General features: G+C 40.0%; 4 protein-coding genes across 5 annotated transcripts in view; 3 read left to right on the forward strand and 1 right to left on the reverse strand.

The window, feature by feature from the left end:
* Positions 1–19,196, forward strand: part of LOC145404061 (protein FAM151B) — a 55,773-nt gene extending 36,577 nt beyond the window's left edge. For both annotated transcript variants that reach the window (XM_080275663.1, XM_080275662.1), the window contains exons 5-7: positions 3,516–3,629; positions 8,155–8,346; positions 18,588–19,196. In XM_080275663.1, coding sequence (XP_080131789.1) covers positions 3,516–3,629; positions 8,155–8,346; positions 18,588–18,857 — 576 coding nt within the window. In that variant the 3' untranslated portion in view covers positions 18,858–19,196. The remainder of the gene's footprint in view (positions 1–3,515; positions 3,630–8,154; positions 8,347–18,587) is intronic.
* Positions 19,197–36,768: 17,572 nt separating this feature from the next.
* On the reverse strand, positions 36,769–65,089 carry LOC145404132 (plasmolipin-like). The gene is made up of 5 exons (XM_080275760.1): positions 65,059–65,089; positions 43,139–43,273; positions 39,443–39,616; positions 37,411–37,487; positions 36,769–37,101 (listed from the first exon to the last, which is right to left on the reverse strand). Exons 2-5 carry the CDS (start codon positions 43,271–43,273, stop codon positions 36,903–36,905), a joined length of 585 nt encoding a protein of 194 aa, XP_080131886.1. The 5' UTR covers positions 65,059–65,089; the 3' UTR covers positions 36,769–36,902.
* Positions 52,958–80,875, forward strand: LOC145404133 (CKLF-like MARVEL transmembrane domain-containing protein 4). Its single transcript, XM_080275761.1, has 4 exons — positions 52,958–53,151; positions 69,336–69,488; positions 78,044–78,217; positions 80,636–80,875. Exons 2-4 carry the CDS (start codon positions 69,336–69,338, stop codon positions 80,873–80,875), a joined length of 567 nt encoding a protein of 188 aa, XP_080131887.1. The 5' UTR covers positions 52,958–53,151.
* A 27,392-nt stretch (positions 80,876–108,267) lies between these two features.
* Positions 108,268–111,846, forward strand: angel (protein). Its single transcript, XM_080275642.1, has one exon. It carries the CDS (start codon positions 108,268–108,270, stop codon positions 110,596–110,598), a length of 2,331 nt encoding a protein of 776 aa, XP_080131768.1. The 3' UTR covers positions 110,599–111,846.
* The last annotated feature ends 32,333 nt before the right edge of the window (positions 111,847–144,179 follow it).

The raw sequence follows: 144,179 nt of genomic DNA on the forward strand, positions 1-144,179 counted from the left end.
TTACAGTCTACTGAAGTCCATTATATCAAGGTTTTACTGTACCAACTTTTTGTTTGAAGGCTGTAAAGAAAATAAATGCTGTACTGAATGTAGCTGTAGCTTCATATTAAGTGTTGTAGTTAATCTGTATGTATGGTACCATAACTTCAGTATGCCATGTCCCTGCATTCTTTAACTTTTCATGAATCCAAAACATTCTTAAAGAAATAGGAATTTGGGTTAGAATGGTGATAATTCAGTTGGTAATAGTTGATTCATTTGTAGATTAAGTACCAGTGGGCCAGCACAGTCTAGTCAACCTCACATGACCACATCTTGACTTGGATTAGGGGTTTGACCTATATTGCTCAAAATAGAGTTAAATTTTATCTGGAGGACCCTAGAGCAATAAAAGTGTCATTTAGCTTCATGATCATTTTCTTATTCAGTACCCAGATTATTTAACAAGTTATCCATATCCATAAAGCAGTCTTACCTCTCTGGAGTCATCTAAGGAATAACTAGAAACTTTTCCTCACTTGAAAATTGAAGGATGATGTATGGATGGTACTGTGATGGCGGATTACATGGTTTAGTTGATGTCATTGTTCAGATGCAGTATCACTCACAAATCAATAGTCTTGTTATATTAAGATTTTGGGGTGCTTGTAAATTCTTTAGAACTGGTACTTTTGATAAACTAAAGATGACCATTCTCCTCCTCTTGTTATTATTATTGTTATGCCTTTGCCCACCTATGGTGGAGGAGTCATTTAGTGATTAGTTTGTCCATTCGTCCATGCGTTGGTGTGTGCATGCGAGCATCTGTAACTTGTGTATGGGCATGATATCTCATAAACCCATTGACAGATTTCCACTAAACTTTTGTCAGTGATGAAGTATGAGGAGGTGATGAACTGATTAGGTCAGCTAGGTCAAGGTGTCAGAGGTCAAGATCATATGGGATCGATTTAGATTATCCTTGTGGGCACGATATCTTCTGAACCCCGCGTTGGATTTTGATCAAATTTTTGTCAGTGATACACCGTGAAGGTCCGATGAACTGAGTAGATCGGCAAGGTCAGGGTCAAATGGGTTGGACATAGTTTACCCTTGTGGGCATGTTGTCTCCTGAACGCCTCGACAGTTTTCGACCAAACTTTTGTCTGAAACAGTATGCAGGGACAATGAACTGTGATTTGGTCAGCAAGGTCATAGAGGTTGTTTGGCAAGTCCTTACGCAAGGCTTGGCGGAGGCATACCAAGTGACTGCGTTGACAGATTGGGGCTTGAGTTTGTGACGTTTCATCGCAGGTGTTGTTGTTATTATTATTATTATTATTATTATTTTTATTATTATTCATTCATTCATTCATTCATCATCTTATCCAGTGTTGTCCTATGAGGAGAATAGGAGCCCAAGGCTAGACAACTTGGTCTTGACATTTAAGATGAGAGTGACCGCCTCACTCATCCCTGATTGGCATTACGTAAGCAATAAACCCCAGTCACCCCTAGGATATAAACTTGTACCAGCTCAGTCTGATTGGAGCACCTTAATTACCCATTAACTCACCAGGCACCAAAATTTGGTTATATGCATACCACCCAGCATAGTAGATGGTTTCCAGGAAACCACTTGGCTTGTTACTCAGTGTAGAGTCACCGTAGACAGAAGGAAGAGGAAAGAATGAAAGAAAGATGGACTGAAGAGGAAGTATGGAAGGAAAGAAGAGAGAAAAGGGCAAGCATCCGAGAGCAGCACTACATCGAGTAAGTGGCTGGTGAGCGCCTCCACCTACCACCAATTATAAAGGGCAAGCACCTGAGAGCAGTACTACATCGAGTGGGTGGATGGTGAGCACCCCCTCCTACCACTAAATTTTTCTGTGTATCTATCTATCTATCTATTGCCAGATGCCACAATCCCTATTATTATTATTATTATTTTATCATCATCATCATCATCTAATCCTGTGGTTCCCCATGAGGAGCGTAGGAGCCCGGGGCTAGGCAAGTTGTTCCTGACATAAAAGATTAGAGTGACCAGCCTCACTCATCCCTGATTGGCATTATGAGAGCAGTAAACCCCAACCACCCCTTGGATATACACCTGTACAGGCTCAGTCCAACTGAAGCACCCTAATTACCCACTAAGCCACCAGGGGCCATAATTACCTTGCCCGGGCATAGTCCAGAGAGGTATTGTTTGTGGTTGAGTTTGTATGTTTGTAAAATTATGGAAAAACAGCTGAATGAAATTACATGAAACTTTCAGGTTATGTGGGCACTGGTCTCAAAAGAAAGTGATTAAATTTTGGAGTTAATCGAGTGACCTTCAAAGGTCAAAATCAAGGTCACGGATTTTCAGAGAGCCATAACTCGAAGCCAGTTGACGATAGAGATATTTACTATTATGAACATACAGGAACTCGTAATGTGGGCTTTCATTTGGCACCAAGAGCTTTGACCTTGAGTGGCCTTGAAAGGTCAAACTCAGGATCACAGATATTTAGGGGGCTATGACTCGAAACTGGTTGAAGATAGAGAGAGATTTGCTATTATCAACATATAGGAAGTCCCATAAAGGTTTTTAATTGGTACCGTGGTCTTTGACTGTAAGTGACCTTGAAGGGTTTGACTCAAGGTCATGGATACTCTGGTGGCTATAACTCGAAACTCGTTGAAGATAGATACTGGTACTGTATTTATAATTATCACAATATAGGAAGTCTTTTACGGGCTTTTATTTGGCATCATGACCTTTGATCTTGAGTGACCTTGAAAAGTCAAATACAGGACCATGGATTTTCAGAGGACGTAACTTGAAAACATTTCCGCCATTACCTTAGACCAGTGGAAATGAGTTATTTAAGAGGAGCCTGTGGAGTCACATGGAGAGAGAGGCTGATGAATGAGGATATAAAGGAGCGTTGTGGTGTGGATGTGGATGTGATAGGAAGCGTTATGAGGAACACACTGAGGTGGTTTGGCCATGTGGAGAGGATGGAGGGTGAGAGACTGATGAAGAGAGTGTATGTGAGTGAGGTGGAGAGAGGAAGAGGGAGGGGGAGGCCGAGGATGAGATGGAGGGATGGGGTGGAGAGGTATATGAGAGAGGGGGGTGTGAGTTGGGAGCAGGGCAGTGAAATGGCGGGGGATAGGGCAACATGGAGGCAATTTGTTTGTGGCCACCCCAAACGGGATTGAGGCGTCTGGCAATAGATAGATAGATAGACCTTAGACTTTAATTTTGTACCGCACTGATGCTAAATGACAGAATCGATTCATGAGGTTACAGCATTAAAACAGCTGCTGTTGCCTTGTTTGATTATATGGTTACCACCCAGCATAGTAAATGGTTTCCTAGTGTATAGGAAACCATTTGGCTTGTCACTCAGTGTAGAGTCACCCATAGGCAGAAGGAAGAGGAAAGAATGAAGGAAAAAAAGACAGAAGAGGAAAGAAGGAAAGAAGGAATTTTTATTATCATTGTTAATATTTAATTTTCCTTACCACTGTTTTCTTACTTGCAGATCAACTTCCCATTGTGGCTGAATGCAGACATCCTAAAAGGACCAGTGGAGGCAAAAGATGAGCCCATTGACCAGGAGCAGTTCCTCACCCTCTGTATGCAGTATTTCCCACAGGTCAGTCATATTTGGATGATCTTATATTTCTCCTGTACTCACCCACCTTTCATCAGTGTCAGATAAAATAATGAAAATGAAGCACTAGTTTGAGGGATGGTCCTTTTGTATTTCCCTGTTATTTTACCAACTTCAGCTTTGTCAGATAAACTTTATTTTAGAAATGGTGGTTAAGAGAGAAAGTGAATTAGTGTGATGTGTTTGTGATTGGAGATATATGAATTGGTGGAAGAGCGCAATTCATTGTTTAAGTAATAGAGAGGTAAATGTGTAAAGGAGCTAGCGAGTTAAATGACTGAAGGAAGATGGCAGGTATTATGCAGACACTGATAAAGAACAGGTCACAGTAAAGAGGCAGTTAGAGGAATACAAGATGATGATATCCTCATTAGCTCTAGTTTTGAGAATGGTATGACATGAGTAAAATAATGAGTGTGTGAGAAAATTAGACCTGAAAGTTAAGAAAGTTAAGTAGACAAGAATAAAAATTTATGGATATGTACAGAGAAGCATTTGGCTCCCCCCCCCCCCTCCTGTTGGCAGAAAGACTGTATCTCACAGGTTTGAATGAATTGCACCACTATATAAAAATATTTAAAAATATGGTTTGTGTATGGTTGTGTATGTGAAGTGGAAACAAGATTTCATAAGTGTAGGTGGGGGCGCTCACCATCCACCCACTCGATGTAGTGCTGCTCTCGGGTGTCTGCCCTTTCCCCTCCTCCATCCTTCTTTTCATCCATCCTCTTCTGTCTTTCTTTCCTTCATTCTTTCCTTGTCCTTCTGCCTACAGGTGGCTTTACACTCCCTCTTCTGTCTTTCTTTCCTTCATTCTTTCCTTGTCCTTCTGCCTACGGGTGACTTTACACTCCCTCTTCTGTCTTTCCTTCATTCTTTCCCTTTCCTTCTGCCTGTGGGTGACTCTATGCAGAGTGACAAGCCAGATGGTTTCCTGTACACCAGGAAACCATTTACTACAGTTGGTGGGAACCATATAACCAAATTTTGGCACCTGGTGGTTTAGTGGGTAATTAAGGCGCTCCAGCCGGATTGAACTGGTAAAGGTTTATATTCAAGGGATGGTTGGGGTTTATTGCTCACGTACTCAGGGATGAGTGAGACTGGTCACTCTCATCTTAAATGTCAGGACCAACTTGCTTAGCCCCAGGTTCCTACGCTCCTCATGGAGCGACATAGGATTGGATGATGGATGGATGGTTGGATGTGTATGATTTGTAAATGATTGTGTGGTCCATTTCACTGGGCATTTTCACTAGTTCTTTTATAACATTTTCAGTAGTCCGTTTTTTATTACATTAAAAAAAAAAAAAAAAAGACACCATGTTTCATCCTAAAGAATCCTTACATCCAAGTTGGCCATGGTACAACTGATATTTCTTATGGACTGGAAGCTAAACCAATTGCCAAAAGCAGTTACTTCCTTTCCAGCAGGTGCTGGAACTGTTGGGGGGGGGGGAAAGAAAGAAATATAAGATTTGTAACAGTGTAAGTTTCAGCCTGGACTTGAGTCTGTGTACAGTCACTCAGGAGAAAGATCACTGTGTGACCACACATGTGACTGAATGTTCCCTGCTTAAGAGTGATGATTGTGTAGCTAATTACCAAGCTCATGGTAGTGTCTCCTAGGTTTGATGGTACCCATTCATCGACAACTTAATGCTTTTTCTTGTTTCTTGTTCATACCATCATAGAAATGAAAATTTGGATGATGATGCTGATGATGATACTACCACCAAATTAAATTATTCTACTCAACCCCTTTGCACACGATGACTCAGAATGAGTCAAAACAGTGTTAGTCTGAAGAGGAACTATGACGCACTTGTCAGTGTTGGTCTGAGGGGATGCTGATTAGGCAATTGTAGACAAAATATTCACCAAAAATTATGTTTCAGCATGAAATGCATCAATATTTGGTGATTCATAGGGGACGGTGTCTATTTCTAGGCCAACACTCTCAAATAGTTGACATTCTTTCTGTTTTCGGTTTGAGGGGGGGAGGGCGTGATTTTTGGTGATTTACTTGAGAACTATAGGGCGTATCAGAATTCCAACAACACCATGTGAAAGCTCGTGAAATTCTGCATCTAGACGTAGGCTTAGCTCTTACATTATGTGGGTAAAATTTTGTGCTAGAGTGTAGGGCAGTAATTTTCACTGTTGAACACCAGTATTCTCACCTCATTTTGGTACTTTCAAAGTACTTTTACACATCAATTTTGTGTGTTTTTATTAGCTTATCGTATAGTATAAGCATCAGGGAAGTTGATGGTATACAATTTACACCATTATAACCAATTTCGGGGGCAGATAAAATACATGGGAATGTTTTCCTTTGTGCATGAGTCCAGCCTGCCCTCGTGGCATTTTCTCTGATCATGTCACACACACTTACAGAAAACTTACAGTGCATGAGGGGGTTAAGGGAAATGAATTGTATTAAAGGATTAAGCTCCATATGCAGAATATTACTGGTAAGAAAGTGTGGTAGAAGCCTGTAAAGCCCACAGGAACATCACCTGTATATAGTTTGTTCATCTTAACGTGTTTGAGATTTTTGTAATTTTGCAGCTATTTCATGTAGCAGATAACAACACTACTTTGACGGAACATCCTTTCCATGATACTTTTCATTACTAGAGTGGTAGTCTAGTGTTAATTTCTTGTTACAACTTAGCATTCAAGATGGAGAGACGGCAATTTTAAGCCAGGTGAAAGGGCCAGAGTACAGGTTGCTCTCATTTTAATTTAGAAATATAGTTGAATTTATCCTTTTCCTCTTCTATGTGGGTGTGGGTGGGTGTTTTTACCTATTTGTAGCACACAGGAATTGAGCTAAGCTCATGTTGTCGTTTCTCCATATCTATCATTTATCCAGTCTAGTTTTAAATACATGAATGTTTTGCCCACACCACCTCCTTGTCTAAGTCATACCAAGTACCCATGCTTCTATTTGGGAAACTGAACCTTTTAAGATCATTAAGACATCTACTTTTCCTCAACTTGAAGTCATTACCTCTTGTTCTTCCATCATCGAACACAAAAAGATCCTCTCTGTCCACCTTTTCCAGATCTCATACATTTCTGAACATCGTCAAGAACAGGGAGGTTTTAGAATGGGAAGAGATTGTGTGGATCAGCAATGCATCCTTAGGTCTTTAGTGGGAAAGTTTCTACAGAAGGGAAAGAAGTTGTACCGGTATGTGGCCTTCATGGATTTGGAGAAAGCATATGACAGGGTGGATTGACAGTGAATGTGGAAAATATCAAGAACATATGGAGTTAATGGGAAGTTGTTGAATGCTGTGAAGAGTATGTATGATGGTGCTAAGGCTGCAGTGCATGTGGGTAGTGGATTGAGTGAATTTTTCTGTTTGAATGTTGAATTGAAATAGGGATGTGTCATGTCTCCATGGTTGTTCAGTCTGTAGATGGATGGAGTTATAAAAGAGATACAATGTAGGACAGTGGATGTTGGAGTGACTTTAATGAGACGGCAACGTTTGGAAACTCCCTGTACTGTTGTTTGCAGATGATACTGTTTTGTTAAGTGAAGAAGAATGGGAACTGCAAGGCATGGTGAATAAGTTTAGAAGTGTGTGTAAGAGACGGAATCTAAAGGTGAACATAGGAAAATGTAAAGTTATGGTCTTCGAGAGAAATGAAGTCACTGGATATGCATAGATGTTGAATGATGAGGAAATGGAAATGGAAGTGCATTTAAGTGCTTGGATAGTGTGAAGAGTAAGGATGGAAGTTTGGAGAGAGTTCTTGAAAGGGTACAACAAAGAAGAAAGGTTGCTGTTCATTGAAAGCAGTGATAAGAGACAGGGAAGTGAGCATGGAAGTAAAGTTTCTACATGACAGTAATGTGATAAAAACTCTAACATATGGAGGTGAAGCTTGGACCTTGTTGGAAGAACACAAGTCAAGAGTGAGAGCAGTGGAAATGTTTTTTTTTTTTTTTTTAGAGGAACATGTGGTGTTACATAGAGAGAGAGAGACTGACAAATGAGGAAGTGCAGGAGTGCTGTGGTGTGGATGTGGGTGTGATAGGAAGCATTAGGAGAAATACACTGAGATGGTTTGGCCATGTGGAGAGGATGGAGGGCAAGAGACTAATGAAGAGAGTGTATGTGAGTGAGGTGGAGGGGGGGGGGGGAGGCCAAGGATGAGATGGAGGGATGGAGTAGAGAGGTATATGAGAGAGGGGGGTGTGAGCTGGGAGCAGGGCAGTGAAATGGCAGGGGACTGGGTGACATGGAGGCAATTTGTTTGTGGCCACCTCTTACAGGATTAAGGTGTCTGGGAATAGATAGATAGATAGAATTATAGTAAGCAGCACCTTGCCCTAGGGTGAGAAAGGAGGTTTGAATAATGATGATGATGATGAATATTTTTGTATAAACTGATCTGAACTGAATAGCAGAAAGAATGTCAGGGACATCAGCTTAAATCTAGGACTTACTCTATAGTCAAACTCCATTAAATTTTGTTCCCCCAGGCTACACTGTCTGTTGGGTGGAAAACACGGTTCACCTCTGCAGATGATGAGAAGGCAGAGTACACAAAGGGTATGGCTGAAGAGATGGCCGCTGTGCTGGAAGCTGCTAATGTTACTCAACCAGTCACCTTCCCTATCAGGGCCACTTTTGTCTCTCGCTCCCTTGAGGCACTTGAGTGGTTGGTTGATACTGTGAGTATTGGTGTATTTGGTTTTGTGGGTTGTTGTTGATGTGCGTTCTTTCTCATATGTATATATAGAGTGGTCTCATACATAGTTTCTTTTGGCTTAATGATTTGTAGCCTAGCTTTCTGGCTCTCCTACTATCTTGACCTTTCTAAGGTCCCCAAAAAGGGTACTAAGAGATTGGCTTATACCAGGCATTGGCTAGATTTTTCTTTGTTTAATTAAATACACCTTGTCAGTTTATAAAAGTGTCATGCATACACAAACCACATAACATACAAACACACACACACACACACACACACACACACACACACACACACACACACACACACACACATGCACACAACACATGCACACAACACAGTACACACACACAGTACACACACACAATACACAAAACACACACACACACACACACATACAATACACAACACACACACACACACACACACACACACACACACACACACACACACACATACAACACACACACACACACACACACACACACACCATTAGGAGAAATCCTGAGATGATTACTGTTATGCAAACAAATGTTTTCTGAATTACATCACTCAGGTATAGGTATAGTAGGTAAGGTTACTGATACTTCAATATATATATATATATATATATATACTTATTTATTTATTTATTTATTTTTTCAGTCTGGTTTATTGAAGCTTTATTCATGGCCTTTGGATATATAGTAGTTGATCCCTGCATTTTCCACTTCTCAGGTGTTTAGTGGACCCATGGTAACATGCCTTCCTACCTTTGGCTGGGTGCCGTGTAACCAAAAACTGTGTTAAAATTGTTGGAAAATTTTTATAAAAAGCCTACTTGCTTCTTGCCACTTGGCCAGAGTTTCTTATACCTCTTCCAAAAAGTACCTTAAACACCATGCCAAGACACAGATATTGTAATATACTGTGTGCACACCATACAGAAATACAAAGCATGTGCACATTCACAGTGCATGAAAAATACACACAACACACAAAGCACATACAAAAAACACACACAGCACACATTAGCCAACTCCACCCAGGTGGAATTATGCCATGCTCATCTCAGACTGACAGTTATTCCATGTGACACTGCAGCATAGTGGAATTGATCTTGCCACTGAAGGGAGTGTCATTGTGCTACAAAACATGTTACTCAAGGACAACCCCCCCCCCTCTCTCTCTCTCTCTCTCTCTCTTTTTTTTTTTTAATGGAACTGTTTGGTTTGTGAAATACTGAATATTACAAAATAATATGACACCATTTGTGCATAACCACGCTTTTTCCACAAACAGTTGTCACTAGTTCACCCACATTTGGTTGAGATTATTATCTTGAGGTGCTCATGAGGAGCCTGCTCATGCTGACACTGTATACCACGGTTAGAGCAAAGCAACTGCAACGTCCACTCAGGAGCCAAACCTCCTCATATTACCCTGCACCTCACCATTGGGAAGGACCCTGGCAAGGTGCCGTGTACCACAAGGGGGCATCAGTTCCCTGCACAGTGTATGTACTGTACTGTGCTGTAGGATGATCCCACAGAAGCAGTTGTGTACACTGGGTCACAAAAGTATCGATGCACAGGGGGTGCGATGCCTACTGAAAAGGTTCGAACAATTGCTGACATTACCAACGTCTCATTGTGTATCATCAGTGTCAGCCTATATAAATATTACATTTGCTGTATGTTTGCAAGAGGATATTGCTAGTTGGTGATATATAACACCGCCCAACATCAGGGCTACCAACGTGTGGTAGGTTGGATACTAATATTTCAGTGACCTTCGTTCTGTGGTCCCAAATGTTTCATGCATATTGTGCACTGATACTTTTGTTACCCAGTGTACCTGTGGTCAGTGGGTCTTCTCAGTGAGAAAGACCGGGGTTAAGCAACAACTCCAGCTACTGCTAGCCTACTTGTGTTATGGTGATGTCCATTTTTAGCAGTGGTAGGATGCAGTATTTTTATTTTGTGTTAATGCCATTTGGTACACAACATCAGGCTTAACAACCAGTAGTTTAACATGGAGAAGATATTAACCCCCTCCCCCACTGCCTTTTTTTTCCCCCCACCTCGTCTGTAGGTGGGAAAGAGATGATGATGATGATGGTATACTGTGAGTGAAACAGTTAATAATTTTTCTTTAATTAAATTGACTGGGAAAGAATAATACCCATTTTTCAGGCTGGTGACACAATTAGGACTTTGCTTTGGCTAACACCAGACTGATATATCCAGCTGATGGTTAAGTATGTATTATGATTTAGGTGTGTAGTAATTTGGTGTGTGTTCTTTGCTGATGTGAAATGTTATTTATTTTCCTGTTTCACCTATTTTTATTTACCTTATTCCTTATCTGAAGTTGTTTTACTAGCGTCTCTGTATGTTTTGTTCTCTTTGTCTTCTTTCTGCATCATCTCACTTCATCTTACTTGGGGGGGCAGGGAACATTATGATGGTGGTGAAGAGGTCTTATTGTTAAGCTCATTATCCAAGAAACATTCTTTATATTTTATTCCGACAAATGCCATATTGTTTTATTCAGCTATGGCCAAGACATCCCTGGATCCTAGAGGCTAATTACTTTAGTGGTGAATCATGTGTACAGTATTTTACTCAGGCTGGTGCATGTCTTTTCTAATGGTGACATCATTCCTTCATTTTCATTCATTCATTCACTACTAATCCAGTGTTGCCCCATGAAGAGCTAGGAGCCCGGGGCTAGGCAAGTTGGTTCTGACATTTAATATGAGAGTGACCATCCTCACTCATCCCTGAGTGGCATTATGTGAGCAATAAACCCTAACCACCCCTTTGATATAAACCTACTCCAGCTCAATCCAATTGGAGCACTGTAAGTACCCACTAAACCACCAGATGCCATAATATGGTTATATAGTTGTCACCTAGCATAGTAAATGGTTTCCTGGTGCACAGGAAACCATTTGGCTTGTCACTCAGTGTAGAACCACCCATAAACAGAAGGGAGAGGAAAGGAAGGAAGAGAGGAAACGGCAGGCATCCAAGAGCAGCACTACATGGAGTGAGTGGATGGTGAGGGCCCCCATCCACCACATACTGTACAATGAGGGCATGACTGAAACTAGCAGCTTCCCCCCCCCCCCCCACCCCCCACCCCCAGTTGTACTGTACTTTGTTTCATTGTTGCCGAATTTTACTGTACTGGCTTCATTACTTTGCTTCATTTATAAAGGCTCTACCATGTTTGTATGTGTCACTCTTGGTCATTTAATGACGACTGTCCATGGTGCTTAATCTCTAGCAGCCTCCCTGTTTAGTTCATTAGTCCTAATGTCACACTCTTGACCTCATCCCAGGTCTTTTTAATTCTACCTCTTGCAGCTCTACACCCAGAGTTCATTCCCTTCACCCTCTGCAACCAGTTGTCATCCATCCTCTTCACATCCTCAGACAATATCAATCTACATTTTTTTTTCATCACAGCACTAATACATTGCAGTTTCATCCTTCTCTTCATTTACAGTCCTAACCCCCCAGGCGTGTCATTTGAGGATGCACCACATATCCATGTAATCATTCTTATCTTTGTAAGTGCGAGCCAGTGAATATCCATCTCCTTTACTGCCATACAGCTTTACACTCCAAGCACCTATTGTGTACAAGGACCTCTTAGCTTGAAGGGAGAGCCCTCTCAATGTCAGGAGGGGCAACAACTTCCTAACTTCTTCCAACCAATCCTTACCCTTGCTACTGAGCTGGCTCAAGCTCCATCTCCAGCACATCCCCAAAATAATAAAACCCCCCCCACACTCAGAGACTCTTCAGCAAGGCTAATCTTTTCCCACCTCTCTGCATACTCTCCCCTACACTACACACCACACACTTAAAATCAGCATTATTATTTAGCCCACTGCTAATACCACTACATCTCTCATGCACCTGCCTGTCACAAACACTGCACAAAATGGAGTTAATCCCCATGTCCTTGTAGCAAACTGCATTTGCCCACACTCCTCCTGCTTTGAGAGCACTGTCACATGCACTAAATATAATCGTTTTGTTTTATTTATATGTACTCTCAAACCCTTGTGCCCCATTCCATCTCTTCACCTAAATCTCTCCTCTACTACACTCTCATTCTTTGCAATCAACACCAAGTCATCAGCATACTACATCTCTCATGGGAGTCCTGTTCTGAAGTCATGAAAGAGGGCTTCAAGCACCATGATCAATAAGGGGCACAAAACAGACCCTTGTTACATGCCAGTGTTCATGGAAAATTTATCACTCAAAGTTTTGTTCACTCTCACATGGGTGTGAGCAAACTTGTACAGGCGTACCCCAGTTTAACTATGCAATTGCTTAAGTAAAAACCCATTGCTAGGCGGGATATCGTAAACCGAGGCTGATTAAACATGTAAAGTGTAGGGATGCGTTTTTGAGCCTTGGTCCCCCCCCCCGGGTCAAGTCCTAAATCCACCCAAATGAGTCCAAAAAAAGGTTAAAGCCAAACTAAATGGCCTAACAGCTGTAAAAGAAGCTGACCTAAGCATAAAATCATTGCCCTTCTCGCTTGTACCCAGTTGAGGTCACTGGAGAATGTGATTTCCAACTCGCATTCAAACTCAGCAGAGAAGAAGCAGCAGCATTGTATAGAATCTCACCATCAGATGGTCCCAGGACAATTAAATAAACATCAGTTATGCATAATAATAATGTATGGATGAAGCAGAATTGTCCAAGGTGCGAATTGTTGTGACAAAGAATTGTCAATGTTTTGACAGGGAATTCTCTCGATGGGGAATGCAGTCGAGATAGCTTTTTCAACGGCCCCTCTTTATGTCGTTTTTGTTACTGTTCTGGTTGCTGAGCTCTTTTATTTTCTTATCTCTTATTTTCCAACATTTATTTAGAAATTCCTATGTATTTTCAAAGTGTTTTCCTTTGAACAGCCCGAATGTAAAAACATGATTTGTCGATCGATCATGCGATCAGGATAGCCTGTATTGAAGACCCTTCTTTGGGTCATTTATGTTGTTGTTCTGGTTGCTGAGCTCCATTATTTTCTTCTCTCTTATTTTCCAACATGTATGTAGAAACTCCTTTGTATTTTCAAAGCATTTTTCCATGAACAGCCTGAATGTAAACACATGATTTATTGATGTCACAGCTTTTCATCACTGCATGAAATATTTACTCTCTAAGGCTTTCATAATTATTAATATTCATTTAAAATTATTATTATCTATAGTGGTCGGTGGGGGCACTCACCATCCACTCACTCGATGAAGTTCTGCTCTCGGTTGTCTGTCCTTTCCTTTCTTCCTTCCTTCTTTCTTTCCTTCCTCTTCTGTTCTTTACTTCGTTCTTTCCTCATCTTTCTGCCTACGGGTGATTTTACACTCTCTCTTCTGTCTTTCTTTCCTTCATTCTTTTCTCTTCCTTCTACCTATGGGTGACTCTACACTGAGTGACAAGCCAAATGGTTCCTGTACACCAGGAAACCATTTACTACGCAGAGTGGTAACCACATAACCAAATTATGGCACCTGGTGGTTTAGTGGGTAATTACGGCACTCCATTCGGATTGAGCCGGTGAAGGTTTATATCCAAGGGGTGGTTGGGGTGTATTGCTCACGTAATGCCACTCAGGGATGAGTGAAGCTGGTCACTCTCATCTTAAATGTCAGGACCAACTTGCCTAGTCCAGGGTTCCTATGCTCCTCATGGGGCAACATAGGATTGGATGATGGATGGATCAGTTTAGCCACTTTAAGTACCACATTCCTCTCTTCAGCACTGTTTAGCCAGTAAAAGTTTGAGAATCAGTCTTGCCCTTTATACCTCTTTTGGCACATTATTTTGCTGCCAAGTATTCCTTTCTAGTACCACCCCATTTTTTATTCCCTAAAAAGCCTTTTGGCATCTACTCCCTCATCCCACCACCATGTTACAATATATTTTGGTGGTCCCCTTGGTCCATCCACACATTGAATGAATAACTCAAGACACTGTTCTTGGATCTCTGTAATGCTGATTAATTTGAGCACTTCAGAAAAAAAGCCAAACTTTGTACATTGCCCACCAGCTACTGTAGTTGGTGTTGTGTGATCACAATGGGAGCGGTGTGTTGCAGCAACTTTAAGCTTTAGTCTAACACTACCCACACCATGCCATGTCACTTAGTCATCTAGATACACGCATTTGAGTGAACAAGTGTTTGGTGCACTTAGTGAATTTTCTTCTATAACTTCTGTTGTCAGAATCAGTGAGCTTTCAGAGTGGATTTCAACTTGGATAGGAGGGGGGGGTCCACAGGGGCCAAATCCAGAGAGTAGGGCAGCTGGAGGAGAATAATCGTCTCGTGCCTTTGCAACTCCCCCACCAAAAAAAACACACACACACGGATAAGGAGCAACGTGTGAGCAGGTGCACCATCAAGTTGTAGCATCCAGGTTTTGTTTATCCATGCCTTAGGCCTCTTCCTTCACACTGCCTCCCTCAAATGCTGACTGGGCATTCAAGTACAACGCTTTGTTGACCATCTCATCACGTGGAATAAATTTATGATGAACAGCGCCCTACCAGTCAAAAAAGACCTTTAACATCACTTTCACATATGAGCAACTCCAGTGTTCCAACCCACTGCGATGACGCCTTTTTGTTTTGACATTGCAGCTGTACACCTGTTTCCACACACGTTACAGCATTTTTCAGAAAGTTTTCATTGGCAGTCAGACATTCAGACAGCTCCTGACTGACTGTGACACAGTTCTCATGTTGCTTATCAGTCAGCAGTTACAGCACAAATTTTGCAGTAGCATGATGCATCTTCAGTTTTTTGGTTAAAATCTTGTGGCACAAATTTTTACAGATGCCTACTTATTTGAAAACTTACTGGACTGTGAGACAACGATTTTCTTGGATCACACCACACACTCTTAATGTGATTGTTGCCTCTTGGTGTGGAAGGCCATCCAGATTTGGCATTGTCTTCGGTGGATGTTCTTCCTGATTTGAACTGCTGGAACCATGTGTGACTTTGCGTATGGCTTAAACAATCCTTCCCATAAGTCTGTTGCAACAAAAGTCTCCTTAAAAGTTTTACCCAATTTAAAACAATTTCAAGCTGATATGTTGCTCTTCAAGATCCTTCAGTTTTCAGCTTGCAACAAATCGCCAAGTACACTGATCACACATTCACTTAAGCACGTGTACCTCGATGACTAAGTGATGTGGTGCGATGCGGCCAGTGTTAGACTAAAGCTCAAAGTTTCTGCTACACAGCGCCCCTGTTGTGATCATGCTACGGTGGCTAGTTGGTGTACTATTTAAAATGTCTGTTTTCTTTTTGGACAGGCCTCCTGCTGACTAGTTGATGCTTTATCTAAGTTTGGTTTCATTTGGACAGACCTCGTACTTTTGTCTACAGCCTCATGCTCAGTCACCACTCCACTGATCTTGCAGTAGAAGACATCCATTTTATCTTGACTTTTCAACTTCCAAACTTTCCCCATGAGAACTTAGGTCATTTTGCCACTACCTACTGCTTCGGTACTTTTTGTGTGTGTGTGTGTGTGTGTGTGTGTGTGTGTGTGTGTGTGTGTGTGTGTGTGTGTGTGTGTGTGTGTCATGGAAAAATCAATGAAGTATAATGTTTATGTTGTGTTGTTGATGCTTTATAGGGCAGGGAATAATTTAGGATATTTTAATCAGCTGTTGCCAGACAGTTCTGTTCAGCTGTGGGAAATTCCACTGTCCAAAGGGTTAGAGCCTATTGTGGTAAACCTTTTAGTGAGCAGGGTCTCATTTAAAAATTTCATTCTTGCCACTACCAGGCAAATGAATTCAATTGAGGTAAGCCCCTGCCCTCTTAAAAGGTTGAATAGTGTCTACACTGTATTGTTTGTGCTATTTTTGTAAATTTCTCTTGTTATTGCTCTTATTTTACCTGTTGGTAATCCTCTTTGGTTTGTCTTCGCATAGCCTGTTTCTTTTCTATATACTGTATCATACTTAAATTGGGATGCTCATTTTGCTTTTTACTACACATTACTTTGGGACCTCAGGTTTTGTGTGCATGCTTTTGTATATGCGTGATTGTGTGAGTGTAATGGAATGGTCACCATCCAGGCACTCATAGAACTACCATCGTGTGTCTGTGCATTTGATGAAAAACCACATTGTTTCCTATAGCCCAGGAAACAGTTCACTATATTGGATGGTAACCAAATAACTAGCAAATGGAACCTGGTTATTGTGTGAGATCTGTAAGTACTTTGTCTGTAGCAGTAAGTCTATTTTCATTCAGATTTAGAAAGTAAGGAAGATAAAATGCCATGGCTATGTCATTGGCTGTTGTCATGTGTTCAGTGTCACAGTACATCAAAGGTGGCTGTGAGAGAGAGACTTGTAATACTTTCTTATTGCCACTTAAATCCTCCTTTTGTAAGGTACCCTTCTACTGATGCCACACCATTCCTGATTTTATTCTCCTTTGTCCCCCCTTTTTTTTTTTTTTTTTTTTTTTTTTTTTTTTATTACCTTGTTTTTGGCTCTCCCCATCTCATTTTCACATGCTTAAGTGAAGGGCTAATATCTTATCAACTTATCACTGCTTTATCACTTTTGTTTGTTCTTGGTCTTTCTTTTTCAATTTTTTTGTGTTGAGACAAAATAAGATAATTGATCCATGACTGCTGGTATAGTAAATTAAGGCAGCCCCAGTTGGTAGTGAGGTAAAAATTACTACTCATGTAATGTTGCACAGGGTCAAGTGACTGTCTTTTATCTTCAGTGTCTGGACTGAGTAACCAGGCCTTAGTTTTTTTTTTTTTTTTTTTTTTTTTTTTTTTTTTTTTATAAATAGGTGGGGGGGTGCTTACCATCCACTCATTTGATGTAGTGCTGCTTTGGGGCTTTGAGTGTCTGCCATTTCCTTTCTTCCCTCCTCTTCTGTCTTTCATTCCTTAATTCTTTCCTCTTCCTTCTGCCTACAGGTGACTTTACACCCCCTCTTTCGTCTTTCTTTCCTTCACTCTTTCCTCTTCCTTCAGCCTATGAGTGACTCTACACTGAGTGACAGGAAACAATTTACTAAGCAGGGTGGTAACCATATAACCAGGCTATGGCGCCTGTTGGTTTAGTGGGTAATTAAGGCGCTCCAATCGAATTGAGCCTGTGTAGGTTCATATCCAAGGGGTGGTTGGGGTTTATTGCTCATGTAATGCCACTCAGGGATGAGTGAGGTTGGTCACTCACATCGTAAATGTCAGGACCAACTTGCCTAGCCCCGGTCTTCTACACTTCTCATGGGGCAACATAATATGGGATGATAGATGGATGGATTTTCCTTTTCTTTACTTTTTTCCCATTTTTATCATTTTTTCTGTTTTCTTCTTCCTTATTGTATTTCTTTTCTATTACTTTTTTTGGTTCATATTTTACATTTTTTTTTTGTTATTTTTCTTTTACTTTTTTTTCAGTGTTTTTCTTTTTCTTTTACTTCATCTTCTGTCATTATCCTCCTCCTCATCATCATCATTTTCAGTCGTCATCTTCAGTCATCATTACATTCATCATCTTCACCTTCATTCATTATCATCATCATCTCTAATCATCATCAGTCATCAATCATCAGTCATCGTCCAGACCTCTCCAATCCCAAGGTGGGTCCAGAGAGTGAAAAAACTCGATAGACTGAGACAGTAAACAAAGTCTGCCCAATTGAACGAACCATACTCCCATTCACTCACCTTTCAAGTCCTCAGAGTTCTGGCTCCACCTGATAGGTCTCAAAACATTCTGCACATAGCATCACACTCACCTATCTGACGAATCAGTCTGATGACTGCCAAGTTAAAAAGGGGTGACAGTGGTATTCTGCAGCTTACCATCTGCATCATAGATATACAGCCTTCCATAAGCCTTCTCTGTTTAACTTACTGCATGCTTCTTCCAGATCCAGTAAGACCTTATACATTTACTGCTCACAAGCCTTTCCCAGTGTCTCTTTGCACATATTTGATCCATGCATTCAGTACCACTCTGAAAGCCACTCTTCTTCACTCACCAGGCATTCTGATATCCCATGGTTTCTCTACGATGATTCTTCCATATACCTTTCCAACAACACTCAAGAGCACTCACTTCACTCACCTTTATTTTTCACTGCCCACTTATTTTTGTTACTTCATCTCATCTCTTTACACTCCCATGATATAAAATTCATGTAAATGTTCCTCATCAGGTTCCGGACAGCACCATAACCATCTGGAGCCCCGTGTCAGAACCATTCGACCCGCAGGCCATCATCGCCCTGCAGGACAGTGTTGGGATGGACTGCGTGTACCTGGATCTTCCAGAGGCCGAGCGGAAGGCAGTGGATGATGCCAGGGCTCGGGAGACTAGTAGTGGGGCAAAGGGATACCGTTTTATTCCCCCAGCTGCCACTGCTATGGTTGCCTCTGCTGGTCTTGCTCTGGCCTCTGCTCTGGCTGCACTCTACCTCTATGAGTGATAGATGTGGTGGCATCTTGTAGTCAGCCTATTATCATAGTTTACCCATTTTTGGCCTTACTTTCTCCATTTGCTGTTTTCCTTATGGGTTACTCATTATTGGCCATATCTTTTTCATTTATCTTTTTGGTTTACTAATTGTCAGCCTTACCTTGTATTTTCCATGCTCTTTAACCAGTTTAAATCATAAATGGAACTACATGTTGTAGTTGGGCTGTCTACTTTTTGCATTGCCCATTTGTTGGCCTTTACTCTCATACATTTTCCCACTTCTTATTTCTTTCTTAATAAGTCCTAGTAGGAGTGTGATTTATACAGGCTTATCTCTATTTCTCCTATGTTCTCTGCCCAGCATAATCTTCCTATATTACTCGTGAATGCCTGGCCTCTTTGTTCAGTATTTAGGAGAAACATAGTATGGATTTATTTTACTGCCATATACTCGTATCATCATCCTGACTTTACCTTTTTCCATCAATAGGAAAAAAAATATATATATATAAAAAAGTGATGGTGGATGACCTATTTGCAATTATTTTCTTAAAGTGTCCATGTGTCAGACCATTTTCTCGCCATTCAGGCTTTAATTCGCTCTCCTTCACTTGCTGTTTCCACCATCTTTCTCTATCATTAACATCAGTATGGTAACATACTCTATTAGTATAATCAGACCGACTCTAGGTGACTTTATTCAGGTTGAGAATAAAACTACGTGTTAGCAAGATTAAACTATAAAATTGCAGAATTATATCAAATTAAAAGGGTTAAGGGCACTTTTGCAACTTTATTTTCATTCTGCCACTCAGTTTGTAGTACTGTTTGTGTTAGTTGTGTACTTCTCTGTTTCATTCATTGAATTTTGCTTACTTCCATCCATTAGCAGAGAAACAGGGTAAGGATGAAAATTAAGATGTGCTGTATAAGGACTGGTTCTTTGCTGATATGTTCATTCTAAGCGATATTTTTCATGGTGGATCAATAAATCTTTCTGTTCCTTTGTTGATTGATTCTTTTTCAGGAAAATAACAGATATTTGTTCTTGAGTTTATTCAGGGTTGTACTTTCTCAGTGATAAAGAATATTATTTTTTTGGTAGTATGTTTATTCTCTGAGTCTTATATTTCATTGCAGTCTCCTTGCTGAGTTTTCCACAGAGTAGTTAATTTTTATTTTCTGAATAGCTACAAGTGGCCTGATTTCTTAGTCTGTCTTATCGTTTATAAAAGCTCCAACATGCGTGCATGCATAGGCGTTGTTCGCCTAATGGTGGCTGTTGATGCTGCTCCATCTCTGGCAGCCTGCTTATTTAGTCTCCAATCCCTGAGGTTGCACTCTGACCTTATCTGAGGTCCTTTTTGGTCTGCCTCTCACAACCTTACGCGCGACATTCACGCTATTCATCCTCCGCCCCCAGTTGTCATCCTCCATCTTCTTAACATGCCCAAACCATTTTTTTTTTTTTTTTTTTTCCCTATGCTGGGCAGTTCCACCTTGCTCTTCTCTTACTAGATCCCTCTTCAGATGAATAATTTTCTGGAGAACAACGAAGCGAGAATACTTGCCATCTTGTTTTTTCAGCTTTGTATTTTTCATGTAGGATTATTTAAGCCCTTCAGTCTGATGACATGTTTGTATATCATTTTTTATGCCCACCAGGTGATTTTAATGGCCTCTTGATGGACTTTTCGAACTGGAGGGATTTGAGACAGACTTAATGTCCCTCCCCTCAATGAGTGGAGCAAGATCATTTAATGAAATTGCAGTTCATTGAATGAAATTGTTAGTTGGCAGTCTGATTAAAATGAAAAATGCATAATCATATTGGAGTTAATCTTGCTAATCCTTCACTAATCCATTCAGAGCTTAATTTTTATCTTTATATTTGCTAGAGAATGGTGAGGAGGCTTTTTCATTGTCATCATGTTAATTCTAGGCATAACTTTATGTAACTTATTCCTTGTTATTCCTTGTTAGTTTCCATCACAGTAAAGTACAGTACAATTTTTCTTTTGTTGATGACAGTGAGCTTTAATTTTGCATAATTTTCCTGACAGGATCGTTGAATTCAGTCTCTTCAGCTGGAGGGTTTCATTTATGTTTTATTTTGACAACAGTAACCCCCCAATTATGCATCACAATTCAGCCAAAACCATTTCTGATAAAGCAGTTTCTTGGATAATACCATACTCCCCCCCCCCCCAGCCACTCTATAGGGGTATAATTCCTTCAAAAACCCTATATTGTACTGTACAGTATATCTGTTCGAAAGTAGAAACAGCCCGGAATAAAGCTTTCCTGATATAAAGGCACGGTACAGTATATTATGCAGTATTACTGTACTGTACTGTATATACAGTATACTCTACTTACAGTAATTCATGCTAAAAAAAGACATGCAGTAATGCAATAAATGAGAGACATGCAGTACAATACTGTAGTACTGTAGAGGATTTTGTATATTTTCCCATGAGGTTAGTAGAGATGCCGTAATGTGTTACCATGCGATTCACTGGCTACCCTTCATTGAATCATCTGATTATCTCCCGCTTCTTCTTGAAGGACATATGTTCCTCACATGCATTGTTAGATGGGGAACCAGGCACACACATGCCATTACAAAGACAAGCAACGTAATCCCCTGCAAAAGCTCTGATGTGGCAGCAAAGGGAGCAAACTTATTACGCTTCTGCACCAGACGGCTAACTGTGTGTAACAGGTGGAGCAGGCAGGCTGGGCCGTAGTCTGTTAGCCATCATCAGTGGCAGGGAGTGGCTGCCGGTTTGAGAAATTCAGTTTCTCAGCATGCTGTCAGTTACTGCTGTAAATATATATATAGAGAGAAAATATATATATAATCGTTTAATTCAGCCAGATTTCTTTTGCCTTTTCAGATACAGAAATGACATTCATTGGGTAATACTTTGTCGAATAATTGGGGGATTACTGTACTACCAGTTTATTTTACTCATCTGAGGAGAGCTACCTGGTACTGAAGGAGCTACTATAAGCTGTATCTAACTTCTCCAGTTCAGCATTTCTCAAAATTCAAGTGAAGTTGTCTGGAAACAGTAAGAATATAATGGAAAAGATGCCCTCAGACTGAAGAGGCTAAGCCTGCTCTTCCATTGCTAGGTTAACTGCATTTTCTTGAGGAGGAGGAGAAATTTTTGCTGCAGATCTCTGTTTGCCAGTTGGATTCTGTGCTATGCTGGCTTGCTTTTTAATTTGCTGTTTTGTTCAGTAGCAAGTACAGTAATGGTATTCATTATATGTTGTCCTTCTTCCATTCCATTTTGCTGTAAAATCCCTAGTAAATAACAGAAATACTGCCTTTTAAAAATTTCTTTGCAGATTAAACTGATTTGCCTGTTCCCCTAATTTACATTACCATATTTATGACAAAAGCTTTGATATTTGGAAAACATCCTTGGCATAAAACAAGGATCACCTGTAATCCATTATCCTCTTACTTAGTGCCAATCAAGTATTATGAGGTACTGTCATACTGTGCCTGTTATTACTTTTTGTACTTTACTAATGTGTTCCTCATTTATAACATATTATTCAGATACAGTATCAGCTTTATTGTAATTGCTTATACTGTATATTTAATAGCACTGATTGGTTTTGACCTTTTTTTTAACACTTATTTTACTAATTGTCGTGTATTTTGGGTCTGTTTCAGCGGTACCTGGTATTCATTCTTTAACGTTGTCATTCATCCACTAGTCTTTTGATAGACATTGTTCAAGTTTTCTCTGTTTCACGGAGAGTATTACCCTAAAAACTTGTAACTTGAGGTAGACCCTCATTGTAATGAACTACATAAGGCACATTGGTGTTGGTCAGCTGAGAACAACTGTTAAATTGTGTTGCTTGATCAATTAAGCAAACACTTGCCTCAAAATGTTGCTCCATGGTTAAGTTAGTGAGGTGGAGTCATTGAACCTCCGGTGGATTATATCACATGAAAAATATTAATGAAGGTTTAATTGAAATGGTTAATTTCAAGAACACTAATAACTGGGCAGGGTGACTGACTATGTTTTGATGTTAATTTAGAGATACCTTATAAATTGGCCTCACAGAACCTTTTCATGGTACGATATCAGGTTCACTTACTCCTTGAAACAAAGATTTTTTTTCAGTTTATTCTTGCTGCTCACATTTTTTTCAGCTTTGGAAAGACTGTTTTGATGTCTGTTTCTAATCCCTTCAGTTCAGTCTTTCTTATGCTCAATAAAATTGTCAGAATTGCAAGAATATGATGGAAAAAAATGGCCGTGGCCTCAGTGGGTTAAGTTTAGGACCTTCCAGAATAGTCATCCCTTGGTTATAGCGTATCATTGGCACCGCACATGGCACGTGATAATGAAAACTCTCAGTAATGAAGGCCCAGAACCTATGAAATTTATCCTAATTGGTCCCGGGCACCCAAGATCCAACCCTGATTTTCCCACTTATGACAGTTTAGACAAACTAAATACATACATAATGATATGATAAGCACCAGAAACACATCGACATGGTTAATAGAAAGTGATGAAAACAGCACAATAAGGAAAAGTACAGTATTTACTTAGTCTGTTACTGGATACACGTATCTTTGAGAGACAAGATGGACGAGGTAAGGGGTTCTGTGGAAACTTGGTGGTCCCAACCACCTGCATGTGTGTCTTGATGGGCCAGGTTTTGGGCTCGGCCCAGCTCAGGCACACGATCATGATATTTTGGCCTGAAAAATGCACTGTAACGGCAGGAGCTCAGATTTTGATCTGGCCGTGATAACGAAGTTCCCAGTAACCAGGGAATTACTGTACGTGCTGATTACCAGATGTTGAGAAAATACAACGTATCAGGTTTCCGGTTAGTTCCCAAAGTCTTATACTGTATATGCATTATATCATTTGGCTTTAACTATAGTTAGTGTTCATATATCCTTAGTCTTAAATTTTAGAGAATAATGTAACTTTTTATACTTCACTCTGTAGGCTAATGTAGCTTAAATGGTCAAGTAGTTTTATTTGGGCACTTGTCATGATGATGATTAGGAGGCACTCAAAGTGTGAAGGGCAGGTCAACCTGTAGGTAATTTAGGTTAAAGTTTGTGTTCAGTAATTTCATGTATTTGAGTAACTAGTCATATAATTTGTTGAAGTATGTGATTTCAAAAAAAGTTAATTTAATGTACACAGACTTGCAACAGACACTTCTTCCTAATTTTTGTTTGGCCAGTATGGGAGAAATGTTCATTCTAGCTGACACTTTCCCCCAGGAAGAATGTTTGGTCTTGCAGTGGACCTTATACAGAATATCACCTAATGTATCTTGTAAACTAGCCATAAAATCAAAGATAGGAGACATCAAATGAGAATATGCAGTATATTACATGATGAGCCTGAGGCAATGTGAAAATCAGGACACGGATGATAGTTGACATGCCTTTTTGATGCTGAGGGCCTCCATTAAATTGGCATGAAAGTCTAAGGAAAGTGCTGTTGAAGGATGTAATACAGTAACTTTTTTTTGCCATCTGAATTTCATCTTGATGGAATAAGTTTAGGAATTTTGATTCTGCATTTTTTAGTGATTAATGGTCTCAAGAAAACTACTTGAAGTGCATACATTTAGTGTAGGTATAGGGTAAATGTATGTTTAAGGTTTTTACACTTACTGGTGAGCTTCACACAAATACTTAAGGTGGTGGATGCCTGAAAATATATGCAATAATTAGTAATATTTTTTGTGGAGGCCATAGCATTTATCTGAAGCATTGACGGTATCATTTACATAATTGTCCTCTTTAAGCCAGTTTTGCCCATGAGGGAAGTATGACATGTTTTGTAGGAGAGGTATGTTTGGTAAGACCCTATTTTTCCAAGATATTTGGAAGTCTGTGCACATATTGAAGTGTCTTGCTTTTATATAAATTGCCAGCATTTCTATTTGTCATTAGGAATGTGACTGTGCAGGTGAAGGCACTACAGCACCTCACACTACACAAGCACATCTTTTAATGTCATACTACACACACTATCACAACTCACTCCCACACCGTACAGTGCTGTACCTCAGTCATACCACACACTTCACACTACCACACTTCATGCTGTCACACTGCACACACTAGCATATCTTAAAGTGACATCTCACACTGGCACATTATCTATTGCACAGACTTCTAATGCTGTGTTATAACTTATTTTTCTTCACCCTTGGGAAATTGACATACTTTAACTCAATTAAAAATATAATCTCATTCATAGCTTTAAGGCCAAGTAAGGTAGTATTTTATGAATTACAGTGATCTGATATTGTGATAGGAACAGCAAATGATGGAGATGGCATTCAGTCCGTTTGAGGTAAATGTTTTACTGTTAAGGGTTTCATCAGTAAGAGTGGCTATTTTGGTTACAGTTTTCAAGTATCAGTTCTAGACTTTAGAAATTTAATTTCACATTATCAAAGGTTAATTCATGTTGGATCTTCTCAACATTGAGTTTTTCTGAAGGCTTAAATGAGTGATTGGAGATGCGGTTCATTTCTGCTGACCAGCGTTACAATCATCAGTCAATGCACTCGTGTTCTTAATTTTTCCGGTTTATTCAGCCCATATATAGAATTGGTATTATGTTGATGATACCAGCAGTAGTTTTGACTGTCCTGGATATAGATTATAGGAGTAATCAGTAATATGATCTAAATTTTGAAGGTTCATTCTAAATTTACTATGATATAGCCAATATGAGATTAAAGTTTTGTACTACCTACACTTTATGGATTAATCAAAGAAGTTTGTGGTGTAACCTCATTGCATCAGATTACTGTAATCACATGTGTACTTAGAATCTCAGGAGAGTTATCGTGCCTCTTGCCAGTATCTTAAAATACAGATACTGCATTATATCTTGTGGGATCCAACTTTCTTTTGGTGCTAAAGAAGTGACATGTGTTATGGCAGTGCTATAAAGTTTAACCTCTTCAGTTCTGTGAAGTGTTCTTTATTTCATTCTTACTCACCCCAAATTCTTTTATTGAGATTAGGAGTGACTTAGAATGGGGAGGTGGGGGGGGTGATAGGGTAGGATGTCGATTTAACATGACACAGGTTCCAAAAGAACTTACTTTACATCGATCTCACACTATTTCAAAATATTGTTTCAGTGGGATAAATTAGTTTGATACTTTAGAGAGAGACACAAAATACCAAAGATACATTAATTGGCACATGAAAATGTGGGAGTGATTGATCAGGCACACCCTGAAGACAAGTTGCTGTTGCTGTGTACTGTATGGTTGGCCTAAACTGGTCCTGTAGCATAACAGGGTTGCCTAGCATCCCTGGCCATCCCCCTCAAAGTCCCCCTGTCAGACCATGTAGATGCATGCTGACTTTGCCTAGAATAAACATTATATTTTGGAGAACTATGCTGGAGAAGGATGGCATTGGTAATGAATGGTGATGGATGGATTACAGTATCTGAGATTTGTTGTATGCAAATACCAGACAAGAACTTGGTAAACAACTGCAGAGTTTTGCTGATGTGAGCATCATGCCTTGAGAGTTAATGCAGAAAAGAGCAACGTGATGGTCATTGAGAGAGAAGGTGACTCCCAGTGTGATGTTACAGTGAATGGAGAGAGACTGGCATTGATGAGAGAGTTCAAATACTTGGGTACAGTGATAGAAAAGAGAGGAAAATTTGCAAAAGAAGTGGAAAGTAGCTGGTGCTATGAAGGCCTTGATAAGGGACAGAGGCCTGAATGTTGCAGCTGCATGAGGCTTACATGAAGGAGTGTTGATACCAACTTTGACATAAGGATATGAGACTATGGTGTGGCATAAGAATGAAGAGTCAAGAGTGACAGCAGTGGAGATGGGACTGCTGAGGAATGTATGTGGAGTGCAGAGTGTGGGTAGGATACAAAATAATGGAATTTGTGAAAGATGTGGAGTGAGGAAGTCTGTGGACACCAAAATCAAAGAATGTAGTGAGATTCTGTGGTCATGTAGAGAGAATGGATAACAATTGAGTGGTGGAAAAGGTATATCTGAGGAAATTTGAAGGGGGGAGGAGATGATGTAGACCAAGGAGAAGGTGGAGGGATATGGTGAATGAGTGTGTAAGGAAGGGAGGTGTGGAAGTTGGTAGGGCTAGGGGACTGACAAGAGACTGAGCTGGCTGGATGAATGTTGTAAGAAGTGTATGGTCAGGGATTTGGCACCCTTTTTTAACATGACAGCATCTGGACTGACTCTATCCAATACGTTTAGGTGAAGCTACAGGATGTGGTGAATGTTTTTGGCGTATCAGATGAAGCCAGGATTCCGGGGGCTTGAATGAAGAGTGAATGGAAGCATGGCCCATTGGATTGGGCAAACTTGGGTTGTCTGGACATTGCTACTCCTCACCCTGCCCTTGGGTAGGAAAGGAGGAGGAGGAGGAGGATGGACTGTTATTAATCAGCACAGCTAAAATTTTGGGATATAAAATGGTCTGTTTGCACTTCATCATCTGGCCATGTCCCCCCACCCCCATCCCCAACATGCACACACACGCTACCTGCTTCTTGTCTTGTCTCTCTCGCCTCATTTTCACCACTCAGTATGTACTTTTTCTTCTCACAGCTAATTTTTTCTGTACTTTATGGTATTGAAGTAGAGTTTTTCACCTTCCTCTAGGTGGATTAGTTGTCATCTGATGATGCTGTTCTCAACTTGGCACGTAGATGTGTCTGCTGTTACTATTCCACCATCTGATGGCAGTGCAAATCATTGTGTTACTGAATTTTTACCACACAGTTAATACAGGTCATGCATCCATAATATTTGTTTCCAAACAGTATTTGCATGGCATATGGTATACTCAAAATTTAATATTATTCTAAGAAACACTTTCATAAACACCCAAACTCACTTGACGATGATGAAAGACTGGAGAATGACATGACTATTTTGTTGCTGGGATGAGAGAGTAGTGCAGCAACATCCTGCAGGCAAATGATGCACCAAATCTGACTCATGCTAAATAGAAGGGATTTGCTTAAAAGTGATAGTGTCCTTACTTTAGGGTCTCTATTAAGTCGGTAATCTTAAATCGACATTCTGGTGTACCAGTACTGTATAGTGTCAACTAACTTTCTTCCATACAAAGTAAAATCATCTGGAGGTAGCAGCAGTAAATCAATAAAATTCTTCACCTGGTTTGTAGGGTTAGCCTGGTTTGGAGTAAATGTCCATCACTTTTCATTTTGAGGTGATGGGCTGTCATGAACTTGTGGACTAATGTAATCTCAATCATTCAAGGGTAAGTGCAATAACTGCACATATCAGAATACCTGTGGGCCCCTCCATACTCTGCATTTTATAGCTACTTACCTTTGTAGTGTATACATCTCTGTATTAATAGTTTACATATTTTTGTGTGTTGAATATTCATTGGGTTTCTTGTTAAATAGTCATACTCATATATACTGTATGAATATATATACAATATATATATACATCCATCCTTCCATCCATCCAATCCTGTCGCCCCATGAGGAGCATAGGAACCCAGGGCGAGGCAAGATGGTCCTGACATTTAAGATGAGAGTGACCAGCCTCACTCATCCCTGATTGGCATTACATGAGCAGTAAACCCCAACCACCCCTTGGATATAAGCCTACACTGGCTCAGTCCGATTGGAGCACCTTAATTACCTACTAAAGCACCAGGCACCATAATATACAGTATATATATATATATATATATATATAAACCATGCTCATTTTTGTGTGAAATATCTAAATAAATTGTTGGATCCCAGCACCACATAATCTTACAAATGTTTGTTGTTCGCTTTACCGTTATGCTACTTAAATATTAAATACCCCATTTAGGCAGTATAGTATAATCAGTTTCCATAATGCTGTACATTGTTTCAGTGCATTGTTTGACACTACTGCCTACTTAATACATTGTATCCCATAAAAATACCCATAATTATTTTTACATACTGTGATCATTTTTGGCTGATGCAGTTTAGAAATTAGCCCTTTGACAGGGCTGCAAAAATGTCATTGTGCAGTTAAAAACACTACCACACTTAATGCAACCAAATCTCCCCATCACTTCTCACAGTGAACTACATGCTGTCTCACATTGCATTTCCTGCCCTACACAACCATGCCACTCTTTGCAGTCATGCATCCTATCTCCTATTTCATAGAGAATTATGGAGTTGTGTGTGTTTAATTTCAGGCTGTTCCAGTGATCTTACTGGCATTTGCAGAGTGTTATCCATACTTGTTCTGTATGTAAAGAAAATAAATAATCAGTAGCTAAAATAATATTGCTGATGCAAAGTACGGCAGAAGGGTTCATACTTGCTATCATAGTGTGTTCGTACATATGAAGTGTGGCATCATTATTAGACTTATTCTTGCTACTGCCAGATGATTTTACTCAACCATGGTAAGACCTCTTGTATTGAATGGGGTAATGACTAAACTTAGGAAAGCCCTTAGTATTCAAAGAATTAAGGACGGCTCCAGCAAACTCCACCAGTTTATTTTCTCCAGCTGACTAAAGCCACTTGGAGATAGCAAAAATAACTGAATCCTTCACTGGATTCAAGGAGGCTAAAGAACCAGTGACTGAAATTCAAGACATGAAGTACAGTGGACATAACAGCCTGTAATTGGAGCTCAGAGGCTGGTCAGAGGGTCAGGAACCTGTGGACCAAATATTATTGAAAATAATTAATCTGAACAACAAACACCAAATTACTGATGCAAGAAATAATGAGTAAACTTCTGCTTGCAAATTTCTGTATCAAAATAATTTCCAGTATTCTAAAGTAGGCTGCTGATATTTCAAGAGCTTATTGTAACCTATCATGGGGGGGGGGGGTTGCTTTCTTATTACAGTAATCGAGGTGTTGAAAAGTGGAATTACAGAATTGTTTTTAAAGGTAACTAATGTTTGCAGTGTCATGATAATGCGTCCGTCATTTTTGCCATGGTGTATCTATAGTTAAGAGGCCAAAGCAGTATGTTATACGAAGTTGGGCATTGAAATGTATTAATGTTTCTTTGTAAGTTGGTGGTATTAAGCAGGTTCAGGATGGAAATATGAGGATACGAAATTGGTTCATTAGCTTGTATTGAAGAACAGTATAGAAGTGTTATTATTTCAGTTTGATGACTTGGTAAGAACCTTTTGGGTGCTGATAAGAGAGAAAGGAAATTAGTTTTGTCATAGCCATCCTGAATTAACTCTGGGATTAGGTGTTAGTAAGTTGGTAGGTTGTTAAGTACGGATGGTCTTTATTTTGACATCCTTTATAGCTGTTAAGTTCTCATTACATTAAAGAAATATTGCCTCCCCCACTTTTTTTTTTTTTTTTTTTTTTTTTTTTTCCCCTAGTGTACAGGGTTGGTAGCCGATTTATATAATGATGTTTTAGAATTCATCCCTTACTTATAATGAGAACAGCTTGTATGTAAAGATAACATGGACCACCACACTTTTTACCAGTGTGCAATAAAATATCCCACCTAACAGTTCAGCAGCAAAATAGTCAGAATGTCAGGTTAAGTAGTGATACTTATGTAAGGTTGTACTTAAAGATCAACAGATGTAAGGAAGTGCAGGAATACGATCCTTCAAAAGGGCTACAGCAATATTGAAAGTCTTCCACCATACTTTCCTTCAACTGTTTGTGGTAGCCAAGAGCTTGTCTTCATATGGTTGAGCTCCTGATTATTCATTATCTGTTCACCAAGGGGCTGATTATTGAGGATGTCTCAGACACTATTTATTGGCAATTTTTGAGAGTTTTGCTGTTTGTGTGTTTGGAACAGAGATGGCAAAATCATTGTACAGTCATCCATATACAGTACTGTACAGTAGGTGCCTCCCGGTGCCTTGCTAAACACAACCATCAGTAGAGTTTTCTGATTTCACATCTTTACATATGTCATCCACCCACGTACTGTACTGGTGAAGTTGACAATATACTATTCTTGTAGAGTTTTGTGTATTGAATTTTTCCTTTTATCTATGGTTTTGGAAGAGGTTGCAAGGAGGGGATATATAGGGTAGAAGAGAGTGCCTAGATGGTATAGTCATATGCAGAGAGTGAATGTAAATAGGGTGGTGAAAAGGGTACAGGTATACTGTATGTGAATGAGAGTGGAGGTGGGGGGGGGACATGACTGGCCAAGAAGGATTCGGTATGTGACTAAGAAAGTCAGATGTCATTTCCTCCATCTCACATCACTTGTCATGTACCTCTCCACCCTGTTATTCCACTTCAAGTGATGTGAGATGGAGAAAAGGACAACTGACTGTGGAGGAAACAGAGACATGGTGATGATTTTTGTTCATGTCCAACTCTTCTGGGATTAAAATGCCTGACTGTAGGTGGATAAACTACTGGGATCTCTCCAAAACTAAAATAATCTCAAAGTAGCAACAGTAAATTAAAATAAGATGCTGAGGAGAGTTATTTTTATGTTGTGGCCTCAAGCTCATCTGGATGTAAACCTAGTGGACTGCAAGCTGAATTTTCTTTTCCCTACAGTCCACCACCCTCCTTTCAGGGAACTGGGCAGATATTGAAAGACACTTATTATAACTGGCCAATGGAGCTGCCCAGTCTATGTACCGCTACCAAGCCAGGAGTGTAGATGAGTCTCCTGCTCTCAACTTCAGTGTGATGACTTATTACAGTTTTGTTACCTATACTATCAGATGATATACTTTTTGGTGAAGGGATTCACAGAGTCTACATCCCATCTTTCCAATATGAAAATCTACCTTAAAAATTCAATTGTCTAGAGACAATAAGAGTAAAATAAAAATTACATCCTCTGGCTGATGGTGTTAAGTATTTCTAGACTACAAAAGCCTAATTTTAGGCCAATATAGAGGACATGGAATTGTTACTTTTTTTTTCTTCTTTTTACTGAATTGCATGTGGATAGTGAACGACTGAATTTTTCTATTTGAAGGTTGAATTGAAACAGGTATGTGTCATGTCTCCATGGTTGTTCAATCTGTATATGGATGGGGTTATAAAAGAGATACAAGGTAGGGCAGTGGATGTTGCAGTGTCCCTAATGAGAGAGGGCAATGTTTGGAAACTCTCTGTACTGTTGCTTGCTGATGATACTGTACTGTTAAGTGAAGACGAAAGGGAACTGCAAGGCTTGGTGGATGAGTTGGGAGAGTGTAAGAAGCGGAATCTAAAGGTGAATGTAGGGAAGAGTAAAGTTATCGTCTTCAAGAGAGGTGAAGTCAGTGAATGTACAGTGAGGTTGGATGAGGAGGAAATGGAAAATGTGAGTGCATTTAAGTACTTGGGTAGTGTGATGAGTAAGGAGAGAAGTTTAGAGGGTGAAGTGCTTGGAAGAGTACAACAAGGAAGAGAGGTTGCTGGTTCCTTGAAAGCAGTGATAAGAAACAGGGAAATGAGCATGGAAGTGAAAAAGTTACTACATGACAGTATTGTGATACCAACTCTAATGTATGGAAGTGAAGCTTGGACCTTGTTGGAGGGACAGAAGTCAAGAGAGAGAGCAGTGGAAATGAGTTATCTGAAAGGAGCAAGTGGAGTCACATGGAGAGACAGACTGACAAATGAGGAAGTGAAGGAGCACTGTGGTGTGGATGTGAATGTGATGGGAAGCGTTAGGAGAAACACCAGGAGGTGACTTGGCCATGTGGAGAGGATGGAGAATGAGAGACTGATGAGGAAAGTGTATGTGAGTGAAGTGGAAGGGGGGAGAGGGAGGGGGAGGCCAAGGATGAGATGGAAGGATGGAGTGGAGAGGTATATGAAAGAGGGGTGTGTGAGCTGGGAGTGGGGCAGTGACATGGGAGGGGACTTTGACATGGAGGCGATTTGTTTGTGGCCACCCCTTACGGGATTAAGGGGGCAGTGAAATGGTACGGGACGGTGACATGGAGGTGATTTGTAGCCACCCTTTACGGGATTAAGGCGTATGGCGACAGATAGATAGATTTTTATTGGATACCTGAACACACAGAAAATGGGCAGTACAATATTATTTATTATATGAAAGCAACATTTAGTCAATTTTAAGGAAGAATACTGCACTGTTAGTTAGTTCCTGTACTGTACATGTAGAAAAAATAAAGATACATTTAACAGGTAAATATAAAGGTAAATAATTGCTCGCTGGAAGAAGATATTGATGGTAACAAGGACTGCTCAACCTTGGAAACAGGCTGATCAATCTATACCCAAATCTGGGTACACACAAAAAAATATAAAAAACTAACAATATATAATCTGTCCACACATACTTGCAAGCACACATTCACACAGTTCATCCTTACACTGTATTTATATTATCTATAATCATAAACTAAACAATAAATGCACAATTATGGTAAACTCCATCATACATGATTCAAACAAATATTTCTGCTCTGGCTACTGCAAATGTGTCAAACAATAAAAATTACTCTGTCACTTATCAGAACTGGCAAGAACAAGTACAGTACATAACTTTTTAAAATACAGTATATACAATAACTTTATGAGCCATATGACATATGACGCAAACCTCATTTTTCCAAATTTTTGCTGGAGGGACTCAAATCCCGGTAATAAGAGTACATTAGAAGAGCAACTGTGTAGCAGAAGACACACCATACAGTACTGCACCACACTATACACTGCCACTGCACACTGTCACACAGTGCTGGAGATGGATGCCTTCATGTGGCAGCACTGATATACCTTGGTGGCTCTGCTATCTGGTTTACAAACATTCACCTCCATTCACATCCCCTGAAAGGAGGATAGTAGACTGAAGGAAAAGGGCAGCTTAAGCCTAATCTACTAGGTTCACATTTCAGATGAGCCTGGAGTTAAAACAACACAACCACACGACACACTACCACACAATAAAGTCACATCACACACTACACAGTCACACCATACAGCAACATGTCATACTATACACTGCAAGTTGCATCCTCTAATCTACATACTTTTTTTGCCTGTTTAAAGACCATTCTCATGAAGGATTATACCTTCCAAAATATATACCATTTTCTCTTAAATACCAAAAATACTGTAAAGCTTCTACAAAGCCAATGATAACAAATATTCATAGCCAAACTATGTACTGTACCAATAAAGGTTTAACAAATGCTCTGGCAATGTGTACCTAGAGATCCCTCAATAAATACAGACCAAACGCCCCCCAACAGTGGTGCTTCTTTCACCTTCCAAGCCATTGACATGTGAGAAATGTCTGCTGCAGCCTGGTTACACAATGTCCTTCAACTCCCATGTCCCATAAGAGGATGATGATGATGGTGGACGGGCAACTCCTGCCTGGAATCCACTGAGCTCGCATTCAGATGAACCTGAGATCACAGCAACAAATATGCCGTGTCAACTGCTAAGGCCATTAGCAGTGTAATATATACAGTATACTGTATATAGTTGATTCAGCTTTTGGGATACCTCATAGTGATGGGGTACTTGAAGGCAATATCTAACCTCTGAAGTCCAGAAAGTTTATCCAAAGCTGCATAATACTGTATTGTACATCACTAGACTGATGAAGTTTATTGTTTACAAGTACTCAACATGTGACCATCACACCACAATGATGGAAATTGCCTAGTCTCCATTTACTTTAAGGTCTCCTTCTTATCATATTGGCATTAAAACAGTACCACTAAAGTACAACATAAAAAGACAAATGCACAACACTGGAAACAGCACCAAAATATCACTAACCCCTTCAATCAGGTGATGTATTCTTACAGGTTTATTCTTGGTACAGTACCTCCCATCTACTTTATTCATCTTAGGAAAGTTAGGGGAAACTTCTACAGTAAAAGAGAGGGGATAATTATTGATAGCTAGAATAAATCTAACCCTCCAGTTTGAAAGATCTCTCCAAAACTGAACAAAACTGTACAGAGAAAACAAGAATTAAAGAATACATTACTAGAATGAAGAAATTACTATTTAAAAAAATCCTATACCTTAAGAAACTAGCAAACTCAAAAGTATTAAACCTACCATCAATAGCTTTTAACCTGACAAACGACTTTCCTCATTCAGAGAGTGCAGATAGGCTGCCAATGGTTTTTGGTATATTACAAACTATTGGAAGTTTCTGTGTAGCAAAACTTATCATCACTGCATATCCACTAACATTTTACCAGTAACCCCTAGTTACAGTATAAGTCAGGAATGTGTTTCAAAACATCAAATCTTTATACATACAACTTGTCACTATTACCAACATCATCTTATCTCAGCTTTGTCCCATACTGGATAAACAGGAGTGTAGGGGCCTGGGGTTGGGCTAATCTTCACTCCTGACATTTTATGCAACTGTGACCAGCCTCCTACAAATGGTACCCACTGCAAACTGATGGACACCAGCAAATCAGCTCTACAGGTACTGTACCACCAAAGGTTTGACAGATACATTTTATTAACATACTTTGAACATAATAGCAAAAATGTATTTTAAAAAGTCACATAATGAGGAATTGCTATACTTACAGTTTCTGAGCAGAAAGAGCAATTTTCAGGCCCATGGAATATTGCAAACCATTCACTACAACCCTACAACAATATAAACAATGATTAAAGTACATCGGGATGGACGGATGATCAGAATACACATGTGATAATTTCATTGGACGAATTATTATGCTAAGTGACTCTACTCATAAGCAATTTAAACAGAATATCTCAAACTATTACCTACAACCCTTCAATTCAGTAACACTTTCACATTTTATTACTGCCGCCACCAGACAATTTTGTTCCATGCAGAATGCATCTCTAGCAGGGAATGAATGAATGTGAGCTGTACCTTTATCTAAGTAAGCTGAATATAATTTTTCTGGTAACAGCTAGAAAAAAATAATGTCATCTGACTGAAGGGTTAATATAATACACATCTGTTCCTGAGAGCCTGCAATTCATCTTAGGAATATACAATATACCTGTTCTACAACCACTGACTCCTCAAATACACTCTGATCTACAACAAGTGAATAAAAGTATAGTACAGTATTAAAGAATGCAACTAAATATTTCATAACACCCACACACTTGCTGTTTTAATTTGGTGGTGGTTATCATAGCTGCTTTGTTCATACTACAGTAGAACCTCAAAAATTTACCATGACTGGAGCTCTTGCTTTGCATGAGTATTGGATTTCTCAGATTATATATAATGTAGAATCCTCCTCCTATACTATCTATCTATCTATAGCCCGACACCCTAATCCCACAAAGGGTGGCCACAGACAAAACGCCTCCAAGTCGCTCTGTCACCCACCATTTGACTACCCTCCCCCCAACTCACTCCCCCTCCCTCAAATACATCTCCTTGATTTACAGTACTGTATATACAGCTACACCAAAATCACAGACAAAATTACCTCTTGCCCTACATTTCTGTATACAGTACTGTACATGATTCCAGTTTTATTCAAGCAAAATATAATGATATTTCAGTAAATAAGCTTTGTACAGGTACAGTACTTGAAGGCAGTAGCTCTGTAAAAGTACAGCTACTGTATTTTCAGCAGTTTCCTTACAACTCACATTGACCTAACGTCATTTGTTTTCCTGAAGCAAGTACCACAATCTCATATTTTCTGATCTGTCAATTGACTGTATGGTACACAGTACTGACCCCTTCAACTACATTTGGCACTGCACTTCACTTTCTTCTGATTTTAATTTCTGGGCCCTGCTAATATAGGTACATATTAGTAATTCAACAATCTGAATCTCATGTTGACAAAGTCCTCATAATTTTGTTTTAAAAAAGCATAAGAAAAAAAAAAAAAAATTGGACAAAATTGTTATTTCAGAAAGCAAACTAATGAGGTTCTACTGTACTGTACTGTACCAATATTTTACTCACTGCTCAAAACTTTGTATATTTTTTCAGTACTGAACATTCATCTAACACAGGTGGCACTGCTAGTTTTAAACTACTGTACAACACTGGGTTACCTGTGGGTCATGTTACAACCACTCAGTACTTGTGTTCAGTGGTGGTAGTGGTTGTGGTGGTGGCGGTGGTGGAGGTTGCATTGCGGGTGCCTGATCGGAAGCTGAAGTTAATCTGATTGCCACTCTCACGCCACTGCTTGTAGAAGTAGTATGCGTTGAATCCAAAGACGCACATACCCACATAACTGAAGAATGAAGCTGCAGCAAAGGCATCTCCAGCTCTGAAAATGTATGCTATGGTAATTCCTTGTTAAAAGCTGCCATTTTTTATAATTTTTTGCATTGAAGCAGCTGAAAAATAGGAAGGCATCATGTGTTGTGGAGGTGTATGTAAAGAAGAGTAATAAACAGTCATAGGAGGGATGGAAGAAGTATGAAGAGAAGGGGAGAGTGACAAAAATAAATGATAGGTATGATGGAAGATTTGTGTATCTTATGAACAGGTTAGATTCTTAATACTGTGAATACTTCTGGCAGTTTTTTCCCTTTTAGTACGTATCACTCCACATACAAACAGAATCTATACTGACCCTTGTGCAGCAAATGCAGCAGCCACACAGCCAGCCACAAACCAGAAGAATGTCCATATGAATGTGTACCCCAACTCCTGCACAAAGAGAAGAGGGAGACTAATGTAGTTCATTCAATCATTCATTTATCATCTACATGTAATCCTGTGTTGCCCCATAAGAAGCATAGGAGCCTGAGGCTAGGCAAGTTGGTCCTGACATTTAAGGTGAGAGTGATCTGCCTCACTCATCCCTGAGTGGCATTACATGAGCTCAATTGGGAGACAGGTGGCCTGTAGTCCTAATGGACACAGGTTCAAATCCTCACTGGGGCAGGGAACCGTTTAAGGATTTGAATTTCATTAAATCAGGCTTTACTGATCTACCAGAAAACCCGCTAACATGTCGTAAAAATACCCCTGCTAATACCAATACACCAGTTCTGTATGAGACAGCCCTAACATGTACTCAGTACGGACGCTCGGTGTTAGTGCCGAAGTGGTAACATGTAGAGGTGTATGGTATGTAGGAGGACTGCTGGGCCTTGACAGTAGGCTGTGAAGCCTATGCCCAGAGTCAGACACATAAAAAAAAAAATAAATAAAAAATAAAAATAAAAAACTCCTTGGATATAAACCTGCACTGGCTCAATCCCATTGGAGTGCCTTAATTACCCACTAAACTACAGTATTATAAATGGATGAACTGCATCCAACTACTGAAACTGGATTCATTATAAAGATATGGTAATCTTACTTACAAGTCAGGAATATGTTAAAAATATCAGTGAGTTCCAAAATGTCAAAACTTTTCCATACTACTGTTACTATAAATTGAATGGAACTGGGATATTAGCTTTATAGGTGGCAATGGGACTTTTAACAGTAGGTTATCCTATAATGTGGACTTTACAGCAAAAGCAACTGAGAAAATGCAACTTATAATGAGGACTGACTGAGCCTGTTTCAGTTCCACTAGGATCCCCTTCGTCAGGCCAAAAATGTTGTATCTTCACACTGAACACTGTTCTAATGTGTAACTAGTAAATAATTCTATATCAACAGTTCCCAGCGGTATGAACTGTGCATCACAACAGGCACTATCATAGCATAAACTCTTAAAATTACTTTAGGATTATTGAATCTACTGGAGGGAGGGACTTGTAGGTAAACTGACAAAAGTTCACCCAATAATTTCCACATTTTCTCATTTTCCACTGCTGGCTAATATTCCTAATTCAAGTAACGCTTGGCATGTTTCTCCATTCATAAATGTTTTTCATCAATATCATGCATCAGATAGGAAAATGATGGACATCTAAGTGTGAAACACACTGTACACGGAGGGAATGGGACATATCATAGCCATAAAATGCACACTAAAAGTCATACTACTGTATATACAATGCAGCATGTAACAGAAATGCATAAATTGTGCAATGAGAGTCATACAAAACATACTGCAAGAGGCAATGCACCAGTCACACAAAACAATACCAAGTTATACAAAGCACAATGTAACTGTCATACAAAACACACTGTAACAGGTCAAAGACTGAAGGGGTTAAGCTCTCCTTCCCCACACATTACAACCAACCATCCATCCATCCATCATCCAATTCTTCACTGCCCCATCAGAAGCACCCAGACCAAGGCTATGCTGCTCAGTCCACAAATGTAAGTTGAAGTGACTAGTCACTTCTCCCTGAGTGGTGGCATTATAGCAATAAACCCCAGCCATCCACCAGATTCAAAACCTTAAGAGCTACAGCTGGCTGAAGCACCAAAACCCCTTTAACCTGATAATATTTTTATTTTCTTATTGCTGCTCCAAACAATTTTATGTGGCTTTAGGAGAGACCTCTTATATTATTGGGATAAATGATGGGTGTATTTAAATCCTCCATCGTAAGTAAAATCTCTCCTATGCAGAACAGAATAACATGGGGCAGCAAGAATAATCTTGAAAAATGTATCATCATAGCAAACCACTGTAACTCCCTAGACCACAAAGCATCTATTCACGGAAAATATAAATGGTATACTGTACAGACCACTGTCAGCCATGGCACGAGAGAGAGGACACGGGTGAGGTTGATGAGCCAAAAGAAGAGAAGGACTAATGAGGTCCAGAAGGCAGACATGGAAACGAAGCTCATCCAATCAGCCTGCGAAGACCGGTTGTAGTCTGACACCATAGTGCAGATGAACACGATGATGCTGACAACCTGGTAGGAAAAATTTACAGGTGAGCTTGATGATGTTGACAACCCAGTAAGATAAATGTGGACACAAACAATAGTGCTGACAATGCAGCAAGAAATATGTACAGACACACATGATGATGATGACAACCCTGATGGCAATGTGTACTGATGAACATAATGATGCTGAGGGAATACTGTATGTACACGTGAGTGCAATGATCCCGATGATCTTGAAAGAAAATGTACAGATGAAGATACTAATGCTAACATACAGCAGTGGAAGGAATGACTTAATGTACATGTGAACATGATGCTAACAACCGGGGTGAAAAAGTGTATATGAACACAGTGTTGCTGACAACTGGAAGAAAATGTATAGGCCTGTACATATGAATACAATGATGCTGATAACCTGCAGGTAAATGTATCAGTCAAAGGACATTGCTAAAAACTGAAAAACATGAAAGTTACCATCAATGGGTGAAACAAAAACACCTGTATTTAAATATGCATGCATTGCCAGAGACTCCAGAAAAATTTACTGTAAACATATGGTATTTAATGCACAGTACAGTTAGACCTCAATAAAGCTGTTTCGTTTAAGACTATCCACATTAAACTGCAAATGAATTATATGCATTATTCACTTGAGTTGCTCATTACTAATTAAAACAGACAGTGTGACAGACAGACAGATATGATAAACAGATGGATAAACTAATGCCAAAAAATGAGGCAGAAACATTAATAGATAATGAACGACTGACATAGATAGATGACAAACTGACGGATGAATTTACTAGTGCAAAAAAATAGGAAGGCATCAGTAGGACATAAAGACACATAATGAGATGGTGAAAGGCAAAAAAATATATTACAAAGATAAAAAAGTTTACTAGTGCCAAAAAATGATAAAGTTTTGTAGTTTGGAAAAGCAGATTGTATCATACTTGCCCAATGCCCCCCCCCTCAAAAAAAAAAAAACTTTTGTACCAAGAAAAACATATTTTATTATACCTGCCCAACATCAAAGATAGAAATTATACATTTCTGTAACTTACAATATTATCCCACAAATGAGTAAAACCCCATGTCATGGTACCTTAAACTACATTAACCTTCTTCTGGTCGGACATTAAAGTATTTTATTCTAATGCCAGAATCTCATTCAACTTAGAGTGAGCCATACAAGCCTAAGTGTTAATACTGTCATCAATAACCCTTTCATGGAAGGGACAACTCTTTATTCTGTTTGGGCTAATGTCATATGAATGCACTGTACAGCTATTTACTCGGCATGTGTCACTGACGCCTGTTTCATGATAAACATACCTCTCTCGCTGATGGCTGAAGGGTTAAGGATATACTGTACTGTAATAACTACCCGCTTCTAACTTCAAAATGAATCATGAGCAACTTTTAGCAAAAATGTGTTAGTTCATCAGATGCTTAATCCTGAAATCTGTTTTCTCTCTCTCTCTCTTTTACTTTCCATTTTTTTTCCTACATCCAGACAATTTTATTCAGCTGAGGACAGACTTTGAATTGGAAGGGCTGGATACAAACTTCATTATCCCCTACAATATGAGTGATCTTGTACAAGATAAATACAATCATATGAAAGTACTGCAACAACAATAAACTTCACAAATATGCTCCCTAATATGAAGGGTTTAATAATGATGCCACTTCATGTAAAGCTGCCGTAACCATCTATCCATCACTTCACTTCTAGTTTATTCTATATTCACTCAACTTTTATGCCCAATTCATTCCCTCATTCTTTTACCATCACTGTTTGTTTTTATGTCTTTTCTGTTGTTCTTCAATACATGCAGAAATCCCATTTTTCTCATGTCCCTGCCATTAAAGTATCTCTTCAACTTATCATTCTTAACCATTTTTCTCAACAGTGTCTGCTCTCACTTCTTTATGTATAATCTGTCCACTTTAACTTGGTCTAAAACTGCCATCTCACCTTCTAATGCTGAGCTATAACAAAAGAAAAACATTAGGATATAGTGCTAGTCCTGAAGAAGTGCCATGGACAGGATGTAGAGCTGTAGAACCTTCTTGTTCTGCCACTGATCTGGGGGAAATAAGCTGAACAAGGATAAATCCTCTTGCAAGTTATGGTCCCCCTGGGGAAGAGGGGAGGAAAGAATACTTCCTCAGTATCCCTGCTTGTCGTAAGAGGCGACTAAAAGGGGCTAAGTTGTTTCCAATCTTTCTCTCCTTACTGTCCTCTTCTTCTCTTCTGTCCTACTTCTCTTCTTGATATTTCCACGTTTTTTCCAGCTTATATTTTCCTTCTACTACTATCCGGTTAGATATTTGGTTTCATGGCATACATAGTTTGAGAATCTCCCAATGACACTGACCCATCCTACCTTCCTGGGTAGAGCCTTTCAACCAAGTGATCAATCAAACCACTCCATTGCCAAGCCACTTTAACATGAAGTTATTTCAGTGCCAAGACCACTTCTGTGTCAAGACCACTTCTACACCAAGACCACTTCAACACCAGGACCACTTCAATGCCAACACCACTTCTTTGTGTTCTTCCCCATTTCTGTTCTATTGCTAGTCATGGGTCTTTGCTTTGAATCAGTGTCATATGGTATTTGATACCTGGTAACAGGAATCCATTTTTCAACCACAAGCTAAGATGGACAATCTCTAGAACACAGAATACAGACAGTCCTCAAATAACTTGAAGTGCCTGCAAAATGCTACTTTAATTGACATGATTTGATTAATAAGAGCAGTTGAAAAAGAGAGTGAGAGAGAGAGAAAAAAAAAAAACTGATGTAAAAGAAACTTTATAAAGGAATACCAAGCAACATTAAACAAGGGAAAGGTGTAAATTCCTCAGCATCTTCATAAATAAGTTTTAAACAACTACCTGCATTATAAATTACTGTACATTCATTTTGATGGTGGGCGATGGTGATCAACATCCACTCACCTGATGTAGTGCTGCCTACCAGTTCTTGTTCCTCCACCTTTATCATTCTTTTTCTGTGTCTGCCCTCCTCTTTTTCCTATTTCTCCCATCTTTCCTGTCACTTTTTATTACTCTTCTTTCCTTTTCAGGTGACTTTATATTCAGTGACATGCATAATGATTTCCTGTAAGCCAGGAAACTATTTACAACACTGGGTGGTAACCATTTAACTAAAACACACGTTCCTTATGTATTAACAAGCAGGTTGGCAGAGGGTTAGTGCCCCTTCCCATAAAATAACTAACTCAAAGACAAATGGCCACCACTTACGGATTATGGTGTCTGGCTATAGACAGAATAGACAGATTTATTTTTCTTCACATTCTTTTTTCTGCTTTATCATACACTCACTTTCCTTCCCATTCTCTTTTATTCTTTATCATTCTCATTTTCTTCTTACTCCACCATCAATGTCCAATACCCTAAATTCCCTTCCCATTCCCTCACATATTACATCAATAATTCAATCAATCCTGCCCCCCCTCCCACCTCTCTCTTTCTGAAATGCATTCTCACCAAAGTATAATCACTCTCACCAGATGCACTATTTTGAGTCGGCCCTCAATGGCTTTGATGTAGTTCTTATTGAAGCGTATCTTGTTGGCATCACTTTGCTCAGGGGCAGACGTGGTGGTGGTGTGCTGAGCTGGGAACTGCTGCTGCGAAGCCATCTGTGGGTTGTAGTAAGAGTTACAGTACAACGGTAAAGACTATCTGTTGGTTGTAAGAAGCGGTAAATGGAGTTATGATAGAAGAACAAAGGGTGTGCTTTCACAATTTCAAGAAAGATAAGAGTCAGAATCTGAATGTAAATGTTAATATATCTGTTGGTGCCAGAGGGGTACCTTCATGTCATAGCACTGACTTAACTAGGCAGCTCCACTGCAATGGATGCCTCTCAACTATACCCTAAATGGGGATGAAGGACTGTGGGAAAGGGGGGAACTTAGCTTGCAGTCTACTGGGTTCACATTTCAGATAACCGAACACTACCACTACCACACTGTACTATATATGTTGACTGCAGGCCATATTGACCCCTTATACTCTGGGGAAGCTGATGGTGCAATGATTAGCACATTCAGCTCACAACTGGAAGAACCTGAGCTCAGTTCTCAAGCTAGTCACTCAGATAGGTTCTGTCTGTTTTCCCTTTGTCCCTGTTCACCCAGCAGTATAAATGGGGGCCTGGCTGTAATATCAACAGCAGTGGGTCATATATTAGGAGGAAGACTGGGACTCTGGTGGCAAAAATTGACTGCCTTAATGACCCTGGTGCAGGTGACAAGCATAAATCTAAGCCCTATACGGTTTCCATGACAAGTTAAAATATAAAGGTCATTATCCTATATGGGTTGTGAAGTGAGTTAGAATATGTGAGAAAATTATATCTATATGCTGTTGTAATTAAAAATTATGTAAAAATGCCATATGTGGTTGTAGAATGAGTCAGAATATGTGGGTTATTATTTCTGCTGTCATGTTACCACACTCTGTCTGACTGAGAGCCATCAACTGCAGGCAAGCAACCACCCCTGCAGGGCTGTCCCCTGCAGTGAATCGAAGTTCCCATACGGCTGACATCATCTCGCCACAGTAAGGCAGGGACACTGTACTAGGGTGAAGGTTTGGTTCCTGGGCGGAAGCAGCATTTGCATCTCTCCATCCAGTTAACAGGGGCGCTATAGCAGGCTCTACTTCACCCCATTATTTGGCTATATGGTTACCATCCAGCACTGTATTGATTACCCTATATAAAGGACACAATATGGCCTGTCACTCACTGTAGAACCACCTGTAGTGGAAAGAAAAACAATAAACAGTGACAGTGGGAAGAAAGGAGGACAGACACAGAAAAGGAATGCTAAATATGAAGTAGGCAACAGTACATCAAGATAATGTAGTGGATGATGGGCACCCTCACCTACCACCAGAACATGAGGGATATGGGATGAGTTACAATATGAAGGTATATATGGCATCAGTGGATTGTTGGCTAGTAGAATTTGTGGGTCATCGGAAAGGTTAGAAAGTGAGGACAGTGCCATGATTTAGAATAAAAATGTTGTGGCATGAGTTTAATGCTTATGTTTTTCAAGGCCTTGACAATGCATGCATAAATTGTGTTAAACTGTAAATAGCAACTAACAGGGCTACTGGGGGCCAAGTAGTTCCAGCATTACTAGTATGAAACCAACAACTAACATTTTTTTTTTTTTTTTTTAATGCCCCGTCACCAAATCCTACCCCAGGGTAGCCTACTGGAATTTGAATCTGAAGTTTTCTTAGGTCAGCTGCCATCATAGTCTAACAAATCTATCCAAGCCCCGTGAAACAGACTGTTCTGGTGTGCAAAAGATATGTATGCGCAGTAGTCTCAGCCTGGACTTTGACCGTACAGTATAAATGATGACAAGTCCCCTGCCTGGGAATGTTGTGCAAGGCTATCAAGCTTTATATTCCACACCCCTCCGATGGTAGTACCTCCCATGGATGATGGTAATTATCCACTTCCTACCTTGAAATGCGTGGCATGATTTAATATGTGCAGGTTCTGGTACGAATTACAATATGATGGTTGTCGCATAAGTTAGAAACTGTAGAACGAGTCAGAATATAAACTGTATTGTGTCAGAATGTGAGGACTGTAGTAGGAGTTACAATGTGAGGGTTGTGACGAGTTAGAATGTGCCATGACAGACTTAGATTAGAAAGTGAGACTTGTGGCATGTGTTACAGTATGTGGCACAGGTTAAAATGTGAGACTTACAGCATGGCTTTGAGTGTGCGGCATGAGTTAGAATATGGGACTTGCGGCAAGAGTCAGAACAGTATCACGATTTAGAAAGTGAGGGTTGTGACAGGAGTTTGTATGTGGAGCATAAGCTACAGTGAGTAGGAGTTGGCATAAGAGAAAGAGAGAGAGAGACGCGTTAAACACCCCGGTAACAACCCGTTCACTCATGCTCAACGTTTATTGACCCCTTCATCCTGAGTACGTCTTTTTCATCCACCGCCGGACGATTTTATTGATCTCAGAGGAGATTTTCGACCTGGAAGAGTCAGATACCACCTCCAATAAGCCCGTCCCTAAAGTACATCTCGCTTAGGATGAACAAAATCGTCTGTTAGTGTCAGAAATAAATTTAAGAGTTCGTCATCGTAGGGAATGTGTGATAAAGCCACTGAGCTCTATAATATGCAGAGGCTTTCTCATGGGTAACAGCTTAAGTTATGTAGCCGCCGCCAGGGCGGCGCTGGTGTAGCGGCAGCCATGTTACACCACGCCTGACGCTCACGGTTTTTGAACTGAGGTGTTCGTTGGGTTTTTGAAAGCAGCCGATGATTCCGTAATATATAGTGCCATGGTCAGCTGTGCAGCTTCTGGATGCAAAAATGGGTACAGGAAATCATCAAAGAGAGATGGCTTTACATTTCACAAGTAAGAAATATATCTTGCCCCCTTCCCCGGAATTCCTGCATGATCCAGTCTTTCTCTCCATATCCTATTCTCTTCTGTTCACACTCTCTTGTAGATATTTCCATGTTTTTTTTTCCGGCCTTTATCAATCTGGACATTCGGTTTCATCATTCATAACATGCCATAAAGGGTAAGTTCTGCACTGCAGCAACCAATGGCGTTGTTTTATACTCACTGGTTAAATATACTGAAAATAATTCGTTGAACTTGGGAGAAAAAAATCATAATCCATATATGTTTCTGTATTATAAGCGACGAGTGTATCTTAATAACCACTGCTTTAGTGGAGGCGATTTGTTTGTGGCCACCCCAAACGGGATTGAGGCGTCTGGCAATAGATAGATAAATAGATAATTAGAATTTGAGTGCTAGTGTTTCAATATGGCGGCCACGCCCGCAGCGGAGATAGCCTCTCCATACTTTAGGGCTCAATGGATAAATCTAACAAATAATGCATTAATTTTTCACTCCAACGTTCATACTTCATTGCTTCGAATAAAAAACAAAATCGTATTGTTAAGAAATATCACGTAAGTCATAATATATATTGGAGGGAAACGCAAATTTGTCACTACTGAAGATAAGACGGCAGCAAAATTTGTAACTGCCCAAGAAATAAAAAGAGAGAGAAAAAAAATAACAAATGATCGGTATTTATGTACTGGAAAAAATACTGAAAGCGGAGTAACACGCAAAGCATACTAAAAAGGTTACTTATAAAAAAATCAGCTCCCAGAAAAAGTATATCATAAATCATTATACGTACGAATACTGAAGGGGGGAAAATGAAATGAGAAAAACATTTACCTAACTATGATGGCGTCTGGGTTTATTCTTGCAACCGGTAGACGATTTCATTCAACTTAGACATGGATCTCGAGGAGAGAGGGTATTAATGGTGGCCAGACTATAAACATTCTCTCTCTCTCTCTCTCTCTCTCTCTCTCTCTCTCTCTCTCTCTCTCTCTCTCTCTATGACAATAAGGTTATATCGTAGATTAATTTCTCCCTTCTCCTCTCTTTCGATAATAACAGCAGTAAGGTCGGTTGGTTAATCTCTCCACACTAACCCTTCACCCCTCTTTCTGACTTACCTCTTTTCTTACCCTCTCTCCTCACACTACCACCACCACCACCAAGCCACACTAACACCCTTCCCCTTTGTCTGATACAGCCAACAAAAATGAGATAACACAATGTTCTCACTTCCTTTCCCTCTCACTGACTCACTCTCTCACACTAATAGCCTACCGGTATCGATCACTAGGCTAGGTACTCGTATGACCTTTTGCCGGGTATATGAAGGAGGGCGGCGCGGTGTGGAGGGGGCTGAAATGGAATAGGTGTGTATATAAGGTGTTAATCCGTCGTTATAGTTCAGCAGTCGGGATGGCAATTTTACGCCTGGTTAAAATAAAGTATAAGACAAGAAATAACGCGTGAGAGAATATTGCGCACCGGAAAAAAGGGGGGGGGGAACCTCCTAGGGCCATAAGTATTAATATCTTCTAGTCGATAAAGTCAGATTTATTTCATTCTCGCTGTCACCACACGATATTACTCACGTTTAGACGTTCGACCTACAGGAATTATACTGCTCTCTTCATTAACCTCTACCTGCAGTATACGTGGTGTCCCCGAGATTATTATAATCGTCCGAGACTGCAAAAAATAAATGAAAGAATCGTACTGAAGTGTCAAAATCGAAATAGCGATAGTTGATGAATAACAACAACAATAATAATAATAATAATACATGTAATTATATAATCCTACCGCCATTACCATAGCCCATCATTACACAAAAAGGGAGTGGGTAGCAGCCAGAAAGAAAACAAAGTTCAAAAGTAGAACCACGTATTCTCATGGTCACTTTACCTCTTATATTATTCAAGCTTCAGACGATTCTCTGCTAAAAGTGAATCATAGCCTGAGTGTTAATACGCGTGATATTGTGTGGTGTGAGAGGGTGGTATGGTGTGATATGAGGGTCACAAGGTGTATGGTTTGGTGTGTGTATGGTGCGTTGTGGTGTAGCTTCGGTAAGTCGTCAAAGCTTAAGGAAGTGAAGTACCTCGCGTGTGAAAATCATTAGTAAGAGACAGACGGACCCACTCCTTGAAAGGGTCCACCATAAAAAAATACCGGTACGTTATCGGACTGAGGGGTTGAAAATGAGTATCGTAATCAGGATCACAGCCATTTATAATCCTCAACAGGTGACTGGAGTTTCTATCATATACTGCCACGACGGGGCAATAGTAGCCTAATTCCAGGCCTCTGCATCGTGAACGGGGCAAAAAAGGAATTGATTTTTAATAATAATGTACAGATTATAATTATAATCTGTACAGCATCCATTCCTTTATTGCCCCATCAGCAGAGGAAGGACCCTGCCATTAGCAAGGATAACCAGCTTCACCGGCTCCTGAGTTACTTCATGTGAGCAATACTCGTATACCCCAAAACGTCCCTCGGCTGTACACCCTTACTGGGCCCACCTTAACCACCAGACATCAATCGGTTATAGTAAATGGTTTCCTGGGTTAGAGGAAACTATTCGGCTTGCCACTTGACGGAGCAAATCACAACACTGAGTAAGTGGACGGTAGGTGTCTCCACCGTAATAATAAATTAATACCCCTCCCCCCTAGGGGAAAAAAAAAATGCACTTCACTATTCCCGCCAAAAACCTGCGTAAGCAACAAACAGCGTCAGTACCAGACGCCCTCAAGGAGCGGTTCGTGGCGGGAATATTCATAAGCTTGACGACTGACGTCACCTCTCACGTATACCTCTCCAAGTATGCTTCCTCTAAAATCTTTGGCAGATAGGACTTTTTTCCTACTTAACAAAGGCGTTTTGTGTAAGTCTTGAACTATCACTGGGAATACTGGTACCCATACTACAGAAGTGTTAACATTTTGAAAGCCTTTGACAACAAGGATTGCTCTCAGTTGATCAAAATCTTCAGACTTTGCTTTAGCATGTAGGCTATAGCGTTATACTACAGTATACCGCAACTATGCTTGCATATATCATCGTTTTTACAGCCACCTTTCAGTGTTAATCAGTTTTTAATCATGACTGCTTGCAACTACACGATTTTTACTTTTTTTCTTGTGTATTTCCTTTCTTATGTCTAATGGTTATATTTCAAGATTTATGCATGTATAGTAGTTGAAGACATTTGATTTGGTATATTCATCGTATAACAAAGTTTGCACAAACACTTTATCATGATTTTGCGTGAGGTTTTACATGTAGTTTTTGGATGCCCACCTGTGCTCAGGTGCACTCGATATTTTTATGCATACCGTACTCGTTTTCATGTGGTTTTTGTTGTCGCGATACTTTGTTTTGTATTTCTACAAGCTGTTATACACGATTACTTTTTTCAATGTATACAAGTTTCTATACACCGTTACATGGTATTTTCATGTACACACTTGTTTTATGCAGTCCTTCCTCAACGCACTCACGTTTTATTACAATATATGGTCACGTCCAGTATATTCCTTTTAAAATAATTCTCAATATAGCTAGTTCCATACATGTGTTTACATACGTGTACCTTTACCTCCACATGTATACCGCCAGTCATACACTGAGGGTTATAGTGTGACGTTATCAAACCTAACGTCCGTCATGGCACAAGTAAACAAAAGTCATAGCTACCAGCCACTCTTTCTCTGAGTGAACAATGGTGTGTTACTGCAGCGTCCACTTCTGTCATAATAGCAAAGGTCGAAACATATTCAGTACAACAGATTACCGAAGAGTCCAAAATCAGGGAGAAAACGCTTTAAACTTGAGTCGCCAGTGGCTTGATCTGCTGAATTTTGGGTAACATCAAGATCTGTTTGCCTCATTTGTCTCAGGTAAGTAAAGATATTCTTCTTTTTCCATCCTAAAGTGTTCATCGATCATTTAAGTAATACTCAACATGGTAGCACACTTGAGACAGTGGCTTAGTCAGGTCTCCACCAATGGCGGGCACAAGGTGGGGCCAGCAGTGGCTTAAGTTAGCTATGGAGGAGGCTGGGGAAACCTGAGTCACCCAGTCAGACCCTTCATCTTTTCAACGGGCCCCCTCCCATTTGAAAAACTGGATTGGGTCAACAAACAATACCTGCATGTAGACCTAGTGCTTGGACCTCCCCCATGATACAAACCACCTGACCGTAAGCTTTAAGACTGATAACTGTTGAGGTATTCGCTTGTGTATGGGCTTCATGAGATTATCAGATAATTAACAATTTGTGGGTAACTTATCCCAGTCACCAGACAAGTTGATCATTACGTACGGATCGTCACTAATTATTCTAATTTTTCCAGTACAACGCTCATTCTATTTTTGTTCAGTCACCCTTGTACACAAAAGGGGCTCTGGATCGACCTTTCCATGCTGGTAATTCCAGACGGGATAAGAATTGTGATTATTTACAAGACCCCGTATACTTTCAGTTCAATGTTTACGTTGCTCTTTCTTCGTCATGGCGGCGCATCCAAGGTGAAGTCATTGCAAACTCTACACTGCAGCATACCAGTGATTTTCGGTACCAGTATACCTTTATATCCATTTAAAGTATATCACTACCCATACATGCCGCAGATCCACATGCATTTCTCGTATGTCTAATCTTATATCTGCAAGCATACAGACTTAATGTTATGTAACTCAATTATTCCTTTTTGTATACCATATCAGCATGTACACCAACTTTCCTACATGTCTCAGCTCCATATACTCGTAAACACTTTAAGTATTTGTATGTGTGTATTGATTTACGTCTGCTGACACATACTGTACAGTATACTAGCAGGTACAGTAACTATGTATGATTAGAGTATGTATCTGTTTGTATATCTGTACTGGTTTCAAGTATTCACCTGCATATACCGTACTCGCTGGTACCTGTGTATGCACGTACCGGGTATGTATGTATTTACGAATGTGTGTATTTCTTGGTTTATACGTATACACCTAAATATATTCGTATGCAAGCTACTTATGTATATACTGGGTATGTATGTATGTATGTACTGGTTTACACAGGTTCACTTACGTATACACTCGCCACACATGCGCAGTGTCCTACTTACATGGAAAAGAACGTACAGACCTACCTACCTACCCAATAATTAACCTATCTAGACTACGAGATATATTCTGTTAAGACCATTCGGGGATAGCAGGGAAACATACAAAATATATCCTCCCCCTGAATGTGGATTATAGGAGCCTCAAGTACAAGACGTCTTTCCCTATGTTAAAAAAAAAAAAATGGGATGTTAGCAAGAATGAAACACTCGGAACGTCATCGTACTGAAGAAATTACATATTAAGAGGTTTATAATAATGAATAGTGATTTGTTTTATACCTAATGAATTTCCGTATTTTGTATTATTAAATTACAGTATTTTGTATCATTAACCCCTTCAGTAGTGTGATGTATGTTTTCAGTTTATTGTTACTATCATTAGATGCTTTTAGATCAGCGTAGGGGAGTTTTCGATCTGTAGGCGTTAGAGATAGCAGCCATTGTACCCATCACAACACTCAGCATGGCCTAAAACTGTCATCTCTCCATCTTCATTTTTTAGTTGTAATAAGAGATTAACACCAGAATACGATGCTAGTCACAAAAGGTGCTATAAGAACGATACACTGTTTATTTTTATTTTTATTTTTATTTTTTTTATTTTTGCCATTGAGTTACATGAAATTAGCTGCAGAAGGACGAAAATATGGGCCAAGTTAGGGTAAAAAGAGTATAGCTGGCTTATTCCTGTTGACCCGCGGTGGCAAGTATGAACTCTCAAACTAGCAAAATCGATTTCGGGAGGAAATACTTCCTTTGAAACGTGACTTTTCATAAAATAATGATCCAAGACTAATATTGGTGCTACAGGAAAACAATACTAATTTTTGCTACTTCAAGCTCAATTATAAGCTAATCACAGGAACCAAGTAGAAATAGCTTACTAATAGTTTTCGCTGCTTCCAGGTAGAAAAGAGTGATCATAGGCTAGATATTGGCTCTAAAGGAAAACAGTGTTTCTTCTGGATTATATAAGGCAAAACATCATGGTCATAGGCGTGATGCTAGATCTAAGAAGAAACAATAAGGTAGCTGTTTTAGCTACTTTTCAGCAGATTTTAATTATCATTAGTTTAATATTGGATCTTGATGGAAACACTACCACTTTTGCATACTTTTCAGCAGAAAATTACGAGTTGGTCAAGCTAACTACTGAATCCCCTGGGAAACTAGAACTACCATTTATCATTAATTTTAGGAATTAACACTTATCCCAAACTTCGGGCTGGATCTGAAAGGAAACAATATCACTTTTAACCTACGTTAAACGGAAAAAATATGGTTATAAACCCAAAAACATAACCTAGGGGTGTCATCTATACCTCAAGGAAATCTGGCAACCCCGAAGCTCCCCCCCCCTCCCCCCGGCAGACAACTGACAATCGATCCTGCGCAAGGGAGGACAGGGGTGCACTATTTCGTTTGTAACTTCACTCCCTCGTGGTTGTTACAGCGTCGGTGCAGAGGGCAACGTTAGAGCTGGCCAACAGCGGATGCTGGGGGGTAGATAATACAAAGGATGTAGTAGGTGACAAAAGCCAGGAGGATTCAGTTGCCTAGTGGAATCCAGCGCCCTTAAATTCGGTTTTAGGACACACTAGGGTGTTCGTAAAGAATAAGTGGCAGTATAAGTGTCAGCAGGAGACGCCTACTACTTCTCCTATGCCCACCCAAACCCTGCTGCCTACTTTCCAGCCCCCCGTTGCCTCGTTTAAGTGACAACGGCCGTAACGGAAACGAGATTTGAATATTTGGAAACGCCATTTTGATTTCCCGTCGCTCAGTGAATCTATACATTGAACCAGGAGTCAAAATCCAAATCAGTTGGGGGAAAGAGTGCCCTAAAAACGACTCCCTTGCCCAAACTGACTGTACCTTAGACCGCCAACTCTTCCCATCCGACCAGAATTGAATAATTCCCTCAGATTTTAGCGCCAACTCAGCCCACCAAAACCAGCCAAGGTAAGGGTGTGTGAAAATCAATAGGATTATCGACTTTCTCACTTCACTTCATTAGCAGACGACCATGCCTTTACTCGTGGATATTTTGTGAAGTTATTTTTTGTTTACGAAGGAGCTTGTTAGGTTTTTTCGGGGCTTGTTCATTATATTACTAAGCTAAGGTATGTAGTTAATCATTATTTTGAGTCCATTTATTTTGCATATTTTATGTTGACATGGATAATTTTTAATTAGATTTTATTATTTCATATCGTTTATTGTCTTACTTCATGATTACACCATTACGTATGTGTTAATGACTTCAAGGTTAATTGAATTATTCATTGTTAGTCGTACTTAATTTATTCAGTTTAATAACTTTCTGGTTTATTCATGATTTTATAAGGTCCGTTAATGGTTTCTTCATGTCCTGTGCTTGCTCATATTACATAGTTATTCATGGGTTTATTCATGATCCTTTACGTTTTTTATCCATATATTTTTATCATTATTATTATTTAGTTTTGTAACCAAAAAATTAGGCTACCTTCCAAAATCTATTACCGGTACATTAAATGCTGATCTCCGTGTACAGTTGGTTATGGCAAATGTCGGTTTATTCGTGATGATAGCCTATCTGGTCACTGACTATTTTGTAATATAAAGTTTATTTGGTAACGAAGGTCGTCATTATATCATTAATTACCGGTTTATTCGTTACCTGAATTCCATCTTAAACCTAGTTATGGGTTTGTTAATTACAGTATCTTACACTGTTACTTACCGCATGGCTTTGGTCAGTATCTTATCGCAGTTTGTTGGTTTATTAATGATCATGCACGGCTTTCATGGCTGTATTCATGACCTTACATTATTATTCATAGATATTCTTGATAGAGCGTTATTAATTAGTCTGTCCACGAGTTTACACCCTGGCTAATGAAATTATTCATGATATTACATCGAATTTCATGGTTCAATCATAATTACTTGTGATATTAGTGCTTTCTATCTACCTAAATTAATTTATTAGTGTATGATATTTTTACAACACAGCCATATCGAGAGAGAGAGAGAGAGAGAGAGAGAGAGAGAGAGAGAGAAAGAGCATTACGTCAATTACTGGTTTCATTTGAGGCTACACCTCTACCGCTGTTGTAGCTAAAGTCAGTATTTTTTTTTTTTTACGTTATTTGACCATTTACTGCTTTGTAACCCTTATCCAGCCTTGTAACTAAACTGATTCTTCACTAGTTTCTAACACTAAATTTATTATTCTACTGTATAACGTTATCACTGCACCACGTCATCTTTTCATTCATTATTACAGGCATTCACTTAGTTATTGGGTTTATATATACGGTATATTTAATTTGAAGGGTCATGAACCACCTATTTATGCACAAGCTAAATTGCCCGTCTTCAGTCGGGTTTGGTATAATCCAGTATATGTGCACAGACACTGAGCCTTGTTCTTGCGGGCTTAAGAGATGTCGTAATACCTCTTTCTTAGCGATTTATTTTGTCTGTTACACCATAATAACCCTGTGTGTGTTGTTGATGCAAAGCACTTCAATATTAACCTCTTCAATCCGATTAAGCATTTATAATCCCTGTAGTTTGAAAAGTCCCCTAAGCTACAGTATATAAAATCGTTTGAAGATAGCCAGGATAGAATGGACAATACCGGTAGGTCATGGGCTCAAGGGATTATATGGATAAAAATAGAAAGGGAATAGCAAGGTATTCTGCGCGAAATACAGAGTGGTTCTGTGTCCTGTCCTCCAATCTTGGGTGTTCCGGGGACGGGTCAGTGTCCTTTTGTGAGAAGGCAAGATATTTTGGCTGCCCCAAGACATAAGAATACTAACAAGAACACAGCACTAAGAGAGCGTATACTTCCGCCAACACCAATACCAGACACATCAAAAAATTAGCTCATCCGCCCATAACCCAATCTATGCACATAATTTCTTATAAATCCTTCTATAACTTTTGCGATATCTTTTGGACAAACATAAAACAGTCCTGAGCAGGGACTCGAACTCAGCTTACCACCAAAATTTATTTAAACTCCTCCTTGACCCATGACCCATACTGAAATCCATCAATAAATTTTTGGGATATTGTGGAAAAAAAAAAAAATGAACACATAACATCCTCCAGCTCCACTGGCGGAGGTAACTAACCATGCAATCAATGGGCGTAACAAAACACAGACACTACAGACCATATGATATAGCTACAGGGTCTCTACCAGACACTAGACAACATGAAAATTTGTAGAGGTAGAAAACAATGCAGGGAAGACACTGGTAACGCTGACCGAGCCGTCACCGCAACACATGAGAATTATATGACCCACCTGTACAGTACATCTCTATTGAAGAAGTGATAAGAAATCGTCAGAGCAACAACAATACGACTGGGCATGGGTACAGATGTGTAGCAAGAAGCCAAAACGCAAGAAGGCTGCGTTTAGACGATCAATCACAATCGGTTTTTTGGGCCACTTTAATTAACCCCTTCCATCTGATGGCCTACTGTTTTTCCTTGCCTCATACGAGCGACTTTATTCCACGTAGGGCATACCTCTAGTAGTGAAGGGTTTAGCAGAAGCCCTATCCAATTCCTCCACTTCCCAAACTCTTTCCAAAGGTATATAAATAAAATCGTGTCAGTGGCAACAATAAAATGTTGTCATCGGACTAAAGGGATCAGAACAGCACGAAAGTGGACAAGCTCCGATTTTTTTTTTTTTTTTTTTTTCACGATAATTTCTGAATCATGTGATGAGGGTACAAGTCTGACTTTAATATCGTTGCTGACCGCATTAAGTGGGATGCACGCTAATGACATTAACAGTTACAGGAGTTCCATTGCTGATCGCCAGTAACTAGGGGACTGCTCACATCTTCGTGCACTCGGTTTTAATCATATGACCGACTCTTCCAATGATGCATCCAATACCGGTAGTCTGAGAGAGAGAGAGAGAGAGATTTGCGCATGCTCTGATAAACTCACAAGCACAACACAAAGTAACCTATATTCTGCAGTAGGGCATGTTTTGTTAATGTGTCAAGCGTGTGGTAACTGGTTCACACTGCTTTAACACACGAGAGAGAGAGAGAGAGAAAGAGAGAGAGAGTGGTTTTATCACAGAATCTGTAACAATATTCATTTAACCATTATTTTCTAGCATCATCAGTTTCGTTACTCGGTCAGCTATCGTCCAGTGAATGATCAGTGGCCGGGTGGAAATACCCTACCTGACACGCAACCCCCATCCTAACCCCTTCTTTTTATTTTATTTTATTCTAATTTTTGACGATTCCATTCAGTGTATGGGTAAGTAAGTCCTGTGGTGAAGAGGTGACTGGAGGCTGGATCTTATCCACCCTAGATCGGAAAATTTATCATGAGCTGCATCAAATCGTCTGGAGATTGAAAAAAAAAAAAAAAAAATCACCGGATTGGACGGGTTGGTCTTTTCACTACGATGATGTTATTTTCATTCTAATCGGACTACTACCAGACGATTTTACTGAGGTGTTTTATATCGTCTTTCACTATAGGAGATTCGCCCCAAAAACTGAATAAAATCGTCTGGAGACAGCAATGATGAAAAAAAAAGTCTAGGTCATCGGAGTGAATGGCAGAATACTCGTTTCAGTGTCAGGTTATCATTTAATGTGAAGCATCCGAAAATGACGTTCGCTACACTCTTTCCACACTAACTTGGCCAAAAATTTCTTTCCATCTTGAACGCCGGCTTGTAACAAGAGAAGTAGAATACGGTACTAGAAATAAATGATTGCCTTGGAAATGATGCATAGTCCTAGTGGTATCTTATTTCTGCCACCGAGTTACGTGAAATGAGCCGCAAAAAGGACAAAAATGTGAGCCAAGTTACGGTAAAAAGATATCCCTGTGGCTAACTCTATAAACCATCTAGAAGTGGAAATAATATTTAGTATAATGCCAAGCGAGTATATTCAACTTTTGGAATATTGTACTCCTCAAAAAGTTAAACAGTTAAAGGTAAACAGTTCCTTATTTTTCCCATTTCTATTCAGTGGTGTTAATTTCAGTTGGGTATCAGGCTAAAATTTAGTACTAAGAATCAGTTCTCTCTCTCTCTCTCTCTCTCTCTCTCTCTCTCTCTCTCTCTCTCTCTCTCTCTCTCTCTCTCTCTCTCTCTCTCTCTCGTAAAGGAATACTGTTTTGCCTGTCTTGGGATGAAAGAGTGGGTAGGTGAATTTTGTATGAGGGGGTTTGTATGTGTGCATGTATGGATGTTTGTTTCTGTGTATGTGACTGACGTTGTGCATGTGTACCAGTGTGTGATATATTACGTTATACATCTGTGTATGTATGACATTGCGCATATGCCAGTGCATGTACTGGGTATGTGCATGAATAAGTGTGTATATGTATGTATGTATTTGTAAAAGGGGTATGACATCTGACGTATCAATGCTCTCTCTCTCTCTCTCTCTCTCTCTCTCTCTCTCTCTCTCTCACACACACACACACACACACACACACACACACACACACACACACACACACACAAATCTCTCATGCACAATAAAATTTTCCAATAACCAGGAAGATATTAAAAAAAAAAAAATGCTCTCCTAATTGCTTAAAATTTAGAGCGTTTACTATATATTTTGATATATTTTTTGTTTTGCTTGTGTAGCTGTTGAGAGAGAGAGAGAGAGAGAGAGAGGTGGGGGGAATACAGACCAGCGATTATGCAGTCCATTCTCTTCTAGGATATCAACATTATAGATGTAAGTAGGTTATAAAGAACAAGCATAAAGGAGCGGGAGGAGGAGGCGCAGGACGAGGAGGAAAAAGATGATGCAATAAAAAACAAGACTGTCAACAACCCATCGTATGATTCATTGTCCAAGGCTTTACGACCCCATCAAGGGCAGTCATAATAATAATAATAAACAAAATAATAGTACTAATAATGCCGTAATAAAAGCCAGAACTCCCCGGATATGGGAAAACCGCTCGCCTGAGGTAGATATCTCATCACTCCTGAGACCTTGACCTTTGACCCATGACCAACACATTCCACCAAGCGAGAGAGAGAAGCAAGTTTGTGTGCTCGGTTCACTATCATAGTTTAGTGCCATCTGTGTACCTGAAATGCTTAGGTGTAACAAGAGGCTGAAAGAAGAATACGTTGTTTAATCTGTGGACTTTAACTCTCCTTAAACTTGCCATCTCAGAATCTTCAATGCTGGCCTACAATAAGTGCCTAATACTATATGATGCTATACTCTCCTGCTTTAACTTGACCTAAAATTACCATCCCCCGCCTTCTGTCCTGAGCTTTGACAAGAAATTAAACACCGGCATATGGTCCTAGTCACGAAGAAGTGTTAGGAAAAGGCTGTAGAGTCATAGTGCTTTCTTGTGTCAGTGAGCTGTGGGAAATAACAAAATGGACGAAAATCTAGTTATCCCTCTCATGGTCGGGGCAAGTCCCATATTCTGTTCTAAGTGAGGGCAGACGATTTTATTCAGCTGAGTCATTGGGATTAACCACCAGCCAAAGTACGGCATTTACGGTTTATACAGCCTTTGGTTCCTTCTTTCATAAAAAAAAATCTTGCTGCCACTAGACGATTTTATTAAGCTTAGGAGAGGGGCCTGGGTAGTGAAGGGATTAATGATGACTATAATTAAGACTATCGAACCTCATTCCCCCCTCCCCCGGTTCGAAAAGCTTATCACAAGGTGCATAGAAAGAGCAGAAAATAATAACAGTATGGCATCGCACTAAAGGGGTTAAGGGCGTGGACTGAGAAGTGGCGGGAAATGTGGAAATTGCGCCATCTGTCGGTACGTGGGAATACTAATGGAGAGAGAGAGGAGACAGAGAGAGAAAGAATGTCATGTACGCCTATATATGTAGAGCACATATCTGTAAATGCGTACGTGTGTGTGTGTGTGTGTGTGTGTGCAGAAAGGCTCTCACAACACCGGAGAGGTATTGGGAAAAAGGTTTAAAACTAGGCCACTTGTGGAGAGAGTACCTGTAATGAGGAAAGGGGATTTTTTTTCCTTTTGAGTAGGGGTGTAGATACAGAACGACGTGGATTAGTTAGAGGATTATAAGGGAAGGCGGCTCGAAATGCCATGTACACACACACACACACATACACACACACACGGAACAAGATTAAAACGACATACTTATCACTGTATCGGAAATGAGAATATACACAGAAATACCGACAGTTCACAATGGTACCAGTATATCAGCATCACAGTAATATAAAATAGCAGATACATTACCGAGGTGAGCTCAGAGCAAAGAACACATGTAAAAGTCCAAGTTAGGAATTTGCGTTTGAGTATCGTTAAAAAGTAACTACCTTTAGAAATAACCCATCATCAGACATATGTATATTAAAATGCAGACAGAATTACGAAACTTCCAGAAAAAAACCCACAGCATCCGTATCACAATTAATGGAAACATCTCGGTGGGCCGTGAAACAAGAATGAATTTTATGAACCAAGGTAAATAATAACTTAGATTTGGATCAAGAAGCTTCAGGGTTCCAAACCTTAGTTGTGTTCCGCTAGAAAGTGGTTCATACAATTCATTCTTTGCTCTGGGCTCACCTTGGTAATGTATCCACTATTTTTATTGTGAAACTGTGATATTTTGTTTATTATTAGTAGTATTATTAGTATTATAACATCTGGCATTTTTGTGTATATTTTCATTTCTACAGGTCTGATACAATGATATGCCTATGTTATTTCCGAAACTAATCTCGTCCCTTGTGTGTGTGTGTAGATTGGAAGATAGTGTAGGTCTTGCATACTATGTTGGTAGTATTGAAATCTAGGCATCTTCACATTTATGTGGGCAGAAAATCAAGAGGCAAGAATGAAGGTTATGTAAGTAGGTAGAGTGTCTCGCGTCATCCTTCAAGCCTTGCCAACAGAGAGAGAGAGAGAGAGACTATGACACCTTTGGCCGAGATGCCGAAACTTCCAGACTCCCTCGGCCCCTCCCACTCCCCGTCACTTCAAAATATTGACAACCTTTGATACAGAATGCAAGACTTTAATAACTTAGAGGGGCTGAAATGTTAACAATATTGTGGTTATTTTATTTATGCGGGCATGTTGCCGACGCTACGGGATTTTTCAATAACTGGGTTTGACACACACACACACACACACACACACACACACACACACACATATATATATATATATATATATATATATATATATATATATATATATATGAGAGAGAGAGAGAACAGTGAGGGAAAGAAGGGGACAACGGCAAATCTAGGTTAAATCAGTTAACTGAGAGAGTAGGGAAGGAAAGAAGGGGACAACTGTATATTTAGGCCATATCAGTTAACTTAGAGGGCAGGAAGGGAAAGAAGGCGCCAACGGTATATCTAGGTCAAATCAGTTAACTCAGACAGACAGACAGAATCAACGATCAATATTCATTAACAGGCGTCACTCACTCCGGACACATTACCACTCCCAACAACTATGTCTCTCTCTCTCTCTCTCTCTCTCTCTCTCTCTCTCTCTCTCTCTCTCGATACATTACGGTAAAGAGCGAACAACAATGGAACGGAACAAATACCTTCCCGATTTTTTTTTTTTTTTTTTTTACCTGGCGAACATCTCATACACAGAATCTTAACCTTCTCATGGCCGCACCTTTTGTATTAATTTTATTTCAATGAACGCCAGACGATTTTATTCAGCTGAGTCATGGGAGCGTATTTATTATTGTAAGAACTCTTGTATTATTTTATTTTTTTTGCTTTGAAGTGTTGAAAGCAAAATATTAAAAAATGCATAATTACTGATGACCCCCTTCCTCTATTTCTTTATTATTATTATTATTATTATTATTGTTGTTGTTGTTGTTGTTACCTCTGGACGGTTTTGTTCAGTTTGAGATATGCGTTTCGATCTTAAAGGACTTATCCTCATTAACCCATTATTACCAGCGGTTCCTTCTGTAAGGGATAAAATCGTCTGGTAATAATAAAATACAAATATACGGTACTTCGTTCGTGCTGAAGTAATTTACCCTCATCAGTCCGATCGTACTTTTCAATTTGTTAAGTTACTAATATTATTTTCCAATGGCGTGGAACTCCTGGAAGTTCATGAGTAAACGAAGGACATACGGTAACCCAATGTCCAGAGAACGCGGTAACCAAGCCCTCTAGTTCGAAAAATTAATCCTAAGCTGAATGAAATCGTCTTTAGATAGCAAGTTTAATGTCATCGGATTGATTTAACCCCTTCAGTCTGATAACGTGCGCTGTATTTCATTCTTAATATCCCCAGGCGATTTTATTTAGTCTGGAATATTTTTCAAGCTAGAGGAATTAGATGAAGCAAGAACCTCTTCAGTGGAAAAAAAAATCCCAAGCTGAATAAAACCGTCTGGAAACAGCAAAAAATTAATGGATTGCCCTTAAAAAAAAAAAAAAAAAAAAGTCCATGAATACGTGTGCTGATGTTATCGTTGCGTACTGCACGGAATGGTTAAATAATTATTCCAGCGGGGCGATAAGGTCTGCTAGTTATATCGATCAAGGGATTACGGTGTCCATGAAGCGCGGAGTCTGTATAAGCAATGCGGAGCCAGTGAGGGTGAGGTCATGCAGCTGTATCCCCGTTATCTATCTATCTATATATATATATATATATATATATATATATATATATATATACATTTCTAGTTTACAGGCTTGAACTTCACAAATTATTAACAACTTTATTAGTGAACTAAATAGCTTAACGATTATTATTTTTACCGTATTACCTTATTATTATTACTATTATTATTATTATTATTATTATTATTATTAGCTAATTATTATTATTACTATTATTATTTTATTAATCATTATTATTAATCATCGTTATTATTATTACCGTATTATTATTATTAGGGTATATAATCCATTCAGTGCTATGTCATCCTTTCGTTCATTTTTATCCTGACGACTTTAGTTGTGGAGATAATTTTCAAGGTGGATCTAGTATACTGTATAATTGTCCTTCATTAATCCCTTCACTACCAAGGCGTTCTGCTCTGAAACTAAAGCAGAGGACGTCACAGGGCTGGATGATAACAAGTCAAAATATTTAACGCCGAATACAATAATTAGGGTGTAGTACAATAAACAGGCAGTTACCAGGGAGTCTCCTAAGCCCACAAGAAATAAATGGCCAGATATACTCCTCTCACAGTAACTTTGCCCAGAGTTTTCGTTCTTTTTACAGCATATTTCCCGAAGTTTAATGGCTGACAGTGCTACGGCTCTACATACTGTACTTTCCAGAGCACTTCTTCGTGACTAGCATCATATTCGTGTTAATTTACTGCAAACAACTTGGCACTCATAATGGAGAGAGAGTAATTACGGACCAAGTTTGAGGAAATGGATATACAGTAGGTGATTTTTTGTTTTTTCCGTCGTTGCTACCTTGGAATTTAGGCGTCTGGTAATATTAAAAGAAATAAAATCTGCCAATAGCTAACTAAATATGACAAACTATGTGTAAAAACTTTTGGAATAATTGTACCGAAATATGTAAATGATCAACGATAGTATTCGTAGTAGTTTCAAAGGTTTAAGATCTCCGTTCCGAGGCGATTTAGGTTGTACATCACACCTCATTCTTCTCTTGTATGTTACTGATGCAAACTGTGTGGATATTAAAGCGATATAAATGACAGGAGAGGTGGTTAAGATGTAACATGGAAAATGAATGGCTAAGGGAAGTGCTGTGAATTAAGCCCCCTAGACTACGGCCAGAAGACATACGCAAGAAATTTCGTTAACTTCAAATAATCCTTACTTATGCAATACGAAAAAGTTTTAGTAGTTTTAAATGGTTGGAAAGTTATTTGGTAACTTTAAATCGTTCGCAAGACTACTATAAAAGACTTTGGATTTTCAAAGGCCAGCTCAGACTAGCGTTGTTCCCTTCCCTATAAGCTGTAGACCGGAAACGGGTGGACGCAGCTTGCACCATGGCAGAGATGGCAGTCAGAGAACTAGTGTTGTTCAAAATGGTAGTCTTACACATACACACAAAGTATTTCCGAGGTCATCTGTTGTATTTCATTCTTACCATCCGCCGATAGATTTTATTCAGCTTAGGAAACTTAAGGAACTAGAGATGTAACCTTCATTAGCCCTCTTGGACACAAGGTAATTCCCAAGTTCAGTACCGGGTATTATCGTTTGTAGGTACCGGTAGCTGGGGGGGGGGGGATGGCACGCTCGCCCTGATGCTGTTGAATGGCTAGTCACGGTTTCAGGAGGGGGGGGGTGGCGAAACACTAATTAGACGAATTTCGTATCCTTCAATTTTATCAGCTCAGGTGTGACTTTCGAAATGGAGGGGGGTTAGTTGTAGCCTTCGCCATTCACTTCACATGTCTTCCCCAAGCTGCATCAAATCGTGTCAGGCAACCAGAAAAAAAATCATAGTGAAGGGATTAATCTCACATCAGTAGCATCTCTGGTAACCTTGTGAGTGATCCCCCGACACACACACACACACACACACACACACACACACACACACACACCTTTCTTCTGACCTCGAAAAGGACGATTTTATATAGCTTGAAGGAATTAACTCCCATCCCAAGGGCGTTTTCCAATTTTCTTCAAACTTTAGTTGACATCAAACTTACATTCAGGACCCCCCTCGTAGTGAAGAGGCTAATGAAAACTCCAGTATATCAAACCCCTCCAAGTCGAAGTCTCCACTACAGAACAGACAAACCGCATGAAAACAATACCCGTTCCCGAGCCCCTCCGGGGCGGGGACGGATAATTGAGGTACCGGTATCGGCAAAAAAATGAAATAGGCTTAATCACCTTAGTCAGCCCTTCGGCTGCGAATTGCCTGTCGGTACACAGCAATACATTTCCGCCCGAGAGAGAATTTTACTAGAGGGCATGATATATATGCGAAATTATCAAGATTAGCATTAACACAGCAAATACTGAACTTCAAATTTATGCAAACTGACGGCGAACGTATTTTATTCATGTCACAACTCGGCACAATCAAGAGGTCAACACTCCTGAGCACGGGACATACACACGGATTTCACTGTCTACGTCGCCGGATAATATTCAGCACAGCGACATTCTAACTTAGCTCGATTGTCCTGCATTATTCTTTCTTCCTACAGACCATTTCACTCAACTCTAAGGAAACCTCTCGCAGTGAAGGGGGCTGGAAACGATCCCCCATAAAGATTTCTCCAGTTCACCTAAGTCGTGAGGTGGTATTGGTAGCGATAATTGTAACCGAAAGTAAGTTCTCGGGCTGAAGTGTGATGATATGATTAAAGTGGTGACGGTAATAATGATGATGGTTGGTAAGTGGTGGTGGTGGTGATGATGATGATGGTGGTGGTGGTGATGGTAGTGAAGACGGTGATAATGATGACCCTCACTTTCATTCACATGTCCCGGCACCACTACGCAGAAACGGAAATGCATGAAATAAAATAAGCCTGCTGATGAGATGCGTGGGCGCAATACGCAGCACCACCCACCCGCGCAGGTACTTTTTTTTTTTCCTAGTCCCTATTTCACTCTTTTATTGCACTTGGCGACACAAAACACACTCAAACTTTCACTGAAGTTTCACAAGCGCAACTTTTCCAGGTCCTGTTAAGCTTGCGTGGTTGGGAAAGCGTCGAGTTAGGCTATCAGACATGGCTAACGCTTTCAAACGGCTTCTGCCACTTTTTTATGCACTTTATACGGTCGACAGGGGCGTGGGGTCACCGCTGGGCTCTTTATTTCACTACCGGGGGGAAGGAGAAGTAGGTGGGAGATTGATAAAGTAGCGTATTTGACCAACCTTAGGGGAACTTAAACGCAGACGGCTGGCACTGACAGTTGCTCCAGAGAATGTGTTTTGTCTCCCCCACCCTCCCACCCGCGCCCTTATTTCTTCGGTAACTGCGCTATTTCACCACTGTCCTAACCCCAGTCTACCAGTTCTGACTATTTATTATATAGTTTTTCATATATTTTAATACTTTTGAAGATCATAGACGAGGGATTGGGGTATTAATAAAGGAATGATGCAGTAAACGGCAGTGTCTGGCTACAATCTTTCCCCTCCTCTCCCGTCCCTCCTCCATCTCCCCCTCCTGCTCTCCCAAAACATTTTTATTGCTCCATCTTTTAGGCTAGATTTGGGACAGCTGGATTAAGAGGTATATTCAGGCGTTATCTATATAATTTAAGTAAGCATGTCAGCTGGGAACGAAGAAAATGTCAATGAAACTAAAAATATGGAAGCTTGTATCCCTTTCCACGCCTCACCTTTATTTCACAACCTTGCTATAGTGCACATATTCGTTATTCAGCCTTATTTTCACAGCCAGTGTAACGCTGTTGGAGCTCGTAAATATTGGACTGTACTCTCTCTGGAGCAAAAAGATAATGCGGTAGAAAATAGAGATGAATCAGTCATTATTTTACGTTATCGGGGTCCGGCACAGTGTTGCCATATTGTGGTACTTCCTGTAGAACTGAACTATAAATGTATTAATTAATTTCAGGCAGTGTTTTCAGTCTAAAAATGAGATATGTAGTTTTCTCAAGTAAGTGTTGTTACTGTTGTAGCTTGTTTATGATTAATCGACCACCGAAGTAAAGTTGAGATGGATTACGATCCAAAGCGAACACTTGTGGCTCCTAATTACTGTTGTGTTTACTTGTTTTTCTAGACGTTTGTGGCATCTCCATACGGTAGCATCATTGTTATTAAATTTCTTTACATGATTCACACAAAAAGTGACAAGAATTTCTTAGATTACACAGGTACTGAGGCACGCAACCGAAATTGACTCATTAAAAATCAAACGGCTATTTAATTTTCTCATTACCTTTGTGGGCTGCATACAACTATTGGTGATAAGGAACTGGTCACTCTTTACATTATTATTTCATGTTGAGATTATAATCTCTTATAAACATTTTCACATGGCATCACTTCATCGGTGCCCAATCTTGTTTACAAGAATGTTGCCATTTTCCGTTCATATCGCGTATTGGAAGCACCCTTAGGCCTGCAAACAGATCATCGCTTTGATAGATTGCAAAACTGGCTACCAGATGATCACGGGCCACACTGCTAAGCATCCAGTGAGCTAAACATGCCTTCAAATAAGGTAATGTTGAGGATACCTGGTTGTGGCGTTACTCCCTCAACCGAATGACGTTTTTACTGGACTTCGAAAGATATGTTGTTGTGAGGGGGTTAATTAAGACTATATCAAACCCCTCCACTATGGTCCACTTTGAAGACTACCTGAGGCTGAATGAAATCGTCCAGAAATAGCAAGAATAACATATGAACTACACTTGATACGTAGAGGTTATTCGGAGCGCATCAGTTTTCGCGATATAGATCGCAGACACAGCGTTTCTCTCATATATATATATATATATATATATATATATATATATATATATATATATATATATATATCTGATTTCATGTTCACGGATAGTCTTATACATTTACAATTATTATAAGTAATTATTCCAGTGGCTTAGCCCTTTCAGTCTGATGTTATTTTTCAATTTCGATCTCATCACCAACAGACGTATTTTACTCAGCCTGTACTGCTCTCACCTGACAGCGATCCAAACCCCGTTCAACTTGGTGGATGCCCTTTTACAGTCAGCTTTCTCATTGCTATGGCTCTTCAGATTTAAGTCAACCTAGAGCTAGCATTAAAAGTGATGGGAGTGGCCCAGTTCCATCACATAAAAACAAAATGGTGACAGGAGTGCTGCTGGGGGTAAGGAGGCTAAGGAAGGATGTGTCTAACCCCTCCAGTTCGGGAAGTATATCCTGAGCTGAATGAAATCGTCAGGAAAAAGCAAAAATAGAAGAGAATTACGGTCTGGCTAAAGGAAAAATTAGAATGAACTGGAACGAAAAAGTGTACATGAAGACGGTACAGTGAGAATGTTGGCTTTATTGCCGTAGATGAATTGCAATTGTTGTCATTAGGCTGCGTTTACTTTTTATTTTCATTTTTGCCCTCGAGATCTTTTTTGTCAGAGAGAGAGCGAGCGAGATGCTTCCCCCCATGCTTTCTTACTTCGCTCGTCTTTTCTTCTTTCCCTCCTTTTTCTCTCCTTTCCTGTTCTTCCCATCATTCCTTCCCTCCATGCATTGTTTCTTCTCATCCCTTTCCTTCATTTCCTCTCTCTCTCTCTCTCTCTCTCTCTCTCTCTCTCTCTCTCTCTCTCTCTCTCTCTCTCTCTCTCTCTCTCTCTCTTTGCATTTCATACAGGATTGAGCACATAACAACATCGTGTGACCTAGGCCGTTGATTGATTGTTCTTTAAATCGAATCACTTCATCCTTGATGTATTGCTAATACTTACACCAAGTTTGCCCTGAATCAGATCCAAACTGATTAAGTTAATGTGGTCATATGACTCTGATCTTCGACCTACTGTTCTCAAAAACAGTTAATAAACCTCTTGGCTGACCCTTAATGGTTCCACAAAGTTTGGTCCTAATCTGATCAAAACTTTTTATCATAGACACACGAGTCAATTTTGACCTTGTCTGGTGACCTTGACCTTTGAATAATTGTTCTCAATATCGAATCCTATCCTTCTCGCCTCACCCTAACCCGTTAGCAAAGTTTGGTCTAAATTAGCTAGAAAATATTTAAGATGATCTTGCCATATGACCTTGACATTTGATCTGTTCTAAGAAAAAAAAAAAAGGCCAGCCCCTTGGCTTGCCCTCACCCCTTTCACTAGGTTTGCTTAAAATCGGATCTATATTGCTTGTTATACTGTTAAAACACACGCGTGCGCTTACTGATTAAAAAATTACATTCATGCGCACGTACTGTAGTGTACGCAGGTGTAAAAAGTGATGCCGTCGAGAATATGGCTGTGTGTCTTGTGCTGCCTCCACAAGGTCTTGTTAAATACCAAGTGGGGAAAGCTTGCCCTCAAATAAGGTAATGTTGAACCCTGTGTATAGCTCTTCTGGCTGCATGTCAGAAAGGTCAAGGATCGAATCCTTTTAGGTGCAGTAAAAATGTTCCCTTTACACTCCCAGACTCATAGGACTCATTTTCTGCTGAATACATTTGTCTGCCGTTAGCTGGAACAGAAAACATGAATTGGCCCGACCAGGAGAAGCTTAAGAAGATAGTCTTGTCTCAGCAAGAATAATGTATAAATGAAGCCATCGGTCTCAAGAAGTTAATCTGTCCCTTATTCGTCTTTTTCTGTACTCGTATGCTACATTATCCGCTCCTCGTCTTGTGTTTATTTTTTATTTTTTTCTAATATCTGTTAATCTCTCCCCTCTTCGTTCTGTATTGGTATACTGTATATTACTCTATCCCTGTTCCTTCGTCTTTTTGCAGTTTATGTATAATATAATTATCACTTCCTTCTCTTGTTCCAACGTGTTAATCTATCCCTTCTTTGTTTTGTTATAATTTACGTTAATCAGTTCCACTTCGTTTTGTTCATATATATGTTAATCTATCCTTCGTCATGTTATTCCTTCTTTATGCCCTATTCCGTCCCTTCTTTGTCTTGGTATCTCCTCTTTATGTCCTCTTCTATCCCTTCTTCGCCTTGTTAACCCCTCTTCTTTCCCTTCGTCTCTGTATCTCCTTTTTGTCATTTTATCCTCAATTCTTCATCTTGTCTCCCCTTCGTGATGTTATTCCCTCTTTGCTTTGTTGTCCCAGCTTCTTGTTTATCCCTCTTCGTATTGTTTTCCTCTCTTCGTCTTGCCCCCCCCCCTTTTTTTTTGCCTTTTTTCATGTATTATCCCTTCTTCCTCGTATTGTTATCCTGTCTTCTTGTTATCCCTTCCTCTTCGTCTTGCTGTCTTCTCTGCTTCAGGTCATATTGTACCTTCTTAATTTTTGTCTCTTCATCATCTTCCCATAACTTCTTAATTCTTGATATCTCCCTACTCCATTTCGTTACCCCCTAGGCGGCCGTATCTTCCGTTGTCTAGGTATCCCCGCTTCGTCTTCTTATTCCATCCATGTCGTGTTATTCTCTTCTGCGTAGGCTGTTGGTATCCTTTCTCCATAATTTTGTTCTAATGCCTCTTATTTTGCACAGATGGAAGGCGATATGGTAGATCCAGGATTCCCTCAGTCACACACCACGGCCACCACCACCACCACCACCACGCGCGTCACCACCAACATCAGGTTCGACCCATCCTACCTCAACCCACGCAACATCCCTGGCATCCTCAAAATCGCCGTATTGGTAAGTCACAAGTTACCGTAGATCGCTTATTTTAAAGTAACGAAGATTCCTATCCCTTTACTGGTGGCCAAGTGTAGTCAGACTATAGTACAGTGTAAAACCGCCGCCACTTCAGAGCAGTACCATGGCTCGCGTGTCGGAGTTTTTTTTTTTTTTTTTTATGTGTGTGGCACGTACATTTAATTACGTCTCATGTTTACTGTGTTGGCACAAATCCGTCATTGTAATCCAGCCACAGTAAATGTAAGACGTAAACAGATATACTGATGCCACATAGGACCCCCCAACACACCATCACTTGTCGTACTGTTAAGTGGAGGTGACAGGATAATTGACTAGTAACCATGGATTCTTATTTCCACTTTATAACTAAGGCTCATTGAATTTCATGTAACCACGAGTCTGTATTCAAACTGCGGCAGTGGTCCGAAAACAAGCCGATTGTATTTTGGGTCACTTATATTTCTGTGTACTTTAATTATTCTTGTTCTCCATCTAAGAATAAACCCAACATTTACAAAATAACAGTTTCGTAAGTCATGCGCTGCTGGTTTTGGTCGCTTAAATCCTGATGCAGTCATATCTTGCCTCTTGTCCAACAAAGAAACTGAACTACGAAATTGTCAGTTTTCCTGTTTTTCCGTCAAGATTAGACTTATCTCGAAAATCCCCATCCATGTAGGTTACGGTTAACTGTTCAAGATTTTTATTGTCATTTTTTTTATATAATTTATATCCGACAGCCACAGAATAACGAAATTGGGAAGCTGAGATTCATTACAAATTTTGATTTTTCTTTTTTCTTGTGTGTGTAGTCTTTACGTGGAACATGTGGAGCTACGTTGAGACAAAGACAAAAGTGAATGAGTGTCGTAATGTTGAATTAGGTGTGCTAGGAAGTATTTAGAAGTAGAAGTACCATTTGGAGAGAATGAAAAACGAAAAATTGACGAGGAGAGTTGTGTGAGCGAGGTGAAGGGGGGAAGGGGGAGGGGAGGCCGAGAATGAGATGGAGGGACGGGATGGAGAACTGGTGTATATGAGGGGGGGGGTAGGAAAGAGGGCACCTTGATAGCTACTTTTTTTTTTTTTTTTTTTAGTAAAGGATCCTATTCCAAGTTGCACTGGGAGGTTCGTAACACTTCCCTTTTTAGATATTTATTCTGTTTATTCTGTTCATCACACATCAGTATCCCATTGTACGTTACTGATGCATCTGTGCCAAAATTACGAGTATAGCGGTATGAAAAGCATAGAAGTGAATGTTAAGGTGAAATATCTACAATAAATCGCGGAGGAAGAGGTGCCACGAAGCCTCCTGTGACACATTCATGGCAGATCTCGAGCGAAGCTGATTAAGAATATAGTGAAAAAAAAATCCAGGAAACAAAAATGGGCTAACCACACTATTAATGTTTTTTTCAGTCTTTATATGCGATGGGGTCTTCTTGTTCATCTTCCTCCTCCTCCTTCTCCTCCTCTTCTCCATCTTTTGCTGCCGACAGACGATTTTTATTCAGTTTTGGGAAGGTCTGTTGTGGTGATTAGCTTAACGGATCTAGTTCCAAATCCTTCAATATCGGCGGCATCTGTAAGATTAAATAAAATCCTCCTACAGTAGCGTGAACAAAGGTGCAAGAGACGTACTGGCAGTGAGTAGGGGTGAAAGAACAGACTGTCGTGTTGGGAATATTGATTTTAGTGTTCGTGGTTTGTGCATGTTCGTGTTATTGTGTTTTTGTTTTGTTGTTACAGACAGAGAATGTGTTGTGTGTGTGTGTTTGGTGTGTGTGTGTGTGTGTGTGTGTGTGTGTGTGTGTGTGTGTGTGTGTGTGTGTGTGTGTATCACCTACGTCACCACTAACATTAGGTTCTACCCCTCCTACCTCCACCCACGCAAAATTCTCAGGAATTTGAGAGAGAGAGAGAGAGAGAGAGAGGTGGAAGGGATGAAAACTTGGTGGAAAAGGGGGAAACAAAAAGGTGAAAATAGGTAAAGGGAAAGCAAGGTGAAAGCAAAGTCGGAAATTTAGATTGGATAGGGGAAAGGGAAAAAGGAAGGACAGAACGATAATTGGGATGGGAGACAGAGAGGCGGCGGAGGGGGAGGAGATAAGTGAGGTGGCGAGGTGATAGTCAGGTAAAGGTAACCACATGACACACCTGTTCTTCTCATTCACGCTTTCAGTATAGCAGCTTCATACATCTTTTTTGCACATACTTATGAGGAGTTATTCGTGTTATTCGCTTTACTCAGCTGTATCGCCATTCATTACATGTGCTGTATCAAGCCAGCTGTTAAAAGTATATAGTATAAGTGGTCGAATATTCTCTTCCGTTACTCGGTGTCCCCTGTGGTAGATGGGGGAGCTCACCATCCACTCACTTGATGTAGTGCTGCTGTCGGGTGTCTGCCCTTTCCTCTCCATCCTTCTGTCCTTCCATTCTCTTCTGTCTTTCTTTCCTTCATTCTTTCCTTGTCCTTCTGCCTATGGGTGACTTTACATTCCCTCTTCTGTCTTTCTTTCCTTCATTCTTTCCACTTCCTTCACCCTGTGGGTGACTCTACACTGAGTGACAAGCCAAATGGCTTCCTGTGCACCAGGAAACCATTTACTACGCTGGGTGGTAACCATATAACCAAATTTTGGCGCCTGGCGGTTTAGTGGGTAATTATTGCGCTCCAGTCGGATTGAGCCGGTGAAGGTTTATATCCAAGGGGTGGTTGGGGTTTATTGCTCATGTAATGCCACTCAGGGATGAGTGAGGCTGGTCACTGTCATCTTAAATGTCGGGACCAACTGCTTAGCCCCGGGCTCCTACGCTCCTCATGGGGCAATGTGGGATTGGATGATGGATGGATGGATGGATACTCAGTGTCCCTCAGTGTTCCTGCCGCATATTCCTGCAGTCCGCTATTGTATGGTACCATCGGAAAATTCGTCCCCCGTATTACCTAAGAGTGAATCAGGAAAAGGGAAGTTTTGTTTTATGGCCAACTGTAGCATATTATATCGACTCAAAAATGACCCACAGAAAAACTCAAGCTCTCACACTTTAACGTAGGCTACTCGTACAAACCCTGGGAACCCCGGCCCCCAATATTGTGCATCTCTGTTCTCTTTCCCGTCTCCATCCTCTCTCACACTTAATTCCGCTGGATCAGTCAGATCACCACCTCCACACGAGTCGGAATTATGTGGTTTATAATACGGTGAGCATGGTTGATGATATGAGCGTTTAAAAAAATATATATATCTATATATATATAATAATTTCACGTGCAGTAATTAAACAAGACACGCATGAGGTCAATGAAAACGTTTAATTTAATAAGGATGAAATATTAACCAGGCAGCTTCCTACCCTTCCCTGCTCATCCTACCTTTCTCTTGTCCCATTTACTAGCCGTGACCTTTACTGTTCTTTCTCTAGTCATTCATAGCAACTCATTATTCTGTTCCCTCCCAGACTTTGCTTGCAAATAATATTTCGCCAGTGCAATGATGCCAGGGATCTCTGATTAGATAAGCTTTTGTAACAGGAGGGGCAAAGGGGAGGAAGTCAAGAAACGGGAAATAGCAACAGATGGTGATGATTGCTGGAGTTGAGCTTTAACTGGTGTAATCTCTGATTTTTTCCTTTCTGCTTTATTAATCCAAGCAGCTGTGGTATGCTGATGTTGCGTAGGCCAGCTGTATCGACACCATGGTAAATATTTCCGAAAACCTCTGACACACTGTGATACTCAAAACGGTTAAGTATGCCCACCCACCCACCCACCCAAAAAGAGCACACTAAAATTTTATTTTCCTGTATATTGTACTTTACATTATTCAGAAGGTAATTTCCAGCTGCTCTTTGTTGTTAAAGTTTATCTTCTTTAGCATGAGTACTATTTCTGACGTGTTTATAAAGCTGGCATTATAAAGCCGGGGAGAGGATATGGGTGTTTGAAGCCGGGGATGGAGGAGGGGGGGGGGACAAGACGGTAGGACATCTAGGAAAACAGTGGCGGTTGGGGTCCAAAGTTCCAAAGTTCAGGGCGTAGGTGGTATAAATGGGAAGGGGGAGAGGACATAAGTGGTATAAAAGGGGGGGAGGGGTATCCAGGAATATAACGACGGTTACCAACCATTGCCCTGGTAAAGGTTTAAAGTGCTTTGGTCTCCCATCGTGTTATATTTTGTTGCCCAGCATGTAATCAACGTTTGGTTTAGGAATGTTAACATTCTCTCCACATATATTTCCTAACCGGAACAATTACATATAAAAAATAACCTCCTTGGTGGTGGTAATAAATGCAGAAATTGTTCCACAGCAGCATGATTGAATGTCTAAGAACATGTTGCAAATATATATATATATATATATATATATATATATATATATATATATATATATATATATATATATACAGTATATATATATATATATATATATATATATACAGTATATATATATATATATATATATATATATATACAGTATATATATATATATATATATATATATATATACAGTATATATATATATATATATATATATATATATATATATATATGTGTGTGTGTGTGTGTGTGTGTGTGTGTGTGTGTGTGTGTGTGTCGATAAGGAAAAAGCTTTGACGACGTCTCCAGTGCCACCAAGAAAATGGCCTTCAGTCCCGCTGACCACCACTGGGTTTGTGGCACGAACGGCAGGAAGCTAAGGGCAGTCCGCAGCGATCATGTAAAACTACACCCAACCACTACCGCTGACTTCATAATCTGCGCCTTGTATAGTGATCCTTGGCCCGTCGGATCAGTTGCAGGACCCTAAGAAAAAAAAAAATAGCTTCATCGTGTATCACATAATTTAGTTGTGTGCTCATGCCAGACGTACGCAAGTCGGTCACTGCAATATGTACAATCCATACCATCTTCGTTCCCCCTTCTCCGTTTTCACTATACAATGCAGCTAGGTACCGGATGTAAACAAACTACTCCGCTTCGCACTCAAGGGAATGATTGGCAGTTTTACGAACATGGATTGTCTGCCTGGATCCCCCTCTTTTAATAGATGGTCCTTAATCCTGGTTCATGGTGTTAGGATAAGAGCTGTACACAGACTAGACACTAATGTAAGCCGACTTAAACACATCTTCACTCAACTCACCTTTTTTTTTTTTCACTCCGTTTTCTGTCACAAAGAGGAACTCAGACTCGTGGAAAGTAAACTCCACCTTTCCCGTAGTCTCTCTCTCTCTCTCTCTCTCTCTCTCTCTCTCTCTCTCCGACTGTTAAATAAGGACCGCATTCTCACAGGCGAGGCTGTCTTTAATTCAACTTTTGCAGCTTTTTTCACGTAGCGTAATAACAGAATATGGCAAAACCACGGCTCCACGGCTCTGCATTCTTTCCATAGCACTTCTTCGTGACTAGTTCCATATTCTAGTGTTAATCTCTTGTTGTAGCTCAAAATTCAAGACGGAGATATGGGAATTTTTTACTAGGTTGATTTGGTCGGAGTATGGCATTACACCTGTTCCTAAACTCTTTTTTTTTTTTTTTTTTTTTTTTTTTTTTTAATCCCTTCTCATACGTCTTTTACTCTAGCTTGTCCTAAAATTGACGTACCTCCATCTCCAATGCCGAGTTGTAACAATAGATTAACGCTTGAATATGATACAAGTCACGAAGAAGTGTTATGGAAAGGATGTAGAGGCACTGTACTGTCTGAGTTTGGTACCGAGTCACGTGAAATAGATGACAGAAGGACGAAAATCTGAGTCAGGTCAAAGTGAATCAACTACTGTGCCTTTCAAGTACCCTTATAGTTTTAAAAAAAATCACGTCAGTTATGCAAAATTCACGTTAGTTATGAAAAACATCACGTCAGTCATGCAGAAATCACGTTATGAAAAAAATCACATCAGTTATGCAAAATTCACGTCAGTTATGCAAAAATCACGTTAGTTATGAAAAAAATAACGTAAGGTGTGCAAAAATCACGTGATTTATAATACTAATAACGTGGTATATGCGGTAATGAACTGGCTGTGAGGAAATACAAAGAAGCCCTATAAGCAAAGGAACATACGGACCCACACAAGGCGCGCTGACTGACTGGCGCGAGATGTGTAAAGGGAAGTAGCGGCAAGGCCAATCTCCACCCAGGTACAACACCAGCATGTGTGTGTGTGTGTGTGTGTGTGTGTGTGTGTGTGTGTGTGTGTGTGTGTGTGTGTGTGAATGATTGTGTATGCATGATTGTACAGTATGTGTTTATGTATGTATGTGTGAATGATTGTGTGCATGTATGTGTAAATTGCATGACTATGTATGTATGTATCGGCCGGACTGCATACACCCGACATGGCTCACCAGTTTCAGGACAGATTTCATCCTCACCGGCATCACTTTCCTGTCCATGAACTAAAAAAGGGACCTGGCCTGTAAATGCGATGGTTGCGTGTCCTGGTCTGGGAAAAGACTGAGGCAGCAATAATTAAATGTCTTAGTGACCCTCGTGCAGTCAGTCAGTGATCCCCAGCCAGGGTTCCGCCGCAGACCATCATCAGAGGTTCCGCAAGAAATAATGAAATGAATATATAAAAATAAAATAAACTGAAATATAGTTTAATAAAATTATCAGTCTCAAAAGTTTGATTATATGTGGACTGTTTATTCGGTATTTTTTCTTAATATATACTGTAGGTAGGGGTTCCTTGGGATATGAAAAATTGTCTCAGGGGTTCCTCCAAGGTGTAAAGGTTGAATCACAGATCTAGCCCTTCTCGTTATTGTTGTTGTTCTTCTTCCTTCTCCTCCTCCTCCTTTTCTTTTCTTTTTTTTTTCTTTTCTACTGCCTCTTCTGCTTCTCTCCTTTTTCATTTCTTCTTCTACTCTTACTTCGTCTTCTTCGTCATCTACTCCTACTTCATCATCATCTTAATCTTATTATTATTATTATTATTATCATTATCATTCTACTACTTCTTCTTCTTCTTCATCTTCTTCTACTACTTCTTCTATTACTACTGCGTCTTCTTCCTCCTCCTCCTTCTCCTCCCTACCCCCACAGCCACTCCTTTCTTCCCGACACTCCTCAACCACTCCCCTCTGCTGTCATCCCACGCGTGCTGGATGATTAGGTAGTCAAACATGCTTACTACACTAACAGGGAACACATTATCTCAGTTTCCTTGAAAGATTTGACTTACCATGCACAAGATCCACCGACATGTCATAAAAACGCATCCTATAATGTCACTGTAGCAGTCCTGAATGGGACAGCCTTAGAATGAAGTCGCTATGGACGGTGTGTATTAGCGCCGAAGTGATGACATGTGAAGGTATGTGACACGTAGGAGGAGTGTTAGGCCTCAGGGAGCTGGGTGTCCAAGTCTATGCCCAGAGTCGAACACATAGGAGAGAGAGAGAGAGAGAATTATTACCTCACGCGTGCTGATTAGTTAGAAAACGTGGACTCTGAACTTTCTGACTATATTCCTTACTTTCATGAATGAGCAAAAAACTTGGAGTGCTTATCAAACATCCTCTGGGTGTGATACGGACAGAGAGAAAAAAGTTCGTCTACAATTCCAGTCCGCCCACATCACACTTAAGGCGTGTCCCTCCCTACCTTCCCCGACGCATCATATAAGGGAGAATCATTTATGGCCGGAGAAGCTTACCAAGCCTCCCTTACTGCAGGAATATAAGCAGTGGAAAGTGAAAATTATAAGAGGTGAAGTATTAGCCATTATCAAAGAGCATTATGAAGGCCAGAAAAGCAAACTAAGCCTATCTGAGCCTGGAATATTCCTAAGCAGAGGAAAGTAAGAAGTAAAAGAGGTTAAATATTAGGCGATGTGAAAGAGCATTGTTACGGGCAGAGAAATATACCAAGTCTCTCCCCGCTTAGGAATATAAGAGAGGAGAAGAAAAGTGAGCAGTAGAAGAGGTGAAATATTAAGCGTAAGGTCAAATACTACTGTCTTTTCGCCTCCCATGGCCCCCTCTCATTGCTGGATGGATGGAAGCTTCAGTGAGACGTAGTGAACGAAGATGAAGTAACGATCAGAATATTGATCCACGTTTTAGTCTAATAATTATGAAACCTATATGTAACACTCTGAAAAGGCTTGAAGGGTTCCAAAGATCGCATCACTGATTTTCAAAAGTCGTTGTTCACTGTCTTGTCGTATATCGTAAGGAAGTCCAGTGGTTAAATAACAGGACAGGCGAAACGAATTGAGCATTTGACTGTACTTTGTTCCCATGTAACAAGGGGGTAGGGGGGCGACAAGAGGGCCATCCCCCCCTTCCTCTCAACTTGACAAATCGTAGAACTTTGCTCATTACTGCCATACACATTATCGCAGAGAACTGAACTTGTGGCACATTAACCATGAAAGTGATTAAAAGTTTGAGCAAGATGAGCAACAGTGCATATGATACAGCCAAACATGAGAGAGAGAGAGAGAGAGAGAGAGAGAGAGAGATGGACCTAAACAAATACCTTAAACACAGATGGATGTTGAGATTAACCCATATTTTCTATCATTACAGGTGTTCAACCTGATTGGGTACATCTGCGCTGCTGTGTCGCGGTTCAATGACTACTCCCACGCCAACTGGTTCTGCTTCGTGACCATGACCGGCTTCTGGGTCACCGGCATACTGCTGGTTCTCTACCTCATGCACGTCCTAGAGAAGTTCCACATGGTTCCCTGGCTCATGCTGGTACGTACACACACACACACACACACACACACACACACACACACACACACACACACAGTTCCATATGGTTTCCTGGCACATGCTGGGTTCTACATGGTTCCACAGGGTTTCTTAATAGGTTCTCAATGGGGTTTCCTGACTCATACTGGTAGGTGACACTTTGTTTTATACTGGTACAGTCCACACGCGACTCTGCATATTTCCTTCTGTACTGGTAGGTATTAAAATGTTCCCTGTGACTCCCAGACTCATGCTTGTAGGCTGGGGCTGTTGGGGTTTGTGGAGAGAATTAGAGCAGTTAAGTGATGCGCTGTGTTGACCTAAAAGCAGATTGGAGAGGCCCCCCCCCCTCCCGTGGCAGACCAGGGGTAACGTGTGATGAGGCATGGATGAGAAGCGATTATGGACATTATAGACATGATGTTGCAAGAGATAATGGAGCTTCGAAAACAGCCATTGTGTGTCAGGAAAGGCCGACCCATACAGACATAGAACTGCCTATTTTAAAAGAGCTGATTCCTAGATGTCTACTCATTAGCACAAGCAACAGTCAGGTTCTCTGCTATTTTTGTCATTCGTGTTAGATGCCTATTTTTTAATTCCGTATGTGTAAGTGAGGTATTTCTTATGATCACAGAGCAACATCCGCCATTCTACTGTCAGGCATTGCTGCGTCAAACAGTAAGTTTTCTCTTCACTGGATAATCACTTTATTTACTGAAAAATAACTCACACCAAACCTGACTAACCTAACTTATTCAAACCCAACACTAACAAACTATCGTAACCGTTAGAGACCAACCCACCCAAACCTAAACCGTCATGGAATAGAGTGGCCAAACACGACGGAAATGTGCCACCATCATTCCCACTGTATACCATTATTTCTTGTGTGCATGCCTTTGCATCCCGGGAATTACTAAGACAGTCATGCCCTTTGTATGCCACGCCTTCACTTCGATGCCGCATGTGTTATTCATATTCTTGCTGTCAAAAAATAATCTGTTACATTTATCTTAGGAAGAAGGAATTACACTCGCAATATAATGGCTTTAGTTTCATACCCATATATCCCATACCTTTCCAAAATCTAGTTAGTCTGATTTTGAACTGATGTATACTATCGGCATCAAATATATTTTCGGGATGGCTGTTCCTGTTATATATCATCTGTGTAAGAAGTGTTCCCCCTCACGTAGATGAATAAGTTGTTTCTAATGCCTCTACTACCAGAGGCCACCCGTAACTTAAATAAAATCGTCTGGCAGTAACAACAGATATAAAGAAAATAACTACCGATGTTAGCCAGAATACGAGAGAGAGGAACGTCCTTGGAGTGAAGGAGTTACCAGTGGACGTTTCTCATGTAACGGAAGTTCTCTTATCCCCTTACGCTGTCGTTTGGACCATTTCCCGCCACGTTCAGGTGATTCAGACATCATGCATAGACCCCGTCAGCTCGGAAGGTCTCCCAAGCTGAACAGAATCGTCTGGTATTAGCAAGAATAGCCCCCATGACTGCTTGCATATCCCTCTGCAGAATTAGATCCTCTACCGGTAGTGTTAGCCTACATACACCCTTTATATGTATACCATTAAACGCTAGAATTTCTCATAGCAAAAAGATTATGGTAGCCTGAACAGAATACCCATGGACAATCAGCACTGAAAGGGTTGACCGTTGCACTAATTCCAGTACTGTATCCTGTGCACCTTCCATCTCATCACATACATTTTATTTTTTGTTAGCCACCCATTTCCTTCATTTCCCCTCCATACATGCACATCTTCCCGCTTATACTCGCCATTTCTCTTCATTTCCACGATAATGAGGCATCACTGACGCAACGTGTTCTCCTAGAGCAGGGGTGGGGAACCTTTCTCCTATTAAGGGTCGTTAGGATATTTTTAACATCATTCGCGGGCTATACATAATTATCAACTTAAAATCAACTGTATCCCAGTATACTATATACCGTATAATATATATATATATATATATATATATATATATATATATATATATATATATATATATATATATATTCGTTCGTTCATGAGTTTATGAATTGCATTTATGAACTGCCTTGTGGGCCTGATCAAATAGTTTTGCGGGCCTTATACGGCCCGGAGGCCGGACTTTCCCCACCCCTGTCCTAGAGGAATTTGTGTACCATGTCCTGCAGGCTTATGTGTTCGTAATCTTCCTTTCTCTTCATATCCTTGCTTCAGTTCCCACATTACCGCCATGTACCATTGCTTTTATTCCACATTTCCTACCGTTTCAAGATGATGTCTATACGAGCTCCCTTTACTTTTCCTGCTGACTTTTATATTTGCACCTTTCCCTGTAAAATTATGACATTATGTTTTTTGCAACGTTTTGTGGCATCGTTGACAATAATTTTTTCCCTGCAGGAATTTGGGTACTGCGCCCTGTGGACCTTCTTCTGTCTGACGGCGGCCTCAGCATGCGCAGCCTATGGCGGAGAAGATGGAGCTGCAGCGGCCGCCGCCTTCTTCGGCTATGTATCCATGATCCTGTACGGCGTGGATGCTTTCTTTAAGTTCAAGGGTTGGCGCGCAGGCGAGATAGCGCAGGGAGAGAGGCAGATACAAATGTCTGGAGGCGATATGGCTTCCCCGGGTGCTTATTAGGAGGCCACTGACAGAATTTGATATTTTGAGGGCTAAACGACCAAGCAGGAAAATCTAATTGTTTCTGAGGCATATCTGATGTGTTATGGAAGTACCAGGAAGGATTGCAGGTAACGTACTGAACGTGAATGGATGTGAAAATTTAGAGGGCAAAACGTAATGGTAGTGGGTGTAGTAGTTATTTTTTGGTCATATCAGGTATTATAAAGATATTCTGAGGAGTTACAGGTAGCTTTTAAGATGGATCTCAAAGAAGATGAATGTTTCATCAACATGTACCACAAAGATTCGGTATGACTGAGTTATATTTGAGGTCTAATGGACATAACGGGAATAAATGAAAACGTTCAAGGGCATAGGGTAAAGAGTTTGGAGTTATTCAGTTTCAAGGTGTAAATTTGCAAAATAGGAGTTACTTGAGATATGTAAATAAATATCTTTTTTAACAGGTGTAACAGACTGACTGGTGAAATAACCTTACTGGCCGTTAAAGAAAAGTCTTTAGGATTTTAATGGATAAAGTAGTAGATGTTTGGGATTATTCAACACGGGGAACTCAGTGGATCTTTTTTTAATTAATAGATAGATACCAATTAACCTAAAAAAAGAGGGACACATGGGAAATTTGAGCACTGCTTGTGTTAAAATGGCCATACTAGATTGCAGATCAATGATTGAAAAAACAGATAATACCTCACTAAACAGTTTTTATAGAAAAAGAGTTATGGAAGTTTCAGAAATCGAGGAAGGGTTAACAGTTCGAGTAAACAGAAGTGGGGGGGGGGATTTTGAAAACTAGTAGAGACCAATAATTATTTTAGTTAAAATGATGATGGATGGATGAAAAACAATGGCGAATATAATTATTGCGTCTAATGATTCAGGGATTTAAATTTTGAGTTACGCATGTTTATATGATGTAGTTTTTGAGAGACCCAATTTCAGGGAGTGATAAATATCATTTTTAGATGTTTATGGATTTTCAACAGACAAGAGACTTATAGATTTATTGGTTTGTTAATAATCCTTCTGTTGCAACCTACATTTTCTTTATTTTTTAAATGGCACTAAATTATAGGCGTTATACTATATTTTAGAAATTTCATTTAAATGGAATTTTGAATTATAGACTTAGTAAATTTACCAAGTGTAATGTTGAAGGACGTCCAATTTTAAAGGGTATTACACCTATGGTCTTTCTTTGGGGATCTGACATAATCCAGAATACTATTATTGGTATCATTATTATCGGACGTGATACCTCGACAAAAATTATTTTAAAAAGTATTTCTTATCAGTCTGCTTTAAGGGAAAAACACTAAAAAGTATGAATTTCTTTGGATTAAGACTTCAGTCTTCTAGTATCATGGTTACCTTCTACGACTGAAAAAAAATGGGGGGGGGGGGATGCTGTTGCCTGTGTACATAATTCATATGTGCCTCGTTTGTCCTAGTCATAAATTTGTTACTGTTTCAGTTTATTCAAATGCCAGCAATTTTGACAGCGATTTTAACCCCTTGAGACCAATGACGCACGTTTTAGCTTATCCTTGCTATTTTTCAAACAATTTTATTCGTTAGGGAAGGCGTATTGCACTGCTGGGATTATTGAGGGCTATATCTAAGACCTCCAGCTCAAAAAGTCTGTCCTTAACTAGATAAATGCATTTGGAAATAGCAAGTTTAAATATGACGTATTCGGCCTAAACGGGTTGAGAATACGGTATGCAGTACAGTATTTCTGTATTTGTATATGTTGCCATTTTACAGCGTTTTGTATCATGTTCTTTTTTATCAGTATGTTGTAGTCATTGTATCAGGTTTTTGGGTCTAAGTAGAATTGGAAATTTCGTAGCACTTCCCAGGCGACTTATCCTACACATTACACCTTTGTACACTCTTGTATGTTATTAATGGAAACTTTGTCGATCTTAAAATTATATAAGGAACCATCAACAGAGTATTGATGTGTAGTAGGCAAAATATATCGCTGGGGAGAGTTGCTACAAGTCTCCAAAGTCACTAAAAATACAGACCCGTGCTTGATGTCATAAAAGTCAAGATACTCTTAATTTTATCTTAAGTTAGGCCATAAAATTCACACGGCGTTAGTTCTGTGAAAGACTTTTATGGTTCTTGAAGTGCAAAGAGTTTAGGTGGACATTTTCGCCTCCCTGTCATTCTAAACATGATGATAGCACTGGTAATGGTGGTGTGGATTATGGACATCGTTTAGGTTTAAGTTATAAGTGTACGTATATATTGTTAAGATGGGGTTTTGTGATGCTGTTTTTATTATTTTTATTATTATTATTATTATTATCATTATTATTATATCTGAATACAAAACCTCCAGGAAATTGGATATATTCATGGTTAGTCAACTTTTTCTTGCAATATGATTTTTTCGTCGAAGGTATATGAAAATGAAGAAGCCTGAAAGAAAATGGAGAGCTGAAGTACGTGTTGCTTAAATTTATAACAATTGATCTTGACCATTTTCATTGGAAGCGGAGGAAATAACTGAAATATTTGAATGCCGAATCTCTCACGATATTAAGTTTCTCATGTACAAAAATATAGCAAACACAGCGTATGTTTATAGTACTTCGATATTTATATATGTATGCTATAATTATGTTAGGCAGATTTACGTTAGCTTCATTCAGCTGTGGAACACCGTGAGCATTTAGACCCTTAATTTGTTAAAAATTTGTGGAAACTATTTATGCACGCGAAAGAACAACTGTTTATAGATAATGCTGTGTTTGTTTTAAAACGTGTAACAACTACTTAAATAAAATGACAATAATTGATGTTTAGCCTCATAAACGGAGCTTGCTGAGTCATTTAATTTTAGCGGATGATCAGTGTCTAGACTCTCTAGAGCTAATGCAAGAAATCAAGCAGAATTCCCATTTTTATTTTCGGCATTAGGCTGTATAACGGTACAATAATTTTCTTCCACAGGTTATACATTTCACTACACATTCATATTACGTCATGTTGAGTGTACAACATCTGAGACAAATTCCCTTTATACCCCCTAAGATGTAAGTGTAAAGTGTTGTTGTTGGAACTATTGATGTAGTTGTTAGTCTATTAAGAATAGGGACATATCTTTTCATTCCCGGGTAAATAATGCATTTGGGTGTGCGTAGGAATTAATTTGTCATAGCTTGGCCACTTCTAATTCAAGTATTGACCAAAATTCAGTGGATTAGTTCATTATTTATTATTTTTGCACATTTCATAGGCTAGTATTTTCAGTTTTGTTCGTGTCTGCAATCAAGATGTACACGTAACTAGCATGGTTTTTGCCTTGTTGGAGTGCTGTACAAAATTATCATTGGACGCAAATAGTTATACAAAACTGGACAGTATTGCAAGATAATCTCAAGTAACCAAAGATCCCATTTAAGTTAAGGCCGTTTTTTAACGTTTTGACCGCCGTAGCATTTGTCCAGTATTTTTTGTCCTCGATATATATTATATATATATATATATATATATATATATATATATACAGCTTTGCCCTATATACTCCCATCATTTACTCCTACGGATTTTGCTCATTGACATTCCATTAAGTGTGGTTTTTTGTTCAGTTAATTCGACTGATTTTATGTCGGTAGTATGTTTATCTTTTCCATTTACATTCATTCTTGTACAGTGAAGGAGATTTTTGGAAATTAAATTCGCTCAATGATGTGTTTCAGTGAAAATTATCATTGTCCAGTCAAGTGTTCTCGTAGCCTAGTGAAGCCCCCCCCCCCCTTTGTGTGTGTGTGTGTGTGTGTGTGTGTGTGTGTGTGTGTGTGTGTGTGCATGAAATGTGTCCAGTTTATTTCGATAATTTTAATGAAACTTATGTCCAGAGTAGTAGTGTCCAATGAAGTTTTGTCCAGTTCGCTTAGGCCACTCCTGTGCACTGCTGCCGTCTGTCTGACTCTACTGGTTGCTAAAATTGGGCTTGTCGTGGGCTTAGGAGGCTCTTCTGCACGTCTTCCTTTGCTGTTTACTGTATTGTACCTAATATCTTTACAATTACGCCTTTTCATCTTAATCAGGGTACTACAAGATTTGTGTCAGCTCAAGAAAGAACTGTATTAATGAAGTTGTCTATGATCACTATAAACATCCCCTCCAAAATCCATCAAGGAGGCAGGAATAATAAGTAAAAAGGTTCTGGATAAAGGGGCTAATATGCGACTGTATGCTGTGTTTGAAATATAATCCCTTAACCATGCTGATTCTATTTATCAGGCTTGTTCTTGCCAACTAGGATTATAGCCAGTTTGAGAGAAACCTCGTGGTGAAGTTTAGTTAAAAACACACTTTCTCTGCTGTATGAAATTGCCTGGAGATAGCAAAAATAAAGGGCGTCAATATACTACTCTGTGGGAGCTTTCCTCGAAACTGACTAAAATCATGGCGGAAGCAAACATGAATATGGTTGTAGTACAGGACTAAGTAGGCCTATATCTTACCAGTTTGCAAACTCTGAGCTTTAAAAAAACGGTCGCGGCAGCTTTCTCTCCTGAATAATATCATACGTCTTGATATATCGGCTTCATGATTCTGCGACAAGCGACAGGATTTTCGAATCAGATTACAGCGTCTTAAACCTGCAGTAATATACATACCTGTAGTTGTTACTGAAAAACGGACTGGTAAAGAGGAGGTACCAAGGAACCCCTTTAGCCCACGAGACTACTGGCCTTTTTATTGTGGTTGTGGCGGGTTGGACGGAATTCCGCCCATGGCTAACTTTCCCGCGTTGGACAAAACGACCTCGTTTTGTGGGGGATTTTTTTTTTTTTTTTTTTTTATCTGCCTCTCTCCTCCCCTCCATTCTCAAGGGGAGGCGGTGGTGGTCCATTGGATAAATCAAGGAATATTGTTCAAAAGGAGGAGAGTATATTTTACACAGAGTATTGGGCAAGTTGAATTTTTATTGAAATGATCTTCCCTCCTTCCCTGACCTTCTCGACAGGATGGTTATGATACTATGTGGAACCTTCTCCACTTTCATACTTTTCAAAATACTTCACATTGTGGCTGGTTTAGGACAAAACTAGAGTGGGTTTTATCTCTCATCTGGCGAAGTTTTGTCTGTTTATTAATTTTGCCTTGTGGATTTTTTTTTTTTTTTTTTTAACATACAGCAGTTCCGGGTAACGTAACTGAAGTTTAATGCAAAGATGTTTTAGCCTGTGTAATTTACTCCAATACACTCCTGTTGAGTGACAATGCTTCTACTCCAGGACTTTCTTTTTTTTTTATTGTTAGCACCAGGCGATATTATGCAGAGTAGTTAAGATTTTTAAATCCTCCACTTCAAAATTTCTCCAGAGTTGAATGTAATCGTCTTGAGGTAACTAGAATAAAATATTAGATAGTCATCATGTTGAAATGTTGTTTGATAATGTAACTAACCAATACTAATCCTGAATATTGTCCTGCGAAGCTTAACCTGGCTCTTCTTTCTTTCTTTCTTTTTTTTTTTCCGACGAGGTTTTGTCCAATGAAAGCTCTGAGTGGCGATGTTTTGTCCTATCCCAGTTTCAGAACCTGTACAGTCCCCATATCCCCATATAAAGAAAGTATCGTTATAATGATGGCGGTAAGCTTTGTTAGTGTATTTCGTTTCTCGGCCTTACCTGACCTCTTCAGTTCGTAAAGTCTCTTCGGAGCTGATATACGTGAATGACACGTGATCGTATTGCAAGGGGTTAGAGCGTTTACCGATTTAGGCCTACCTGTTCTAATTGAGATATTTTTTAGCATTTTCTGTTAAACCGTAATATATTCCTGTATGTTACTGGTGCAGCGTACTTCGATATTAAAAAGAGATTAATGACAAGAGAATATTAAAGGATTAAAATTCAAAATGTGTCGCTAAACGAGAGGTGGATTTTGTATGCATTCTAACCCTTTCATTACGATGACATCTTTATTAATTTATGTTTACTGTTATCAAAATAATTTGTCAACCATGAAGAAACTTTGGACTGGAGGTGTCAGATCTAGTCTTCATTAGTCCCCTCAGTAGTAGGGTGCTGAATGAAGGGGTAAGGTAGCAGCAAAGATAATACTAAATTACCATTCTCACTCATTGACTACGACTGACGTTTTGTTTAATCATGCTGATAATACACGACATTATTAAGCTTCATATACCTCCTAAGTTATATACCAGTATATATATATATATATATATATATATATATATATATATATATATATATATATATATGTGGTATACCGGTATGTATATTAGATATGTTATGTATTATATATATATTATAATTATATATATTATACATAGGACGGTTAGCATGCACATAGACAAACGAATAATTAATTTAGGTTTTATAAATATTTCATCCAGTGTGTCAAAATACATGGACAAATAACTACTAATTATTATGGGGTCCGTATATGTTCTGTCCTTAACTCAAGTAGCCTACACCGACACAAACCTCTTGCCAACTGTGCACATCTGGCAGGTCCGCCATTTCGGTCACATTATGTAAGATTCCACATGACTTTAGCTTTGGGTCAGTAGGTCAGGGTGTGTTAACGGAAACAGTATTTACCCTTCCAGTCAAAGGCCGTTTTCTGTATTCTTGTCCATGTTTCCATTGTACGATTTAATTAGGAAAACTGTCTCGATTTACATGGATAAATGAAGGCTCTCCAGTCCACCAGGGTTGGAAAATCTAAGTCAATCGTTGGATATCAAAATTAAGATAGAAATTACTTCCGGCTCAAGGGGTTAACACTTTCAACATACCAACACCTTAATAATAAAATCGTTTAATGTTAGTCAAAGTACAACTACCTGACGTCACGTGACCTTGAGAGGGTTAATGAAGACAGTATTAATACCCAGGCTTCTGTGACACCCACAACTGAAACAAGTCTAAGGATGTTAACCAAAATAAAACATAATGTTGGCGTGACCACGAGGGAGTTAAGGTAGGCCTGGGGTAGGATTCCAGAACATAATTTACGATCGATTCCCGACCGAAATTATATATATATATATAGAAAAGAGACAAGGGAAGAATTCGCACTCATCCTTCCCTGTTCTTACTGGGAAAGTGATCTCATACATGTCGGTGGTCCTTTAATATCCGTAGACTGTACTTTAGGCATTCGGACACGAGTCGCGTGGAACAAAGGCTTATGTATTCAAAATGGCGGGCCTTGGCCAGTTACTTTTATCCTGTGGGGTCTATGTTTTTGTATCGATGTGGAATTTTAACGGCTGTACTTGTGAGTGTGCAAAAAAATGACATGTTCCAGTATTTGTAAAGCCTTGTATTAGTGTAACTTTTTCTTCTCTAATAGATGAAGATATAGGTGTAAACATGGTGATGATATTGTTTGATGTGTGGTGGGCTGGTGTTTATGTTGTAGTGGTTTTACTTAATGTGCTGAGCCTTTTTTTGTAATTGAAAATTGCATTTTAGAAGATCCAACTACGCGCCATGGTTTATTATTATTATTATTATTATTATTATTGCAGGAATTCTCCCTCATATACCTGTACTTATTGGGGGGGCAAGTTTATCGTGAAATATGGCGGGCAAATACAGTAGATTTCATTCGATTTTGGTTATTCGTTGGGAATCTACTTATTATGATTATTATTATTATTATTTATATTATTGAACAGCTATGTGTATATAAACATTAATGTATAGTAGCATTGCGTGCCTGACCAGTGAAATATTTACAGTACCAAAACAAATATTGCCGCATCGTCAAAAGTTTTCGCAGATTCTCATACGCTGTTCTATTGGGGATTACGGACACTGAACAAATGTTTACAAAAATTCAGAATACCTGGTAATGAGGAATGAATTTGTGGATAATCTGGAGTGTGGTAATATCCAAAACTGTCCGTAGTTCCTTTGGGCTGATTTTGACTGCTTTTCCGGGCTTTTCCTGTAAAACAAGTGCGTGTTGGGATGCGCAAGACAGCTGTAGATGATGTAGTAGTAGATTGTTAGAAGAAGAAATAACAGAAACTTTGTTATATTTTTGTGGTTATTGCTTCTAATGCTAAACTCGCTTTGTCCGCAAGTGTTCAAGATGTACTTAATGTATTTTATATAACATGCACTCAGAGGATATGACTGAAGCAATATGATGAATGACCGCTTCTGATGAATTTTGAAGCACTTTACTACTTCCACAGGCGTGCTATGCATACACTAATTTCTAATACGTATGTCGTTAAGGTTGTGAAGGTCTCATAGAGTCTATACTGTAGCTGCGCTCCATACCGCTGATCAAAAATTACATATCGAAACGTTGAACGTGAACCATTATGAAACAAAGGCGATGCCTAGTGGAATACCCACAGTTCTACAGGCCATTATCGTTCACCTAAGTCAGTACCATCGCTTAACAGTATGTTTTAGACTTTAGAGCCATATTCTTGTTGGCTTAGGAAGCATTCTTTCTTGGAAAAGATTTGAGCGTATGACACCTTAGTATCATCTTATATAATAAAAAGACAAAGCACCTTAAGGTGTAATATGCTAAGTAATTTGCCAAGAGGCAGTGCCACAAAGTCTTAATCCCATCAAGAGTGCGGCTTTACCGATACGTTACATCAAAACTCCAACATAATAGAGTTTTCCAGTGAAGTTACCCATCATAATTGAACAGTATTAGGAAGACAAGATAATTCATGGTATATGAGACTCTTTAGCGGTCAGAACGCATAAGAAAAACATGTTCATATTGAAAATGGCTCGGACCCATAGCTTGTCAAAATTATAAGGTTGTTCTACAATGTGCTTCTATTTGAATCACACAGGTTTGTCAGTTGTGTAGATGTGTAGTTTTTGTGACTGTCTCATTACAAATAAAAAGGGTGTATATGTGTTAAGCATATTCGTCATACCGACATGAATCCCATAAAAGTAATATTGTTTAAGGAATTCGGCACTCTTTAATGTTGATGCCTTTGTGTTTCTATGCAATAATTTTGAAGGCAATATTGTGTAAAAAAAGATGAGATATTTAATTGTTGATGATGTATAATTATCATTATTATTATCATTCTTGTGTGAGGTTCCCGACTGATAGAGGATCCGGCTCGACGTGAACTCTCCTCGGATGTAAACAAACCCGATGACGTCACAGGTTCCTCGAGCGGATTCGTAACACCATATCATTTGAAAGTTTCCCGCTTGTGTGAGCTTACGGGGCATAGAGTATTAGGATGTACCGTAATTACAGCAGACATGTATTTCAGTTTGATAAGGATTTAGAGGCGCAGAGTGGTCCATAGTAAGTCTCAATCGGTTAGGACAAAATTCTTCAAAATATCCAGGACCAACTTATCTGATGGCATCAGTAAAAAAATAATTTCCCACTTCGCAGTCAGAGGAACGGGCAAGGCAGACCATTTCTTCAGGAGGAGGAGATTTTAAGAGATAACGTTTTCATAGGAGGAAGCAGCGTTATAGAAAAAAAGGTAACCACAATATTATTATTTATTCCTCCAGCTAAGGTTTTATAGTCTGCTGTGGATTGGGAATGCTTAATTTTGCTATGCTTATTTCTTGAACTTGTCGCGGGGGGAGAAAAAAAAAGTTAATGTTTCTAAAGTCACTTCATACTGTTGATTTGTATACTGATGCAAATTTTTTATTAGAATACTAACGATTTTGACTTGCTGGCCAGATTAGCAGTATATCAAAATTAGTTAACAATTAGACGTTTAGAGTTTTAGAAGAGATTATGTCTTATCGTTAGAAATTTTAAAAGCTCCTGGTAAGCTCACAGGAAACGGGAGTGTTGGGTTGCTCTCAAACATTTTAGAGCTTCCATTATAGACATATTTTGTGTAATGTCAGACCAAGATAAACAATAATAAAGTTAGCAGGAGGACAAAACTGGAGTGTATGATATCCAAATGATGTATAATTGTGTATTGATATATGCCCCCCCTCTCTCTCTCTCTCTCTCTCTCTCTCTCTGAAAACTTTTGCAAGTACAATAGATCTTGCTTTCAAGGCCGAACTACTAAGAAGGATCGTAAGCTCCAATAGTCTATCTTCTGAACTCTCTCTCTTCTTGCTCAGAGCACTGACCTTGAGGGTGAGTAGAAAAAACATTAACATTCTGTGTCATGGGAACTTGCATACATGATGAGGGAGAAGAAGAAGAAGACGAGAGAGAAATAGTGAAAAAGACATTGAGAGAGAAAAAAAAAAAATAGTGAAGAAGACATGAGAGAGGGAGGGGGAAGAGATCATATCAACCGTATTTTCATCATGTCAGTAATAAAAAGGGACTGGCAAAGAATCGAAAGAGAGAGACTATCTTACACTATCTCTCTTTCCCTTCCTCATTCCGTCCTAAGCGTAAATAAGCTTGTGGGAGAGACACGTGCACTCACCTGAAATAAAATCGTCTGGGTTGGGCCTAAGAAAAATATTAGAGCGAGTTAGTCGAGATAGAGATAGTTGAGATAGTTTTAACCCCTTGACTCCCAGTGAAGTAGTTATATTCCTGTTTATCTCCAGACGATTTTATTCAGCTTTGAGATTAGGAGCAGGAGTTAGGTACAGTTTTCATTAACCCGTTCATTCTGAGGTCACAGTTATTCATTTTAGTCTTGCCTCCAGACGATTTTCTTCAACCTGGGACATTTTTAGCATTGTAGGGGTTAAATACAGCTTTTAAATAATACCCCTCATTGTGGAATATCTCTCAAAATTACTAAAATCGTCTGGAGGCAGCAAGAATTAGTATAAGAAGTCACCGTACTGAAAGGGTTTAATGTTTTAGTACAACTGAGCAAAATCGTCTGCAGGTAGGAAGAATAACCTTTACGTCACCAGGTTCTCTCTCTCTCTCTCTCTCTCTCTCTCTCTCTCTCTCTCTCTCTCTCTCTCTCTCTCTCGTGGACTGTTATTTTTAGCTTCTGGTGGCTCAGTTAAGTGGGTGTGGGTAAGGGTCTGGGTTTGGGTATGGGTGTGGGTGTAGGTAAGAGTGTGGGTATGGGTGAGGGTGTGGGTGGGTGAGGGTTTGGGCGTGGATATGGGTTACAGTGTGGGTGTGGATGAGGGTATGGGTGTGAGTATGGACTAGAATGTGAGTGTGTGTGTGTGTGTGTGTGTGTGTGTGTGTGTGTGTGTGTGCTTGAGTATGCATGAGGGTGTATGGGTGACAGTGTGTGTGTATGTGATTATTATTATTATTATTATCATTATTATCATTATTATTATTATTATTATTTTGTGAGAGGGGCAGTCATGTAACATACCACTACATTTCTGTGCAGCCGGATTAACCTCTACCTGGCACATCCCTAGACACTGGCATACTACACATCGCTAGACACTGGCATACTACACATCGCTAGACACTGGCATACTACACATCGCTAGACACTGGCATACTACACATCGCTAGACACTGGCATACTACACATCGCTAGACACTGGCATACTACACATCCCTAGACACTGGCATACTACACATTGCTAGACACTGGCATACTACACATCCCTAGACACTGGCATACTACACATCGCTAGACACTGGCATACTACACATCGCTAGACACTGGCATACTACACATCGCTAGACACTGGCATACTACACACCCCTAGACACTGGCATACTACACATCGCTAGACACTGGCATACTACACATCGCTAGACACTGGCATACTACACATCCCTAGACACTGGCATGCTACACATCCCTAGACACTGGCATACTACACATCCCTAGACACTGGCATACTACACATCGCTAGACACTGGCATACTACACATCGCTAGACACTGGCATACTACACATCGCTAGACACTGGCATACTACACATCGCTAGACACTGTGGCATACTACATGATACAGTACACCTTAGCTAAATCCGCTGGGGTTAGCGGCGTGATTTTCCAATTCTCATTAACAAGGCCAAGGTCATTAAAGGAGAAATCATAAGCCTAAGACAGAGTACCATTGTCGTCCTGAGTGATAGAAAACGAGGAAGACACTAAATCCCAATTAGGTGAGAGTGTGGGTGTAGATGTGGATGTGGATGTGGGTAAGGTTGTGTTTACGGTTGTGGGTGGGGGTGTGAGGGTGAGAGTGTGTTTGAATGTTAATGCGAGCATGAATCATTGTCGTGAGTGTAAACAGGCACTACAACGCTCTCTCTCTCTCTCTCTCTCTCTCTCTCTCTCTCTCTCTCTCTCTCTATATATATATATATATATATATATATATATATACTGTAGATATATATATATATATATATATATATATATATATATATATATATATATATATGTATGTATGTATGTTTATATATCGAGGGAAAGTGTACAGTAGGGATGGAGGGAGGGAGGGAAAGGATACAGTAGGGAAGGAGGGAGGGAGGGAAAGGATACAGTAGGGATGGAGGGAGGGAGGGAAAGGATACAGTAGGGAAGGAGGGAGGGAGGGAGGGAAAGGATACAGTAGGGATGGAGGGAGGGAGGGAAAGGATACAGTAGGGAAGGAAGGAGGGAGGGAGGGAAAGGATACAGTAGGGATGGAGGGAGGGAGGGAAAGGATACAGTAGGGATGGAGGGAGGGAGGGAAAGGATACAGTAGGGAAGGAGGAAGCTAGACAGCGGAGGGAGGGAGCGAGGGAATGGATACTACAGGGAAGGAGGAAGGAGGGTAAGCATTGAGGGGGAAGGAACGGGGGAGGGGGGGAAAAGGAAGGGGGAGAGAGAGAGAAAAAGGGGGGAGGAAAGGGAAGAGGAAGGAAAGAAAAAGGGAGGTGGGATGATTGAGGATTGCAGGAAGGAAAAAGTGCCGAGAGAGAGAGAGAGCGAGAGGGAAAAAGGGAGGGAGAGAGAGTGAGAGTGATCACGTGAGCCAGCAGTGCCTCTTGCGTGCAGTTAAGATCACGTGGGCGGCTCCGTCACGTGTTAGTCACCCGGCACTAACTTATGACACCCGACACTCCCAGCAGTGCCATATCGTACCGTGACACAGCCCTTTTAGTCCGTGCTTGCTGTTGCTATAGTGTGTTTGTTCTATCCTGGCGAGCATGTTCCTAACTCCCTCTCTGTTTAGTCTGCCTCTCGTTTTAAGATGCCTTAAGGTTGGGTTTGAAACTATTTGTGGTGCACTAACCTCTCCAGAAACCGCAACCTCTTCCTTGTTTTATTCTGGCTACTTTCAGACGCTTTTCACACACACACGTCGAGTACAAGATAACACCTTTCGTTTCGCCAGCGCGGATGTAACTAGGAACGACGAGAGAGAGAGAGAGAGAGAGAGAGAGAGAGAGAGAGAGAGAGAGAGGCATGAAAGCTTTATTCTTTGATAGGGCAAATGAAGAGTGAGAGACTGACTAGGAGGGGTGGGAGGTAGGTGCCAGTGGGGTACGAAATAGGTGTGGGGTGGAGGAATGTGCTGCGTGTTGCCATGCTGGGATCTCGCCGTCTCGAAGGATCCTTGCCGTGTACAGCGAAGTCCTTGTTTATATGATGATCTTGCTGCAACCTACTTAGTCTGTTTTCCTTTCAGTGGAGGGGGAGTGAAGTGAGTGTTATTTGTTTGGTGTGCAAAGGATAACAACTTGAACTTTTTTACTGATTTATTTCCTCACTTGTCTACCTCCCCACCTACTTACCTACCTTACTTACCTACCTACCTACCTACCTCACTGCTTACTTCCCTACCTGCTTCCATGACTGCATCCTTACCAACCTCCCTGCTTATCTTCCTTCCTACCTACCTATCTACCCACCCGATACCCTAAACACTTCCCTGCCTACCTCCCCACCTACCTCCCTACTTACCTCCCTGCCTACCCCCCTACCCACCTCCCCACTTATCCCCCTACCTACCCCCTCCTCCCTGCCCGCCTCCATCACCTAACAAATAAGCGACACAGGAGTGAATTTAAAGTCTTTTGAATTTCGCCACTTTCTAACGGGGCATATTAACTTTGTGATGGCGGCAGAAATTACTCCATTCTGAACGTCCGTTCCAATGATGCCAGTGTTATGTCTATGTTCCTGTAAACAAAAATGTTTGCTTTATGATCTTGACCCTCCACAATTAGTTATTTATTTATTTATTTATTGAAACCATACGATTGCTTTGAACGTGTTGGTCACTCCGAGGAGAGCGCACCACTTGGCCAGTGAGAGAGAGAGAGAGAGAGAGAGAGAGAGAGAGAGAGAGAGAGTCTATACATGGCCCCTCTCACAGCCAAGTCGTAAAAATCAGTCCATAACTGTGGTCCGTAGGGCGCGGACGAAAGAATGGACGTACAAACTGACGAAAACGTTCATATATCCCGTCTCAGCCGCGCCAAGGTCCCGAGGCTTCGTGTTTGGGAATGCGGTTTACGTCTCTTTGCATGATAGCTCTTCTAAAAACTGCATGTAAAGATAGATAGATAGATAGACCAATAGATAGATAGATAGATAAAGCAATAGATAGATAGACAGAGAAGGAGGGAGGGAGCAGCACATGACAGACGGTGCCGGAGCCGTGACCTTATGTGACCTGCAACGACCTGACACCCCACCAACACCCTCCCAACTCGCCTCTTACATTCATCTAATGGAACTGGGCCATTCTCACAACTTGAAGGTTATGTCGTGGCTACAGGAAATTCACTGAGGTTTATCTATGAAGCAGGAATGAGTCTCCTTGGTTACTAGTCAAATCAACTTGGCCGTCACTTGAGCTGAGAGCGGTTATGGATCTTCGTCAGGTTAGAACACATTTGTTATGGTGTTCCCTGCTTCTGAGGGGGAGGGGGAAGCTAGCAGTATGCCGGTGGTGGTTAAATAAGACAACAATAACAACAACAGTAACAACGACGAGGACGACAATATTACGCTATTTTCTACTTCACCCAACACTAGCGACAACAACGACGACGATGACGGGCACGACGATGACGATGACGACGACAACGACGACGACGAGAGCAGTAACATTTTAACTTACACTAGGGATCCATCCTTTGACGTTTTCTATTTCACCTTCCAACAATAATACGTCACCTGCACCGTAAGAATGTAGTCTAACAGTATTTTCTATTTCACGTACTGTACCTTCTTGGCCAAACCTCTTCACATCCCACTGACCACCCCATGAGAGAGAGAGAGAGAGAGAGAGAGAAGGTTGGATTGGTAACTCTGCTGCTGGGATGATAGGTTAGTTGCCTGCCAGATACCCTAACGAAAAATAAAAGTAAAAAGAAAAACACAGACAGATAAATAAATAAATAAATAAATAATAATGTAGATTCAGGCTGCTCACGTGACTTGGAGAGCTTTCAACTCATTTTTTGAACTCCCTTGACTCACCTACAGCCTGTTTCTACCTGGGGGAGGGAGAGGGGAGGAAAGGGGTAGGAGGAGAAAAAGAGGTGAAGAGGAAGAATGGGGGTGGGAGAAGAAAAGAGAGGGAAGGGGAGAGGAAGAAGGAGGAGGAGGGAGAAAGGGTTTAAGCAGTGAGGAAAGGAGGGGAAAGATGGAGGGAGGGAAATGAGGAAGGGAGAGGAAGAATGAGAACTGGAGGAGGAAGGGAGGGAGGAAAGGAAGTAGGAGGGGGAAGTGAAATACGAGTAGGCCTATAATCTTGAAACCTGCTCAGTGAGTGAGAGAGAGAGAGAGAGAGAGAGAGAGAAATAGCTTACAAACAGAAGAAAATGAAAGTGCTTACTGACAGAGAGAGAGAGAGAGTCTATACACAGCCAAGTATGTCACCTGTGTATGCTTTCCCAACCCCCTATTAGAACCAGGTGGTGGTAAGGGACCCCTTCGTGTGGTGGCACCGATGTAGGGGGGCGGTGAAGCTGTCCGGTTACACAAACGTCCCTCAGCTCACTCCCTGTCCCCTGAAAGTAGGACGGTACGCTGCAGGGGACGGGCAGTTAAAGACTACTACTACTACTACTACTACTACTACTATCATAACTACCATTACATTACTACTGCTACTGCCACTACTACTACTACTACTACTACTACTACTACCACCACCACACCATACCAAAGGCCGTATTCTCGTGGGCTTAGAAGGCTCTCCCCTACCTTTTCCTCGCCACCATATTCTTTCGGGCTCCTATGACTCACTCAGCTGAGGGAAATAGTCTGGCGGTCGGTGGCATAGAATACTAGATTTATCCCGATCGTGAAAGGGCTAAGGATGGCAGTATAAACACCCTCTCTCCCCTTTTCCTCTCTCCCAGCTGCAGAAAATCGTCTGGCGTGAGAGAGAATACTTGAGTTACCCCAGTTAAGAGAGGGTTGATATTCTGGAGGGAAGAGAGGTGGGTGGGTGTGGGTTACAGTGCGTGCCCGCCGTAATGGGGAAGGAATGCAGAGAACCTAGAACAGCAGTAGTCAGAGTACTACAGGAGTAGTAGTAGTATCAACGGTAGTGGTAGTAATAGTAGTAGTAGCAAAAGCAGTACCTATTGTAGTAGTAGTAGCAGAGAGAGAGAGAGAGAGAGAAGCGATCCTGCAGTGAGCAGAGGATAAAGGAAGTCAGTGGGAGGAAGGGAGATGATGGTACGAAAATCCTTTGATTCCACCCTGTCTACTATGAGGTGGGGCCCTCCACACATGACAAATGTATACAGTATATACTTCAGCTAGAATGGAGATGACTGATGCATGTAACGGACGCTGTGAAGTGGGTGGCAAGTGTAAAGTAGAGCAATAAGTGTAGGTGTGGACGGGGCTTGATGCACAGGTCGGAATAATGTTTAGGAGGAAGAGAGTCTGTGGTAGGAAGGAAGAACAGCAGCTGTCGATAACATCAGCTATAGAATTACTAGAAAGGAGGTTTGAGATGATGCAAGAGAAAAATGGATAGAAACTCTATAAGAGAGTTGTCTGGAAATCAAGTTGTGCTAGGTTCCGTTGAAGGTATTCGAGATATATAATAAAATAGCAAAAGTTTCACTGGTATTCCGCAAGGTGGATGACCATAAATCTGAAAGGAACTTAAGAAGATCGCCTGTGCAGCGACCCAGACGGAACCCATATTGGATGTCTGAAAGCAGGTTGTGAGGAAAAATATGCTTCAGAATGTTTGTCTGAGAGAATGACTCAAAGACATTAGAAATACAAGATCTGGGAGAGAGTTGGAGGACTGGGAACAGGCTGACCGAGAACAATTTTTCAGTAGGAAGAAAAGGACCAAGCTGAAAGTCAATTACATAAAGGTTTGCCTAGGCAGGGTATCGGCATGGAAGTACAGTTCCTGTGAATAATAGGAGATACAGCACCAGGACCATGAGCAGTATAATCATATATACTGTATATATATATATATATATATATATATATATATATATATATATATATATATATATATATATATATATATATATATATATATATATATATATACCTAGGCTGCTTCCCCCAAGGAACGGAAGGTAGCCGAGACAGGACGACTCACTCTCCATTTACTCATCCATTCAAACACATTCATTCGCATCTTAGCCCCAAAGGGGAGAACGGACAGATCCTCACCGAAAGGCAAGGATGTGTTTTGGGCATTTATGGATTTAGAGAAAGCGTATGACAGAATTGGTAGGGAGGCTTTGTGGACTGTTTTAAGATTGTATGGACTTGATGGTAGGTTACCAAAAGGGGTGAAAAGTTTTTATGTAAATAGTAGAGCCTGTGTAAGAGTGGGAAATGCTGTGAGTGATTGGTTTCCCGTGAGAGTGGGGCTGCGACAGGGATGTGTGATGTCGCCTTGGTTGTTTAATATTTACATGGATGGTGTTGTAAGGGAGGTGAATGCAAGAGTTTTAGGTGGTCTGAGTCTGGTAAATGTTGATGGAGGAGAGTGGAATCTGAAGCAGCTGCTGTTTGCAGATGATACTGCACTGGTGACTGATTCAGAGGAGAGATTGAGACAGTTGGTAGAGGAGTTTGGAAGGGTGTGTGAAAGGAGGAAATTGAAAGTAAATGAGAATAAGAGTAAAGTGATGAAGTGTACGAGGTTGATAGATGGTAGGGGGATGAATATAGTTTTGAATGGTGAGTTGCTTGAGGAGGTAGATTGTTTTAAATATCTAGGGTCACATGTTGCTGTGGATGGAAGAATAGATGCAGAAGTGAAGTTTAGAATAAATGAAGTAGGAAAGGTACTGGGAGGAATGAAAAAAGTGTTTAAATGTCGTTCGCTTAGAATGGATGTAAAGAGAAGGCTGTATGAGGGTGTTGTGGTACCGACTGCATTATATGGGGCTGAAACATGGAATATGGGTGTAGCAGAGAGGAAAAGTTTGAATGTAATGAAGATGAGATGTCTGAGGAGTATGTGTGGAGTGACGCGTATGGATCGAGTGCGAAATGATGAAGTGCGAAGGAGAACTGGAGTTGTTCAGGAGATGGCTGGTAGAGTTGAGCAGAGGGTGTTGCAATGGTTTGGGCATATGGAGAGAATGGATAATGAGCGATTGGTGAAAAAGATAACTAGATCTGATGTGAGAGGTGTAAGACTGAGAGGAAGACCACGAATAGGATGGATGGACAGTGTGAAGAGAGCGCTGGATGCGAGAGGGATGTCTGTTGAGCAAGGAAGAGTGGCTGTGCGTGACAGAAATAAATGGAAAGAAATTGTGAATGAATAAGTGATGACGCAGCCCTGAGGGGATATTCTCCCGCATTTGGTATGATCAGCTATATATATATATATATATATATATATATATATATATATATATATATATATATATATATATATATATATATATATATTAAAAGTTTTGTCATGCAAGAGGCAGTTGAAGAGATGAGGTATGGACGAATAACGCCAAAATACTGAAATGAAATGTAGAGTTAAGGGCAAATATCTAAAGGAGTTCAGTTGTATCAGGGAAGAAAACAAGAAGAAGAAGGAAAGATAAAAAGAGGAGATTTCTGGTGTGGTGCCAAAAGGACTGAGAGGAGTTCGTTTGTATCAGAAAGTTCATTGCACCAAGAACGAGTTCTTATTTTTGGCAGGACAAAGAACAGCTTTAGCGTGACCCCTAACAGAGACGTAAAGTGTACATGTTGCAGTGGTAAACTGAAGCAGATACCGGTTGAAATACACTTCTTTGTTGTGGTCAGTATTAGAGAATGCACCATTAAAACGTCTCTCTCTCTCTCTCTCTCTCCATGAAAAGTGAGAACAACTAGAGAAAAAATCAGAGGTCTCAGTGCTGTGTTGTAGGCGTTACTGAAGGTTTCGTAGCAGCTGCGTTTATATTTTACTTATTAAACCCTAATTAACTCTTGTATGTTATTATTTATTTAACGAGATAGTTTGCCCCAGGAACGTACAAGAGGACAAAAGATGAAATATGGTGAGGAAATAGCTGAAGAACACTTGCTACGAAATCTCTTGTCACCTAAAATACGGGTCTCGATCGGCTGAGTTTTGGTTATGAAAGCTAAAGAGAGGTCTTTAAGAGGCGAGGAGGAGGAAGTTAGAGGAAAGACCATGATGGAGGTGTGTGTGTGTGTGTGTGTGTGTGTGTGTGTGTGTGTGTGTGTGTGTGTGTGTGTGTGTGTGTGTGTGATTTTTATCCACCAAACTGACGATTTCATACACTTAGGAGGAAAACTCTGTCACTAAAATGGTTATGAAGGCTATATCTTACTCCTCTTGTCTCTCTTAAACCAATTAAATGCCTCAGAAAGTGACAGGAACCAGTTATAACAAAATAGGCCATCATACTGAAGGGGTTTATGCTGTGTCCCTATTTCAACCCAGTAGTTGTCTGATTTATCCTCTCTCTCTCTCTCTCTCTCTCTCTCTCTCTCTCTCTGTCTCTGTCTCTCTGTCTCTCTCTCTCTCTCTGGCTCCTGCGTTTGTCATGTCGCCCTGCATACCTCTGCCACCACTAAAATGAAGGCTGTTTTTATCTAACGGAACCGGGCCACACTGACATGTTGTGCTTGCACGAAATTCGAGGAACCTTGTTTTGAGTTAGAATAAGTCTCCTTGGTTACTAGTCAAATTCACCCTTCAGTCTGACTACACTTGGCCACGAACTGAGCTGAGAGGGGTTAGTGATCTTCAGGTTAGAATAAACGCTTTTTAATCCATTTTTCACCTGCCTGCTCTACTCACCTCATATCCCACATAATCAGCTGTGTGTGTGTGTGTGTGTGTGTGTGTGTGTGTGTGTGTGTCTCTCTCTCTCTCTCTCTCTCTCTCTCTCTCTCATAATCAGCTGTGTGTGTGTGTGTGTGTGTGTCTCTCTCATAATCAGCTGTGTGTGTGTGTCTCTCTCTCTCTCTCTAATCCATATTATAGCTTTTTTTATTTTGTTTTTGCTACTGGAAATGGGTGATTTTTTTTTTTTTTTTTTAATTTTCCCTGCTGCCAGAAGATTTGTGTTAGGTGTTACATGCGGAGAGAAAAAGATGTGATTTCTGAATAAGAGAACAGACTAAAGCATAGAATGTGGTCATTATAAAGAACAACCATGGATATGATTAAATCTCGTCCTTCGTAGAACAGGTAACAGATGGACAACCAGGATAATGGAATGGGAATCCAAAGATGAACTAAGGCGGACAGAGAATAACATGGTGAGATGAGATTCGGTGATTAGCTGGGACTGGATGGAACAGGCTAACAGCAAATAGATCAGTGGAAAAGGATAAGAGATGCCTTTATCCTGCAGCAAATTGACTCAGGCTGCTGCAACTGTTGATGATGATGATGATGACCACTTTCAAGCTCACCAGTGCGACAATTCACTTTCACTCTTACCCCTACGGATGAGGGCATTTGTTCTAATCTATGAAAGATCCCTCACCCTATTTCATTTCTGTTGGTGGAGAAGGATAGTCAAACTGGAAGGTCAGTTTAACTGGTAATTCATTTCTACCTCATGATTACAACTTATCTATTTCCACACCACCACGATTTAGTACTGGAGTTTTAGTAGTGGACAAGTTCCGTCATAATTTATAAAGAAAGCGATTAATTCATCAAGCCTCGTGAAATCTTACCCCCATCACTCGGGGTAACTAAAGGCCTACTTATTCTATTCTAAGTAGGCCTTAAATTGCCGTAATGATGGGAGGAACAGGAAGCGAGGGAAGCAGACAGAAAAGAATGATAAAAGTGAAGGAAGAAGTAGGCAAGCACCAGCTAACCTACTCTTTTACTGCTCCTGCTTCTTTATTATATGTCTGTCGCTTCTCTTTAACGCTGCGTTAGAAAAAAAAATATCTGTGGCCAGAGAAACATAGCAAGCATCTCTCAACTAAGAAATAAGCCCGACAAAGGAAAGTGGAAGACATGAAATATTAGGTGAATTTTTGCTGCCAATTGTACAGATGAAAACAAATTTGTCAGGTGCAGGACGCCGGTGGAGCCTTGAAGTAGTACTGTGGAAATAATGAGGAAGTAATTCAGTCTACAATAAGTCATCCTGTAGCTCACTGTGTTGCCTGATGACTGTGCCTGCAGCTCACGTGAGACTCAAATTGCGTCCTACATATTACCCTCAATACCTCTTATTTCTGCATAACGACATCAGTGCATTATTTCCGTCTCTTTTTGGCCCAGTTTTGCTACCTTCCACGCCTATTCTTTAATTTAAAAAAAAAAAAAATGAAAGAGCCCGGAGACTGCTTCTTTGACCATTACTATATTATGGTGCTGGGACCGTCACCTGTCAGTACCCTACATTTGGTGATGGAACCGTGGAAGCAGAAGTGCACTCTGACCTCTTTAAGAACATATATAGATCAAAAGAAAAGGAACCCCCCAGTTTCACGTCTTCTTATAATGTACGAGCGAAACTGCAACACAAGTACTGGTCTGTGGGATTGCTACATCCAACCAGCAGCATGAAGGGGTTTCCAACTTCCTACGTCCGCCTCTTCTGTGACGTGCAGGGAGTACGTGGACATTATTTCCTTTCCTTTCAGGTGTTAGTTGAAAAAAAAGGAAAAAAAAAAAAAAAGCTATAAACTGAATCTGAGTAACCAGAGGTTCTGAATGTGTGAGTATATCATCGTCTGGCTTGGATATCCCAACTCACATCCGACCGCTCTGGCATCAACAGAGGCTTCTGTTTGCTCTTTGTATGAGGCTTCCCATGATGACCTGTAACCGCCTAATTCGCCACCACACCATGTGCACGTGCTCTACCTCCCAAAGATATAATGGTCCTGCTGGTAGTGCCTGTCAGGAGCCATGCCAAATGCTCATAAGGAGGGTGGTGGAGCGGGTGGAGGGGGGTAACACAGCAGGGGAGCTGTTCCTAATCACAACCGTCTATGGGATTCTGTAAAATGAACAGCCATTACATGATACCCGAATAGATTGATAATGTCGGCGAACTTTATGAATGGTGTAAATTAGGAGAGGAGGTACAATACCTAAATATTATTTTAGAGTCGGGAAATGTAGGCAAAAGTAGTGGTTTGACCCTCGCATTCCGAGATAATTCATAATTATAATATATTGGAAACCTGCATAAAATAAGAAAAAAATATCTTCATTACAGTGAAAAGATTGGTGTGGGAAGCATGCTACTTTTCATTGGCAAGGTTAGGGTTACTTTTATAGTACACACACACACATTAGGTAAGAAGGTAAGAACACACACACACACACACACACACACACCTTTTTACGCCAAGATGTATACTCTACAACCTTCTACAATACCCTGTTTTGAGAAAGAATTATAAAAACCCGATTTATTTTCCAAATAGTAATTCGGGTGTTGAAACATTCAAAATTAACTCAGAAAGAGCACGGTACAATCTTGCCCAATCACAATCCAAGAGCAAAAATTTCCTAGCTTCTGATTGGCTCCCGTTCCCTATGTAATGGGGTGAGGGAGCTCCCAGATGTAAACATTGTCCAACTACGGAGGGAGTTAGGCACGTGCTAAAACCCATATTTCTGCTGACATAGGTTAGTTTATTACGTGTGGTGACCCTTTAGCAGTGTGTGAGTGTGGTGAGGTGCAGCAGGTCGCGTGAGGAAGGTGATGGACTCGAGAAAGAGCCAAAAACGGAGTGAAATGACGTGAGGTTTGCGTAGCTTCGGACGCCATCACATCAGCCCTTGGTCCCGTGCACAGAGGTGAGGGGGAAGTTGCAGAGGGGCAGGGGAGGATGGGGGTGTGAGGGTGGGGGAGTGGGAGCAGGAAGCGTGGGTTAGAAGGGTGAGGAGTGGAGGGAGGGGTACAACAGCATGATGAAAGTGAGAGATGGTGATCGGAAGGTGTGAGGCAAGGGAGATATAATAGAGGAAAGTAGGGAGAGAACAGATGTTTCAGGGAGTGGGGGAGGAAGGAGATATGAGGGGAAGGGAGGGGGGGATTGGCACAAGAGGGTGATAAGTGTAATGGAGGGAGTAAAGCTGAGAGGGTGGAGGGGGAAGGCAAAGGCTATTCAGGGAGGGAAAGTCAGAGTGGAGGAAGAGGAAGGGAGTGGGGGACAAGGGTAAAATGTCTGGGATTGGAGATAAGGGGGTGAAGGATAAAAGTGGGTTGTTAGGGGAGGGGTATAATGAGGGGAAGGGGAGAACGGGATGACTTGAAGAGGAGGAGGGAGAGGGGGTGGGGTGCCAGGAGAGAATAAGCCTCCCATGCCAGCCCTACCAGTTGTAACCAGTGTGTGTGTGTGAGTGGGTGAGGGAAGGATGAGATAACACTGGCACCTTCCTCTACACAGTTGGGAAGCCTTTAACTTAGTAAACTTTGCAACCCATATGTTGCTCTAATCATGAGGTAAAGTGAATTTCTTATCTTTTTTTTATACACTAGTTAGGAATATAGAATTACAATCTGGGCAGTTATTTTTCTTAAAATTGATACATATTTATTTCTGTTGTAGTTAGTGTTCATCTATATCATTTTGTGGCAGTCTAAAGTTAAATTGTGGGTCTTTGGTTGGTTGATAGTTAAAAAGTTAATTACAGGACTTAAGATAAATTTAAATGTACAGAAGCTTTCATTTTGGGAGGATTATATCATTGTGATTTTATTACCACTGAGTTAAATGGACAATATGCCTGTTTTGTAAAGGTCACTGACTACACTTTTTTATTAAACTTTAGTAATTTGGTTGTGCCTGTGATATATTGTTAGTAGGATTGAACTTTTATATTATGAAGGTAAAGTGAAGTGTGATATTTCTCTAGCTACTGTTAATGTCTGGTGTATTTTACAGTTAGGAATATTAAGCCATATTTTGTTGAAGTAAAAATTGAATTAGTTTCTCCATTATGATTTACACTGATATATGGTACATTGATGGACCCACCATAAAAAAAATAATAATAATAATAAGGTGTTTTATATTTGATGAAACAGATGTTACTCAATTTCTTTTATGCAGCCAATAATTTTATTATAGTCTGTGTTTAGATAACAGTGAGAAGTGAGTGGATTTATGATCATTTTCACTGAGCAGCCTACTCAGTTAATAATTTTCTTGCTTTTTGTGTTTTCTGGTTCCTGTTTCTAGTTCATACTTAGAACTTGTTTGAGTGTGGGAAATGGATATTGGGTGATGATATTTAGTCTGTGTTTTCATTTTATTAGTGATATCCTTTAGCTGTGCAGAAGTGTGATATTGACTGTGATAAGGATCATTGTATGAAAAAATTTTATCAGGCAGCCCTTATTTTAAACCAGGAGTGTACCGGTATTCCAAAATATCACAGTTCATCTTACAGTTGGTGTTTTAAATTGGGGAAACTGCTGTGTATTTAATAGCAACAGTGATTATTAAAGAGTTGACATACATTGAGGACTTCATGTCTTGGATAGCACTACTGCACCTTTGATAGTCCTTGATTCAGTTCCTATGAAGTGTAATGGAGTTACCAGTAAACTGGGGTGAATTCGGGTGATTTTTTCGTTTTTTTGTGCCATGTAATCTAGTTTTTAATTCAGTCCAAGATCTTAAGTATTGTATGTGGAGCTGGTCCACTAGGGTATCGAATCATAGCAGCAAAAAATTTAAAATGTTTCATATATAATTATAGCAAATATAGTAATGGGTGTCCGAATTTGTACTCAGATTTTGGTGAATTTGGACACACTGTATAAATTCGTGCATAAATAGAAAATGAATGCATATGACTACCCTGGGTTCCCAGTTTAATCTCGGCTGTATGTGGGGCAATTTCGGACGTTCTGGGGCTTTTAAAAAAAATGTTCTTCCAGTACAAAAATAATGCCACTCCCTGACAAAATAAGCTAATGATTATAATGAGATATGAACACAACAGCAATTTTATTTTTTTCCATGGTTCAAATAAAACATATTAGAACACATATAGATATAAATCTAGCTACAAACCTTAGTACTGTATATACTTAACAATCATTTCTTGACTAATAAAGAAGAGAGAACTTGTATTTTTACACAGGAAAAATCATTTCTTGACTAATAAATTCGTTTTTGGAAGACTAATGGAAAATTAGTTAAAGGTGATATTTAACATGATTATTTGGCTTTACCAATTTTTTGCTTCCCTTTTTCACTACGATAAGGACCTTGATCTCCACCAGTTCTCTTCTTAAATGTTCGAGTCATTGGGTGACCTTGCTTAAACAGGTAGTACCATAAAAGCTCAAGAGTATACCTGTAAATGATACATATGAACCCAATTACACACAATATCCACATCTGGCAAATTATAAGCAATTGTCCGTTGTAAAAACTGTTATTTTTTCGTTCATACTCCCCCTGTCCGAATTCACCCCAGTGTCTGAACTGACTCCAGTTTGCATTAGAATGTTAAAAATTTCATTAAATGCCCAGTTAAGAGATTAATTGAGAAGATAATGCCAATTACTTACTTTGTGCTTTCACACTATGCATGAAAATACATCTGGGCACCGAAGATTTTCCTGCATCTATTCATTAACATTTCTGCCACAGAAAGTTTGCCAATGTTACAAATTTTATTCTTTTTACATATGTTTGCTTTTTAGTATATATTTGGTATGTGTCACGTGATATATTAAATATCTTTATACATGAAAGTACAGTAAAGAATTACAAACAATTGGGAGCAAACTGATTTCTAGTATGTTTATTCATTAATTATTAATTAATTTAAATAACTTTTTATTGCAATAATATCCAAATGCGCCCCGAGTCCGAATTCACCCCAGTTCACGGTACCCTCTTTCTGGCCTTTGTTACCGCCCCTTTTCCATTCCTGGAAAAGTCTTCCTTTCTCCTTAACTGCAGCTTCTACACCTTCATTCCACCACCATGCTACCGTATGTCTTGGTGGGCACCTTGTCCATCCACACACTGAATCAGTAACTCTCAACAAATTGTTCTTGAGTGCTCTGTTCCTCATGAACACTCATATACACAGCTCCTTGTTTGGCCACCACTCATCTTACTATGAAGACATCCCTTACTGTTTGGTTTTTCAGTTTCCATATTTTCATTTCCTCCTGGGTGCATAGGTCCTTTAATTCGCTACTCTCATCTTTAGTACCATATCACATATCCGTAATTTTCATTGCTGTACACACTCTTTGCTTTGTTTAACTTTAGCATCTTTCATTAAAATCCTATCAGCCCTCTTGACTAGAAAACAGTGTGGCTGCTATTGTTCCCAGACTCATAAATATTCAGCCTACTCTCTCTTTCCATAAGGTTCTCTTGTTTAGTGTTAGAAATGTTTGTTTGTTCACTTGTTTTCTTTGAACCCTCATTAATGAACCCAAGCACATCTGGCTTAAAGTTGTTTCACAAAGTAGTACATTATTTTGCTGGTTCATATCCCTGACTTTAAGATAGAACTGACTGTGAAGTAAAAAGCAGTGTTTTCTGATGGAAGTGGTTAACATTGTTCCACTCTAAACATGTCTTTTGTCCACAGCTCCTGCATGCATTGTTGCTGGCTGTCAACGCGTGTGCTGTACAGTGCTACCAGCCGTGCTACATACCCCGGCCCCCACACCACCGTACCCAGGGATGGTGTGGCTCGCTGGTTCTGCTCCCTTGCCACCCCTTCCCTCTCCCGTCACACCAGGAGTAACGTAGACACACACAACAACGTACAAAGAGACACTGAAACGGAAACACGTAATTCTGTAGAAACACCCACACACACAAAACCACAGACACATACTGTTGCAGAAATTCAATCACACACAAGCACACAAACACAGGCAGACACTCTTGCACAAAGATTAAATGTCTGTCATTTATCGGAGATCCATAACCACCTACACAAACAAGCGGTTCCTGAGCTTAGCCACATTTGTTGGATCTCACAAAATACGCAGCCAAATGGACTCCAGAGCTGTGATGATGTCAGGCAGTCGGTTCTGACAAACAAACACTTTATCCAACCAGCTGAAATGACCTCAAAACGTTCAGAAGACTGCCTCACTCCTCAGAGAGGCTCAGCTAAGAAGAAGAAAAAGGAACAGCTGGTTTTGAACTCAGAAGAATTCATCCCTCTCTTCTCCAGCCCACCACAGGAGGAAGAGAGTGAGGATTTGTTTGGTGGTAATTTCTTCATTCTTGATACGTCACCATCAGAAGTAGTTTTTGATGAGCCTACTAAGGGAAAAGTAGAAAATTTTGACTGTGCATCCAATAAGCCCAGTAGGAAAAATGCAGACAAAAGTAGTGGCACATGTGAAACACTGTCAGTGAAGAAATTATCTGATAATGCAGTGAGCTCATCCAGTGATGCAAAAAATGGGTGCACCAGTAAGGCAGAACAGGGGGCTGACAGTGACATCGAATTTGTGGAAGCCAAGTTTGTGAAAAGCAGAACTCCCTTGAAAAATAATCATAAAAATGAAAACAAGAGAACCAGTAATAAGTGTAGAAGCCCCAAGTGCAAGTCATCAACATCAGTGGAAGATGATGATGAAATAGGCATAGTGTATGAGACCCCAAGGACACCCCAGCAGGATGAAGTAACAGTTGTGTGTACAGTCAACAGCAGCTCATCCAAGGAGTGGCAGGATGGGAAGATGAGCTCATTTACTTCATCAACCTCCCCTGTGTCCTTGGCTAGTACCTCCACCTCTCAGAATACCCAGGCACGTCTGTGCCATACCTATACCAGCCATGGATTAAAAACAAAACCATCAGAGGAAAATGAATTGCATGAAAGCAGAGGCCTGAGAGAATCCAGTCCTGGCATTAAGAAGGTAAATGTGGTTGATCCAGATGTTGTGGAAATTGAGGATCAGCCAACATGTAGCACTGATGCCTTAGGGGTTGAGGTGATCGGTATTTTCAATAATGATGACAGCGATGATGATTCAGGGGATGAGAATACAAAAAAGGTTGATGTCAGCAATGATACTTATGTCTCGCTGGAGAAAGTGAAGGTACAGGAACTACAAAACACAAAAATAGATGTGAGTGATGAAACCTTAGATCTGCGTCGGCGCTTGGAGGGCCTGCGACGTTGGGATATGACAGGACTAGGACAGGATATCATATCAGGGAGGAATATAAAGCCCACTGATGTCACATTCACTGTTATGTCATACAATGTGCTGGCGCAGGCTCTCCTCACAGATAACGAATATCTGTATAATTCCTGTGAGGCAGAGCACCTCACATGGGAATACCGGTGGGCATTGCTGCAACATGAGGTGGAAGGTGTGGATCCAGACATCCTGTTGCTGCAGGAGGTTCAAGCCTCACATTATCACAGTCACTATCTCCCATGGTTTACCTTTAAGGGGTATGAAGGACTCTACAAAAAGCGAACAGGGCACAAATCTGATGGCTGTGCAATATTTTTTAAGCACAGCAAATTTTCATTGGTGGAGCATTGCAGTGTTGAGTACTTGCAGCCTGAAGCTGAACATGTGCTTGACAGGGACAACATTGCCCTAATTGCTAAACTTTCTTCAGCGGCTCAGCCTAATGCACCACATCTTTGTGTGGCAACAACACACCTGCTTTACAACCCAAGGCGGCATGATGTCAAGCTGGCCCAGACTGTTCTGTTGCTCAGTGAAATCGATCGCCTTTGCTATGAGGGAGAGGAAGGAGGCCGCACCAAGTACTGTCCAGTTCTTGTGAGTGGAGACTTCAATGCAGAGCCCCACAGCACACTGATTGAGTTCCTCAAATGTGGCCGACTGCAGTATGAGGGTCTCTCAAGCAAGACTCTGTCCCGGCATGGTTCGTTTAGCTCCCAACTTGATAGCTGTTTGATTCCCCCGGGTCTGGGGTTGACAGAACGCTGCCAGCATGCAGTGTTGGCACAGAGTAGATTTACTGAGAGGTTACATGGGCCATTGTTTCAGTTGAGTGATAAGAGGAGGTTAGAGGAATCATTGATCAAGATTCGCCATTCTGATCGAGAGCGACCTGCCACATCCAGCTGTGAGAAGAATAAGTCAGATGGTAGGGGACCCAGTCAGTCTGGCTGGTTCTCACATGGCTTCAACTTTAAGTCTGTGTACAATCACCGGGTCGGCAACCATGCCCCTGAGGTGACCACTCGCCAGGGAGCGTGGACCACAGTGGACTACATATTTTACAGTAGAGTCTACTCGCGGTCCAAAGGCCAGCCAGTTGAGGGCAAGTTGAAGTTATTGGCCCGGCACAGGTTATTGTCAGGGCCAGAGGCAGACAGATTTGGACCGCTCCCCTCAGCTGTCTGTCCTTCTGACCACTTTCCACTGGCAGCACAGTTCCTTCTTCGAAGATAATAATGAATGTATCGCTACAGTTGCTCCTTGTTTAAGGTCAGGGATGTCTGTGAGTATAACACTGCTTTAACCTCTTGACTCTGGGGTGATAATTTTCGCTTTATTCCTGCAGCTATCAGATGATTTGATTCAACTTTGGATAGTCTCTGTATGTTGAAGAGTTTACTAATGCAATATCTATTGCATCCAGCATGGAAAGTCCACCCTGAGCTGAATAGAATCATCAGGAGGTGCCAGCAGTAATGAAAAAGATATTCCCTGGCTCCGCAAGTCAGATGATACACAGTCACATGTATTTGTGGCACATGTTGAGAGGTTAGAAACAAAAATATAATGACCAAATGAAAAGTGGTTGTAGGCCTTTATTTTCTGAGTGTTATTGTATAGCGTCTTCAGCGTTGATTAGACTGATCTCGTTATTTCATCATTTATCAGTTTTAGTTATGTTACTTGTGAAAGAGCATGTTAAGTCCCTCAGTATGATGAATTTTATTTTATTTTTGGATGCTTCAGCCAGATTTTCTTTTCCACCGTCCAGACCACTTTATGTACCGTAGGAGAGCCCACTGATAGGAAAGGGATTGATGGAGGCTGTATTGTTCCTTGCAGCTCAAAATGTCTTTCCTAACCAGAATGAAAACGTGGGGATAGCAAGATTAGCTGAAATAAAGGTTATTGGATTTAGAGATGGCGTAAAGGACACCTGTATGTCAGTACTTTCCTTAAGCCTTTTAGCCAGAATTTTCCTTTTTCCTACCATGATTTTTTTTTCTTTCTTGCTACCCGGTACCTGGTACCATTTTTTAAAAATAATTGGAATGGGTTAAATTACAGTATATCTTTCATTAATCCTGTCACTACCAGAAGCTTCCCCTGAACAGAATACCATAGAGTATACCTGCTGATGTTAATAAGAGTAAAATTGATAATGAAACATTGGGATAAATGAGTTAATATTTTATTTATTGATATCTCTCTCTGTCATGTAATCGTGTGTATGAGATTGCATTCCCTGCTAAGGAGATGATGTGTTATAGAAAAGGTGTAGTTTAATTTTCTTTGAACTTATGGATTATTTTTCTAACATTGTACTGTATGTTATATCAGGCAGAGTGAGAGGGATATGCTATATATTTGATTATCCTGGGTGTTACAGTCTGGTGATGTATTTTTTATTTGATTATATCATGAGACGGTTTCATTCACCCTTTTTTTTTTTTTTTTCTCAGAAACTGGAGAGGTTAGATCTACCCAGCATTAACTCATCGACATGAGAGATATTAATTTTCCCACTGATAGTTGATCACAGTTATTTGGAAGTAGCAAGATTCAGCTAAACTGTTATGTCATCTAAGTAACATGCTTAACATCTTCATTGTGGTTACAAATTAAATACTGTGTATTTTTCTAGTATGCATTCTCCTGTTGAAATAATGTCTGGCATTAAGGAATTAAAGAAGGCAACATATAAGCCCCCTGGTTCAGAAATTCATATGCTGAATAAAATTGCTTGGTAGTAGCAAGAATAAAATAAACATATGCCATTGTAGTAAATGGGTTAACCAGCAAGTACCAGTATGTGTTAGATCTAGTGGCACAAAAGCAAAGGCCAGTGCTGCTTGTAAATATGTATATACCATTTCTGTATATAATGGGGTATGAGAGAGAAGGCTGTGCATTAATTTATTTTCCCATTATTTACAGTCATAGTTTTGCTCATCCTCCATCCCTATCCATGGCTCAAGGGAAATTGTAGCTAGAGAGTCACACCAGCTGAAGACCTGTTGTTAGTTTCTCAATGTTTTTCTTAACTGTGCAAATAATTGTTTTTGTAAACTGTTCCTTGTGCAGTCTAACAAAGTTTTAAACTACCACCATATCACTCAACAACAAATCATCATCATTGTCATTGTCATCATAATCATCATCATCCTGATTCCTTTTCACCCCAAAAGATGGGATGAGGTAGTGTCTGGAGAGCAAGAAAAAAACTGACTGAAGAAGAACTATCAAAAGTCAGACCAGTTAAGTGGCCATGCTATCATTAACACACCATTCAGTGATTCAACTCCCCAGAATTGTGACTTCACCTCATAGTCATAATCATCCACGTGTGTGCTTCACATTACTTATTACCTTTAGTTAATCCAGGGATTGGTGTGTTAGCCTGGCTACAAATTCATTTGTGCCAGGGATGGGGGAAGAAGTTTAGCAGAAGTGAGGCTAACAACTGTATGTGTATTTTTGAATCCTTTTATGTGTTAGTAAAGAAAGTAGTCCTCATTATATGTTGACTTTATTATTTATTTTTCTACAAATGCCTTCAGCCTGAGGGCATACTGTACATTACTTTCTCTTACCATGTGGTGAAAGTCCTTATTGGACATGCTTTTTGTTACCTTGTGCCTTAAGTCCTCTGTTTTTAAGAAGTGTTCCAAAATATCACAACTTTTTCCACATATTTTTTGCTGTAAGTTAGGGGAGTTGGCAGATCAGTTTTAGAGATATCAGTGAATCTTTGATGTGGCAGTATTTCCATGTTGAGAAATTTAACACAAAAAAGTGCAGAAAAGTCACCATATAATGAGGACTTTACAATACTCATAGCTACCATCACAATCAAAATTTCACCAATAGTTCCTTGCCAGCTGTGGTATAGTGATGGAAGTTGTTACATAAATTATTATTTTATTTTAATAATATGAAACACCTAGGCAAAGCATATGTGAGGAAAGCATACTCTCTGATGTTTGAGAGGAACGAGAAATGTGGAAAACAGGACATAGTGCTGGCTGGGGATTGTTGACAAACATTTGCATATATTAGTAACTGTGTTTTGGGAACCTTGTAAGTGTTGGTACAGTAAATTATTTTTTGCTATTAATCCTGTGGTAATTTACAGAAGAATGGCTTACTAAGTTCCATTGTCCTGATTTGCCAGTTTCCCCCAGTTTACGGTAGCCTTCTGGTTGTATGGAAAGTGTTGTGATAGTTTGGAATACATCCATACATACAGTACAGTGAGGACCACTTGCAAGGTACTTTGCTGTATTTGGCTTCTGAGGTGGAGCCAAGAACCTGGAAGCATGAAGAAAGTGTGAATGATTGTGATTCTCATTGTGAGGAGTGCTTTGTTGATATTTCTTCCACATTCATAGTTTCTCTTTGTTCTCTGGATCCTACCTCAGCCCATCCTTAGGTGGGATCAAGATGATGGTGAGAATGTAAACAGGGAGAAGAGGTCAGAATGATGATTGTGATGATGTATACATTTCTTGGTACAGATTGAAGATATGATGCTTGGTTCAAAAGTCATTCTAAAATGCAAACTCCATTTTCACTCTGATTAGTGTTTCCTGAGCTAAATGAAATTGTGTGGTTGTCACAGGAATGAAACAAAAAGGCATGATTACACTGATGAAAATAGAATAATGAAGAATGTTTTAAATGTATCACTGACACTGAAGGGCCTCTCTTGAGGAAAATCATCGAGCAGTTTCAGGAGTGAAATTAGATCATCCATATAACCTCATCAGTCCAAAATGGTTAAGAAATCAGTCTTATTATTTGATGTGAAGTTGTTGGTACTTGGTAGGAGTAGTTTGGTGTGATGTAAGTTTAGTGATGTGTTTTGTATTCTAACTCAGTCTAAACTGTCAGCTGGTAATCGTGAATCATACAGTTTTTGTTGATAATGTCTGTAGATGTGTTTGTGGATGTGGATGTTTATTTTGGTAAACTTTTTTCATTGTCTTTACTTTGGAATGCATTGTGTATGTATGAATTTCGTGTATATACCTATCTGTATCTCTTTGTCCATTTGTAACATGAAGTACAAGTGTTGTTAGATACAAAAGAGAAGTTATTGAAAAGTTATTGTCCTTAGAGTTCTTTGTATTCTCCAAGTACAATTATTATGGACATACCATGCATTAGAAAAGAGCTATAATTTTTTGTTAACTGAAATGCTGTCAGAAGAAGGATATCTATATATATTATATGATTTATAGTTTGGTACATAAGAAATGGAGTTTACTGTATGTAGGCCTATGTATATATTATTTGTGAAGAACATGCTCTTTATAAATGAATGCAAAGTGGAACTCACCATTTCATATCTTCATAGTACCTAATGCAAAAATTCATTCAGCATATTTGTATAGGCTACTGTATTAGTTTCAGATTGATAATAATTGGAATGATGCTATTTTACCATCCTGTTGGAATGTGGTCACAAGGGCCTGGAGTCATAAACATACTTAAAGTCAGCTGCATCCTGTAACATTTTCTTCACGAAAGACAAGCAGAGTTTAGGAATTTTCCATGGCATTTGTTCCTTCTGCAGAAGTGAATTCTAATTATGAGAGGAGACTCAAGAATCTCTCCCCTGCATCCTTGGAAAGACAAGGAATGAAGATCACAGAAACTTCCCATGTCTCTTGTTCTTGCAAATCATAGAAGTTGGTTGTTTGTATGCTATGTGAACTGGGCTCTGGAGTGTGTGAAGTCAAAATAGCCTGACCGATTTCCAAACTTACAGAGTGAAAATAAGTATCAGTATCATTACTTGCAGGTTTGATGATGATGATGATGATGATTGTAATTCCCTTCAGGCCAGTGGTATATACAGTGTACAGTGTATTTTATTCTTGATACCTCCAGATGATTTAATTTACCTTTTGAGATAACCTCGTGCAATAAAGGGACAATCATAATGAATACTACATTTAACTCTGAAAAGTCTCTCCCAAGTGTAATAAAATCATCTAGTAGTAGCAGGAATAAAATAAAAATTATTATGCTGAAGGGATTAAAAGATTGTTCTAATGTTTTTGTACTGTATGACTGGACAAGTTCACAATGATTACTGTATGTCTTGTAATTCAGGGTAAAGTATCTAGTAATTCAGGCTGATACTACATTATTTATTATATTAGATGATGATGTATGGCAATTCAAAGTACAGTATGGTAACTAATAAAGCCTGGTTGGTACAGTACAACATTATTTATTAACTTTAATGTATAGTGATGGGTATGTCTGATGATTGTCTTCAGTAATAATTCAGGCAGATATAACATTATTTTTATACTTTATTATGTGAAAGAACAGATAATAATACAGTGAGTTATACTGGAATTGCAAGAGGAAACAGCACTGAGAAGTTTTGATAACTGTTCTTCATGCATTTGAGAATGTAAAGCAGAGCAAAAGTGAAGAAACATTTTGGTTTATGCATCTGATTACATGACAAAGGTGCTGTAATTTATGAGTTTTGTGATCCAGTCCAATCCAGTATAATGTGTCTTGTTGTCTATATTGTGTCACAGTTAACAACGTGGAGGGATAGGGTGGAGAGGCATAGGAATGAGGGTAGTTTTTGTTGAAGAGAGGGCAGCCTGATGGCAGAGGACATGATGATATGGTGGCAGTTCATTTGTGGCCATCCTTTCCTAAGCTAAAACACCCGTCATAGATGGAGAGACAATGGTAGAACTGAAGGCCTTGCACAGTTTAGTGGAGTCAGATTGCACATAATTAGGCAAGTTTTGTTGTGACTGGATTTTACCAGAGCTTGATGATCTTCAGTGTGTAGAAGATACCCACTGTCCTGCAGAAATGTCTTGGGCCTGTATTCTTGTTGGCTAAGGACTCTTGCACCATTTCCTTAGTGATTTATATTTCACTTAATAACATACTGTTCTCCTGTCTGGTATTTATGTCTTTGTAATAGTGATGTACTTTGCATAACATAAAAGAGAATATTGACAGAATATTGAGAATATGTTGTTAGGGAAGAAGTGCTAAAAGCCTTCTAGGCTGACGAGAATACAGTTCTTGATGCAGTTTTATGCTATGTGCTCACCTTTAAAAGGCAAAGCTGTAGTTAGCATTTAACCCTGTGAGTCTGAGGATGTATTGTTTTTGTATTCTTGCCATCTCCAGATGTATTTATTCAGTTCAGGTTAACCTTAAAAAATGAATGGGTTAGACACATGCTTAATAAACCCCCATCTAAGGAGACTTTCTTAAAATGAAGAACTGGAATATTGTTCAGCAGCAGCAAGAATGAACTAAAAAGATGTCTGGATTCACAGAGTTAAAGGACTGTGTTGGATTAAGTAGCACTTTGGAACCATTCTTGGTGTTAGACAGTGGCCCTTGAATGTTCTGAATGTTTGACATCTTCATTTGTAATATGAACTCTGACCCATTAGACAATAGTGGCTTGTGTGTACTGAAATGTTTTCATTATTATTATTGGTACCAGTTCGTTGCTTCTGCTCTCCATTACAGGTATAGTGTTGGTATATTAGTGTTGTTATCTACCCATCTGTTGCCAGATGCCATAATACTGTAAGGGGTGACCACAAACAAATTGCCTCCATGTCGCCTTGTCCCCAGCCATTTTACAGCCTTCTCCCCCAGCTCTTACCTCCCTCCCTCCCTCATATACCTCTCCACTCCATCCCTCCATCTCATCCTCGGCTTTCCCCTCTCTCTCTCTCTCCCTCCTCTGCCCCCCCCCCCTCTAGTTATCATATTATTATTATTATTATTATTATCATCATCATTATTATTATTAGCTATTTTTATTATTTATTATTTTTATTACCATTATTATATACTATTTTTAATTATCATCAGCATCATTATCTAATCCTGTGTTGCCCCATGATAAGCGTAGGAACCCGGGGCTAGGCAAGTTGGTCCTGACATTTAAGATGAGAATGACCAGCCTCAGCTATCCCTGATTGGCATTATGTGAGCAATAAACCCCAACCACCCCTTGGATATAAACCTACACAGGCTTAATCCGATTGGAGCGCCTTAATTACCCACTAAACCACCAGGCGCCGTAATTTGATTATATGTTACCACTCAACGTAGTAAATTATTTCCTGGTTTACAGTAAACCATTTGGCTTGTCACTCATTGTAGAGTCATGCATAGACAGAAGGAAGAAGAAAGAATGAAGGAAAGAAGGAAGGGAGGAAAGGGCAGCCACCTGAGAGAGCAGCACTACATCAAGTGAGTGGATGGTGAGTGCCCCTACCTACCACCAATTATTATTATTACAGTAAAAGTCCTGTAATCCGAATCGCAGGGGACCAAGGGTCTTTCGGAGTAGTTTTTTTCGGACTATTGGGAGGGCCCTTTGAAAACATTAGAAATATGTACATGATTATTAAATAAACACTTAAAATGTTATGGGTTATTGTTTTACTCACTGGAAATATACAAAAGTGTAGATGAATAGTTGCAGGCAGGTACATCCAAGTCCATGGGCAAGTCTAAACCAGATAAATCCTTAGTTAAGGCCCAGAAAAATTCAAAAAAAGCCCATAAATATTCAAAAAATTTCACCCTGGCAAATTCGGAGTACAGTGTTGGGATTTGCAGATTACTGGTGACCGGATTATAAGACTTTAACTGTATTATGAAAAGGTGGGTGTCATGGGCAGGATGAAAATAATTCCTTGGTATTCATATTGATTTTGTTATTAATATTTTTATTCAGTGGAGAGTAATGCAAAGCTTTTTATAATACTTTTCTGATGATACTAAAGAATGATGAAACAACCAAATTGTCAGAACATGCAACTATATCACTATTCTCACTATGCCATTAACCACTTCAGTCTGATGACTCATTTGTTTTATTCATTTTCCAGCCATCCATCCATCATCCAATCCTATGTTGGCCCATGAGGAGCTAGGAGCTCGGCCTAGGCAAAGGAGTGCAGGGCTAGGCAAAGGAGCACAGGGCTAGGCAAAGGAGCACAGGGCTAGGCAAAGGAGCGCGGGGCTAGGCAAAGGAGCGCGGGGCTAGGCAAGTTGGTCCTGACATTAAAGATGAGAGTGACCAACCTCACTCATCTCTGAGTGGCATTACAGAGCAATAAACCCCAACAACCTCTTGGATATAAACCTACAGAGGCTTAATCTGATTGGAGCACCTTAATTACCCACTAAACCACCAGGCACCATAATTTTGTTATGTGGTTACCACCTATCATAGTAAATGGTTTCCTGGTGTACAGGAAACCATTTGGCTTGTCACTCAGTGTAGAGTCACCCCAATGGGTGACTCTACACTGAGCGACAAGCCAAATGGTTTAATCCAGTGATATTATGCAATTAGAGGGAGGCCTGTCATAGTGAAAGAGTTAATAAAGGCTGTATCCTACTCTTTAGGTAAAAATAAAATAAGTTTCCTGACCTGAATAAACTCATCTGGAGATAGGAAAGCTAAAATTGGAAACATTTCATCAGACTAAAGGGGTTAAGTCGAGCTGTCACAGTTACTTAAAGTAGCTTACAATTCCACTGGCAGTCATGATGTCACACACAGATCCTCATAAAAATGTGTAGAGGTTGTATACGTAAACTGTCATTGTGTGAAAGATTGTTTACATTTTCACTGTCAGTCATACATCTTAATATTGTACAGTACTGTACTTGGCAGCAAAATATGAGTGAATTATGAAAAATGTGACCAGACTAATTTCTGATTCAAATTCACTTCTGTTGAGGCTTGTTTATGATAAGAATTGGTTGAGATCTTTTATGAATACCAACACTTGAGTTCATGTTGAAAAGTGTTTCATGGTTGACTGAAAAGCCTCAGACATGGTAGAATTGAGTCAGCTTTATATTTTATTTATGTGATGGAGTCAATATTCAGGACTTGAATGGTGACTGTGCATGATTTTTTTTTATCCCCTGGACTCAACTTACCCCATTTGGGGATGAGAAGAGGTAAGGATTTTTTTTTTTTTTTTTTTTTTTTTTTTTTTTTTAAATACTGAATTAGAGACAGCATTAACTCTTTTACTCTGATAATGTATTTGTCATTTTATTGTTGCGACAGTGAGGTGACTTTGTGTAGGAGAATGCTTCAAACTGGACAGGTAAGTTTTAGCCTCGTATATCTCTTCACAACGTAAGGTCCAACTTCATGTGGACAAGTAAGAAAAAACTTTGAAATATGTTACTGGACTGAAGGAGTCAAGCAGCAGATAGATGGATAGATAGGTATGACTTTTTTCTTTTTTTTTTTCCCCGTGTTGTACTGTAGTTGGTATGGTAGATGTTTACTCTTTCAAAGCTGTGTCAGAAGGTAGTGTGATTGTACAAAGCTTACTTTCATCTTCACATGTTTCCCACGCCATTGCAGTGGGTGGGATCCAGTGATAGGAAAAGGGGGCAGAAAATTAGAAAGGTTTTCAGTATATTGTTTAGAGATTTGGGAAGTACATGCACTTTGTATTATCAGTTCCCCTTCACAACTTTTCCATACAGTTGGTACTGTAAAATGGGGGAATTGGCATACCAGTGACTGTATTTAAACAGTAGTGAGACTTAAAGAGGCACTTTTTCTTTATTAATGTAATGCAAACTTAATAGCAAAAGAACTTGGGAAAAAAAAAAAAGTTTGTACATCTATTCATCTTTCAGCCCTTGAAAAGTCTTGGTTCCATTTTGCAGGTGATGCCATCCACATCCATTCTCTCATTTGTTACCCATGTTATTGCTGCCCCACAGGAAGCACAGAGACCCAGGGCTTGGTTATTCAGTTTGGATATTTAACATCATCACTAAAATGATATTTTTGTTTTGTCCAGGGCAGTCCAGATATTGAGCACATGGGAGGTCTTGTAATAAAGAGGTTAGGGTACTGAAAGCTATGTCTATCTCCTCCAGTTTGAAAAGTATATCCTAAAACTAAGTAAAGTAATTTGAGAGCAGCAAGAAAAAACTACTGTATAAACCACGCCATTCAAGTGAAATGGTCAAGGTAAGGGTGACCAGTTACCCATCCCTGAGCAGCGTTATATGAGCCTTGAACCCCAGTCCCTATAGCCTTACTATTCACACATAGCATTATATTTATTATTGTATAATATTATAGTACTACTGTATAATATTTCACTCATCATCATCATCTTTCTCATTATCATAATCATCACCACACCAGCATCACTACTGCCACTGCCACAATAATAACCTTATTCCCAGTATCATATATAGGCTGGGTAGCATCCAGAAACATGAAGAGGAAGCCCCAGCAATAGGATGATTGATCAGAGTGCCCATACAAAATGAACCTCAGAGGGTCTATCTGAAAGGAGTCAAGAGGTTCACATCATGAGTTTAGAACCTTAGGTGTGCAAAGGGACTACTGTCTTTGATCATATAGAAAGCACTCATTACATATTGTTTTTTTTTTAATGCTCTGTTTTGGTATAATCACATCACTCCAGTTATGTATTTTAAATATTTATTCTTGCACTATTGAGAGGCTTTTATTCATCATGAGGGAGACTTTTCAAAGTACAGTATTTATTAACCCCATCACTGCATCAGATCTCCCCGAGGCTAAGTGTGGATTACGTGATAAAAATGAAAAGGACATCATCAGATCAACATCAGATCAAAGGGGTCAAGTCCACAGTACCTTTGAGAGAAATTGCCCTTTAAAGATCCATTGCTGCCTATACAGCTAATTTCCCAGTTACCAAGTAGTTTACAGTACCAGTTGTGTGGAAAAAAGTTGTGCTAACTTGTAACACATCACTGCCATGTAAGAACTTACTTATGCACCATATTTGTTGTGTGCTGGGTGTTGGTACATAAAGAAATTCTTTGTTGAAAGTAGTATTTAATTCTTTTTGCAAAGTTGTCCGAGGTTATGTACAGGACAGTTTTCTATAGAGGTTTTATCTTGTAAACCTGTTCGGGTCACTCCTGAAACCTCTGCATCTATTTCATACTTTTGTAAGTTGTTTTCTGTAATTGTTATTTTTTAAAATATCAGGGATACAAAGCTAGATAACATAATTGAAGTGTTTTAGTTATTTCCCTATATCTATCTGTCTATTATTTTATCAGTCTATATGTATGTATGTGTGTATTCATGTACAGTATAAGGATATTTGGTACCATATTTCAGTGTTTAAAAAAAAAATTGAAACATGGGTAACATGGTCCATTTCATTGGGCATTCTTACTACCACAATTCATTTACTGTAGTTATTTTTTATGTCTGCATATTACCTACCCCATTCATTAGTGGGAAATAAGATTATGGTGATATTATGTAAATGTTTTTTATTTATTTTTTAACAAATCTCTTACCTACAGTGAAGATTTACTGCAACTGGAGCTTTGAAAACTAATATCACTGTCATAGGATTCCAAGGAGTTGTAGAACATTTTTGAAGGACTGATGGATGACAAGATTTTTGAATAAATGAATATAGATATTCCTTTTTCTTTTTCTTACTACAGTAATTGTTACCCTTTTGGAAACAGTCTTTCATCTATCTATCTATCTATTGCCAGACGCCTCAATCCCGTTTGGGGTGGCCACAAACAAATCGCCTCCAAGTCGCCCTGTCCCCCGCCATTTCACTCCCCTGCTCCCAACTCACACCCCCCTCTCTCATATACATTATATTTATTATTTCATATATAAATATAATAAACACTCATATACTGCAAAGCAGTCATAAACTTGTGAATTAAAATTTTGAGGATGAAAATTGTTAAAGATCAGGTGATCTCTTGAAATAATAATGGTGTAGGAGTTATTGCTGTTGCTGAATAACTATGAGAAAGCCGTACAATACATTGCATTTAAATATGCAGATGTTAACATCAGTGTGTATTTAATACATTTATTCTGATGTAATTTTTATCTTATTTTTGCAGTATCCAGATGATTCTTTCTCTCTAAACCTTTACAGACTGGGAGTTTGGGCTGTAGATTGGAGTTATTATTTTTTTTCTGTAAATAACTTGGTAGATTAATGAAATATTCCCACTTAAAGTTTCACTGTTATATATAAAACTGACCTTCTCGTTCCCCTGATTTATGACACCAGCTGTATGAAATGAGCTCTGTAACACATCCCTGACATTTGAATGTGTGAACTTTTTTCTTAAATGCATAGCAATCTTGTGTTGGTGTCTATTTTCAAGTTTTTGTTTTCACCAGCACTTTCATCATAATAATCTATCTATCTATTGCCAGACACCTTAATCCCCTAAGAGGTGGCCACAAATGTCACCCTGTCCCCCGCCATTTCACTGTCCTGCTCCCAGCTCACATCCCCCACTCTCATATACCTCTCCACTCCATCCTTCCATCTCATCCTTGGCCTCCCCCTTCCTCCTCCCCCTCCACCTCACTCACATACACTCTCCTCACCAGTCTCTTGCTCTCCATCCTCTACATATGGCCAAACCACCTCAGTGTATTTCTCTTCACCCTTTCTATCACATCCACATCCACGCCACAATGCTCCTTCACGTCCTTATTTGTCAGTCTGTCTCCATGTGAATCAACACTCTTTCACATCCTCATTTGTCAGTCTGTCTCTCCATGTGACTCCACAAGCACCTCTCAAAAAACTCATTTCCATTCCTCTCACTCTTGACTTGTGTCCCTCCAACACAGTCAAAGCTTCACTTCCAAATGTTAGGGTTGGTATTGCAATACTGTCATGCAGTGACTTGTTTACTTCCATGCTCACTTCCCTGTTTCTTACCACTGCTTTCAAAGAACCAGCAACCTTCTTCCTTGCTGTACCCTTTCAAGCACTTCACCCTCTAAACTTTCATCATCATAACATTGCTTTCATGAAAGGGGTGGGTCAGACTCATAAATAGGACAAGAAAACTACATGAAGCTGTAAAATAGTCAAAAGTGCTCATTAAATGAGTCACATACTCTTTCACCTATCACTGAAGTCCTGAAATTCTTGGCTCCACCACAAGAATACAAAATACAAAAGTCTATACAGCATGTGTATGATCAGCAAAGTAAGTACTGGTACTGTTTGTTCAGTGAAATGACCTGTCATTGTTTCTCTGTGTGAGACAAAAAGAGAAGTCAAATGGTCATTGTCTATCAGAAAGGAATAAGTGAAATAATTACATGAGTATATTAAGTAATGTTGTATGAAAGACCCTAAGAATGTAGGCAAATTGGGAGACTGTGCAGCTGGGGACAAAAGTTTGCCCATGATTACCGTACTCAGCATCTGTTGTACACTTATTGCATGTCTGTCACAATATAAAAAAATAACAACCATCTGTTAACAGAAAAACATATCAACCCTTAGGTTGATATTAATAGCTTAGGAATATTAATAAGCGTAGGAAAGTGAGAAGCAGAAGAGGTGAAACACTAAACAAATTTTTGTTACCCTTTGGACAAACAGTAGTCAATTAAACTGCTGATGATGTAAATATTTAATTATTACATATTAACACTGTCATCTTAGTCCAAATATTGTGTCATATGATGGAATATAGTACACATACAATAGCTAGATGCCAATTTGGGCTCAGTATGAGTATACATGCTTTGGTACCAAGAATACTATTGGTAGTTATCTTGCTTTTGTTTTTTTCTTGGAGGAAACAATCTTGTGGGCTCCTGGCCTTCGGTTTCTTCTTTACTGCATAAAAAAAAAGTACGAGTCCTGTTACCTATCCTGGTTTGCTCTCCACGGGTATGCAAAACCAGTGTGGTAAATCCGCAGTACTCACAATGATATTACAGTATTTGATAACAGATAAGTACCATCAATGGAGACTGCTGCAAATTTCTCAGATTATTATTCAGTCCAATGGAGAAAGGTAGAGGAGAGGTGACAGAGTTATTGTTGTTGATAGTACAGTGATATTAGAAATGTGTTGTAACGTTTATGAATTCACTGACTTTTAGAGTACGACAAGCATGAATGATAACCGTATTTAACATATGTAAACTGTCACTGCTTTATGTCCTAGTTCTTGTTTGTGTTAAAGTTTATACAAATGCTCAGTTCATTGTGTTTTGATTTTATTTAAAAGCTGTGTTAAGCTTAGTCTGAACAAGTAAGCATTGATTTATTTAAGTCTGTATTATTGTTAAGTAACTTTGAAATGTAAATAACATTTCCTTAGATGGTAAAAAGCTGCCAGTGTTTTTACAGAAACTTTATCATGATTTGTGTTTAAAAGAGCAACTGAGAACTTCTGCATAATCTGAGGAACAAGGTTTTGGAGTTTGTCAGAAATTGAAATTTACAGTGCTAAGCACACATGTAGTTCTAGTTCAGAGTACTACTGTATAAATCTGTGAACATGAATTTTTTCCATTGTCACAAATGGTAATTAGTATAGTATGGAAATTTATCAGTCTTGTTTGTGATGTTTTAATTGATTAAGGGATTGATTAAGATATACTGTATTATTAAACATGAGGAAGGAAAAGTTTTGATCATATAAATAATATGGATATTTCAATATAATTTGCTACATCTTGCTCATCCTGCATTCCTAAACTAAGAGGTCATATACAGTATACCATAGAGTTGTATCGTACAGAGAAAGGTATTACTATATACCTGTACTGAACTTTCTAACTGTACATGTATTATACTGATAATTTCTTGCAATGGCTTTGTGCAGTGGGAGATTTGTAACAACACATACAGAAATCCTTTGCTATGCCAGACCAACTGGAAGAGGAAGACCCACTTTGATATCAACAGAAGCAGTGTACATGAGCAGACACTTAATTTGATTTTCACCTGATACAACGAACTACAATCCAGTATCTCAAAATATTTTTTAGAAATTGTAAGAGAAAGTACAGTACAGACTTCACTGATACTAGATACAATAGAACAGTGAATAATGAGTTAAGCTGATTGTTCATATGCCAAAATGTATTAAACTGTTTTAATTTAGTGTACACTGAACAGGAAATGATGGTTTAATATGTCTGATAAATACAATACTCTTCATTATAGCAGTACAGTATAGAAGGGACTGACATTTTAAACTTCTATTTATTAGTTGAATGGGCACTTGTTTTATATCAACTGAGGACTTCTTGTTCATTATTCAGTAATGTATATATATATATTTTTTTTGCAGTACATTAGTTTCAAAGAGAGGAGATGAAAAGACCTGGAGGACTAGAATCTTAGTGAAGTTAACCATTCTTTCTCAGGAAATGAAGCCTAATACCGACAATGATTAACTTTCACGTAAACTTTGGTAATATTTATTGGTGCTCGTGGATATGACGAGCTTCATTTTAAGCACATCAGTACATTGTGGTAGGTGGTGGCGACCATCATCCACTCACTTGATGTAGTGCTGCCTACTTCCTTAGCTTTTATCATTCTTTTTCTGTGCCTGCCCTCCTCTCTTCCTATTTCTCCTATCTTTCCTGTCACTTCTTATTCCTTTTCTTTCCTTTACAGGTGGCTTTACATTGAGTGACAAGCCAAATGGTTTCCTGTAAGTCAAGATACTATTTACAGCGCTGGGTGGTAACCATATAACCAAACCATACGTGCTCCCTACGTGTCAACAAGTGGGTTGGTAGAGGGTTGGTGCCCCTCCCTGTAAAACAACTAACTCAGTGTCAAATGGCCACCCTTTGCGGGATTGTGGTGTCTGGCGATAGATAGATAGTACAGTACAACAGCTGCATTCATTGGGACTTGAAGAAATGCCTTGCTATAGTACATTGAAGTTTGCTATAAAGGATTTTAATGGGCACATTAAATATATCAGACTTTTCTCTGTCACGCATGATCTTAGTAACACACACACAGCTTGTTACCAATAGTTAATTATGTTATTGGGTTTATAAGTTCTTTAACCATGCATAGCAAGCATATTTCTTTTTATATCATTAACCAGGACCCTGTATCTGGTATTCTGTAGTTTTATGCATTTCACGGCGATTTTAGACGTTCCTATACATGTGTGTTAACAAATTAAGGTTCAACAATACAATCTTCACCTAATATCATACGGTAGCCATAATAGACCTACCTACACCAAATTTAACTTGATTGCTGGAAGTAATTGATGGCTTCTATTATGCCAGCATTTCAGTGGAGTAAAATATGACCAGTGTAGTTCATAATTATCAGGTAGCACTATAATATTCACTGTACTAGACATTTTATAAGTTTCTTATTAACCGCCAGCAGAATGAGATATTCTGTTCGACTGTTCCTTAGGGTAAGTTGTTAGTGCGTCGTTGTGGCGAGTGGGATTTTAAAGTTTTATTTATTGATTTTTCCGACTTCACATTAACCAGGCAGTGCTGCAGTTAGGAAAACTAACACCATAAAACTCTTGTGCTCAATTCAAGTGCAAGAAAGGTAAGGAAGACAACCAAAATGTAGAGAAATTTCGTGCTTTATTAAGGCAAAACTGAGAAACACTGAAAATGATCAGTTTGTGTGCAATCATTACTGGTTTCACAAGGTATTGATATAATTAGAGGCCGTAGTATATCGGCATCAACTGCCCTTTTATGATAATAGCTTATGTATTCAACTGTTCTAACGTGTCGATAATCACAAAAAAAAAAAAAAAAAAAAAATTACGGTTAAAAGGGGGGGGGGGGGCTGTTTAAGGATCGATGCCCGCTAAGATATCTCGAGTACAAGATCTCGAAAATAAAACTCACTTCTTCATGACATGAGACAATTTGAAAGAAGACTTGGTAAACATAAGGCTTACTTTAAGTAGGAGAAGCACCTTACCAAATCGATGGCGATAAAAATAATGGAGGAAAAAGTCAAACAGGAAACAATTGTTTACCACCGTGAAAATAGAATATGATGAAAGTCAAATGGCCACCCCTTACGGGATTATGGCGTCTGGCACTAGATAGATAGATAGAACAGCTGGAGTAATAAAAGCTCTTCTGCTGCTGAAAGTAAAACATACGTTCCCAAGGATTTTTTTTTTTTCTTAGGATACAGTAATAAAAATCAGAAAATTAAAGTTTTGTTTTTTGCTGTTTTTTGTGAAAAAAAATTTACATGTGATACAGCCTTTTAATTAACTTCTACCCAGTTTGTTGAGGAAAACTAGAATGCAATCGGGGTCGTAAAATAATTTCAGTAAAAAGGGATTTAGTAATACATTTTGAGGGATGATAATGAATCTACCTGAATCCAAACGTGGTTGCACGAGGCACCACGCTTCACATTTTCCAAAGTGAGAATCCGGCCTTTCATGATAGAGCATTTCACATGTTCGTGATTGTTAAAAATACCGGTACTTGGTAAAGAGGGGGAAAAAATGATAGCTAGTGCACGTGATATAACTTTTCATTTTAGCTTTCACGATCGTTGGGATTAAAAAAAAAAAAAAAAAAATCAGGGAAAACTTGCACCGTAATAGTCTGATAGAGTTCAGTTTTCTCTGTGATTGTAATGGAATAAACTAACTGAGGGAGATAGGCCACATACACGAAAAAGCTTTTTCAGTCGTTTTCCAAATTATGGGAAAATACCGGTAAGTGAAATAATGTATATATGACGACTTTTATCATCTCCTTGCTGTATATATATATATATATATATATATATATATATATATATATATATATATATAAAGAAGAAAAAGCGTAATATGTGTTAACAGCTTTTTCAGTTGCTTTCCAGATTGTTAAGAAAATGGAAAAGCTGGTTTATGTGATAAGGCCTTTTTATATTTAGGTAGCCAGCCATCATCCACTCACTTGATATAATGCTGCCTACTTCTTCCTTCACCTTTATCATCCTTTTTTATCTGTCCTCCTCTCTTCCTATTCTCCCATCTTTCCCGTCGCTTTTCATTACTCTTCTTTCCTCTTCAGGTGGCTTTACATTGAGTGACAAGCCTAATGGTTTCCTGTAAATCAGGAAACCATTTAGAACGCTTGATGGTAACCATATAACCAACTTATACATGTTCCCTACGTGTCAACAAGTGGGTTGGCGGAGGGTTATTGCCCTTCCCCGAAAAACAACTCAAAGATAAACGGCCACTCCTTATGGGATTCTGGCCTCTGGTAATAGATAGATAAGTAGATGCAAATGCACTAACAACTTTAACAACGCCCTGAGGCTTCCACTTCACGCCCGTAGAAAACCCCAGTGTTCGGGTCACTCGTGAAACCTCCTCATCTATTTCGTACTTTTGTGAGCTGTTTTCTGTAACTGTTATTTTTTAAAATATCAGGGATACAAAGCTAGATAACGTAATTGAAGTGTTTTAGTTATTTCCCTATATCTATCTGTCTATCGTTTTATCAGTCTGTATGTATGTGTGTATCCATGTATAATGATATTTGTCGACACGGAGAAAACCGAAGAATTAAGAGAGAACCGAAGTGGTTTTAGGAACGGGAATGCATAGACCAGATATTTGCTCCAAAATATGTAGTGGAAACATATCTAGAGAAGGAAAAGAAGTTGTATGCAGCCTTTATGGATCTGGAGAAAGCATACGACAGAATAGAGATATGGAATTTGGAAGGCGTGGAAACTGTATGGAGTAGATGGGGAAGTTGTTGATTGTTGTCATGTTCTTACCTAATTGTATCTTTACAGGAATGAGTCAAGCTTGTACTGTCCCGTGTCTTAAGCCATATTTATCGTACATATCCTTAAAATTGTGAATTGTTTTGGCACACACTATTTCATTCGGTAGTGCATTCCACTGATCAATTGCTCTGTTTGGGAAACTACATTTCCTTACGTCTTTATCACTTCTCCTTATGCAGTTTTTTGCAGTGTCCTCTTGCTGATGCTTCCCCATAGGTTAAGTAATCATTTATGTCTACTTTCTCCTTCCCTGATATGCATTTATATAGCATTATCATGTCACCTCTTTTCCTTCTCTCCTGTAGTGTTGGTAGAGTCAGTTTATTTAGTCTTCGTAGCTTAGATCCCTTAAGCTTGGTACCCATCTTGTAGCGGCCCTTTTAACTTTTTCAATCTTGTCTATGTGTTTTTTGAGATGAGGACTCCAGACTACTGATGCATACTCCAGGGTTGGTCTGATGAATGATGTTATATGTAGGAGTATGTATGAAGGCACTGATCAAGAGTGGACTAGGTGAATTATTTGATTTGAATGTTGGTTATGCATTAGTTATAGAACTGGGGTGATAAAGAAAATACAAGGCAGGACAGTGGATGTTAGTGTCCTAAGTGAGAGAGGTTAGGGTTTGGAAATTACCTGCTCTGTTGCTTGTTATTGATAAATCTGAGGATAAGTGGGAGTTACAAGACTTAGTGAATGAGTGTGTGTGTGTGTGTGTGTGTGTGTGTGTGTGTGTGTGTGTGTGTGTGTGTGTGTGTGTAAGAAATTAAATCTCAAAGTGACAATAGCAATGAATAAAAAAGGAATTATGTCACGGAGGACGCTGTGAGACTGAATGGTCAGGAAATAAGGGTTTGTGATTGCCTTCAAATATGTAGCTGGTTTGATGAGAAAAAACGAAATTTTAGGGACTGAAGGGCAAGAAGAGGTACCAAAGGGAAAACAAGTTGCAGATTTACTGGGAGTAGTGATAATGAAGAGGGATATGACCATGGGAGTAAGGCAGTATTGTGAACTCTAGACCGATGTATGGAAATGAAACTTGAAGAGAAGGAGCTTTGCGGTGTAGATTTGGCTGTGTTGGGAGTTTAGAAGTATCTTGAGAGGGTTCGGCCATGTGGAGAGGATGGAAAATGAGAGGTGGATCAGGAAAGTGTGAGTGAGGTGGAATGGGAGGGGGAGACCGAGGTTGGAATGGAGTGATGGGATGGAGAGGTGTGTAAGTGAGGATGGTGTGAGTTAGAGCACAGCCTCGTGATGGTGGGCAGGGTGACATAGAGGCGTTTCAACTGTGGCTGCGTCTTGCCGGATGAAGGTGTCTGACATAGGTAGATCGTCCTAGATAGACAGAAACCGGTTCACTTCTCATAGGCTAAATGGGCTCATCTCCTTGGATAGCATACCATCTAACCTAACCCATCCGTACCTCATAAACTCAAGCACAAACCATCCATACCCAAATCCGCCAAGCAGAAAATTACCTCCATCAGCCAGTTCACCAATCAATTCCTGTGGGATTGACCTGGCACAAGACTCGTATCATCTCCTGGTCAGAATATTCCCTAAGGCCATCTGCATCCAGGACGAAGACGTTTTTTGAGCCCTGGTTGTAGCTGAGAGGGTAGGCCTTTCCAAATTCCGTCTCGCTGTGGTAGGTTCCGTCACCCCATTTCAGGCCAGTAGGTGTTTTCCGCAGGTCCACGCCCCAAAATGGTTCTGGGTGAGGGGAGAGAGGGAGATGGATGAGAGGGAGGAGGAGGATGAAAAAGGAGTGGGTGAGTGGGAAATGAGGTAGGATTGGGTGAGAAAGGAAAGGGATGAGTGAGGTGTTAAGTGAGAAGTAAGGTGAGAAAGGGTGAGGTGAGGTGAGAGAGGGAGGAGTGGGGTGAAAGAGTGGAGGGTAAGAGTGGGGTGAGAGGGAGGAGTGAGGTGAGGGGGGTGGAGGTGGAGGAGTGACGTGAGAGGGAGAACTTTGAGAAATGGAGGAGAAAAGTGAATGGGAGCAGGATGAGAAGGGTGAGAGGGGGGAGTGGGATGAGATGGAGGAGTAGGATGAGAGGCAGAAGAATGAGAGAGCGGAGAGGGGTCAGAGAGGGAGGAATGGGGTGAAAGGGAGTAGAGTGAGAGGGCGGAGAAGGATGAGAGAGGGAGTCGTGGGTGAGAGGGCGGAGATGGTTAAGGGGGTGAAAGAGTAATGGAATCGGAGAGAGAAGACTGAGGCGAAGGAGGGGGAGTGGGGTGAGAGAGGCTGGAATGTTGAGAGAGGGAGGAGTGGGGTGAGAGAGAGGGAGAGGGAGTGAGAGAAAGGAGTGGGATAAGAGGGGGAGTGGAGTGAGAGGGTGAAATGGGATGAGAAAGGGGAGGAGCGAGGGAAGTGGGTGAGAGGGGGGAGAGGAGTGAGAAAGGGAGGAGAGGAGAGTGGAAAAGTAGCAGGGTGAGATATGGAGTACGAAGCGAGGGAAAAATGGGGCGAGAGGGAGGAGTTGGAAGCTTAAGAAAACTGTGATTTTAACCTGGTAGGGCCGCAAGATTTTGTGCACATTGCGACTTAATTTTATTCTGCACATTGCATCTTAATTTAGTCTTGTATATTTTATGAGTCTCTTTGCCTGGGGATCATGGTGCCGAATGTTCTGCGACGGGAGATTTTTCGAGTCTTTGAAAAATCACTTCTAGCCTCATGAATTTGTTGAATAAACACAAGAAAATGTACATACTTTCCTTATATGGGAGTTTTACTGACGTTATGGAACATTTATCACCTTCTGCCAAGTTAGCTGAAATTGCTACCTCAAGCAGCACGCTTGAGTGCGTATTGCTTAATAACCATCAAAGCACCACGAATATCTTCGCTGAATATCGTGAAGTGATACTAGTTCAAGTGAAACATATAGAATTGCTTTTATGTATTATGGTAGTACCTGAGAATTATGTCGTGCTTTCTCCTACTGTAACACATTACCTATGTTCGCATACTACTTTGAAACGACGTAATATACAAACTTATCACAGAGTTCTATAAATACTTATGCTCGTACTTCAATCATTTCTCATTATTTCACTGTTCCTCACGCATCGGTCTCTCCAAGGAGCTTTCCTTGTCCTGCAGAGGTATATGGTCCCTTTGTCCTAGTTCGGGGGATTCACCGCTCGTGATGATGCAAGTAGCAAATGAAGCCAGATCAGCAATCACACATACATCCTTCCCCTCTTACAACCCAAAAGTGACTGTGGACGGGTGGCCTGATATGGAAACGTAGGAAAGTAAGCCAAGTTCTTACACCAAAACCTGAATCAGTCGGTTTCAAAGGTGGCACAAAATCCCAAAATGTACTTAGGTTATCCGTTCCCTCAGTACTGCCCCGGCTGCCCCAAATTTACATATATGTTCCCCAATGTGGAGGCATCAAGTGCTGGCTTTCTGAGTTGTATTTAATGTTCCAGGAGACACTGTAGCACCTTTTCCTCCGCAGTTTCATTTGCATAGCCTGCTACACCCTTTTATTCTCTTTTACGTTGCTGAGGAAAACATGAGAGAATGAAGGTGTAATATGCAGAATAAACAGGTAAGAGGAGTGCGCTGCAGTCTCTTATGCCACTAAGAGTGTGGCCCTTTAACTTACTTGAGTCATGTGGGAAGGACAGAAGGATCTGCCTTTGCACAAGGGTTTTGTAGATGCCGAACCGGTGGCCAGGGATGGAGGCACAGTACTCCCTGGCATCAGTGTGGTTCAGTAGTGTTGGCCCCTCCATGTACAGCAGCCCATCCATGCCCCGCCAGTACTTACCACCTGTAGATGCTGTACGGGAATTAGATCAGGTTATTTATCATGTACGCCCTTACTTGTACAGCAGCACATCCTTGCCCCACAACTACCTCCCTCCTGTAGACGCTATATGGGAATTATACAGGTTATATTATATACCCTTCATGTAGAGCACTCCACCTTTGCCCAAACAGCACTTGCCGCCTGTCGATTCTTCCAGGGAATTATACCAGGTTATTGATTACTGTCATCATCCTGACTTATTATTTCTACCAGAGGATAGGATAGTTAACATGAATAGAGTGGGGAATTTATTTATTAGGTTACCCAGTCTAACCCCATCCCATTCCTGCCCAGCCCATCTTACCTGCCCAGAAGGAGTATGTAGCATTGTGATGGGGGATGAGGGAGGAGGAGAGGATGGAGGGTGAGGTGGAGGTGAGCTGACACTTGTACCTGTCCCCGTCCCCAACCGTGGAAAACCCCAGACACTTTTGGAGGGTGAGGCACTGGTTGCGACAGGTACCTGGTGGGTGGGTTAGACAGAGACGTTAACCATTTGACTGTCTGGCATAAAACAGTGTTGCTCAAAATGTTTTACCTTTTTCCCCCTCCAAAGTGAGCTCTGGGTGGGCTAGACACGGGTCGTTTCCAAGAGCAAGAAGTGGAGGAGGAGGACAGTTCTAACGAAAAACGTTGCTTAGCAACAAACCAGAACAAGATTTTGAGGCTAACTATGCTGCTGTTACAAAAATCGTTTCAGGGCTGCTTATAGTATTACCGGGTGTTTGCATTTGCTGTGAGGCTGCAGATATCGTAGACCATCCTGCAGTGGAAAGGAGCTGCACAGTTTTGCTGTACTTGTTTGCTGTGATGGGTTTCTGCTTTGACGTTAGTTGGGATATAATACAACGATTGTTGCAGCTAACCAGAATATCATGAAAAAAAATCTCATACCATAGCTCAAGGCTTAGCTCTTTGACTTCGATGACATATTTTTGCTGTTTATTTTTGCTGCTTATTTTTGCTGCTTTCAGATGCATTTATGCAGCCCGCAGTGGACATTGTGAACTGGAGAAGTTTGATACTGTCTTCATTAACCCCTTCACTACAAAATATCCAAATTACTTTCTTCGCTTCTATGACGTATTATCGTATTTATTTCCTGCTGACTTCAAGTGATTGTTCTTAGCTTAGGGAAGCCTTTCGAAATGGAGGATGTACTGTAGATGCAGCCTTCGTTAACCCATTTAAGAACAACAGATCTTGCTTAATCTTTTCATTCCCAGGGCCCTTTTTATTTATTTGCTACTAGACGTTTTTTCTCAGCTTAGAGAGCCAACTGATTGTAAATGGGGTTAGTGGTGGTGGTGGTGGTAGTAGTAGTAGTAGTAGTAATAGTAATAGTTGCATCTCCAGGCTTATCTGAAGGGGAATCCAATGGATTGTATGTTGATGTTGCCCCTCTCCAGCAGCCTACCATCTTTCTTTCGAGGGCATAGGGTGGGAGTCGAGGGACGTTTGCTTAACTGGGCAGCTCCATCGCCCAGTTATATCGGTGCCACCGCATGAAGGCGTCCCTGCCCCAGCACCAAAAGGGGTTAATGAAATCATATATCGAAATGGAATATAAAATACGTCATTGGACTGAAGTGGGCAATCCTCTTAGTATGGCAGATGCATTTGAGTGTATTTTTCATGCTAACAAAAGAGGAATGGAGGATTTAGTTCAGCTTGGAGAAATCATACCATAAATAACCCTTTCCCAGCAACTACCGCGCCAAGTACGAATTACGCCTACACCCGACGATTTTGTGCAGTTGAGAGAAATCCAAGCGAAGGTCTACCACGTGACGATTTTTTCTATTCTTCCTACCTTTTGTTGATTTCATTTAGCTTAGGAGAAAAAGTCATGTGATTGAAAGGGTCAGTATCTTGGAGTGGGATGGAGGCTAGGGTTGATTCTCTCTCTGTCTCTCTCTGTCTCTCTGGTGGTACAAGCATTAGGTAAACCATACGTCTTTGCAGTGAAATGGTTAACTTAGATTCAGACAAAGAGTGTGTCATGGTACTAAAGGAGTTGATTAGATCCACGCTAATTGAACGCACAAGGGTCATTAGAGAAGATAAATACAGGGTGTTCAAGCGCCTTAGTCCCCCCCCCCAGCCTTTTGATTTAACTCATGTCAAATCTTACGTCCGTTAATCAGTTTTGTGTCACATCCAGTTTTTCTGAACTAATGTGGACGGTGAAAGTGATAAAGAGACGGTGGACCTGACGCATCGTGGTAGTCACTTTTCGCATCGCTAAAGAATAACCACATAGTACCATATAGCAGGCCTGCGTTGCCAAATTCCCAGTTTTGTTTGGTAAAGTCTTCAGAATGGTTGAGGTACCTTGCAGCCCTGGTGGTTGTTCTTTAGCGATGCGAAAAGTGATTGCCAGGATGCAGCAGGTCTATCGCTTTTGGTCACTTTCGCCAGCCCACGTCAGTTCAAAAGACTAGATATGGAACAAGCTCTGGTTACCGTATCATCATAAACTCTGGCATGTGTGATGTCGAAAGGCTACATAATCATCTTGTATAGGTAGCATCATTGGGTGGGTTGTCACTTCCCAAGGGTAGTTGGGGGGAGGGGTCTAAGGTGCATGACTCTTTATACTGCACGGGGTTTATGACTGGAGGAGAGATCGCCCGGCCTTCCCTCTCGATTCTCGAAGCTTTATTTTCCACCCCTCCTCCCAGTCCCACCTCCCTACTCCTCTTATCTATTTTCCCCCTCCTGTGCTCTCCCCTGCTCTCCCCACAGCCATCACAGCTTAGACGCCATATCTCTGTAACCGGGCCACCTTGGGCTGTGCTATTTTATATCCTGATTAATGGTTCAGTCCGTTATACACCGTGAACGAACAATTTTGTACAGTATATGCTTTCCTTTGACACCTAGTGGTTTAGTGGGTTAAGGCGCCTCAACTGGACTGGGATTATAAGGGTTTATATCCGAGAGGGGGTTAGGGTCCACTGCTCACATAATGCCACTCAGGGATAGAGAGACTGGTCACCCTTGCCTTAAATGACAGGACTGAATAGCCTAGACCAGGGCATCGACGCTCCTTATGGGGCAAAAGAGGACTGAATGATGTTCGGTTATAGGCTACTTTCATTCCACTGTACTGTACACTGTGGGAGGATTAACTTGTACATTACACTTTCATTCCTCGGTACATTACGAAAGAATAATTTCGTACGGTACGCTTCCATTGCTTTGTACATTATGATAGAATAGATTTGCAGAGTACATCTTCACTGTACTTTGTGAGAGAATTATTACATACGGTACACTTCGATTCCGTTGTACATTGTGAGAGAATAAATTTGTCCAGTACACTTACATTTATTTGTACATAGAGAATAACTTAGTACACTTTCATTCCATTGTACATTATGGGAAAATAATTTTGTACAGTACACTTTAATTGTACTTTTCAGATGAAGATGTGCTACTCTGAAAAGCTGAACGTGAAAAGCTGCATCGGTCACCTGTGGATCCAACCATGAAACGCAGGTAAGCTCTCTCTCTCTCTCTCTCTCTCTCTCCCTCCACTTTTTTCCATATTATTATTCTATATGTCATTATTTCCCGGTATATTTTTTAAGCATTTTGTGTCGACGTAGCCATAATCTAATATTACATAAAAAAAATCAAAGTATAACACGCAAGATAAATCGCCAAGTGTACGTGCTAAGGAGCCTTCGAAGACCACGAGTCCGTAAAGATTATGTTAAGAATGTACAGGGAGGGCCATAGATAAGGGTTCTCTTGCACTCCACCGGCCGAATTTTTCCCTACCCCCTTCTGCCACACCCACACCAGCAGACTGACCCGTCCTCGCAACGCACAAGCTATCGGCAGTGAGTTTCTAGTGGGGCGCTATTTATGCACCACCTGTACTGCGTGACCACCACATTCAGGAGTAATAGGCAGAGTAAACTAGTGCTAAGGTCCTAGAGTCTTGAAAATAAGTGGGTTGGAGCTTTTGTATTCCATCTAACGCCAGACGATTTCCTGCAGCTGAGAGTGAGTCATAGGAGCCAGGGAGAGTTAAGCATATATATACAGTACAGGTGTGTGTGGTGTATGGGTACAGGTGTTCTTGGTCAGGAAAATCAGGTAGGCCGAAGATGCAGAGGAAGAGCAAACGAGATGTAATACGAGGTAAATTTTTTCTGACCTAAAGGTAGGAACGCTGAGTTCGGAGCGTGCTTAGAGATAACGGTAGCCCAGACTAAAAAGACATTGTAAATATTTGAGATTATTTATGTACAACAGGATTTTTATAGTTATCTGAATTCAGTGTCTTAAGCCTTGGCCAGATAAGTGGAAGTCACAACTGACAGTTTGGCACTTACAAAACAAACGGGAATTTTCAAACATCTTCAAATTCTCGTATATCTGTCAGTACAATTAAGATTAAATTTTAGATAAAATTATAATTAAATTAATTGTCTTGAAGCAATAACATATCACTAAGTAACCAGTTATGAGGTTTGAAGAATTTGTAAAAAAAAATAAAGTACGGAATGATTTTATTGAAAGAATGTATTTAAGGATATCGTTTTCAGATAACTTTGTTCACGTCGTAGTTCATAGCGAAGACAGGTGTTAAAAATCTTTCCTATCGGAGTTTTTATGTTCCGTTCTCCCGTATTTCTCACTACCCATGTGGACTCCCGCAGATTACAGTATTGTGTGGGTCGGAGCGAGTAAATGAAAGACTATGGGGAAGATGAATTAGGTAATGATTGTGTTCACACGAAGATTAGAACGTGCTGGAATGAGCAGAACATATTCCATCGATAAGCTTTTGATGAAAATGTTAAGGAAGATGTTACTCATATTCACCACTTTCATCCGTGGTTTACCATTTGCGTCGGTTGGAATAAGTTTGGTTTTGTTGTTTGCTAACCGAATATATCAAATAAGTACTGTAAGTCGCCACCCGTGATTCCCTCCAGAGCTGTAATATGAGCGCTTTGTATATGGCGACAACGGTGCCAGACATCACCAGACAAAACTGATCTCGCATAAATCCTTAGAAAATCGTTATTGCTGAACTAATTTTCATCATGAACGTGGCAGATTCTCTGTTTTTAAGGATGCTTAATTAAGTGAAGTACTATGAAGAATCCTTAATCCAAGAAGTTCAGCTGTACGACAATTTTGAGAACAGTCTTGGCATTTAGTTTGTATATATATATATATATATATATATATATATATATATATATATATATATATATATATATGTATATATATGAATTTTGAAGTGTACTTCATATAGTCACATTTTCTTAATGAGAAATTCAAAAAGGTTTAAGTCATATATGAAAATTTCAGATTTCAACAAAACTGGTTTGTTTGAAGCTGCCATAATTTACACCCCCCCATCCATCCTCTGGCCTTCAAACGTTGACTGTGCGTGTTCTCGCTTGCTCACTTCGCTCGTACGCGTGAACAGTGAACAAAGTACATAGAGGCATTGTTGACAGTCAGAGTGAGGCGAACCACAATAGTAAGAGAATAGTTAAAAAGAATTAAAATGTGAAAATAATTAACAGTAACTGATCAAAAACACTATTAAATATAGTTCTCTCAGTCATTTTTTTGGAAGGCATAATGAAGTAAGCTAACCGCAAGTGGATGGAAGGTAAAGTAGATGTATCATAACCGGAAAATAATTAATACTAAATAACTGGTTGCAATAAAAAAAACTCCAAACGACAAGTAAATAAAGTAAGTCTAAACAGGGTATTGGAGAGGGACGCCTTCACGTGCTGGCATCGATATAACTGGGCAAATCCACTGCCTGATTATACTAATGCCCCTCAACTACTCTCTTATCCCTAAAAGGAGGATAATGGACTGCAAAAAGGCATTTTAAGCCTGTAGTCCACTGGGTTCACACTTCAAATGAACCTGGGCACTTCTGCTGCCACCACCACCACCACCTCCTCCTCCTCCTCCTCCTCCTCCACTTCTGCTTAGTACTCACAGACATTTTTGGTGGGCACCATGAGATGCGCGAGAGATGCGTTGAAGGTGGTGTTGGGTAAGGTGAAGAAGCTGGCCCTGTTCACCGTCTCCACCAGCCTCACATCCGCCACCATCACCACACTGTCTGTAGTGTCTTCCTCTTCATCCCCTGAATAATCCCCCACCTCCTTACCATCGCGAGACCCCAGAATCTGACCCACTATCATCACCATCACGGCAGTGAATAGATGGGACTTCATGGTTGGATCTGTTGATAGATAGATATATTTATATATATATATATATATATATATATATATATATATATATATATATATATATATCATCATCAGCCGTTGAGGTACCGAAGCAGGGACGATACAGCCAATATATCTATCTCTACCTAGTGGCTTAGGCTGTCTGGTAGAGATTGTATGTAGGGTGAGAAGTACTTGTGAGTGTGACTGTAGTGTTGTAGTGCCTTTGGATGTGTGTGTAGTCTGTGAAACAAGTGTAATCGGCCCGCCTTAAGCCGATTGGGTGCAAGCATACTAGTATGCGACACTGGTTCAACCACAGCACCCCTTGTGTCCGCCAAAGTGGCAAGTGGCTTGGTGAACGCTTCCCAAAGTTTATACAGCTTTGGCGGGAGGCGAACCCGCGCTCACCAGCGTGCGATACGCACTCTACCACTGTACCACAGAGGCTCCATATATATATATATATATATATATATATATATATATATATATATATATATATATATATATATATATATATAAATACACAGTATATGAGCCGCGTTGTTTGTTCTTCAGTCGCGCCCAAACCAGGGGCCAGAAACCCCCAGACTTATATATTTTCCGAATCAGGGTGACCCAAGGATGGTTTTAGGGGATCAAAATTCAGATTGGATCATTTGAGGTCACCGGTAGAGCGTTCGCTTTTTGGCCCGGGCAACGCCGGATACCCCTGCAGCCCAGTTTTTGGCATGGAGACTCACATGACCTCTTTAGGACATGGGCTATGTGAGGTTGACCTCCGGGATCATTTTAGGTCACTGGTCGGAGGTCATTTGAGGTCACCGGTAATACACACTCGAACGACTGAACCCAACAGCCCAATTTTTGGCATGGAGATTTACATGACCTCCAGTTCGGACATAGGCTATGTGTGGTTGACCTCCGAGGTCATTGGAGGTCACCTGTAATAGTAAACAAGTGCGCACAATATATATATATATTTTATATATATATATATATATATATATATATATATATATATATATATATATATATATATATATATATATATATATATATATATATATATGTGTGTGTGTGTGTGTGTGTGTGTGTGTGTTTTATATTTATATTTATATACAGTATAGTAGAGAGAGAGAGAGAGAGAGAGAGAGAGAATGTAGCCGAATATAATAAAACAAGGTGTAAATATTAGTGTATTGGAAAGTGCTGTAGAGTCTTCAACATTTTCTCCCTAAACTCACGCTCATCACGAGATTAATATTAATAGAGAAAAAGCTTCAGCTGTCTCTGAGTTATTTATGTTTTATTGGTTAAAAGTAGTGAAGACCTTGAGTGTACTAACTTAAAATTTACTGTTATTCACGTATCAGTTACTAGAATGAGTGAAATCCATGAATGTACAGTCAGAGAAACAAGTATCGTCCCTGTTTCGTCTCAAGAACATTTACAACGGTGAAACACAGTGAAAACCCTATTTGTACCAGTGCGTGTTTCAGAAGGTTCCATTATTCCGCTTTGTATTCGTCAAACTCGGGGAAGATAGTTGTGTCCCCGTCTGTGCTACTCTATAAATTTTCGTTGATCCCATGTGCTACTCTATAAATTTTCGTTGATCCCATGTGGCGGAATAATTAGAAACCATTACTGTACAGTACATACCGTACTAGCTGTGTGTTGCCATGCTAGGATCACGGAGGCAGATTCTCGTATGATCCTTGCCGTGTACAGGGGATTCTTTGTTATACGATGATCTAAGGTTTTGTAGCGATCCTTTATCCGGAAAGTGTTAAGCTACAAAGTATTCCATTAACATATACAGAACTTGCACATTTTCGTGTCTTATTACAACTTACCTGCCTGCTTACCTAATTACCTTCCTACCTACTGTACCTCCCTACCTACCTCCTTGGCTACCTCTCTGCCCACCTACCTATCATACCCCCTACTGTAGAGGTGGAGGAAATTCATTTGACACTTCAGTCGTCAAAATTGGTCCATAATTGAGGCTGCAAGACCGCGAACAGACGGATTGGCGAACGGACGAGCAGATAATTGTCATCCCGTCTCGAGCACTAAGGCCCACGACTTCTGCGGGAATTAAAGTTTTTACGATGGTGATTCTTTCTTATATTTTAATTTTGCCGCCACCGTGTGATCTTTTTCAGGATGGGGGAGGCCTCGAGGTGAATTACACTGATAAAGAACCGTCTGTATAAACCCAGTACGATGTCTGTATTTGTACTCTTCTAGCGGCAGACGATTTTATTCACTTTAGAAGAGGCCTGTATTGGTGAAGACGTTGAAAAATATCTCCTTTCATATTTTGGGAGACTTAACTTTTGCTACTGACAGAGGATTTTATTGAGCTCTGGGGAATGCTCGTGGCGAATTCTCTTGACGGGACGGGACTAAACCCATTCAGTGCGATGTCATTTTGCTAACCTACCCCTCTGCCGTAGATAACTGTATTCACTTCGAGAGAAAACCTATTGTAATGAAAATATCACGAGCATTTCTCATTCTTGTTGTTGGAGGAGAGCTGGAAACAGGGAGCACCCAGAGAGAGAGAGAGAGCAATATCCGTGCGCTTTCCAGTAAGTGGTCATAGAGCCGTATATTTATTTTACCCAGTGATCTTGAACTACAATCGATTGCTGTCAAATCCTTTTATTCTTGCTGTACCCTGAACTCGTCCACCAAGTCTGGTCCAAACCGGATCGAAACTGTTTATGTTGATCTTGTTGTGTGACCTTGATCTTTGACCTTTCCCCGCGACCTTGACATGTAATTGCTTGCTTTCATTATCGAATTACCTGAGTCTCGCCGCGCTCTGAACCTTTCCACTAACATTGAACGAAATCGGAACTTGACATTACCACGTGACCATGACCTTTAACCTGGTGTTCTCAAAAGCTGTTGATCAGATCCTTGGCTGACCCTCAATTTTTCCACCAAGTTTGTTTTGGTTTGTTAATATACGGACACGCAGGCCGAATATTGACCTTGTCCTTGGACCTTGACAATTGACTGTTCTATAAATTAACCCACTTCGGTCTTGCATTATCCTCAACCCTTCCACAAAGTTTGGTCTAAATTAGATAAAACCTGTTTAAATTGACCTTGGTAACTGCAACGTTAACCTAGCCCTGTGACCTTAACCTTTGACCTGCTTGTCTCGGAACGGCAGGTCACGCCATTTGTTATCCCTCTGCCCCTCCATCAGATTTGGTCAAAATGCGATAAAAACTGTGCTGTTTTGTTCACACACACACACACACACACACACACACCGAGTAAAACATAATAACCGCTCTTGCATCGAGAGCGCGAGTGTGATAAACTTTCACCGCGCTATAACCACTAATCTCACAGGGTGTACTTTCCTGCCCCAACCCCACTGCTCACCAAATTTCCATCTCATACCACCATTTCTTTGCGTACAAGGCCCAGTTGTCTTGTTTCTGTTTCTTGTCCTTTTTTTTTTTTTTTTTTTTTTTTTTTTTAATACCCTTCACCCTGTTGACGGTTCTGTAGCGCGACATAGGTCATGCATTTTGGTGTACACGTTTCTTTCCACACAAGGTTGGGGTCAGCTGGGATCCAGGAGAAAAGAGAATTTAGGGAAGTGGGATTACCAACAGCAACACACGCAGTGAAATGGGCCAGACACTCATTCGCACATAGTCCGTGCCTCAAGAATCCTGGATCCACCTCGCAGGCCTAACCATTTGCCTAAACAAGAACAGATAAAAAGGTACCAGGATTAGGTAGATGTGGTAACTTCGGGGCCCGTATACTAGGCCTCCCCTAGTTGGTAAAGTCTACGGGAGTAAAGCACCACGTTTCTGGGTGGTGGGGTGTAATATGCAAAAGTCTACGGGAGTAAGGCACCTCGTTTCTTAGGAGGGGGGGGGAGGGAAGTTGCTAAAGTCTACGAATGTGTGGCTTCTTTTTTTTTTTTGGGGGGGGGGAGGGGGAAGTGAAAGACGGATGAACAGGGTCACTCCGAGAAATCCGTCCGTATCTGAAATACAATGAAATAATTTACCTCTCTCACTGCCCAACTCCAAGTGCGGTACGTAGTATGCTGGAGCCAAGGAGAGGCAGTACACAGCGTGGAACTCTTGCACCGCCCTCGCTGACACTGAGCTGATTGGAGTGGGTGTTGGGACGGCGCGTAGCTGACAAGGACTGTATTTATAAAGAATCCAAACTTATTTTTACCACATCCCCTTCACCCATTTGTGCCTGGGGCCTTGTAAAAATGACGGAAGGTGGAATTATCAAAGGTTAATAAAGGGGAGAACATCGGGGTAGAAATCTTTGAGCCTCGTGACTGTGAACCAATAGACAGAGAGCAACATCCCCCACACAGCCACCTGAACACTAGTGGATTAAACAGTGACAAATCCCCGGGTGTAATCCATTGGTGTCCAGGGTCCATTAAAAAGGCCGGGATTAGGCTGGGCACTAGTGGATTAATTGTACAAACACTATCTTTTATTTTCATATGTTCTCACTGTAATCCCTTCATTTTGGCCACGTTTTTTTAGTACATTATTCTGACAACGTTTTTTAGTACTTCATTCTGGCAACGTTTTTAGTACTTCATTCTGGCAACGTTTTTAGTACTTCATTCTGGCAACGTTTTTTAGTACATCATTCTGGCATCGTTTTTTAGTACATCATTCTGGCAACGTTTTTTAGTACATCATTCTGGCATCGTTTTTTAGTACATCATTCTGGCAACGTTTTTTAGTACATCATTCTGGCAACGTTTTTTAGTACATCATTCTGGCAACGTTTTTTAGTACTTCATTCTGGCAACGTTTTTAGTACTTCATTCTGGCAACGTTTTTTAGTACATCATTCTGACAACGTTTTTTAGTACATCATTCTGACAACGTTTTTAGTACTTCATTCTGGCAACGTTTTTTAGTACTTCATTCTGGCAACGTTTTTAGTACTTCATTCTGGCAACGTTTTTTAGTACTTCATTCTGGCAACGTTTTTTAGTACATCATTCTGGCAACGTTTTTTAGTACATCATTCTGACAACGTTTTTAGTACTTCATTCTGGCAACGTTTTTAGTACTTCATTCTG

The sequence above is a fragment of the Coenobita brevimanus genome, chromosome 62 (genome assembly GCF_032717465.1).
Source record: "Coenobita brevimanus isolate Jiangsu-jjx chromosome 62, ASM3271746v2, whole genome shotgun sequence".
Classification (NCBI taxonomy): Eukaryota; Metazoa; Arthropoda; class Malacostraca; order Decapoda; family Coenobitidae; genus Coenobita; species Coenobita brevimanus.

Excerpts from the sequence above, each read along its gene's own strand:
- LOC145404132 (XM_080275760.1), bottom strand. The coding sequence starts at position 43,273 with ATGGCTTCGCAGCAGCAGTTCCCAGCTCAGCACACCACCACCACGTCT. Across the intron at positions 37,488-39,442 it reads TCGTGCCATGGCTGACAGTG|GAGTTGGGGTACACATTCAT; the intron begins GTCTGTACAGTA and ends CTCTTTGTGCAG. Across the intron at positions 37,102-37,410 it reads GCTGCATTTGCTGCACAAGG|AGCTGGAGATGCCTTTGCTG; the intron begins GTCAGTATAGAT and ends ATACATTTTCAG.
- LOC145404133 (XM_080275761.1), top strand. The coding sequence starts at position 69,336 with ATGGAAGGCGATATGGTAGATCCAGGATTCCCTCAGTCACACACCACG. Across the intron at positions 69,489-78,043 it reads TCCTCAAAATCGCCGTATTG|GTGTTCAACCTGATTGGGTA; the intron begins GTAAGTCACAAG and ends CTATCATTACAG. Across the intron at positions 78,218-80,635 it reads TGGTTCCCTGGCTCATGCTG|GAATTTGGGTACTGCGCCCT; the intron begins GTACGTACACAC and ends TTTTCCCTGCAG.
- angel (XM_080275642.1), top strand. The coding sequence starts at position 108,268 with ATGACCTCAAAACGTTCAGAAGACTGCCTCACTCCTCAGAGAGGCTCA.